General features: G+C 36.9%; 11 protein-coding genes and 1 pseudogene across 16 annotated transcripts; 5 read left to right on the forward strand and 7 right to left on the reverse strand.

Moving 5' to 3' along the window:
- Nucleotides 1-17,229: 17,229 nt before the first annotated feature.
- Nucleotides 17,230-21,231, forward strand: LOC132282446 (exocyst complex component EXO70A1-like). Of its 3 annotated transcripts, none has more exons than XM_059784133.1 (2): nt 17,230-19,527; nt 20,573-21,231. In XM_059784133.1, the coding sequence occupies exon 1, from the start codon at nt 17,424-17,426 to the stop codon at nt 19,275-19,277; it is 1,854 nt and encodes a 617-aa protein (XP_059640116.1). In that variant the 5' UTR covers nt 17,230-17,423; the 3' UTR covers nt 19,278-19,527; nt 20,573-21,231. The 3 variants fall into 3 exon arrangements, with proteins under 3 accessions (XP_059640116.1, XP_059640117.1, XP_059640115.1); XM_059784134.1 differs by having other exon boundaries at nt 20,585-21,231; XM_059784132.1 differs by lacking the exon at nt 20,573-21,231 and adding an exon at nt 19,612-19,971.
- Nucleotides 21,232-24,856: 3,625 nt separating this feature from the next.
- LOC132283453 (sm-like protein LSM1B) lies at nt 24,857-29,818 on the reverse strand. Its single transcript, XM_059785396.1, has 5 exons — nt 29,205-29,818; nt 27,593-27,661; nt 27,385-27,500; nt 27,233-27,295; nt 24,857-25,185 (listed from the first exon to the last, which is right to left on the reverse strand). The coding sequence occupies exons 1-5, from the start codon at nt 29,263-29,265 to the stop codon at nt 25,108-25,110; spliced, it is 387 nt and encodes a 128-aa protein (XP_059641379.1). The 5' UTR covers nt 29,266-29,818; the 3' UTR covers nt 24,857-25,107.
- Nucleotides 29,819-31,034: 1,216 nt separating this feature from the next.
- LOC132285141 (protein DEEPER ROOTING 1-like) lies at nt 31,035-33,980 on the reverse strand. The gene is made up of 4 exons (XM_059787309.1): nt 33,525-33,980; nt 31,931-32,472; nt 31,560-31,728; nt 31,035-31,424 (listed from the first exon to the last, which is right to left on the reverse strand). Exons 1-4 carry the CDS (start codon nt 33,631-33,633, stop codon nt 31,405-31,407), a joined length of 840 nt encoding a protein of 279 aa, XP_059643292.1. The 5' UTR covers nt 33,634-33,980; the 3' UTR covers nt 31,035-31,404.
- A 9,066-nt stretch (nt 33,981-43,046) lies between these two features.
- Nucleotides 43,047-48,290, reverse strand: LOC132284988 (probable nucleoside diphosphate kinase 5). Of its 2 annotated transcripts, none has more exons than XM_059787138.1 (6): nt 48,204-48,290; nt 47,961-48,053; nt 46,461-46,685; nt 45,915-46,022; nt 45,349-45,458; nt 43,047-43,346 (listed from the first exon to the last, which is right to left on the reverse strand). In XM_059787138.1, the coding sequence occupies exons 1-6, from the start codon at nt 48,254-48,256 to the stop codon at nt 43,318-43,320; spliced, it is 618 nt and encodes a 205-aa protein (XP_059643121.1). In that variant the 5' UTR covers nt 48,257-48,290; the 3' UTR covers nt 43,047-43,317. The 2 variants fall into 2 exon arrangements, with proteins under 2 accessions (XP_059643121.1, XP_059643122.1); XM_059787139.1 differs by having other exon boundaries at nt 47,961-48,114; nt 48,204-48,265.
- A 923-nt stretch (nt 48,291-49,213) lies between these two features.
- Nucleotides 49,214-72,948, reverse strand: LOC132286730 (uncharacterized). Of its 3 annotated transcripts, none has more exons than XM_059789104.1 (13): nt 72,376-72,946; nt 71,310-71,462; nt 70,994-71,206; nt 70,832-70,921; nt 70,499-70,615; nt 68,490-68,759; nt 67,564-67,720; nt 65,568-65,645; nt 62,699-62,799; nt 60,791-60,961; nt 60,115-60,189; nt 50,029-50,145; nt 49,214-49,663 (listed from the first exon to the last, which is right to left on the reverse strand). In XM_059789104.1, exons 1-13 carry the CDS (start codon nt 72,757-72,759, stop codon nt 49,334-49,336), a joined length of 2,256 nt encoding a protein of 751 aa, XP_059645087.1. In that variant the 5' UTR covers nt 72,760-72,946; the 3' UTR covers nt 49,214-49,333. The 3 variants fall into 3 exon arrangements, with proteins under 3 accessions (XP_059645087.1, XP_059645089.1, XP_059645088.1); XM_059789106.1 differs by lacking the exon at nt 72,376-72,946 and adding an exon at nt 71,538-71,692 and having other exon boundaries at nt 71,310-71,449; XM_059789105.1 differs by lacking the exon at nt 62,699-62,799 and having other exon boundaries at nt 65,572-65,645; nt 72,376-72,948.
- On the reverse strand, nt 56,810-60,104 carry LOC132286731 (uncharacterized). Its single transcript, XM_059789108.1, has 2 exons — nt 58,029-60,104; nt 56,810-57,926 (listed from the first exon to the last, which is right to left on the reverse strand). The coding sequence occupies exons 1-2, from the start codon at nt 59,361-59,363 to the stop codon at nt 57,111-57,113; spliced, it is 2,151 nt and encodes a 716-aa protein (XP_059645091.1). The 5' UTR covers nt 59,364-60,104; the 3' UTR covers nt 56,810-57,110.
- Nucleotides 72,949-79,011: 6,063 nt separating the features above from the next.
- Nucleotides 79,012-80,985, reverse strand: LOC132285489 (small ribosomal subunit protein uS14-like). The gene is made up of 3 exons (XM_059787682.1): nt 80,826-80,985; nt 79,983-80,082; nt 79,012-79,346 (listed from the first exon to the last, which is right to left on the reverse strand). The coding sequence occupies exons 1-3, from the start codon at nt 80,885-80,887 to the stop codon at nt 79,338-79,340; spliced, it is 171 nt and encodes a 56-aa protein (XP_059643665.1). The 5' UTR covers nt 80,888-80,985; the 3' UTR covers nt 79,012-79,337.
- Nucleotides 80,986-83,330: 2,345 nt separating this feature from the next.
- LOC132283855 (proteasome subunit alpha type-6) lies at nt 83,331-90,120 on the forward strand. Its single transcript, XM_059785886.1, has 9 exons — nt 83,331-83,504; nt 83,771-83,865; nt 83,956-84,037; nt 84,730-84,826; nt 85,919-85,977; nt 86,172-86,254; nt 87,514-87,609; nt 88,833-88,892; nt 89,755-90,120. Exons 1-9 carry the CDS (start codon nt 83,429-83,431, stop codon nt 89,845-89,847), a joined length of 741 nt encoding a protein of 246 aa, XP_059641869.1. The 5' UTR covers nt 83,331-83,428; the 3' UTR covers nt 89,848-90,120.
- Nucleotides 90,121-92,808: 2,688 nt separating this feature from the next.
- Nucleotides 92,809-100,175, forward strand: LOC132283009 (uncharacterized). Its single transcript, XM_059784879.1, has 8 exons — nt 92,809-93,102; nt 93,648-93,963; nt 95,115-95,312; nt 95,650-95,922; nt 97,184-97,286; nt 97,470-97,588; nt 98,379-98,555; nt 99,000-100,175. The coding sequence occupies exons 2-8, from the start codon at nt 93,667-93,669 to the stop codon at nt 99,837-99,839; spliced, it is 2,007 nt and encodes a 668-aa protein (XP_059640862.1). The 5' UTR covers nt 92,809-93,102; nt 93,648-93,666; the 3' UTR covers nt 99,840-100,175.
- A 1,648-nt stretch (nt 100,176-101,823) lies between these two features.
- Nucleotides 101,824-104,308, forward strand: LOC132281768 (exocyst complex component EXO70B1-like; annotated as a pseudogene).
- On the forward strand, nt 103,992-109,508 carry LOC132281770 (exocyst complex component EXO70A1-like). The gene is made up of 5 exons (XM_059783438.1): nt 103,992-104,053; nt 104,299-104,428; nt 105,575-107,358; nt 107,537-107,660; nt 109,314-109,508. The coding sequence occupies exons 1-5, from the start codon at nt 103,992-103,994 to the stop codon at nt 109,506-109,508; spliced, it is 2,295 nt and encodes a 764-aa protein (XP_059639421.1).
- A 213-nt stretch (nt 109,509-109,721) lies between these two features.
- On the reverse strand, nt 109,722-111,497 carry LOC132281771 (exocyst complex component EXO70A1-like). Its single transcript, XM_059783439.1, has one exon. The coding sequence runs from the start codon at nt 111,495-111,497 to the stop codon at nt 109,722-109,724; it is 1,776 nt and encodes a 591-aa protein (XP_059639422.1).
- Between the last annotated feature and the right edge of the window lie 32,340 nt (nt 111,498-143,837).

Raw genomic sequence — 143,837 nt, forward strand, 5'->3', positions numbered from 1 at the left:
TTATGTGTCATTATTTTTTTATTAGGTGCTTAATTATTTCTTTTGTGGTGATTTAATTTATTTAAATGATATTTATTTTTAGTTATTTGATTGGAATTATTTGTTAGTGTTTTAATTATTTAATTGACATTAATGGTTTAAGTGTAATTGGTTTAATTATTCTATGTGTGTCTTATTTTATGTGTGTCTTATTTGGTTTAATTGGGTTTACTAATTATTATTTTGTTCAATTAGATTATTTGTTAAGTATTTAATGGTGAATAGGGTAATTAGGTAAATACATCTAACTAAGGATTTAATTACAGTATAAATTAGGGTTTTATATTATAGCCGTCGTAGGTTTCTACGTTAATTGGATGGGCCGGTTAAGATTGTGAGTTGGACTTAAATGAACCTAGGGATTAGGAAAACTCTATAAGTATAAGGTAGACGTCTGTGTAGGGTTTTTTTAAACAAAGCACACATTTTGTGGAAGTGGAGAAGGAAAAACGCAGTTTTTCACATTCTGCCAAGGTTTGATCAAAGCTCCGATCCCGCTTCGTCCGTGGTCCGATCGAGCTGAATTTTGGAGGAGAGGTTCATGACTCAGTGACGCACAATCTGAACGGGGCAGATCAGAGTTTGACCTCGGGAACAGTGATTCGTACTCGTGAACAGTAATCGGGTCGCAAGGTTGTTTCCATTTCGCCCAGATTTCATCAAACATCCAATCCCGCTTCGTCCGTGGTCCGATCGAGCTGAATTTTGGAGGAGAGGTTCACGACTCAGTGATGCACAATCTGAACGGCGAAGATCAGAGTTTGACCTTGGGAACAGTGATTCGTACTCGTGAACAGTAACTAGGTCGCACAGGTTTTTTCTATTCTGCCCAGATTTCATCAAACATCCAATCCTGCTTCGTCCGTGGTCCGATCGAGCTGAATTTTGGAGGAGAGGTTCACGACTCAGTGGTGCACAATCTGAACGGTGGAGATTAGAGTTTGACCTCAGGAACAGTGTTTCGTACCCGTGAACAGTAACCGGGTTTTGGAACTCGCCGGGATTTTTTTAAGAAGACGACGTTGAAACTTTGAACAAAAGTTTCTGAGGCAAGATTCTATCCTTACTCTTTCCCTTAGGCTTCATACTCTTTGCACTCTTAAATGATTTCAGGATTAATAAGGATTAAACCAAACTAAAATTATATCTGTTTTGCTGTGAAACTGGTAGTTACAGTAGTGTTGTATTCTTGTTCAACCTAGACTAAGCATGTTTGTGGATGCATTGTGGTTCTGTGGTTCACGTTTTTCCTTACCACTGCTAGTATAAATTATTGGAAGGATGGGTCTAGATGATAGCTATCTTAACTTCTATAATAACAACTGTTGGAACTTAAATATTAGGAGGATTTGAGTTTAACACTAGATCGGTTTTGTGGAACACTATAATTTGAGCATGTCTACATACATACTGTGAATATTGTTGTGATGCTTACATTATCACAGTTAGTATCAACTGTGGAGGTTAGGATTTTGTGATACATACCTTACATATCTGTATGTCATTTGTAAGGTGTTAAATGGAAGTTTTAATTAATTCTGTCTTTATATCAGACTAAAGGGAACAACTTAAATTGGGCATGTAAATGTTGTTGTTGTGACCCTGTTTATCAATGCTTATTTTATCACTGCTAACATTGAATGTTGGATGTTGGAATTTAGTTGATATATACTTGATTTATTGGTATTATTGACTACTGGAGGATTGGAAAGTAGGCAGCAATATGGGACGGTGGCATACTAAGGATGGGTTTGGTTTTTAAAACAATACCATTACCCACCTACTTGGAATAAGGATGGGATTAACTAAAAGTTAAGTCCCGTGGATTTGTATTGTCATGGCAACTACTTGTTGAGCGGCAATACCAGGGATTTTGGATGGATTTTATATATGTACTGTTATGGTGCCTCGGTATGAGCTTGAGCCTCAGGACAGATGGCTAGGGAGCGTATATACATCGGGATGTGTAGCTGGCTACGATGGTTGGAGGTGTACCCTGTTTAGGTATAGGTACATATGCCCACTTTGTGTACGTTTTAGCATGTTACCTCTATTCAGGTTGAGACCGGCCTGTAGTCCAGTGAGAGTCTTTTAGTGTGACTATATATATATTTACGGACTATCAGCTATTGTTGAATTGTTTAGGATGTACATGCATATCGGGCCTCTGTTTGGATTGTAGTAGTATAGAACTTGCGCGTGGGCCTGACCCACTTCTATTTTTTCAGGTACACGACAGTTCCAGGCTTAGACGTGTTCGTGCTGAGCAGAGGTCTCTATTCACTCTTCCGACGATGTAGGGCTCTCTCTATAGTTTTATTTCTGGACGTTTATTACAGTTGTTCTATCTTCCGTTTGGATGTTTAATAGGGGTCCACTAGAGATGGATTCCCAAGTTGTAAACTGATGGAGTTTTGGAGTTTGGGTTGATGGATTTTAATAATTATAATATTTTGCGGATTCTATTTTTAGTTTCTTCTATCTTTAATTTCATTTCTTAATTTATTTTGTATTCCGTGTTCATTATAAAATATTAATTGTTTGATATTCCCTCGTGTTTGGGCCTGGGCCTGATCAACCCGTGTCTCGGATCCGAGGGGTATCACAGTTGGTATCAGAGCACTCCAGGTTCAAGTGTCTCTAGGATGTTTTCGTATTAAGTCTTCCGCGTAGCGTTTTCTCTTGAATAGAGCTTAAGTTAGGATTCATTGTATTCCTTATGGTTCGTATAGAAAGGGTACTGACGTCTGTCTTTTCGTGTTAACAGATGGTTAACGCTAGAAATGGACAGAACATGCAAGGAACTAGGAAGGAAAGGAGAACGGCACGTAGGCAACAATATCTCCTACGGCGTCAGCAAATGGAGGAAGAGCAGTAAAGGTTTGGGTTTCATGATGACATGGATCAGTTTCAGGAGGAACAGGAGAATGTTCAACAGACTCTGGACCAGGTCAGAGATCCAGAGATTCCTCCTCACCTCAATGACCTCGTTGCTCGGGTTATAAAGGCTGGGGTAACAGCTGCACTTCGGAACCAGCCTCAGGTACAGCCGGCACCTGTACCAGCACCAGTGGTTCAGACGGATTCTTGGGGAAAGACTAGGAGCTCTTTTACAAAGGGGAGTCCACCTGTGTTCTCAGGCTCAACCGATGCGAGAGCAGCTCACCAGTGGAAATAGGACATTGAGCGTCATCTTCGTTTGGTTCAGTGCACGGAGGTTCAGAAGCAGATGCTTGCTACTTTCAAGCTAGTTGGGGATGCACTACAGTGGTGGGAGTCAGTTACCACCTCAGAGGAGAGGATGACATTATCTTATGATGAGTTCAGTACTCGCTTTGATGAGAAATATTTTCCCTATGCAGTCAGGGCAGCTATGAAGACTGAGTTTCTAAGTCTACAGTAGGGAAACATGACAGTGGCGAAGTATGAGCAGCAGTTCACACGCTTGTCTCTCTTTGCACCAGAGGAGGTGGATACAGAGGAGAAGAAGCACAACAGTTTTGTCAAGGGACTGATGTGGTCTATCAAGAGAGCTATTACAGGTAGTCCAGCCTATACTACCTATGCTCAGGTGGTAGACGCCGCTCTACAACAGTATCAGTTGACTGTGGACATTAGACAGGCTCATGGTGAGAAGCGAGGAGATAAAGACTCTACTAGTCAGTCAGTTGAAAAGAGGAATGGCAATGGTCACCGGCAGAATGACAAAGGCAAGTTCCAAGGACAACAGCCTTGGAAGAAGTACAAAGGTGGTTCAGATGCTCACCGGAATGGGGCACCTATTCAGAGGCAACAGAATGGGGGACCACAGGCAGGACAGGGTCAGCCACAGGCTAACCGACAGAGGAGGCCATTTGGTACTTTCCAGGGTAGTTGTTACACTTGTGGAGAGTATGGTCATACCACCAGGCAGTGTCCTAAAGCAGGACAAGGACAGGGATAGAGACAATATGTGCAGCAGGGACAGAGGGCACCAGTGCCTCTACCAGCTCCACAGGTTCCACGAATTCAGGGACAGACACATTTGGCTTTACCGGCACCGCCGCAGACTCAGGGACAGGCACCATAGCAGTTGCACTATGGCAGGGTGTATAACCCCATGCCACAGGATGATCAGGCACCTCAGACTATTGAGGGTAAGTTTCTTATTCATAGTTTGCATGGACGTGTTTTATTTGATACGGGTGCTACACACTCATTTGTAGCTAGGACTTTTGTTGCTTTGTCTGGGATGAGGACGAGGGTATGCACTAGACCTCAGGGTATTTCTACACCATTGGGTGATACAGCTATTATACATGAGAGTGATGGGCCTGTGACACTAGATATTGGCAAACTCAAATTTCTAGCCAATCTATTGGTCCTGGACATGCACACTTATGATGTAATACTTGGGATGGATTGGTTATCTCACTACCATGCCCAAGTTGTTTATTTTGATAGATCTATTATTTTTACCATACCTGGTCAGGATATGTATGTAGTAGCTATGCCATGTTTTAAAGGGGGTGGTAGCACCTATTTGTTCCATGTGGAGGAGGAAAATGAGGAGGGGATTACTGTGTTATTGGATAACATACCGATTGTACAGGATTTCTCGGATGTATTTCAGGAGATTCCAGGGTTGCCACCTAGTCGCGAGATCGATTTTGTGATAGACTTAGCTCCAGGCACTGTGCCTATTGCTAGGACACCCTATAGGATGGTACCGGTAGATATGAGAGAGCTGAGGGATCAGATTCAGCAGTTACTCAGCCAGGGTTTTATTCGTAGGAGTACATCACCTTGGGAAGCACCGGTTCTGTTTGTAGAGAAGAAGGATGGTTCATTTCGTCTGTGTATAGATTACAGGGAGTTGAACAAGGTTACGATTCGTAACAAGTATCCTTTGCCCAGGATTGATGACTTATTTGATCAGTTAAGGGGAGCCACACATTTCTCCAAGATTGATCTGCGTTCTGGGTATCATCAGCTGAGGGTCAGGGAGCAGGATGTTCCTAAGACAGCATTTCTCACGCGATATGGTTCTTATGAGTTTCGAGTTATGCCGTTTGGGACGACTAATGCACCTGCAGTATTCATGGACTTAATGAATAGAGTCTTCCGGGCTTATTTGGATCAGTTTGTTATTGTCTTTATTGATGACATCTTGATCTATTCTCAGTCGGAGGTCGGAGGACGATCATGCTAGACATCTTCGCATAATCTTGCAGACGCTTCGTGAGCACCAGTTATATGCCAAGTTCGAGAAGTGTGAATTTTGGTAGCGGGAGGTGAAATTTCTGGGTCACGTGGTATAAGAAAAGGGGATAGCAGTGGATCCGGCCAAGGTTTCAGCGGTAGTTGAGTGGGGACAGCCTACATCACCTACTGAGATTCGGAGTTTTCTCGGTCTGGTAGGATATTACAGGAGATTCATCCAGGGGTTCTCCAAGATAGCAGGACCATTCACTCATCTGACCAAGAAGGGTGTACAGTTCGTGTGGGATGAACACTGTCAGCGAGCTTTTGATGAGCTAAAAAGGAAGCTGACTTCTGCACCGGTTCTAGCTACTCCGCAGAGTGGGATAGAGTATCTTGTTTACACGGATGCTTCGTTACAGGGTCTTGGATGTGTATTGATGCAGGAGGAGCGACCGATTTCTTATGGATCTCGGAAACTTAAGCCTCATGAGCTTAATTATCCAACACATGATTTGGAGTTGGCCTTGCGTATTTGGAGGCATTATCTGTTGGGTGAGTCCTTCAAATTATTCAGTGATCACAAGAGTCTGCAGTACTTGTTCACTCAGCGGGAGCTAAATATGAGACAGCGCAGGTGGTTGGAGTTTGTAAAAGACTATCATTTTCTATACAGTACCATCCAGGGAAAGCGAATGTAGTAGCGGATGCACTCAGTCGCCGACCTGTTGGTAGTCTTTTTGCTCTATTCACTACTGAGTGGAATGCTTTAAAGAGTGTGGATGAGTTATCGGATGCTTTTATGGCTTGCATGGTGGTTACACCTTCCATCATTCGCAAGGTTTTACAAGCACAACTCACCGATCAGCAGTGTGTCGACAAGGTCGCAGAGATAGCTTCCGGAGAGGTTCCATTCTACTATGTTGGGGCTGATAGAGGTTTAAGGTACAAGGGACGGTTAGTGGTACCTTCTGCTGATAATTTGAGGAAGGATGTGATGACTGAGACTCATCACTCTGAGTTCTCTGTTCATCTAGGAGGCGATAAGATGTATCAAGATATGAAGCGGCAGTTTTGGTGGGCAGGTATGAAGAGGGACATTGCTCTTTTTGTTTCTCAATGTAGTACTTGTCAGATGGTTAAGATTGATCATCAGAGGCCGCCAAGAGCTCTACAGCCACTACCAATTTTGGAATGGAAATGGGAGAGCATATCTATGGATTTTGTGGAAGGGTTGCCAAATTCTTTCAAGGGGCATAATTCAATATGGGTTATTGTGGATAGGTTGACCAAGTCAGCTCATTTCTTGCCTATTTGCACTGACTACACTTCGGAGCAGTTGGCGAGGCTTTACATTTCAGAGATTGTGAAGTTACATGGCATTCCATTGTCTATTATATCGGACAGGGATTCGAGCTTTGTATCTGGATTTTAGAAGAGTTTTCAGCAGGCTTTAGGTACGGAGTTACACCTTAGTACTGCTTATCATCCTCAGACTGACGGACAGACTGAGAGGGTAAATCAGATTATGGAAGATATGCTTCGGTCGTGTGTTCTGGATTTCAAGGGCCACTGGGAGGAATATTTGCCACTTGTGGAGTTTCTTATAACAATAGTTTCTAGAAGACTATTGGTATGGCACCATTTGAGGCATTGTACGGTCGACCGTGTCGGTCACCTGTTTGTTGGATGGAGGTTGGAGAGAATCGATTTTTAGGTCCTGAGTTCATCAAGGGTACCTCTGAAAAGATTGCTCTTATTCGAGATCGCATGCGTACTGCCCAAAGTAGGCAGAAGAGCTATGCTGATCATCGTACTCGGGCTTTGGAGTTTCAGGTTGGGGATTAGGTTCTACTCAAAGTGTTTCCTATGAAGGGTGTTATGCGCTTTGGGAAGAAAGGGAAGTTGTCACCGCGATTTGTTGGTCCATTCATGATTACGGATCGCATTGGAGCTGTTGTTTATCGGTTGGCACTTCCGGATACTTTGGATCGCGTCCACAACGTGTTTCATGTTTCCATGTTGCGGAAATTTCTTCGAGATGAGGATCGGTATCAGCATATCGATGTTGGGGAGATTGCGTTGTAGCCGGATGCAACTTATTTAGAGCCACCGTGTCGTATTGTCGACCGACGAGATCAGATTCTTCGTAATAAGGTTATTCCTTTGGTTCGTGTTCAGTGGAGTCATCACAATGAGTCTGAGTCCACTTGGGAACGAGAGGATGTCATTCGCTCACGGTTTCCTGAAATATTGGAAGAAGGTAAGAGTGAATTCCGAGGACGGAATTCCTTTTGTTAGGGGGGAAGAATGTAATAATTTAAAAAGGATATTCCTGATATTTAATGGTATTTAATTTATTATTTAAGTGCATTTTATTTGATTATGTGCCATTATTTTTTTATTAGGTGCTTAATTATTTCTTTTGTGGTGATTTAATTTATTTAAATGATATTTATTTTTAGTTATTTGATTGGAATTACTTGTTAGTGTTTTAATTATTTAATTGTCATTAATGGTTTAAGTGTAATTGGTTTAATTATTCTATGTGTGTCTTATTTGGTTTAATTGGGTTTACTAATTATTATTTTGTTCAATTAGATTATTTGTTAAGTATTTAATGGTGAATAGGGTAATTAGGTAAATACATCTAACTAAGGTTTTAATTACAGTATAAATTAGGGTTTTATATTATAGCCGTCGTAGGTTTCTACGTTAATTGGATGGGCCGGTTAGGATTGTGAGTTGGACTTAAATGAACCTAGGATTTAGGAAAACTCTATAAGTATAAGGTAGACGTCTGTGTAGGGTTTTTTTAAACAAAGCACACGTTTTGTGGAAGTGGAGAAGGAAAAACGCAGTTTTTCACATTCTGCCAAGGTTTGATCAAAGCTCCGATCCCGCTTCGTCCGTGGTCCGATCGAGCTAAATTTTAGAGGAGAGGTTCATGACTCAGTGACGCACAATCTGAACGGGACAGATCAGAGTTTGACCTCAGGAACAGTGATTCGTACTAGTGAACAGTAATCGGGTCGCAAGGTTGTTTCCATTTTGCCTAGATTTCATCAAACATCCAATCCCGCTTCGTCCGTGGTCCGATCGAGCTGAATTTTGGAGGAGAGGTTCACGACTCAGTAATGCACAATCTGAACGGTGAAGATCAGAGTTTGACCTTGGGAACAGTGATTCGTACTCGTGAACAGTAACTAGGTCGCACAGGTTTTTTCCATTCTGCCCAGATTTCATCAAACATCCAATCCCGCTTTGTCCGTGGTCCGATCGATCTGAATTTTGGAGGAGAGGTTCACGACTCAGTGGTGCACAATTTGAACGGTGGAGATTAGAGTTTGACCTCAGGAACAGTGTTTCGTACCCGTGAACAGTAACCGGGTTTTGGAACTCGCCGGGATTTTTTTAAGAATACGACGTTGAAACTTTGAACAAAAGTTTCTGAGGCAAGATTCTATCCTTACTCTTTCCCTTAGGCTTTATACTCTTTGCACTCTTAAATGATTTCAGGATTAATAAGGATTAAACCAAACTAAAATGATATCTGTTTTGTTATGAAACTGGTAGTTACAGTAGTGTTGTATGCTTGTTCAACCTTGACTAAGCATGTTTGTGGATGCATTGTGGTTCTGTGGTTCACGTTTTTCCTTACCACTGCTAGTATAAATTATTGGAAGGATGGGTCTAGATGATAGCTATCTTAACTTCTGTAATAACAACTGTTGGAACTTAAATACTAGGAGGATTTGAGTTTAACACTAGATCGGTTTTGTGGAACACTATAATTTAAACATGTCTACATACATATTGTGAATATTGTTGTGATGCTTACATTATCACAGTTAGTATCAACTGTGGAGGTTAGGATTTTGTGATATATACCTTACATATCTGTATGTCATTTGTAAGGTGTTAAATGGAAGTTTTAATTAATTCTGTCTTTATATCAGACTAAAGGGAACAACTTAAATTGGGCATGTATATGTTGTTGTTGTGACCCTGTTTATCAATGCTTATTTTATCACTGCTAACATTGAATGTTGGATGTTGGAATTTAGTTGATATATACTTGATTTATTGGTATTATTGACTACTGGAGGATTGGAAAGTAGGCACCGGTATGGGACGGTGGCATACTAAGGATGGGTTTGGTTTTTAAAATAATACCATTACCCACCTACTTGGAATAAGGATGGGATTAACTAAAAGTTAAGTCCCGTGGATTTGTATTGTCATGGCAACTACTTGTTGAGCGGCAATACCAGGGATTTTGGATGGATTTTATATATGTACTGTTATAGTGCCTCGGTATGAGCTTGAGCCTCGGGACAGATGGCTAGGGAGCGTATATGCATCGGGATGTGTAGCTGGCTACGATGGTTGGATGTGTACCCTGTTTAGGTATAGGTACATATGCCCACTTCGTGTGCGTTTTAGCATGTTACCTCTATTCAAGTTGAGACCGGCCTGTAGTCCAGTGAGAGTCCTTTAGTGTGACTATATATATATTTACGGACTATCAGCTATTGTTGAATTGTTTAGGATGTACATGCGTATCGGGCCTCTGTTTGGATTGTAATAGTATAGAACTTGCGCGTGGGCCTGACCCACTTCTATTTTTTCAGGTACACGACAGTTCCAGGCTTAGACGTGTTCGTGCTGAACAGAGGTCTCTATTCACTCTTCCGACGATGTAGGGCTCTCTCTATAGTTTTATTTCTGGACGTTTATTACAGTTGTTCTATCTTCCGTTTGGATGTTTAATAGGGGTCCACTAGAGATGGATTCCCAAGTTGTAAACTGATGGAGTTTTGGAGTTGGGTTTGATGGATTTTAATAATTATAATATTTTGCGGATTCTATTTTTAGTTCCTTCCAGATTTAATTTCATTTCTTAATTTATTTTGTATTCCGTATTCATTATAAAATATTAATTGTTTGATATTCCCTCGGGTTTGGGCCTGGGCCTGATCAACCCGTGTCTCGGATCCGAGGGGTATCACAAATTGCATCTTTCAAACGCTAGACCTCAGTTTCTAGTGTCTCCACCTTAGCTTCAGACACGGCCAATCACTTCTTATAAACATCCCTCGTTTCAGATACGATCTTTGTATTCATGGCTGCATGCGAGACTTTCTTTTCAGAATTGCCAAGATCTTTCTCCAACTTTTTGATGGAGAAAAGACAAAAAGAAAGGGAGAATGACGAACCTCAATGGCTCGAACAGGGGCAGATGGAGGCAGTTGTTCCAACTCCATATTACATTCCCCGAGCAACTGCTAGTGCTACAGAGGGGTTGGTAATCATAGAATCACCAGAGTGAAGAACTGATTTATCAGCTCTAGATAAAAATGGCAAGGTGCTCCAGTCTCTGCCATGACAAATGCTCTAACTTGGTGATGTGACGAAGTGAAGAACGCAAGGAATGAAATGAACGAAGTAAGAGCAGAAGTAACTCTTATGGAAACCTTTTGGTCAGAATATCAGTAGTCACGCCTCAAATCCACTTCTTACGAAATTGGTAATCGTACAGCTTCAATTCCCTTCTTATTAGGAGCAGTAGTCCAATTAAAAAAAGAATTGGGGGCAAAGCGTGGAGGAAAAAAATCCCCTCCAATGAGAATAATCCACGTCATCATAAATATAAACTTATCCTTGATAAGTTTATGAAGCCCACCTCGCTCAAACCCAATACTATTGTTATTTGACCTTCAGCCCTATTGAAGCCCGAATTAAGAAATTATCAGCCCAACATGTTAATATTAAACATCCGGCCCGTTAAGAGTTTGACCTCAGGAACAGTGTTTCGTACCCGTGAACAGTAATCTGGTTTTGGAACTCGCCGGGATTTTTTTAAGAATACGACGTTGAAACTTTGAACAAAAGTTTCTGAGGCAAGATTCTATCCTTACTCTTTCCCTTAGGCTTTATACTCTTTGCACTCTTAAATGATTTCAGGATTAATAAGGATTAAACCAAACTAAAATGATATCTGTTTTGTTATGAAACTGGTAGTTACAGTAGTGTTGTATGCTTGTTCAACCTTGACTAAGCATGTTTGTGGATGCATTGTGGTTCTGTGGTTCACGTTTTTCCTTACCACTGCTAGTATAAATTATTGGAAGGATGGGTCTAGATGATAGCTATCTTAACTTCTGTAATAACAACTGTTGGAACTTAAATACTAGGAGGATTTGAGTTTAACACTAGATCGGTTTTGTGGAACACTATAATTTAAACATGTCTACATACATATTGTGAATATTGTTGTGATGCTTACATTATCACAGTTAGTATCAACTGTGGAGGTTAGGATTTTGTGATATATACCTTACATATCTGTATGTCATTTGTAAGGTGTTAAATGGAAGTTTTAATTAATTCTGTCTTTATATCAGACTAAAGGGAACAACTTAAATTGAGCATGTATATGTTGTTGTTGTGACCCTGTTTATCAATGTTTATTTTATCACTGCTAACATTGAATGTTGGATGTTGGAATTTAGTTGATATATACTTGATTTATTGGTATTATTGACTACTGGAGGATTGGAAAGTAGGCACCGGTATGGGACGGTGGCATACTAAGGATGGGTTTGGTTTTTAAAATAATACCATTACCCACCTACTTGGAATAAGGATGGGATTAACTAAAAGTTAAGTCCCGTGGATTTGTATTGTCATGGCAACTACTTGTTGAGCGGCAATACCAGGGATTTTGGATGGATTTTATATATGTACTGTTATAGTGCCTCGGTATGAGCTTGAGCCTCGGGACAGATGGCTAGGGAGCGTATATGCATCGGGATGTGTAGCTGGCTACGATGGTTGGATGTGTACCCTGTTTAGGTATAGGTACATATGCCCACTTCGTGTGCGTTTTAGCATGTTACCTCTATTCAAGTTGAGACCGGCCTGTAGTCCAGTGAGAGTCCTTTAGTGTGACTATATATATATTTACGGACTATCAGCTATTGTTGAATTGTTTAGGATGTACATGCGTATCGGGCCTCTGTTTGGATTGTAATAGTATAGAACTTGCGCGTGGGCCTGACCCACTTCTATTTTTTCAGGTACACGACAGTTCCAGGCTTAGACGTGTTCGTGCTGAGCAGAGGTCTCTATTCACTCTTCCGACGATGTAGGGCTCTCTCTATAGTTTTATTTCTGGACGTTTATTACAGTTGTTCTATCTTCCGTTTGGATGTTTAATAGGGGTCCACTAGAGATGGATTCCCAAGTTGTAAACTGATGGAGTTTTGGAGTTGGGTTTGATGGATTTTAATAATTATAATATTTTGCGGATTCTATTTTTAGTTCCTTCCAGATTTAATTTCATTTCTTAATTTATTTTGTATTCCGTATTCATTATAAAATATTAATTGTTTGATATTCCCTCGGGTTTGGGCCTGGGCCTGATCAACCCGTGTCTCGGATCCGAGGGGTATCACAAATTGCATCTTTCAAACGCTAGACCTCAGTTTCTAGTGTCTCCACCTTAGCTTCAGACACGGCCAATCACTTCTTATAAACATCCCTCGTTTCAGATACGATCTTTGTATTCATGGCTGCATGCGAGACTTTCTTTTCAGAATTGCCAAGATCTTTCTCCAACTTTTTGATGGAGAAAAGACAAAAAGAAAGGGAGAATGACGAACCTCAATGGCTCGAACAGGGGCAGATGGAGGCAGTTGTTCCAACTCCATATTACATTCCCCGAGCAACTGCTAGTGCTACAGAGGGGTTGGTAATCATAGAATCACCAGAGTGAAGAACTGATTTATCAGCTCTAGATAAAAATGGCTTCCAAGGTGCTCCAGTCTCTGCCATGACAAATGCTCTAACTTGGTGATGTGACGAAGTGAAGAACGCAAGGAATGAAATGAACGAAGTAAGAGCAGAAGTAACTCTTATGGAAACCTTTTGGTCAGAATATCAGTAGTCACGCCTCAAATCCACTTCTTACGAAATTGGTAATCGTACAGCTTCAATTCCCTTCTTATTAGGAGCAGTAGTCCAATTAAAAAAAGAATTGGGGGCAAAGCGTGGAGGAAAAAAATCCCCTCCAATGAGAATAATCCACGTCATCATAAATATAAACTTATCCTTGATAAGTTTATGAAGCCCACCTCGCTCAAACCCAATACTATTGTTATTTGACCTTCAGCCCTATTGAAGCCCGAATTAAGAAATTATCAGCCCAACATGTTAACATTAAACATCCGGCCCGTTAAGAGTTTGACCTCAGGAACAGTGTTTCGTACCCGTGAACAGTAATCGGGTTTTGGAACTCGCCGGGATTTTTTTAAGAATACGACGTTGAAACTTTGAACAAAAGTTTCTGAGGCAAGATTCTATCCTTACTCTTTCCCTTAGGCTTTATACTCTTTGCACTCTTAAATGATTTCAGGATTAATAAGGATTAAACCAAACTAAAATGATATCTGTTTTGTTATGAAACTGGTAGTTACAGTAGTGTTGTATGCTTGTTCAACTTTGACTAAGCATGTTTGTGGATGCATTGTGGTTCTGTGGTTCACGTTTTTCCTTACCACTGCTAGTATAAATTATTGGAAGGATGGGTCTAGATGATAGCTATCTTAACTTCTGTAATAACAACTGTTGGAACTTAAATACTAGGAGGATTTGAGTTTAACACTAGATCGGTTTTGTGGAACACTATAATTTAAACATGTCTACATACATATTGTGAATATTGTTGTGATGCTTACATTATCACAGTTAGTATCAACTGTGGAGGTTAGGATTTTGTGATATATACCTTACATATCTGTATGTCATTTGTAAGGTGTTAAATGGAAGTTTTAATTAATTCTGTCTTTATATCAGACTAAAGGGAACAACTTAAATTGGGCATGTATATGTTGTTGTTGTGACCCTGTTTATCAATGCTTATTTTATCACTGCTAACATTGAATGTTGGATGTTGGAATTTAGTTGATATATACTTGATTTATTGGTATTATTGACTACTGGAGGATTGGAAAGTAGGCACCGGTATGGGACGGTGGCATACTAAGGATGGGTTTGGTTTTTAAAATAATACCATTACCCACCTACTTGGAATAAGGATGGGATTAACTAAAAGTTAAGTCCCGTGGATTTGTATTGTCATGGCAACTACTTGTTGAGCGGCAATACCAGGGATTTTGGATGGATTTTATATATGTACTGTTATAGTGCCTCGGTATGAGCTTGAGCCTCGGGACAGATGGCTAGGGAGCGTATATGCATCGGGATGTGTAGCTGGCTACGATGGTTGGATGTGTACCCTGTTTAGGTATAGGTACATATGCCCACTTCGTGTGCGTTTTAGCATGTTACCTCTATTCAAGTTGAGACCGGCCTGTAGTCCAGTGAGAGTCCTTTAGTGTGACTATATATATATTTACGGACTATCAGCTATTGTTGAATTGTTTAGGATGTACATGCGTATCGGGCCTCTGTTTGGATTGTAATAGTATAGAACTTGCGCGTGGGCCTGACCCACTTCTATTTTTTCAGGTACACGACAGTTCCAGGCTTAGACGTGTTCGTGCTGAGCAGAGGTCTCTATTCACTCTTCCGACGATGTAGGGCTCTCTCTATAGTTTTATTTCTGGACGTTTATTACAGTTGTTCTATCTTCCGTTTGGATGTTTAATAGGGGTCCACTAGAGATGGATTCCCAAGTTGTAAACTGATGGAGTTTTGGAGTTGGGTTTGATGGATTTTAATAATTATAATATTTTGCGGATTCTATTTTTAGTTCCTTCCAGATTTAATTTCATTTCTTAATTTATTTTGTATTCCGTATTCATTATAAAATATTAATTGTTTGATATTCCCTCGGGTTTGGGCCTGGGCCTGATCAACCCGTGTCTCGGATCCGAGGGGTATCACAAATTGCATCTTTCAAACGCTAGACCTCAGTTTCTAGTGTCTCCACCTTAGCTTCAGACACGGCCAATCACTTCTTATAAACATCCCTCGTTTCAGATACGATCTTTGTATTCATGGCTGCATGCGAGACTTTCTTTTCAGAATTGCCAAGATCTTTCTCCAACTTTTTGATGGAGAAAAGACAAAAAGAAAGGGAGAATGACGAACCTCAATGGCTCGAACAGGGGCAGATGGAGGCAGTTGTTCCAACTCCATATTACATTCCCCGAGCAACTGCTAGTGCTACAGAGGGGTTGGTAATCATAGAATCACCAGAGTGAAGAACTGATTTATCAGCTCTAGATAAAAATGGCTTCCAAGGTGCTCCAGTCTCTGCCATGACAAATGCTCTAACTTGGTGATGTGACGAAGTGAAGAACGCAAGGAATGAAATGAACGAGGTAAGAGCAGAAGTAACTCTTATGGAAACCTTTTGGTCAGAATATCAGTAGTCACGCCTCAAATCCACTTCTTACGAAATTGGTAATCGTACAGCTTCAATTCCCTTCTTATTAGGAGCAGTAGTCCAATTAAAAAAAGAATTGGGGGCAAAGCGTGGAGGAAAAAAATCCCCTCCAATGAGAATAATCCACGTCATCATAAATATAAACTTATCCTTGATAAGTTTATGAAGCCCACCTCGCTCAAGCCCAATACTATTGTTATTTGACCTTCAGCCCTATTGAAGCCCGAATTAAGAAATTATCAGCCCAACATGTTAATATTAAACATCCGGCCCGTTATTCAAGCCCAGCTAGTTCAGGTATATTCAGCCCAGTTTTCCAAGATTGAACAAGTCCTATCGGTAGAAGGATTTACCATAAAAGGAGAATTCTTTGATAGGAAGTTCTTTACATGGCAAGTTCTGCGTAGGAAATATTATAGAATAAAAAGAACTCTATTCGTAAAGAAAGTCATGTATGGGAAGAATTGGAGAATAAGTAACGCGAGCCCTACCTTAATTCTACCAATTTTTATATATAAATAGAGGCATATATTGTTCTACGCTTCGACATATATTGTTCTTGTTTATTTTTACTATTGATTGAGTGAATTGTTTTATTTTTCTTAATCATTATTGGTTGAGCGAAATTTTGCACCTACACACATGGTTGAGCTTTTCAGGCTTGTAGTCGTTGATATATTATTAGTTCGCTGTCACCGAAGTGGGTTTGTCTTTGCCGGACTCAACCTGGGTTTGTCTTCACAGGACTCAACTTTGCCTTAAATGACTGCAATCAAATATTAGGGCTTCGCTGAAGCCGCGGGTGGACATTAGGGCTTCACGATTGGAGATGGAGAGGTTGAGGAGGGTGGCGGTGGCGTTTTCTTGGGAGATTGGAGAGAGAGAGTAGAGGGTTTCAGCGATGTAGGATATTGCGCCCTCGTTGGCGATTAGAGGTCGACTTTTCGGATCATGTTTGGAGATGAGACAAAGCTCGCAGAGAGCTTCGGTTCGAGTTTATTCCGATACTGAGCTCAGCTTCGTTACCAGAGATCTCGCCGTTCGGCGTTTGACTTCCATTTGGAGCTTCTTTCTCCAAAGCTAGAATTCTTCCCTTTTCTGAATCGTGTGTGTGTGTGTGTGTGTGTATTGATTCTGGGTTTTTCTCTTGGTGTTGTGGTATCGGTGCTAGATGCCGGAATATGCAGTGGTGGTTGTTGAGGTAGAGATGGTGGCGATGGTTTGGGGGTGGAGATGGTGGTGGTTATGGCGGCGAGTATGTGTTGATGGTTGTGGATTTTGGTATGGTGGCAGCGTCTAGTTGTAAGGTTGATTGGGTGTTGAGGGTAATTAGGTAATTTAAATATTTTGATATTTTGTAATTAAAATTAATAAAATAATAAAAGATAAAATGAGTTTTTTTTAATATGTTTTAAGTTTCTGTTTGGATATAATTATTTAAAAATAAGCAAATTTTTATCTGGGTTCTTTTAACGAAGGAGTTTTCTCAGTTCTTTACCCCCGTAATAAAAGAAAGGAATAGACGACTTTGATGATACAGTGGTCTTGTGGTCAAATTTGGTCTGTTTAAATTTTCATACGTCTCTCAATTAAGAGAAACCACAATCTAACAAGTCAAAGCCCACCACCACAAAGCACAAAAATTACTAGCTATTATCTCAGACAGAGAGAGAGAGAGAGAGGGAGAGGGAGAGAGAGAGAGAGAGGGAGGAAAATAAAAATACCTTTCCCTTTCTGGATTCTGAATTTTCAAGCTGTCATTGATTGAATCCCTATATTTCCGGTTATGGAGTCGCCGGAGAACCTCGCCGTCGCGTTTGAATCGGCCGAGAAGATCATCCTTCGGTGGGACTCTACGGCGTCGGAGGACGCCAGAGAACGCATGATCTTCAACGGTGACCGCCACGAGATCGATCGCTACTTGCAGGCCGTCGACGAGATTCAGCGCTCTATGGAGTCGGCGACGATCGACGACCAGAACAAAGCCAACACGGCGATCCAGATCGCCATGGCTCGACTCGAAGACGAGTTTCGCACCATCTTGATCGCTAATACCAATCCGATCGAGACCGATTCGCTCGTCGATCCAGGTTCTTCGACTCACTCGAGCACGAGAACTGAGAGGACTGATAGTCGTGTTAGTGAATCACAGGATGACGACTATCTCGATGACGAATCGGTGAATAAGGAAGAAGAACCACTTCAAAGAGGAGAGAGCAGTACTAGCAGCTGCAAGTTTGGATCTACGAGTAGTATACGCGAGCTCGATCTGATACCTGGCGAAGCAATTTTCGATCTTCGAAGCATTGCAGAGAGGATGATCTCTGCTGGATATCTCCGGGAGTGTGTCCAGGTGTACGGTAGTGTGAGAAAGTCTGCAATGGATTCCATCTTTCGTCAGCTAGGGATCGAGAAGCTGAGCATTGGTGATATCCAGAGGTTGGAGTGGGAAACGTTGGAGACGAAGATCAGACGGTGGATACGAGCCGCGAGGGTTTGTGTTCGGATACTATTTGCTAGTGAGAAGAGACTCTGTGAGCAAATCTTTGAAGATTTAGGAACGGCCACTGATGATGCGTGTTTCATGGAGACTGTTAAAGGTCCAGCAATTCAGCTCTTTAATTTTGCAGAAGCTATAAGTATCAGTCGTCGGTCGCCTGAGAAGTTGTTCAAGATCTTAGACCTACACGATGCGTTATCGGATTTATTGCCTGATATTGATGTTGTTTTCCAGTCAAAATCATCGGAATCCATTCGAGTTCAGGCGGCTGAGATACTGTCTCGGCTGGCGGAGGCGGCCAGAGGGATATTATCGGAGTTTGAGAACGCGGTGCTTCGCGAGCCGTCAAGAATTCCGGTTCCTGGTGGTACAGTTCATCCTTTGACTAGGTATGTGATGAATTATATAAGTCTGATATCTGATTACAAGCAAACCCTCATTGAATTGATTGTGTCTAAGCCCTCAACTGGTTCAAGATATTCCGGTGATCTGACTACGCCGGATATGGAATTCGTTGATCAGCTAGAGGAGCAAACTCCCTTGGCACTCCATTTGATTTGGATCATAGTGATTTTACAATTCAATTTGGAGGGTAAGTCCAAACACTACAAAGATAACTCTTTGGCTCATTTGTTCATTATGAACAATGTTCACTACATTGTTCAGAAGATCAAAGGGTCTACGGAGTTAAGAGAGATGATTGGAGACGATTATCTGAGGAGGTTAACGGGGAAATTCAGGCAGGCAGCGACGAGCTACCAGAGAGCAACTTGGGTGAGGGTGTTGTATTGTTTGAGAGATGAGGGGCTACATGTGAGTGGCAGTTTCTCATCTGGGGTGTCAAAGAGTGCTTTGAGAGAGAGGTTCAAGGCCTTCAATACTATGTTTGAGGAGGTTCACAGGACTCAGGCGCAATGGTTGATACCGGATACACAGCTTCGAGAGGAGCTTCGTATATCCATATCGGAGAAGTTGATCCCAGCTTACAGGTCATTTCTTGGCCGTTTCAGGAGTCATATAGAGAGTGGAAGGCATCCAGAGACGTACATCAAGTATTCTGTCGAGGATTTAGAGACTGCAGTCTTGGATTTCTTCGAGGGGTACCCTGTTTCGCAGCACCTGAGGAGGAGAACTCAGTGAAGGAGTGGGCGCTCATTGGAATCAACTTTACAAGTTAGAACCTAGGAAAGACATTCTTTGAATTTTTTACGGAGTGTTTTGGAGATGTGGTTCTGGTCATTCTGGGCTTTCCTGAGCTCTCGAATTCTATATCACAAGCTGATATTCAGTGGACATTGGAAGCGGACATTGGAAGATTTTAAGTGATGGGAGAGATCAGGTGTAACTCTCTAGAATAGCCGAAGTCCTTCAGCCTAAATGCTTCAGCTCTGTAAGCATGTTTTTATTTAATTGTTACTACATTCTAGATTTTGTTTCATTTGTTCATATGGGAATTGTTGTGTGTGGTTTTCAGATTGGAAAACATAATCTAGACAAGGTTTGATGACCTGAAAATTTAGGAACCATGTGCTTTGGGTTGTTCGATTAGAAGGAAATAAGCACCTGACTGTAGTTCCTATTATGTGAAGTGCCTTAAGAAAAGATAAATCAATCATGGAGGAATATACATTTAAAACAGTTTGTGATAGTGAAACAACAATTCTCATTTAGCACCAGGTTTTTCAGAATATGCCTGCATTACTCTGTCTCATTTTAACTTCTGTAAGTTTGATTTTAGCTTGGAGTTGTATTGTGAAATTGAGCTACTTTTGTACACTTATCATATTGTAGTTTTATGTTATTTCAGTTCCAGTATTCATTTCGGATTCAGGTTTATACTGATGTTACTTCATATTATTCAGTAGGGAAACTATAGGAAACTATGGGGCCTGTCCTTTCTGAAAACAGGCATTTTTTAACTGAATTTTTAGAAAACAGGTTTTAAAGACTGTAAACCAAACATCTACCTACAGTTTTTAGAAAAATGAACAAAACATGCTATATTTTTTGAATTTGTAGTGTCTTAATAAGATTATAATGTGTTACATATAGCCTTCAGTCTGCCATAAAACGTAAAATTTAGACAGATTCGAGTCATGCTGGACTTTATTTTAAAATCCATCCGAAGTCCTTAAACAAGACATTATGTGGTAACCTAGCAATCTTTAGTCTGGATTGGATGATCCAAAACATTGGATTTCTCCCTTTGAAGTGTTTAACTCTCCCTCCCTCTCACATATTTGGAAAGAAAGTTAGCTTAATTAAATTGGCGTAGTACCTCTGATGCTTGAGCAATTGCCATACCGTATCTAATGACACTACTACATGTTATGACAATCTAAAACTCTAACAAAAGAGTCTGAAATTTACTTTTATGCATCTATTTGGTCAGTTGTGTTACATTAAATAGGAATCTGATGTTATTTTAGTTGTAGTGGTAAATACAGATATCTAGTTGCTTTGATGGCCTTGGCCCCAGAACATTCTTCAGATGTAGGCACCTATGTCCACCTTCTAGCAGGTTACAAAGCTGGATGTTTCATTATCTGATCAGAAACTGCCCACTGCTGGAAAAATTTAATACAACCAGCCTTACTTAGATACGAAACCGTACACGAATACGAATTGTAGCGTACGCCAACCTTACAAATGGAGCTGTTAGACCAGAGATGAATTGAGCAGAAGACTTTTCCAAGTTAAGAAACCTATAACAATTAAGAAGTTGAGTACGTTGATTTTTTGAATTGCTGTACTCAGAACTTCCCCTTTGAAGATTCAAACCAAGTGGGGACGAAGTAGGGTCTTTTTCAACTTAATATTTGTAATTTTGGTCAATATTGTGAGTCAAACAAAGCTTCTTCTGTGGTCCAGTATTTGATTGTGAGGTAATTATTGGAGGGGGATGATAAGTGGTTAAAATCTCTTCATGTAGAAGAAAATTTACCATGTGGTGGTAGTATAAATGTTTTTTTTCTATCACCAAAACATGAATCGATTGGGACTGCGGTGTCTCAATCTGTTTTTAGAATGTAAGGGACATAAGTGCTCATTTATATGCATGAAGCATGTGGGAATAGAATGTTGGAAAACGTTTCAAATAAAGCAATAAATGTTCAGGTTTCAAGTAAAGGAAAAGCCAGCAAAAGGTAGGAATCGTTAAATTTCAGCGAGTTTGGGAGTACTGGTTTGTATCCTGAGAGCACTCACTTTTTGCAAATAAGCTACTCTACAGTCTCTACCTGCACATTTGATTAACTTGATCACACAGAGTGTAATGACCCTTGTGACCCTTTATCATTTTTTTCAATTATATATATATATATATACATATATATATATTGAATCAGAGATGTGGTTTAGGATATAATCTTCCAAATTTTTAAATGAAAGAGTATTAGTAAATATCACATCAGAAAAATATTATGTTGTACCGTGAGGCATGGTGCATGAAGTTTCCTTCCGTCTCTTAAGTGCAAGAAATTATTCCATGGTCAGAGCAATTACTACGATATACAAGCAAATGTAACATATTCATTCTTGGGCATAGTCTCCATTCCTATTTTTTGTATTCAACTGCAGCTACATGAGAACACAATTTCAGACCAAGTTTGAGAATAATTATTTTGTGTATCCAATCGGACCAATCTGTCCCTCCTAACACTCTAGTGAACAAAATTTAGTTTAGATAGCCAAGGGTTCCTATAAAGCATTATGAGATGTATTATAATCATTATGCTCTCATAATGTGGGGGCATATATCCTCCTATTACTGTGAACAAAATTGGTTAGTCTCCAATTTTTTAACTCACATTCTCTGCTGTTCACATGCTTAAGTCGAATAATTTGGGTTCAACGCATTATTTTATTTTATTTTTTAAACATCAGCGAGAAACACACTTATAAAAGTTAAGACTCCTAAAATTATTATGATTATTATTAGACTTCTAATTTTTTTTTCTTTTTCCTTATATTATTAGACCCTCAACTAATCTTAGAGATTTAATTCTAAAAGATTTTATTCCACTTCATATTTAAAACTCTTTAAGTTCTATTCGTATCTCATTTCTTTCTCTCTCTCTCTCTCTCTTTTTGCCTCCTCCTCCCCTTATTCCACGTTTTTAAATTGTATTAATTATTTGAATATAGTTAACCAATAATTGTGAGAATTAATAAAACTTTCCGTCATCCCTATTAATTTTTATGAACTCCCTTTCCATCTGAACTTAATTAAGTTAACAAATAAACAATTAAGTCATTTAAAATAATTAAAATATTATACAATAATAAAAGAAGTTAATATATATATATATATATATATATATATTAACTTGATTCACAAGAATAATCAAAATGTGTGCGCTACCTAGGGTCAAATACTTCCATTGAAATCACATTATTATCATTTTTATATATTTTGTCTAAAGTCTCCAATCATATTAAGTGTCCCTCCACGACTATGGAGATGATTCCAAATCGCACACCGTTACCTTCGTAATGACTATTATGCAAACACCAGTTACAATGTCATTTCAAAATCAATTCTTCATATTTCTAGAATATTAATATTTTATTTTTTATAAAAATAATATTCAGGTTAAATGCACATAGACTTGTACATAGACCGCCAAAGTCATACATATGAATTTAATGATTTAAGGAACATATAAGCTTGGCAGTATTCATTTTGTTTTTGAAGTGAAGGGGTGGGGAGATATTTGTATACAAAGCCAAAACATGTGTGGTTCAAAATTTGTAGTTACTTATTTTCTCCACATGAATAAGCAGCCAATGTCTAATAATAATAAGCCATTTCAGCAACGTGGAAGGTGATGTAACCCCAATAATTGAATTGGTGAGAGTTATCAGCCGTTGAAGAAAAATTCTAAGCCAATCCCAATATAAACCTCCAATAAAATAAGTCCTAAATTGGATAAAAATGGTGTGGGGGTGTGTCCTACCAATCAGAACCAAAAAACAGGAAAAAAAAATAAAAAATAATTAAAAAAAAAAGGGGTTCGAATAAAAGATGGTTCTTTATCATGTATAATGGACCACACTTGCAATATGTCATATACTATAATATATATATATATTATACTATAATACAGTTCACAGCCGCTCTAATTTATCTTCGTACCTTATTCCAATCTTTGTCAATTTTGTCGTCCACTAGAAAGTAGAAATTAAGTCTCCAGCTCATATGGGCCCTTATGAGAAATTGAGGTAAAGCCGAAACCGTTTGTGGACATGTAAAACACATAAGAGAAATAATAACAAATAAGGTGCGTTTAGTAACTTTTTTATTTCTTATTTTTGCAGTCGTAAAGAAATAGAAATAAAATTTTGTTTTTCAAGTAAAAATAGAAAGTAAAAATAACGTTTAATAACCCTTGCTGTTGCCACAATTTTAATAACAAAAAATAAAAAGTAATGTTTAGTAAAACATTTGTTGCAAAAAAATTTTTTTTTTGAAAATTTTTTTAATTTATTTTTTCATCCATCTATCAAAATCTAACTTTCAATCACAATAAAAGACATAATCTAAAAAGGAATATATATACAAGGCAAGATAAGCGTACAATTGTATAATGTATATATATAGAATATAAAAATAAATTTTATATATACATATATATTAACAAAAAATCTGAAAACAAACTGCAATCAATACATGTATAACAATCAGAAAAAGGAAAAAAAAAAAAATAAATACAGGGCAGTTGTATAATGTATATATATAGAATATATGTATAATGTATATATATATAATATAAAAATAGATTTTGTATAATGTATATATATAGAATATATGTATAATGTAAATATATATAATATAAAAATAGATTTTGTATAATGTATATATATAGAACATAAAAGTACTAATGGAGTAATGTCAATGGTTGTGTATTAATGGAAGAGTAATGTCCTTTGTTATAGTGAAAAAACACAGGAAACATCATTTTGATGTTTTCTCTTTATTTCATAAAAATGAGAAATATTTTTTTAAGAGGAAACAAAAACAAATTACTAAACATAATTTTTGTGTTTGTTTCTTCTTTTTAAAGATTGACAACAGAAAACAAAAAATGTTTTGGGTTACTAAACACAACCCAGCTAACTTCCAACATACCTTTTTGAGGTTGAACTCAAATAATTAAAGCCTGTCGGTTGAGAATAATTTTCCGATAAAATTATACAAAAATTTGTTTGATTGACTGTTTTTGAAAATTAAGAGTTGAAAAAATAAAAAATCCAAGAACTGTATTTTATATTTTCTAAGTTCACGATATCTGCTTTTTAAGTGACAATTGTGTTTAGTGAAGTATTAGCCTGTTAGATAATAAAAAACAAAAAGCAAAATACCATATTTCAAACCATTCATGTATCATATCATGAGCAAAGGTCCCAAAACCTTTTGCCAGACCAAACCTTCCTCGTGATTTTCCTAGTCTTTATCTTAATGTTGTTGATAGTTTAGGCACATACAATAAAAAAATGCTGACAATTTTTAAACAATTAAAAGGTCTGGATTGACATTTTTTAAACAAAACCTCCAGATAATTAAACCAGGAAATAAATGACATTGTGCCTAATTAATTAGACCTAAGACTTGGACTTTCGGAACACGTGTTTGGCCTCCTATATACAAGGTCAAGCAAGCTCCTTAATAGGCGCTAAGACTTGTCTCTAATAAATTTGCATCAATGAGCAGAAATCAGTTAACAAGAAAATTGGCCAGGCAAGACTAAAATATAATAATGATGGTTTTGAAACGTCAAACACAAAACATCCTGTTCCCTAATTCGTGAATAAATTTTTCATAGATATTACAGCAAATTGTGTAGACGGGCAAAATGATCATCTGGCAATAATTTATAAAAGCCAGAATCCACCAACCGCGATAATATTTGCGGAAGACATGGCACAGAAACTATGCAAAATGCAGGACCAGATGTCTAAAGAATATGCATCAATCAAAATCAAGAAACTCCATCCTCTTTCTCATGGAGCCTTTGAGATCTGTAGCCTCCCTTTCTGCTTTCTGCGCCTGTTGAAAACAAATAGAATACAACGGTAAGAACAGAGAAAACAGAAAGGAACCTATGGGCTAAGGGAGGAGGAGAGAAGGGCTAAGGAGGAGGAGAGAAGTGCAGGGAAGCAAAAGAATAAAGTAATGTGAATATCACAAGGAGAAAAAAATGCAAAAATGCCAGAAATGGTACATCACAAGAAGATGATCTACAATCTGCTTCTCACACAACAATTTTCTTCTACCCAATATGCCACTGTGGACCTATAGAAGTTGGAAGTTTTAAATTTATAATCCAATATTTCAAGTCAACAAGTTCTTTGCATTGTCCTGCACTTCATACAAATCAACCGTTGAGGTTGAGGTTCAATATACTTCTTGACTAAAATTATATAATAACATTTGGAGTGCATTAATCCATCAAGAAACAAAGTGTTTCCAACCCAAATCATGGCACAATAAAATCCAAGACAAGCTGCAAAACCAAATAAAAAAAAACTAACTCATTCATCCAACTGATCGAGCCAGTAACGTGGCTTCTTAGGAGGTGTTGCTTTCGAGTGACGATACTAAATGAAGTAAATGTATCACTACAACCTAGTATTACACAAGCTTATAGATCTTTCTTCAAACTAATCTCTGGCATGTAAGATTGGGAGGTTCGTAGAAATAAATTACACAACCGGACTGCAAATATTGCTAATGAGTAAAATGCACCCGCATTTGTAAATTAAAAAAATAAAATAAAAAGAAATTATATATATATATATATAGAGAGAGAGAGAGAGAGAGGGAGAGAGAGAGATTATGGATGTCCACAGAAGTCCACTCACAATGCTATATCTTAATCACCTTGGTTTCCTACTATATGTGATAATATGAGTTAATATATTCATGTAAACACAACCAATACATATATATAGAAATAACTTTAAAGAATGTAATATTGGCAGCCCATTGAGTCATTACATTTCGACCACTAAATGGACAATATTAAAATACAGTTATTCAAACTTGCAACGCATCATGTTTTAATGATATCTACATGTGTCCTGAGTTTGGCAGTATGAAAACCCTGGGAGCATTTCAATAAGTAGATGGAGAGGTGGTGTTCTCTCAGAACATGTAGCATTACGATGCTAGGTCCAACCAATACTGGCAACAATAACACCAGTATACCATCACTCATCTAAGAAGGTAGTTCTTTGTCCAAAGCTTCTTAAGATCTGTGGTTTTGTACTTGTTTCTTCATAAGATTGTATCAATAGACATGATGCCATGTAAAGATTGTATCAGGCTGATTGGCTGAATAGTTATGCGAACCAAACATTCAGCCAGAGTTAGGAAAGATCTCATACATTTCTAAATTAATTTAAATTTGCTTGTTTTTTTTTTTTTTTTTTTTTTTTTCCTGAATGAAAGAAAAAAAATTCTCGAATGAATGGAATTAAATTTTATAGAATTTTTTTGATACAACAAAATTTAAATTTAAATTTGTTATGTTTTATTAGAGAGAAAAAGAGTGTTCTATACAGTCGCATAATTTTATTAATTTCATTAATATCAACGTGAACTGAAAAAATTGAAGGTCTCTAAGCCCCATCTTAACTAAAAAAAAATTAAATGCTGAATCATAAGCCACTAAAACTCCCATAGAAGAGTCGAACAAAGTTGAATTCTACCCGTTAGATTCATTTGGCAAAGAACCCTACCGGACCTGTGTTTTGTTAGTTCATCATTGTATTCTTTTCCCCTTCAAACTGTGGCGGTACAAAAATTCTGATAGAAAAACTAATATATCAAATATGACTCTCTCTCTCTCACATCACAACAGGAGTATAGTTTGCTACAACTCAACACACAGATATTAAAGACGTACAGGACTAAAGGATATAAAAACATCATTGAGAATTATCTAACTATTAGTCAAGAGATTATGTATACAAGGAAATTATGTAAAGATGGATAGCAAGGAAGGCCGCTCAATGAAAGATCATGTTAGTGTATCATGTACTATCTTAACCACTATATACATTTACAGAAGCATCACAACAGTACCACTTACCCTTTTTATCTCTTCGGCTGAAACACGTGTCATATGCGAGGGAAGTTCCTCCTTCTCCAAGTCCTAAACAATCAGATGCAAATTTTAACAAGGAAGCAGGTATTAAAGCAAATCTTAAGCTGAAATAGAAGATAAGTAGTAAGACTGCATACCAATTCACCAATTAAAACGACATTTTCTCCACGTATTACATATAGACCTAATGGGATGTCACAATAAATATCACCAACAATAACTCGTTCACATGCACCTTCAAGAGCAGCATTGGCTGCATATGAGAATTAGAATTTCAGTCAGCTGACAGAGAATTGAAAATTAGTAGATCAAACTTAAGTAAACAACGAGAGAGGAAAAGGGTACCAAATTGATCAAAAGAACGAAGTATCCCCAACAGTCTTCGACCATCTCGAAGCAATACAAGAAGCTTCTCTGTGGAAAAAATGGTTTGAAATATAAAAATAAGCATGAGCCCAAAATAGAGACGGGAGATAAAAATGTAGCACCACAAAATTCAGGTGGCAGACTCTATCAACATCCCACCTGAACTATCTAAAACTTAAAGTGCATTTGATAGTAAATCTCTTCAGATGGCATGTATGATTTGCATCATGCATGACATAATCACATAAGCACCAAAATGCTTTAAGACACGCTATGCTGCAGACATGCAGAATTTTGATAAAAATTCCATATGGCAGTGGAATGTTGAGAGTTTAAAGTCCTTAAAAAGCTAGACATGGACAAAATGAAGACATGTGAATACATAAAATATAGTCTAGGCTTTTGCTTTATAATTTCCTTTTTATAGAAAAAAGAAACCTTTATTATTCATTTTTCTTACAATCACATTTTATCTTTTACACATTATTATTATTTTTTTTTTGAAACCTTGAAATTCTAGAAAAATTAATTTTAACCATTACCAATTACTTTAAATTTTAAATCTAAAACAATATAAATCAGTATTAAGAATATGTTTTGCATAAAATATGCTTTGAATAATATAAATGGAAGTTTTTGTGAATAAAATTGAAGAAAGGCAAGAAAGGAACACAAATAAGTATAGAGCTTCTTTGGAAATAGTTTCTAAAAGCAAGACACTAAGGCTTTATTGTCTTAACGGAAGTTCATTAGACTCCGTTGTCTTTGATGTAGAAAAGTAGGACTTTTTCCGTACTTTTCCCAATTAGAATTTACGGGATAAACAAAATTGCAATGCTGCGATCCAATTCCAGTATCAAGAAAGATTTTTTTTTTTCTTCTTGTTGAAGTTATTTGGTATACCTAGGAATTGTTGACTTCCAACATATTAAGCATGTTGTTGATCCCCAAATTGTCAATCTATATAAAGGTAACAGAAAAATGCCCTGATTCACTTCATATACAGAAACAAAAATGATTAAACTATATTCCAGTCCCTTAGAAAATGTAACCTCATACTCTAATCCACTATAAAAACTAATATCTAGTCTACCCATTTAAGTAAACGGCTCCAAGAAGTTTCCAAAAGCAACCTCAACAAAAGTTTAACTAGAAAGAAAATTAGGGTATATCAGCAGTAGACAAAAGCTATCATGCAATTGCACCCACAACACAAATATGAGCCTAATTATAGCCTTTAGAAGCAATCAAGGATTGTAGCCTTGCTGTATCTCTTCTCCCTACAAAAGTGGAAGGTTCCACCCCCTCTTCTTCTCCAAAAAAAAAAAAATTGCATTTAGAAGCAGATTAGGCAATAATGGCTAAATTGGAGGATCTGATGTGTTTCAGTTAATAGGATTGTATAACAAACAATAACTTTTGACATACTAACAAAGGAAAACCAGAACTTCATATATAACTTTTAAACCAGAACAGGATTGAAACTGTATATTTAAAACAAAGGAAAACCAAAACTTGTTATAGTAACTTTCAGAAAGAGCTCACTGAATGTCAGAAAACGATGAAGATAAGCTAATTAGAGAGAGCTTACTGTCGAGATAACTTGCAAGCGAAGTAGATAGATAGATATCTTCTGGTCCTGCCCAAGACATTGAACTCAAACTCTTTCGGTATCTGAAAAATCACCGAAAAATCCTCCGAAAACCAAACAAATTGCATTGGCAGCTCCGATACCCCTCCGCTGCCTCACCAACACTTCCCTATATAATCCAAATATCTCCCAAAAAAATAAAAAAAAACCTAAATTCACAATCACAGAAAACCTCAAATCAACCAAACATTACACTAGCAAAAACCTCCCAGGAAAAATAAACCCCTGATTGAACACCAATCTTCCAAACCTGTTATCTAAAAAATCCTAACTTGACTAATCCCAAAACCCTATAAATTAAGACTAAAGAATTTTGAGTTTGGTATCTCCTCCAGATTGATGGGACTGAATGGTTTACAATAAACGGTCAGATTCAGTCACATGGGAAGGATTCAAGAGAAAATTGGAAAGAAAAATCGAGGGAAAGCGCAAGGAAGTGAGAGAAACTGCACGAACTATTTGTGAGAGAATATTGCACCTATAGATTTCTAGGGTTTGGACCTTCCCATTAGCTGCTTGCTCCATCGACTCTGTATTATTTTGATAAGTAGAGAAAATAAAGGTCGTTTTTTTATTGGGTGGGGTTAATTGGAGAAAAATAATGAGTGGTGATTGGAAAGGTCTTAGCTCAGGGGATTAAATACGTGTCAGGATGTTATTGGGTCAAGACTTGGAAATTCCAATTTTTTTTTTTTAAAGAACAATTTTTTAGTCATCAAATAACAGAAAAAAAAAATGCGAAATTTAATTTAGTTGGTAACTTTTTAAATAATTTTTTCCTGAAAATAAAAGTAGAAAAAGACTCACTTTTGGAGAATGGTGGGTGTGCCTTTAGTTCAACTTTCATATAATAGTTTTTTGTTTTTACAAAAAGATTATTCTTGAAGGAAGCTTTTTATTTTTTAATTTGAGGGATATTCTCCTTCTTTATTTTTAATTTTCTTGAAACAATGTGTAAGGGAAAAAAAATTTATCTTAGTTGATTTCTTTCACATAAAAGAAAAAAAAATAGAAAAATTAGGAGAATCAATAAATAATGGAGATGAAATTGAATGGATCAAACACTAAAATTAAACAAAAATCTTGAATTTGAAAGCAAGCAAATCCAATTGTAAGTACCTGTTAAACTTAAGGTCAGAAAAGAATATTGCAAATGAGATTGAAGAACAACTATATGCAAGTCTAGGGTTTCAAATAGGGTGAAATTATAGACGTGTATGTGTTTGTATTTTGTGAAGATTGTAACATTATTTATTTATCTATTTATTTATCAAAACAGTCACACACGGAGAAAATTGACCCTTGGGTTGCTTATGGTGGATCACTTGGTCAGAAGACGCTTGAATTGGAGAAAGTACAATAATACTATAAGTAAAAGCTTAAGTAACTTAAACAAGTGTGATGATGACATATATCTATATGAAATAATATCCTTTTCATACAAAAAGTTTAAGTCTTTTTATTTTTATTTTATTTTATTTATAAAAAATTTAAGTCAGAGTTATTGAACTTGATCCATCTTTTGTGTCCATATTGGAGCACAAGGACTGCATAGGTACAACATTCAAGTGTCCCCCTTCTCAAGCTTGTTTAATCATGCTAAAAGAATCCATTTTTATCTCATTTTGAAGTATTTGCCTTGAACCATCTTACATATGAGAGAGACTTACGTGTGTGTGTGTGTGTGTGTGTGTGTGTGTGTGTGTGTGAGAGAGAGAGAGAGAGAGAGAGAGAGAGTAAATTCAAAGTGGAAAGTGTACAAGTAGGATAAAAAATGTTTGGCAGTAGTACAGACAACAGAAATCCCTTGACAATAATATTACATCATAACATGTGTTGAACTCATCTGATCACGATAGATCAATACAACCATGAAAAAAACGGGAGGCAATATATATATATATATATATATATATGTCCCACAAAAGAAGCTGATTTTGGCCATACAATTTATGTTCAATCACTTCATGCACTGCCTGAGAATATGGATTTTTATTGATGCCCTTGTCCTCACAAATTTCAAACTCTTGGCCATCATCATCAATTCTACATGATCACTAGTACTTCTCAAACCTTTGCTAGCTTATTCCATGTAGCTCAATCGGAAAATATTGGATGTCCATATACCTTGCAACTAAATTTAAATCTCTAAAACAATATCTGCAAATTAATCAGAAAATGAATTCATCAATCCTCTGCGTGTTTCTGCAACTTTTAGTGTGTGTGTGTGTGTGTGTGTGTGTGTTTTTAGTGTGTGTGCATCACTGCATATGCATATACTATAAATTAACTTACATTCAGAATCTGTCTTCACCCATTTACACCCCTCATTTTTTTTCTTATCCTCTGTTTCATCCTCTTTTCCTTTCTTTGGTGTTTGTTTGTCATCTATATATTTCTTCATAGATGATGCTCGAGACGCATTTTGAGGGTATATCTTCTTGGAAAGTAATGTCCTCAAAAGCTGTAAACAAAATGAGCATTGAAAAAAATGATCAATCAATAAGATCAAATATTGAATACATATATTATATAGGCAACGAAATGACACATTTTCAGGTCCCCAATTTTAACACAAACCAAGCATATATATGAAATTGTGGAATGTATTAATTGTGCAAGTATGATCTATATTTGTATGTGTGTGTGTGTGTATATATGTATACCTTCTCCATTCTTGACTCCGGAAGTGTATCTCTCAAACTGGGAGTGGGTGCAAATCCACTTCTGCAGACAAACATCTTCTTGAGAAGGAAAGACAATGACTTTTTCCCAATTGCCTTCTTATTGTTTTCCATGCAAACATCTTTGCATCTTCCAAGTATCACTCTAATAGTTCTGTCAATATCTTCTTCCTCTTTGTCATCCGATTCGCTGCAAAATGTATTGGAATTAATTCTGCGGTCCACCTCCAAGCTTGATGGGCAATTGAGGAACTTGTCCAATGGGAGCTCAGCAATCTCTCCTTCCAAATTGGAAGCGCGCTTTCGCGTTAACAGCTTTGTCAATTCTTTCTGTAATTTCCCAACTTCTTCAGGTGTGAAATCTTGCAAATCTGAAGGAGATGAAGATGGATCTTCCTGAACACTTTGCTCGCTAATTTCCAGATTTTGATCTTTTAGATCATTATTTCCAAAAGTTCCTATTGCTAGCAATCCATCAGGCCAGTCACTGAATTCTTCTTTGTGAGGTTCTTGTTTTACATGATCTGCAAAAATCAGTGGAAAAACAAATTAAATAACACTCCTTTAAAGGGTTGAACCTAAAACTTAAAAGAGTGTAAAAAGAGAGATGGAAAAGTAAAATGAGAAAGATGGAAGAGTAAAAAGGGTTGAACAAAAACTAGATAAAATTTGTGTGTGTGTTGTAAAGTGTAACAATTATGGCACATGTAGTGCACATATCTATGGCAAAATCCAAATTCGAGTCAAACCCATAAACCAACATTAATATACTGTAATCCAAATCCACTAGATCTTGTTTGATTATATTGAAATTCACATGGAATATAGATCTTGTTGGATTATATTGAAATCCACTAGATCTTGTTTGATTATATTGAAATTCACATGAAATTCGCATGGAAATTATGGAATATATATATATATATATATATATATATATATATATATATATATAATTTTATCTGAACATGATTCAAGTCCAAAAAGGCAATGATGCATGTAATCATGGCATTTCAAGTTCATAAGAAACTACCATACTATTACCACGAAATGCATAACATTATGGACTCAAATCTTGGTCAGATTAAACTCAACCACATTTTCATAAACCAAACTGAGACTTGGAACAAGTAGATCCCTATAATCCCATCCTGATTGGTCCGACTTCAGATTAGAATCGAATCTTGACCCTACTCAGTGATCACCCTACTGGACTTTGCTCTTTCTTCTTCTTGTCAATCAAATCCGCTGTCACGGGGCCAACATTTCCACCAAAATTATAAATTCATATCTTGTCATGACATTGATAGAGTGATATATATACACCACACTTGGTCTCAACCAAAACAATACAATAAGGTAGCATGAATGAAAATGGAACACTTTATCAGAGAAGTTTTTCTCATGAGAATTGAGTTTTTACCACAATTGGTCTCAGCCAAACAATACAACAAGGTAGCATGAATATGGAAATATGAATGAGTACAAGAACAAATCATTGATGATAGAAACATTATATACAACAACAAAAACAAAAAAAAATTCAAAAAATTAAAAAAAATCTAACAATACTTACAGTTAGCAGACACTGCATTTGGTCTTTTGTTCCCATTCCCACCATTTAACTTATTTTGCATCCAATTGAAGAACTGCAACAAAACAAACAAATCAACACTCCAATTCATGACATATCCACATATTATCAATAATCAAAACTAAGAGAAAAGAACCATCTCTATCTCTTACCTTCATTTGCAAAGATTGAATAATAATGGCCGGTGGTGGTGGTGGTGGAGGTGGAGGAGGAGGAGGAGGAGGGTTAGTATAGAAAGAACAGAGGTGGTGGTGGTGGTGGTGGAAAAGTGATGAGGTCAAAAGCAGATCCTAGAAGCCAATGAGAGTTGAGCTTTGGGAGTAATAAATAAAGATGAGAAAAAGTATGGCCAAGCTGAGAAAAACTTGTTATTGGTTCAATTTCCTACACACAGCCTTTTGACAATCCAACTCTCTCCTTCCTCTCTTTTATATGTCTACATTACGACTCTATTCTCTTAGCTTTTAGCTTTTCATTCTACACCCACTAGCACAAAGACATTCTTTTTCAGATTAATCAATGCTTATATAATAATATATATTGTACGGGGTGAGGTTTTTGTGCAGCACACTTCTATACAAGTACTAAATGAGCAGTCGTGGCACTGATTTGATCCATGAAACTCTAATTCTGTTCAAATATTTAAAAATTGCCGTTGCCTAATTAATGTTGTCGTTATGAATTTGGGTGGTGGACTTTTTATAATTAGGCCTTAAAAAGTTTTTAATTTGAAATCTTTTCAAAACCAATAAATGGTTGTTCAAGTTGATTGTCTTTTCTTTTTGGAGAAGGAGAAGAATTGATATGCAAAGGTACAAAGAAAATGCTTTCAATGTATTATTTGATACCAATATACAGTGTACATTTGTAGCAACAGTACTCATGAGTCATGAATGTGAGAAGTGCAGTGTCCATGTTGTCCCGGAGTGAAGTTGTTGGCGCTTGTAGAAAATGTATTCTATTTATATACACTGGTCCTTTGCACAATGGGGGATGGACGTGGTTGGTCCTCTGCCAACTGCAAGAGCTCAGAACAAATATGTGCTGCTGGCAACTGATTACTTTACTAAGTGTGAAACTGGACGAGCTCCACCTGCTTTAGATCATTGAGAGAGTTGATAGTGTAAACTCTAATTAATTTGTGTTTTGAAAATTGTGAAAACGTAGGAGGGTCCGCTAAGAGTGACAATATTTGATACAACACGCTAATAAAACTTGAACATGACATAAAATAAGTGAGTTTAAGTTTAGATTAATGGCGTCCGTATTATAATCGTGTCGAACAATATTGACATAAAGCGTTAAATAAAGCGTGTTTGTGTTTGACTCGCAAACTTGTCTGTAGTCTAATTAACCCATTTAACTAAACGTGTTAAATAACATGTTGTGTTAATATTAAAAATCACCCGTTTAGCTAAACGTGTTGTGTATTAGAGGTGCTCCTTTGTCAATCAAGCCTCAATCGTCAACACAATCCTCGGATGATTCATTGCAATATTTAGAGGCACTCCTTTGTCAATCAAGCATCAATCGTCAACACAATCCTCGAATGATTCACTGCAATATTTTCGAGGATTGTGCTGATGATTGAGGCTTGATGGACAAAGGAGTACCTCTAATACTATTACGTTCGTCTAAAAAATAACTTGAATGTATATTGTCATGTCATATCTTGTCACGTCAAGTCTTGACTTAGTTATTAAATGGGTTACGCGTCACGCACTTCTATTTTGTTATTCGTATAATGATCATTTTGTATTCACGTCAAGGTTTTTTAATACGATTTATAATAGTATTGTGTTCGTGTCGACCCATATAATAAAATTTATGTCTAAACACGACCTAATCCGACCGCAAACATAAATTGACACTCTTATCATAAAGTGGATAGTATCTTAGATATTATTTGAAACAACATGATCCGACCGCAAATATAAATTGACACTCTTATCGAAAAGTGGATAGTATCTTAGATATTTATTTATTCACCATGGCTGAGATCAAACAGAAAGGAAAGAAAATACTTCATTACTCCTATAATCTTTCGAGTTAAAAAAAAATTCCCCACTGAATGGTAGTGAATCCTTAGTGTGGCCAACTGAGTAGTCCGGTTTTTTTTGGTTGGTGAAGTGAGTGCATTCAACTTTATGAGGAATGACAAGGCAAATACAGTAGTTTGTTTTTTTCCATACTTTTCCAATGACTAAATTACCAATAACAAATTTTAAAATGACAATGGTAGAGATTAAAATGAGGTATAACAAATTATTAATTTCTTAATGTTACTTCTCTTTTTTGCCCCCAAAAGTACATGACTCTGGTGGACCTTGTCCACAAGGACCACAGCTCCCCAAACTTGGAGGAAGGTGAGAGTCAATTCAAGTCTCTGAGATGAAGAAGAGCTTATCATTTTCGCAAAACTTTGGACAAAAATCATGAGGGCTGTGCATCATGAAGTTCGAGGTCACTCTCCTCCCTGGAGCCAGACATGAGATTTTTCAAAATTATGCAGCGACTCGAGGGTGTGGAAAATGTTCGAAATTACTCTCGTCCAAAAGTTTAGATAACTCGTTTAGAAAAAAGATAGAAATCCTACAACCCATCATGTCAAGTATTCATTACAGAGAAAGAGTAACCTCCGAGAGATTGCTATACCCATTCCATAACTGAAAAAAAAAAAAAAAAAAAAAAAAAAAAATTTACTTTCACAGAAGAAAAATCTGGTAAGAGAAATGTTGATTCACCATATTATTCTTGGAAATTGAAAGATCCTTTTAGACAAAATATTGTTCAAACACAGACCAAAAAAATCTTTATAAGCAAGGGAACCAGAAATTTAGGATAAAAACCCCATTGTCCAGGACCACCTGGACACAACCATCTTCCTAGATCTGAAATATATTATAATAGATAGTTATAAGGGAACCTCAATAACTGATTAGGCAGTTTGTCCATTGCTCTTTAAATGCTGTTAATATATGCACACTTAAAGCAAAATATCAAAATTAAAAAGAAGAATCAATCCACTGCATACACTCCTTTATCCAAAATTTTTTTTATTATAAATATTATCAAAAACACAACTAATAATGAGAACGTTGTATGTTATCAATTATCTCTTTTTCAACCTTGACTCGTGATTAGCTTTCCCCTTATCAAAAAATACAACTAATAACGGTATTCATCGATGAAATTTTCACTTGTCACATGAACCAAAATACCGTAATTAGTTTTTCTCTCATCGATTGCATAGTACAACTAATAATGTTGAAACTGTGATTGAAATTTTCCTCTCATTGGAAGGTACAACCCCAATAATGGTGAATTGGTGATGGAAATTGAAGGTGGTGTTAATTGTGGTTATGATATTGAATGGTTTGGAAATGGTGATGTAGAAGAATGTGTGAATTGGAGTCAATCATTTCAAATATATGCAAATTTAGTGATGAGAGACAAGTAGACAGCTCATGGTACAGTGGCTAGCAATGAACTGTCCCATTCCTAGAAGACCTTGTCCCCCTGCAGGTGAGTAAGACCATGCCACTCCCCACAAACCTAGCCATGGAATGTTGAATGAATCCTTCTACAAGATGCCATTTTTCCTAGTTATTTGGGCCCCATTGGACCCCACTCACTCATATGGTACCCTTTTATCATGTCAAACAAACCAATGGTTAAGATAATAGAGAATTAGGCCATCTGCATCAGCCTTTTCGAATTTTGGCTCTCTAAAAATACCATATCAGTTTTTTCAAGAGTTACGTCGGTAATTTCAAGAGTCACGTCAGTAATTTTCGTTCTCCAGAAACATGCATTCCATCATGCTCTCCGAATTTTCGCTCTCCAAAAAAAATAATAAAAAAAATTAAAATTAATTTTTTATTATTATTTTTTAACTTTTCCTAAACGGCTATATTTGTAATGACTATATTTTTAATGACTATATTTTTAAGTAGATGGATTTGTAATTTTAATTATTTTTTTTACAAAAAGTTTTTTAAAAAATTTTATATATTTTTTAAAAAAATTATAGTCGTTAGGGCACTATTTGTGTCGGCCAAATAGTGTCTTAATGGCCAAATGCATTATTTGTGGTACACATTTAAAATTTAAAGCAAAAAAAAAAAAAAATTTAAGGGAAAAAAAACAAAAAAACAAGCTTTTTAAATTTATTTTTGGTACAAATAAAATTTATTTTTGACAAACAGTGCCTAAACAATATATTTTTTATTTAATATTTTTTATTTTATATTTTTATTTTATTTTTTATTTTTAAAAAAACAGCTCAAAATAACCTATTTTTAGGTTTTAAAAATAAAATAAAATCTGCCAAACAGTGCCTTATTTTAAGGCACTGTTCGGCGCACTGTGGAAGGAGCAAAGGAATAAGACAAAAAATGGTGCAGCAAAAGCGGCGTCGTTTTAACGCAAAAAAAAAAATTCAGCGATGGCGAGCCGGCTCGCTGAATACCACGAGCCGGCCCGCGAGCAAAAACCGAACCCACGCGTTTTAGCTAGGGCACTGTGCACCCATTTGGTCCTTGGCTCGCGGAAATTGGGCTTCCGCGAGCCTGCTACAGATGGCCTTAGGAGCCTTAATAAAACCACAACTGGGCAGGTAATGGCAGCTTGACACTTGTCACAACCGGGTATGATGTCAGACCGACACGTGCTCCAATGGGTTGAGTTGACTTTTTATTCCATGAACTATTTTCCCAATGCTAACACACATTAAGGTCAATTTGGTGCAATGGCAAAGGAAGGAAAGGGAAGAGAAGATGATGAAGAGGGATTAAAAATTTGTGTTTGGCAAAAATTGTTGGAAGGAAAGGGAAGGGTTGAGAGGGTTAAGACAAGGCTTCAACAATAAATTTCTTAACCTCCCAAAAATGGGAGGAAATGAAGGGAAAGGGAAGGAGAAGCTTGGTATGTGATTTCAGATACCAAATTTGCCCTTGATTACATGTGAATTTAGTTTGCAAAACAAGAATTACAGACCTTGATTAGTTGATTTAGCAGTTGCAGAGAAAGAAGGGGACAAACTTGAGAGTTGAGAGAAAGAGGGCCAGCGGCTGAAGCTTGCGAATGGCGAACCCGAATTGGAACAACGGGCGATGGAAACTGAAAGATCGATATGGGTTTTGATTTTTTGAACAATTTGAAATTGGGTTTTGATTTTTTGAACAATCTGAAATGATGTCGATATGGGTTTTGAAGTTTTGATTATTGCAGATAAATATATAAACTGAAATATATGGGTTTTGAATTTATGATTCTTGTATTTGCAGTTGTAGAGAGAGAGAAAGGGGGGGAGGGCAAGTTCAGAGTTGAGAACGAGAATAGAGATGGAGGCTGAAATGATTTGCCCTAAAAAAAATTTCATTTTCTGGTGGCCGATCCATGGGCCTTTATATAGCAGACAAATATATATATATATATATATATATATATATATATATAAAGATATATAATAAATTTATATTTTAAATTATAAAAGAGCATAATAGTAAATTTATTAAAATAATTCTTCTTCTTTTCTTTCCCTTTCTTTCCCCAAACATGATTATTATCCTTTCATTTCTTTTTCATTCAATAATCAACCAAACACGATAGGAGGCTAAAATTATCCTTACATTCCCTTCCCTTCCCTTCCCTTTCTCTCATAATTAATATTATCCTTTCTCTTTAAACCCACCCTACCAAACACAGCCTAAGATAATCAATCACCGAAACACATCACATTTTGTTTTGGTAATATGAGTTTTGCAGATTTCAAAGCCATTCCTTTTTATGCGTGGTTTACTTTTAAAATGATTGGATTATACATTTATCTTCAGTATCTTAGGGAAGCCATGATGATTAATTATAGGGCAAAGTAGACATTGAAACTGTTCCATCACACACTAAAATTGCAGGATGCATTTAGTCAAATCTCAACCATTTTATTGGTGGACACAACTTCTGCTTGGACCTCTTAGACAATTGGCATGTGATCATATGCACAAAAGGTGTTGATTAAAGGGCTTAAGGAGGTCATTGATCGATTCACCTACTTATATCTGTTGTAGTTCTTACGTATTTGAGTTGAGGTGTGGAGGTTCAAGTGATAAAAAAGTCGGGTCTGAAGTGTCAACTATCTTATGATTCTAGATTTGAATTTTTTTATTTCTAAAATAATAATAAAAATAAATAAATAAATAAAACAGTTACAAAATTGCCATCCCTATCTATCCAAGTTCCTAACACTATCCAATTCAAGCAGAAATTATGTTTTTTTTTTTTTTTTTCTCTCGAAAGTTCAAGGAAACGCTTGCACACATCCATAATTTATCTCTAACAATGGTCGAACGCTCAACCTCCAGTTTGAGAAGGAGAGATTATACCATCTAAGCTAATGTCTATTGTCACCTTAAATAAATACTCTACTAGGTAGGAGAGAATCAAAGTAAAGTACTAAAAAAAAAAAAAATATATATATATATATTACACTTAACTCCCCTCAGGTTTGAGTTTGTTACAATCATCTCGCATGTGTTTTGGCATATTGCAGTTATCCTATTCTGGGTGTTAAAGTTTGATTTGGGAGATTATCCTGATACTCTTACTATCATTAACTGAAAAATAACTAAATGTATTTTCGTCATACAAATTAGCCAAGGGCATTGACCATTGTCGAGATGGTAGGGGGTATTTGTTACAAACGTGAGGAGATAGCCAAGTGCAATTGACCTACTAATAACTCAATTGCCCCGATTGAATTTTTTTATTTTTACTAATAACTCAATTGTCCCTATTGAATTTTTTTATTTTTAAGTATTATACCCAACTATTTTGAGATTTTGATATATATATATGAATTATCACTATTGCTCTCACTGAAATTACTTAAAATATTCACTATTGTCTCTGGTCCATCCGCGAGAGGGGGTAAGTCTAACTTACCGTAGAGAAAAAATAATTACCTATAACTGTATGTACAATGTAGCCTCAGAATGAGAGAAGAATGAAGAAAAAATTGTGCTTCCGTTCATAAGAAATGTGAAAGATATGATGACCAATAATAATAGATATATGGCCCCAAAAAAGAGAAGAATACAAATCTGTAAAAAGTGACTTTGTTCAAAGGTTATGTTTGTATACAGTGTTTCATTCTTCCATAAAAAGAAAAATATCTGGTGAAAAACGTCATGTGATTCGTCACCAACTTGCTTTGAAGGTGTTGATTAAAGGGCTTAAGCAAATTGATTAAAGGGCTTAAGCATATTATAGGACTCAACTATCTAGCTATGTGTAAAAGGTTCATTGATCGATTGAACGAATTATATCTGTTGTAGTATTTATATACTCGAATCTAACAATATCCAAATGAAGCACAAATAATGTGTTTTTCTTCAAGTTCAAACAAACACACATATCCATAATTTATATCTAGCAAGGGTCAAACACTCAATCTCCTCTTTGAAAATAAAAGATCATACCATTTGAGTTAATGTCCATTACTACCCTTGAATAAATAGTCTAGCTAGGAAGGAGAGAATCGAAGTAAAGTATTTAAAAATAAAAAAAGGAATAAATTATACTTACCTACCCTCTAATTCAAGTTTGTTAGAATCATCTCTCCTGTATTTTGACTTATTATAGTTATTCCATTCTGAGTGACACGGCAAAGGTTGTTATGTGAAATCACCCTTACGCCTTTATTATTATATAAACACGATTTTAATTTCCGAATATCTGAACGTATTTTTGTCGTATAAATCTTCAAATTTAACCACGTGCATTGACCATTGCTAAGACGGCATGGAGTATTTGTTACAAACGGAGCAGATGGACCTTGCCCCAACTAATTTTTTATTATACCAAACTATTTTTTATATTTTGATAAATTTTACTATTGCCTAGTCACGGTCAACTTGGCATGAGATGAGAAGGGGGAAATTTTTTTTTTTTGCAAAATTGCAGTAAAACATCCCAGAAATGTGAGAAAGACACCATCACCTATGATAATAGATATATATGGCCCCAAAAAGAGAAGGATAGTGTGTTAATTCGCGAGTTCAAATCTGTAAAAAGTCACCTTGTTCAAAGATAAAGTCTGTATCTAATTTCATTCTTCCATAAAATGGAAAATATCTAGTGAAAAAAACGTCATTCAATTCGTCACCAACCCCTGCTTTGAAGTTTCTCTAGAATTCTTCTATACGTGCCTCGAGATGCATGTGAGAGGGAAGCGAGAAGAGAGAGTCTAGGAGAGAATTAGTGTCTCACTCCCACCAAGACACACCACACCACCTTTATAAAAAGAAGCCATGTGAGAGATGCAACTACTAGATGTCTTGTGTTTACAAATCTAACCTTAACTAGGCACGGGGAGAAGAGGTTTGCCATATCTGGAATGTTTTACCATAAAGAAAGACACTACCTGATGTGGACTCCTATCCTCCATACAGTTGCAACCATCATTGTTTGACTAGCTCGATTTTCATTGGATCTTCACTATATTATTATAAGTAATCATGTTTTGCCTTTATATGAAGCAAACCCTTTTATTTAATCTTACACGGAGGTCTCTCTGGTAAGAGACTGAATGCTTAGGACCCCTAGTCACTGGTAGGTAGCTAGGTTCCTGTGTGTTCTACTACCAACACACATTCTATGGAGATCAATCAAATTATCAGCTTTGATTTAAGGGAAAGTTTCCCTTTATTTAGGGAAAGGTTTCGAAAAAAATTAAAAAAAAAAAAATAGGAAAAAGAACATGGTAAGTCAATTGGCACCTAATCTAGTCGTAAATTCAAGTTTGACACGAAACTATTTCGAATAGACAATATCAAAAGTTAAGTCTATTCATAGTTCTTCTCTCCAAGAATGATCAAGTAACAAGAACTGAGTAATCATTAACGGGAAACAATATTAAAAAGAAAATACAAATAAAAAATTGAAACAATCAGTTTAGACAATAAATAAATAATAATAATAATAATAAATTACTTCACATTTTGTGGAAGTCAAAAAGGCAAATGAATTGACAGAGAATCAGTAACAGTAGCAATCATGCAATTTCCAAATATCTACACCATTTCTTCAAATGATTCCGAATTTCCAATCCAAGTCAAGTAGTTCCAACTTAGGTTTACAAGCAATTCAAGTATGGAAGTAATTTTTCAGAGAAGCAAGTGCTGATTGCTTCCATAACCATAACAACTCCTTGTTCCATCAATGATGTTAAAAGACTACTTGCCATAACATAATTTACAAATGCTTGTGGTAAAAATAAAATATTAAGACATGCAAGAAAGTAGGTGACAATGAGCTTTAAACCTGTTTTCTAGCATCTCAACTGTTTGATGTTCTAAACATCAAATGCATCTTTGACTTGTAGACTACAATTTCCTGTTTTACCAGCAAATCAAAATAAGTCCCACATTCGAAAACCATTCGTAAACATACTAAAATGCAAATTAATCAATTTGATGCATCCATCTAGTGAGAAAAAGAGAGGAGTTTAACAAGAATTACCATTTTGGCATCCCAATGATGGGTCATAGATTTTTGAATTAAACTGGGCATTTGCCACATGTATAACCATTCCATTTATACAATCTACATACAATTACAAGATTAGGAGTCAGACAAATCCAGAAATTGCGAGTTATTGATGCCGTCAGCTTGCAATTGTGGGATATGGCAGTACAATTGTCCAACTGAAGGCGTGCGAATAAAATGCCGTAAAAAGGCTTGTAGAAGACATAATTTTGCTTCGACTGTCTGCCATTTACAGCTCATCATGCTTTGAAACAACTCCTGTAATGGAAAATACAGCAGTCAGAGTAGTTGTAACTTGTAACGCACTCTTGCTATAAACAAAATTATCATTATTTTATGGATGTCATTCCACGCAAAAAAATTGTTGTTTCAGCTTGCAATTCAGTTTCAATTCAATTTAATTCAACAAAGCCTTTTTCCAACAAGTTAAAGATTTAATAGTTCTGCTTAACTACTTAAAATTAAATCTATGTGCATCCCCTAGTAGGCATTTTGGGGGTGTGTTTCTTTTTCTTTTTTGGGGGGGTTGGCAATGGCAAGAAAACCCACACACACCCTTTTTTTTTATCCCTAGCATCCCGTAATGGACTTGAATTGTTGACCGTCTACTTTAGAAGATAGAGGAGATACCACTAGGCCACAAGCCTTGGAAAGAGAGTATTTACCTAACCTGAAAAGTAAAAAAAAAAAAAAACAACAACAACAACAACAACAAATCTGCACAAGCTTTTGCATTTTTATAGCCAACACTTCACCAAGTATGTTCTGCTTTTCTGATTTTTCATGATTCAATAGAAAAAAATTTGAATAAAAAAGAAAATCAATGGGAGTTGTTCTCACCATGCATTCACACTTCAAATACAAGGACACATCTAGCATAGTCATTGCCATTCATATTGAACCACAAGTGACACCCTCTTTATCTATGTTTTCAAAGAGGTTATTTCAACGTGGACAAACCAGGCTGAACGATCCCTATGATTGCCAAGACAATGGAGGAAAAAACAAGAAATTTTGAGCTCTTACAACTATACAAAGAAATAGGATTTTTTATGATTTAAAGATTGTATTGCTGTCCTCCATCTTCAACCAGATAGAGCACAGGCCAAAAACATGAACTACAAGAAGAGAAAAACAAATCAATTATTATACTCAGAGTGCATATTCAATCATTTGGAGTTGCATAGAAAATTATTTTGAGGACACAGAACAGCAGATAGAATTGCTTTCAAGTCCATCTCATTGTGTAGGAATAAAAAAAGTACATCTCAGTGTCCTGCACAAATTCCCTTCTGATTGTTATAATACAGGAACAATAAATAGACTTCAATACGTCTATCCTAGACCAGAAAATCATCAAAATCTGCAGCGCCTTGCCCAAACTTTTGAGGTCAGAGACAGAAACTTGCTCATTAATCCGTAAAGATGCATATTCTCCAAAAGAAGAAAACTTGAATATGCATTGTGTATGCCACCAATAATAACTCCAAAAAGGAACCTTTTTTGTTTCTTTGGATTGTTCAAATGGTATTGCAGTCAAGAAATTTTCCTGCTGTCCCTAACTTATAATCTACTACACAATTTGCATTGATAATTAAAAAAAAAAGTTTACCCTTCCTTCCCATTTGGAGCCTGCAACATGCATCCGTGCACAAACTCATGTGTAATCAATATACTTCAAATGTGTTCAAATCATCTCTTACAAAATTTCCATACATTATTAGCTTATTAGTTGACTACTATTACTATAATTCCATGGAAGCACCATATTTTTTCGCAGTTCAAAACTAACAACAGACCATAAGCATTCCTTAGTGAATATTTTGTTCCAGATAAAAGGACATACTACTACAGTCTTAATATGAGTATGTACAAACAAATAACAATCAACCTAGGACATCAGACAAAAGCAAAAATGAATCGAAGCAACTGCGGGGAACAAGGAAAGGCATTATTCCGTTTTAATTTAACAAAGTTTTAGAAAAAGTTGTATAAGTTCATATTGATGAAGATGACATGAATTAGTGCACATCTACTCATTCTAATCAATCAGAATGCCACCTTATTTATCATTTGTGGTTCAAATATCAAAACTGAAATGAGATAGGTTACCTTATCCATCTAATTCTTAATTCAATGCAAAAAGATGAATGTGTATCTTATCATTGATAACCACAAAATCAGAATATCTAGTAAAGAAAATGCATGAGTAAATCAAATTATATATGCTGTATTATTTAACCAGAATATAGAGACTGGCCTGAAGATGTCTCTTTAAAGAAAAAGCCTATCTCTCTTGCAGCGGATTGAGGTGAATCTGAACCATGGACACAATTTTTCTCTGAATCGACCCCACACATGGCTCTGACACTGGAAATAAACCACAAAACCAAATTGTTATAATGAAGTCATGGATGAGAATAAAAAAGTCTGCCAATCATATAGGTGTTAATAAAAAAAGTAGTAATTTAAATTAAGAAATGCGTGGATTCACAGAGAGCCTTCACCTTATGCTACAAGCCTACAATATATAGTGAGAGATTATATAGAAATATGTAAGAGATAGTATGAAAAAGATCAAAAAGAGAGAGCAACCTGTGAGGATGGGTAAACCATAAAACCAAATTGTTAAAATGAAGTCATGGATGAGAATAAAAAAGTCTGCCAATCATATAGGTGTTAATAAAAAAAGTAGTAATTTAAATTAAGAAATGCGTGGATTCACAGAGAGCCTTCACCTTATGCTACGAGCCTACAATATATAGTGAGAGATTATATAGAAATATGTAAGAGATAGTATGAAAAAGATCAAAAAGAGAGAGAAACCTGTGAGGATGGGTAACCTTAGCCTTGTGTGCATCAGTTGGTCCAATTAAAGCACGCCAATCAGTGACAGCATTCACTTTCTCCAAAACCATAATCAGCACTGGACCACTGATATAGAATAATGTCACACGCGCGCGCGCGCGCAGTTTATATTGTACAACAATTTAATTAAGTACAAGACGCCATGTGGAGTGATAAAAATTAATTCATATCTGATACGATGAGGGCATTAAGAGTTTAGATGACAAGAAAATATATCATAGACTGAGAGAAGATGTAAAATGGAGAAGAAAGCAGGAAGAAAACAAATTGTAAAACTCAAATACTCACTTCAGTGCGTAATTCAAGTAATTGCTGCAATGCATTTAACTACAAGGAACTTGCATAAATAATAATTTCCATTGGATGTGCATTCAATAAATTCACTAAGAACTAACTTCACGAAATGAAACTAATTGGAGAGTCTACATAGAAGGAAAAGTAATGCCTTAAATACCTTCCAAAAAATCTAAGTAACATCTTAAATCAAGGCAGAGATAGAGATACCTTGTCATATATTTAACAAGACTTGGAAAGAAGCTTTTTGTAGAGTGCTCGGCGTAAAAGCTTGATACACTATCCTCATCAAGTTGAATCACCATTTCCTTGACTATGCTGAAGCCAGACTCCAGAATAACTTTCTTTATCCTGTTAGTATAGTTACCAAACAATCCATCCGGTTTTATTATGGCCAATGTTTTCTCTTGTTCTGTACTCCCATTGCCTGAAGATCTATATTTATAAAAGCGTTAAAGACAGCAGAAACTAAGATAAATAACATAGTAGACATGAAAATAAAAGTTTTCCCAATAAATAAGATTTCTGCAGCAAGAAAACTGACACTAACTAAGGGTATTAAATTATAAGATCTGCCTCGAGGCATTTTAGTGAAACTCTATTATTTTTTTTTGATAAGTAATGACAGAAGAGTCCAACAACTAAAGCTTTCAACTTCTACAACAATGACAGAGCTATGGATATGCTTAAAGCAAACATTCTTTCACCTTTTACCATAACTTCTGCAACAGTGAGTCCAAGCTTTGTGATATTTTAACAAGTAATAGTGAAACTCTATTATCAAAAAGCCAATCGATAGAATCCAATGGAAATCAGAAAGTAATCTCTACAATCATTTATAATTAGCTATGATCCTAATGAACTAACAATTCTCATCACTGGACAACTCCAGCCACTAAAATTGTTCAGAAGTTTCAAAATGACTCTTCTATACCAATGTAAAAAACCTCAATTAGACTTCACTTAAAAGCATCACCAATCATCATTTGCTCATTAGATATATTGGATAGAAAGCCAGGAAAATTTCAAATTGATACAAATATTAAGTTTTTCTTTTTCTTGAAAATAAAAAAATAAATAATAAAATCAGTTTAATCTCCAGGAAATATAAATATATATGCTAAAATGGGAAGCATGATTAATGATTCAATAAGCGGAATCCCCACAAACCTAAGTTTCAAAAAAAGTAATGATAAAAAGAAAAAATCATAGCTTATGTGACTGGTTGTCATTTTTATATAAATTATTGGAAAACTGATGAACAAATAAAGAATTTTGATAGAAAGGCCATTACTCGGTATTTGGTCCCATCAATATAGCGTGCTAAGAGGGATATTTTGATATTTTATGAAGTTGATTAATGAAAAAAAGAAGACATCCCACAATATTGATAAATAAATAAATAAGGAACGAAACTAACAAAGTTTGAAAATGATGAACACATCCCACATTTCGTTTAGATGAATGTATTAGATATCTAATTTTATTTGTAAAGCTACAGAGAAATTAAAAATAATAGATTTCCAATAAATTTGAAGCACAGTATAGAGACAGAATCACTAATAGCATTACTCGTAAACAGAAACGATAACATTAACAACAATAAATAGAATCAAAACAAGAACACCATCAAGTAACAGAAAATAAGTTATTGCACATGAAGATTACATATATCAACAAACAAAGATGAGAAACCCTAGCTTCGCTCACCTGTGGGTGAAGAAGATAGAAGAGAACAGAACGATGAGAACTACAGATTTCACGAAGAACTGAATGAAGCGGAGAGTCATGAGGACCATCAAACTGAAAAGAATCAGTAATCGTTACAATCGATATACAAAGATTTATATATCGAAAGAACAGACTACAAACTATAAATCAGAAGATGCACAAAAATTAATCGCAAAAACATGAAATTCAAAATCATAATGAAGAGTGATTGGTGCTAATTACTTGTGATTGCGAGGAAGGAATAGCAGAAGGAAGAGAAGCAGAGCCCTAGTCATGGGAGGGATCAAAGGCGGGAAGTACGAGTGTATTGCACGCGCTGTGTTCACGCGTAGCCCAAGGATGGTAAATTGGTAATTTCACTCTATTTGTAACTGTCCTAATTGGCTAATTAGAGTATTTTAATATTTTATTAGACATATTTTAGCTTGTAATTCTAAAATTTAAAAAGAATTTCTGTATATAATTGTTTAATATTTGTTTATAATTTGTTTTTTCTGGAAAATGGATTGAATTTTTAATCCAAAAGGTCAGTTTGATTTCGCCCGTGCCAGGAAAAAAAATTAATAAAAAACTGTGCATATTAGTAAGCATTTTACATAAACTGTGTTAGGAGGTTTATCCATTTAAATTGTATTAAACTAATTAAATTTTAATATCTCATCTTTGATGTTTGCGGCTTACAAATACCAAAAACTATCCTTAATCTGAACGAAGAAAGTATTAAAATTTAAAATCTATTGAAATGCTTGTTAGGTCCGACATTTCAACAAAATAAAAAAATAGAAAAAAAATTCGTTAGGAAAAGAATGCTGTGGACCCAACATTTTATCATAACTTGTCACCTTTTGTCATATAGTACTGGCCTAATAATGTGACATTTTGAAATAATAATAATAATGTCACATCAGTACGAATATTTTGATTTTTTTACGTTGGTCTGGTCCACTAGGTATACATTGCTGCCCATTGCAAACTGAAAGGACGATAAAATAAAATGATTCAATTTTTATGGTAAGAGAAATCCAGCTATAAAATGATTCTTGGGGGATGGATGATCGAACTTTTGATAATGACCGAGAACAAATATGAAGGTATACGTAATATTTGACATAATTTTACACCCAAACCAAAAAAAAAAAAAAAAAAAAAATCAGATTTAATGGACATGAAAATGGCAACCATCACTGCTCATCTTTCCCAAACGATCACACTTGGTATCAAGATCAGACAGATAAAAAGAGAAAAGAAAACCAGTAGATTACTAACGCAATGTATTACTATAAGACATAAATATGTACACACAAACATAGGGTTATACCACAATCTGGTATTTTTATGTTCAATTCCAATTGTCAGCAGCACTGGTCACAACCATCACAAACCTCACAGCAACAATTGAGGCACTCAAAACAAGCAAGGGCAGTGCAAAGCTGTGTGAGAGCAATTGCACATTGGTCATTCATGCGTGAACAAGCCTGGATGAAACACATGCAACAGAAGCGATCTAGCATCCAGCTGCAACAAGTGGAAGCTGCCGTCATTACGGTTTCTGAAGTTTCATGCAACTTTACTTCCTCTATTCCTGGAGGACGATTCTCAGCCGTGGCAATCAAGTTGCCAAATCCAAGACCCAGGTTCCGGAGGTAAATGATTTCCTTGTTAGTCAGCTCGGCTGTTTTATTCTGGTCAATTTTTTGTTAAAAATTCAAGGACAGTCGTTAATTTGGTGCAATATAAGAATAAAGCAGTTTAATTACCCAAGTATCAGATATGTATTATCTAAATACTAAATTTATTCTGCGTGTTAAAAGGTATACATCCAAGTTTAACATTCAAGTGTTCTTATATTTTTTATAATAAAAATAATAGCAGTATTCTGTGTGTTATTATATTTTTCATTCTTTTCCATTACTAGTCTTTCTTTTTTTTTTCCCTAAATCATTACCATGTCATTTCTCCTATTAAGAAATCATTTTTAAAAATGATTATATTAGTATAGTTTATGTAACTACCAACACTTTTACTACTACTTTAGGCAAAAGCATACCTCTTGCATCATAATTGATTCAGAACCTTGCTTCCCTTTATCGGTCTGAAGACTCTGAACTAAAATCATGCTGGTGTACTCCGAAGGTATCCCTGTTTGTATGCTCATTTTTGCAACCTACATGTGAAGGAAACAGCTCAAGCAACTGAATCTAATAAAAGATGAATACATGCATTAGGATTACTATAAGGGGCAAGACAGTCATCTTTTGCTTATATGATGGCATGTATATGTACCAAGACATGATTATAACCATAAAACATCAAGAACCTCTTGAATGGTGCAAAACAAAGAACATTCATGGGATAAAATTTAATATAATATAGTTAATATCCTCACAACAGGATGATGTCTAGCCTGTATTGCTGCATGAATACCTATGTGATCATCAATCATCACACCTATCTCAACTTTATTTTTTTTCTTGGAAACCATTAAATCCAATATTTCTTAGAATCTAAGTATTTTAGAATCTGAGGAGGCCCTGGATGACATGGGCCAGGTCCGACTCGCAAAACACAACCTTCAGTCCGAACAGCTGGGTCAGCCCATAAAAAGACACTGCCATATGGGCCGAGCGGGAGTAAGCCCATCAAGAGTGACCAGGGCTTACTGAGGAATAGGCCCAGGTCCAGCAATTAGTAAATATCTTGTAAATATCTATAAATAGGAGTTGGAATGAAGAGGAGGGGGATCTTGATTCGGGTGGAGGTGTAAGAATTCTAGAGAGAGAAAGAATAGAAGGAGTTTCTTGCATCTTCAATTGGCGCCGTCTGTGGGAAGCGCATAAAAGTTTGGTTGATCAATGAGGAGGATCGAATGGATTCAAACCAATTCGGTTGATCGAGACTCGATCTTGCGGATTTGAATCCAGATCTGAGCGATTGTGACCTACTCTGGAGGAATTACGATTCTTGAAGCTTTGGCAGGAGTGACTTCAGATCTACGCAACCGCGAGTTGCTCGATTGTGACAGGATCTGACGGATTTAGAGTCCAGGCAATTCAGATCTTGTAAACAGTGAGCATAATTCGGAGAATTAGAAGCCAGATCTAAAAATTCCTACTCACGAAGCTTAGATCTACTCGCGAGCTTGAGATTAATGCCTTTACTCCGTTCGGGAATAATGATAGGTGAAAGCTCCAATCCGATGGAGGCTGTCCAGCAAACAAAGCTTGAAGAGTTGATGAATTTGATTGAAGCTCTCAGAAAAGAAAATGCAGAATTGAAAGCTGGATTGCAGCATCGGCAAATACCCGCAGTCTCGCATCCGCTTCCGGTCGGAGAAGGAGGTGTTCCATCTAGTATCGCGCATCAAGGCGATCAGAACGAGAACAATCAGTCAGCTCACCACCGTGATGAAAGGATGATGGACAATTCGCCGCCAAATGTTCGTCGAGTTGAAGATCACGAAGGCTCGACTCACGTTGATCCGCAGCGGGAAAGGTTTGACCGAGAGGAAGTGATGGAGGTAGATCGCCGTCGAGTAGCGTCGCCTTGGCAGAGAGAGTTCATAGAGGAACGGTCGTTCGATCCGTCTTACCGGCCCTCCATGGTTACTGTCACTCATCACGGTTCGGAGGGCAGAACCGTAACTCACAGAGCTACCGCCGGACTCCAGAGAGAGAATGAAGCTCTCCGATCCGCAGCTCGGACGGTGGATTCACCATTCACCGACGAGATCTTGAATGCGCCGCATCCAAGGAAGTTTGCTATGCCAGTCTTTATTCTGTTTGACGGAACAACCGATCCGATCGATCATGTGTATCATATCCAGTTGAAAATGGCTCTGAACACGGAAAACGACTCTTTAATGTGCAAATGCTTCCCTACAAGTTTGGCCGGACCGGCGCTCAGCTGGTTCAAAAACTTGCCTAGGAGCTCCATTGGCAGTTTCAGGGACCTGTGCGATCGGTTCATAAGCCAGTACTATGGGAACAAACGCCCGCCGAAGGACATCTCGAGCCTGTTCACGATGCGGCAACACAAGGATGAACGGCTCCAGGCCTTTCTTACCAGGTTTAATCTCACTAAGAGTATGGTAATCGAATGCCATCCTACTACGGCAGTTCAAGCCTTCAAGTTAGCCATGACACGCGGAACTCCGTTTCACACCAGTCTGGTAGTGAATACGCCAGCTACCATGGACGAACTCAATGAGAGAGCCGATGGCTTTGTGCGCCTCGAAGAAGAGGAGGCAGCTAATGCTCGGACAACGTCGCTTGTGTCGACCGAGGAAAAGTCCAAGGCAAAGATCAGGCAGAAGCAGGCTCAGCCGCAACGTCAGACCACTTGGAAGGCCGAAAAAAGGTCCAGGGAGGAAGAGTTGATTACTCCGCTGAAGGTCACTCTGGCGAGGTTATATCAGGAGAACAAGGACAAGTTTCATCCACCACTGCCAATTAGACAACCCCTCGAACAGAGGGATCAAACTAAACATTGTGCTTTTCATTCTGATTTCGGACATCAGACTAACGAATGCAGGAACCTGAGGAGGCAAGTGGAGATGTTGATAGCTAGAGGGGAGTTTGCGAGTTATGTTCAAGGCTCGGCGATGGAGCAGAATCGACCAGTGGAACAAATAAAAAGGAGTCATAAACAAAGCTCCCACAATTCGCAACCAGTTCGTATAATCAATGCTATCCATGGTCGACCCGAGCCTAGTGAAGAGCCAGATGAGCTGCTACGGGTGCGCCTGCGGCAGGCACAGATGAAGAAAAGGGTCGGCAATGTGACCACTCTACACCAACAGAGCCCGTCAATGCAGATAAAGTTCGACTGGACAGACCTGCAGCGTGTCCAACTGCCTCATGACGACCCGTTGGTAGTCAGTTTGACAGTGGCAGAGTGCTTGGTGCGCAGAGTTCTGATCGATCCTGGGAGCAGTGCGAATGTTATGCCAAGGGACACATTTGACAGGCTCGACATTAAACCAGAGAGGCTCAAGCCCACCGGAAATCCCTTATTAGGGTTCGATGGGAAGAGGGTGGAACCCGTCGGGATGGTGGAAGTAGAAGTTCAAGCTGCAGAGCGAGCTCTTATGGAAACTTTTGTGGTTGTGGAAATTCACCCCTCGTATAATCTCCTGATGGGAAGAGGATGGATTCACAGAGTCCGAGGTGTACCCTCAACTCTGCATCAGGTCATGAGGTGCCTCGGGCCCGATGGAGATAAAGTGATAGACATTCGGGGGGATCAGGTCGCAGCCAAAGAGTGTTATTCCGTCACACTAAAGCATGCAGGGAAGGGAAAGGCGCCCGTCCGGTCGACAAGCCCCAGATAGCAATTACAGGAACCTCCACTCGAGCAGAATAGGGTGGAGGAGTCAGCCGACTTGACCGAGGAGCCCCTTCTGGATGTGCAGATCGATCAGTCCAGGCCAGAACGAACTACCAGAGTGGGTATAAGACTGACCAGAGAAGAGCAGCAAGAGCTAGTGGATTTCTTATCCCACAATGTCGACGTATTTGCATGGAGTCATCTCGACATGCCTGGAATTAGTCCTTCCGTCTCCTGTCATTCCCTGAATGTCAATCCTAATTTCAAACCAGTGAAACAGAAGCAGCGAAGATTTGCTCCAGAACGTAATCAGATCATAACGGAAGAAGTTGATAGGCTGCTTGATGCGGGATTTATCAGAGAGGTGCACTACCCTGAGTGGTTGTCCAACGTCGTTGTGGTGCAGAAGAAAAATGGGAAATGGCGCGTATGCATTGATTTCACCAATTTAAACAAAGCCTGCCCGAAGGACAGTTTCCCGTTGCCTAAGATTGATCAAATGGTGGATGCCACCACGGGGTATGAGCGTTTAACCTTTCTGGACGCATATTCAGGTTATAATCAGATTCCTATGGACCCCGCAGATGAAGAAAAAACTTCTTTTGTCACCGAGCGAGGAACGTACTGCTACAAGGTTATGCCTTTTGGATTAAAGAATGCGGGAGCAACTTATCAACGACTTGTCAGCAAAGTTTTTAAGAATCAAATGGGTAAGATTGTCGAAGCCTATATTGATGACATGGTGGTGAAAAGTAGGAAAAAGGATGATCATCTGAAGCATCTGCAAGAGGTATTTGATGTACTAAAGCGATATGGGATGAGGCTCAATCCGACCAAGTGCTCGTTCGGTGTGAGTTCCGGGCAGTTTCTGGGACACGTGGTCAACCGCAGGGGCATCGAAGTTAGCCCCGCTCAAGCAGAGGCTTTGATTAAGAATGCCGAGCCAAAGACGATCAGAGAGGTGCAAGCCCTAACAGGACGAATAGCTGCATTAAGTCGATTTATTTCAAAGTTGTCAGACCACTGCAAACCATTCTTTGACACGATTCGGAGCCATGGAAGGCAGGTCTGGGGGGATGAGCAACGACAGGCATTGACTCATTTGAAGCAATATATGCAGAATCCGCCAGTCCTGTCAGCCCCAGAACCGGAAGAAAAGTTATTTCTATATCTTGGAGTATCTGGTGTCGCGACGAGTGCCGTTCTGATTCGTTGCAAGGAAGGGGTGCAATACCCAGTATTTTATGTAAGCAAGACACTGATGGAGGCAGAAAAAAGATACTCAAAGGCCGAACGGGTGGTACTTGCACTTGTAAATGCAAAAAGAAAGTTAAGGCATTATTTTGAATCCCACCCCATAGCTGTTCTAACAACTTTCCCAATCAGAACGCTCATGCACAAGCCAGAGCTCTCGGGCAGAATGACAAAGTGGGCCATAGAGTTGAGTTCATTTGACATAACGTACGAGCCGAGAACAGCTATTAAAGGGCAAGCGGTGGCCGATTTCCTACTAGAATGTGATGCCGAAGATACGGAAGAGGACCTTAGAAGCGGCTCTTGGAAACTTTTTGTGGATGGCTCCTCTAACCCGACGGGGGCTGGGATTGGGATCAAACTGCAAACCCCAGAAGGTACTTCCTTGAGCCAAGCACTCAGACTTGAGTTCCGAGCCACCAATAATGAAGCGGAATACGAGGCGTTGCTAAATGGATTAAAGTTGGCCAAAGAGCTACAGATCAAAAGTTTGACAGTGTATAGTGACTCGCAGCTGATTGTTCGGCAGGTAAATGGTGAGTACGCAACCAAGGATGACATGATGGGGGCATACCGTTCTGCCGTTCTGCGTAGAGCCAAGGACTTTGCAAAGATTGAATTCATACAGTTGCCGAGGGAACAGAATGCAGATGCAGACCGTTTAGCATGCAGTGCTTCAAGTTGTGGTGAAACATTGGCGAGGGTGATTCCAGTGGGAATAGTGACCCAGCCGTCCATTTTCGAAGAACCGATGGTCTCGGACCCTTGGCAAGTCAACGTCATACCGTATGAACCGAGTTGGATTGACCCAATCATTACCTATATTCGAGATGGCGTTTTGCCTATGCAAAGGGATGAAGCTAGGAAACTCAAAAAGAATGCTGCCAAGTACGCCATCGTGCGGAACCAGCTGTACAGAAGGTCCTATTCTGGCCCGTACTTGAAATGTGTCACCCCCGCGGAATCGCAGCAGGTATTGCGAGCTATTCATGAGGGTGTGTGTGGCAATCATTCTGGGGGAAGATCGTTAGCGCATAAAGCAATGACACAAGGGTATTTTTGGCCAAACATGTCAAGAGATGCGGAGGAGTTCTCTCGAAGGTGCGATAAGTGCCAACGATATGGACCAATGATCCACCAACCACCTGAAGAATTGCACGTAATGGCCTCGCCGTGGCCTTTCGCGCAATGGGGGATGGATGTGGTCGGTCCTCTGCCAACTGCAAGAGCTCAGAACAAGTATGTGTTACTGGCCACGGATTATTTCACTAAATGGGTGGAGGCAGAACCGTATCCTAGCGTGACTCAGACTCAGGTGAGACGATTTATCTGGAACAACATTATCTGCCGCTTCGGTGTTCCCAGAACAATAGTCATGGACAATGGCACAAACCTCGACAGCAGGCAAGTAAGAAAGCTGCTGGAGGAGTATGGAATCAACCAGAAGTTGGCTGCAGTAAGTCATCCTCAGGCTAACGGACAAGCAGAAATCACAAACAGAACCATTTTCGCCTGCATTAAGAAGAAGCTGGAAGATCATAAGGGGAAGTGGTTGGATGAACTCCCGAACGTTCTATGGGCTTACAGAACCACCCCAAGGCGGCCGACTGGGGAGAGCCCGTTCGCGATGGCGTATGGTACCGAAGCAGTTATACCGGTTGAGCATTTAGTCCCCACTATCAGAAGCTTAGCATGGAGTCGAGATCAGAACGACAAGATGTTAAGATTGAACCTCGACATGATAGACGAAAGGAGGGACGCAGCGGCTATAAGGCTAGCATCGTATCAGCAAGTGCTGGCGAATAGTCACAATAAGAGAGTAAAACACAGGGATTTTGCCCCGGGCGATCTGGTTCTGAAAAGAAAGGTGGGGATGGTCAAAAAAATGATGCCACCCTGGGAAGGCCCGTACAGAATTGCAGAAGTCATTGGCAAAGGGGCATATACGTTGGAAACCATGGCGGGAAAGTTGGTCAACAAGCCCTGGAACGCCACGTCTCTGAAGAGGTACTATCAATAGAAGCTAAGTTCTGGTTTTAATTGGATGTTATTTGTTGTTAATCAAATACATATGAATGAGCAAGTTACCGGAATTTACAAAAAAAGAAGAGAAGAATTTTCTTTTCCAATGGTCTACTATAAAACTTAAGCAAGATAAGTGGCAGCTGGCACTATAAGCCGAACGCCAGACACTTGCTAAAAATTTAAAGCCAAGTGGCAAGTGGCATTCTAGCCGAGCGCCAGGCACTTAAGCAAGATAAGTGGCAGCTGGCACTATAAGCCGAACGCCAGACACTTGCTAAAAATTTAAAGCCAAGTGGCAAGTGGCATTCTAGCCGAGCGCCAGGCACTTGCCGTACAAACACACAGCAAAACTAATATAAAAAGAAAAAGAGAGAAAAGATATATATGTACTGAAGATAAGTTGAACAGAGCACAACACATAGAGAAAAAGAGTTCGGCCATTTCATTAATATTGAACATTTAGTTTACAAAAGAGAGGTGTCCATCATTACAAGAAGATATGAACTGGAAGAATTCGAAGGAGCCCTAGCTAGACGCCTCAGTACCAACAGCATCCTGGTCCTGCCGACTCGCCTCCTCGGCCCCATCAGCCGCCTCACCTTCATGAGGTGGGGAATCCAGGTGAATAACTGAGTCGTTCGGCTGGGGTTCAGCGTCAGCAGTGGCTACAGAGGGAGCCACGGTTGACGATTGGGGAGCGGTCAGTGGCAGAGCGGTAGGAGGAGCTGTGATGATCCTTGAGGATGCGATGTCCTGGCACTCATCAAATATACGCTCCGCTTCGGTGGGTTCTGGGTCGACATAGACCCCCAGAGGCTCGATCCCCAGATCCTTGTCTACCTCATCCGGAGTGGAGCTGGTCTGTCCCTCATCCGGAACCCGGTCGGCGAAACCTTCCCGGAATCCTTGAGCATACCGAAGAGCACCGACCCTGGAGAACCGAGCATGAAGGGCCAGCATCCCACCACCCACTCTGCTGATAACGTCGATCAGAGCGGTACGCTCGTCCAGAGCTCTTTTTTCAAAAGCCATCCGAGCAGACTGTTCATCAGCTAGAAGACGTTGGAGTTCTGCCTTCTCTTCTCTGAGTGATTCCTGCTCAGTCTGCCAGACGCTCTTCTCGAGCTGGAGGGCGTCCTTCTCATCCTGAAGGGAATCATTCTCCTTTTTCAGGACATCTCTCTCTTGCTCGGCTTTGTCAAGCCGAACCAGCACCTCGGTATTCTTCATGGCAAGGAGGTCGTTCTCTTTATTAGCCACCTCCAGGCTGTCAGAATACTTTCGGGCCCTGGCGTTCCCCATTTCCACCTGCTTCTGCATGGCCATCATCCCAAACAATGTCTGCATAGGTGCACAATAAGAACGGTTAAACCAATAGTCAGAACGGGAGAAGGCAAGACCAAGTAATATAAGAGAATTCATGAGTTAGAAAATAAAAGTCACCTCCATAGCAGATTGGGGAAAGCGACTGAACACGTCCTTCTGGGAAAGGCCCTTTGCCGCCTCAATGTCCTTCGGAGTCCACATGCTCCTGTAGTAGGCCATAGCGGTCTGGCCATCCTTCAGCATGGTCTCGTTCGGTTTCACGAACGTCCCATCCGTTCGAGTGTACCGAGGGGCCCATGGCGGCAAGCTGGGGATAGAAGGGGGGCCTGAAGCAGAAGCAGAGCCACCAGCTGCAGGAGGCCCAGAGTGAGAAGGAGCTCTGATCGCTCGGTGCAAGAGAGTACCCGGCCCAGAGACTCGGGTCCTTCTAATAAGAGGCTCCTCCTCAGGGTCGATTTCACTGTCAGGATGAGGCCTTTTGCCTCGCTCTTTGTCCCGACCGCCCCCCGCAGCAGCAGGAGCTATGGTAGCTGGGGAGGGCGCGTTCTGGTTGGCCGCAGGGGCGCTGGCAGCAGGGTTAGTAGCCACTGCGCTCGGGACAGTGTCAGATATGGTGGCTGAAGAAGAAGCCGACGCTGGAGAGGAGGTCGCCCCAGCAGCAGGAATGACTGGGGGAGTATTTTTCCTCCTGCCAAAAGAGGGAATCTGCAGTCTGCTCATATTGTAGCCGAGTGATGAGAGCGCAAAGAGGTTGTCTGAAGTGAGGAGATCTGAGCAGGAAGGAATATCGTTCAGAACGTATCTCTTCAAGTAGTTAATCCTATCCCTGCAAACACTGTAGCTCAAGTCATCACAAGGTATTCCCAAGGAGCGGCATAAGTAAGTGCAAAAACGAGGAACGCATGTTTCACAGGGGCAGTCGTGTTTATGGGATTTGAATTTTTTATAGGAGGAGACAGAGCAGACACCAAAGGCGCTCGGGATAGGGTAATCCTCTGCAGCCGGCGAAGACCAAGCCCCACTAATACCCACTATGCTATCCCTCCAACCCTTTTCAGATTTTATTGTGTCAGTGCATATGGACATCTTCTCGAACGGGTAGAGGTGGTAGAAGGGCTCGTTAGTACGGATCTTACTGACCTTATAGCACAGAAGGAGGTCTATGAGGTCAAGGTCCAGATTTCTGTCACGCATCAATAAGAGCATAACAGATATGATCCTAAAGAAGTTGGGGTTGACCTGCAGAGGGGATATCCCCAATCTGTTGAAGACGTAACTAAAGAAAGGGTGCAGAGGGAACCTAACAACATTCAGTTGAAGGTTTGTGAATAAGACTTCGCCGGGCAGGAGGCCGGCGCCGGTCGTAATATTAACGTCTTGGGGGCAAACCCTAACTACGATGTTGTCAGGAAGCCTAAGTCTCATACGAAGGACACCCAGATCTACAACCATGGTGGAAGTGCAAGAAGAATCTAAAAGAGGGAAAATGGAAGCCTGCCGAAAGTAAAAAGAACGAAACTAACCTCGGAGGACTGCAAGATCGCTGGGAGAATGACTCTCGAAGGATTTCACCGGAAAAGGCTTAGCACAGTTCTAGAAAGAGGGAGATTTGGCTGATGATGGAGACGGTAAAGGGAAGTGAAGTGGAATTCGAGAGCATTATATAGGCAAGGGGGCCCGAGGGCCGAAGCGTCGGGAAGGCAAGAAATCCCTCGAACCCCGGAACATTGATTCTGGATCTGACCGTTCGCTCCCCCACGTGGTTATCTCGAGCCGTCAGCGTCATGATGAGACGCCATCAATAATTACCCCTTATTAAATAAGGGGCAATTATGGGGGCAGTTGAGGAGGCCCTGGATGACATGGGCCAGGTCCGACTCGCAAAACACAACCTTCAGTCCGAACAGCTGGGTCAGCCCATAAAAAGACACTGCCATATGGGCCGAGCGGGAGTAAGCCCATCAAGAGTGACCAGGGCTTACTGAGGAATAGGCCCAGGTCCAGCAATTAGTAAATATCTTGTAAATATCTTGTAAATATCTATAAATAGGAGTTGGAATGAAGAGGAGGGGGATCTTGATTCGGGTGGAGGTGTAAGAATTCTAGAGAGAGAAAGAATAGAAGGAGTTTCTTGCATCTTCAGAATCAAATTAGGTTTGATATATTACAGTGATCGAATTTTCATAATCGTCAACAAACAAACCTTCTCTTCTACTAGTTTACTCTCCAACAACCATGCTTGAGCTGTGAGTAAATCAATTTGCCTCCTTGCAAATACCTGCCAAGAAACGTAACAGTCAGAGGATTAAATGTGCATTATTAACCAAGTTTCTACTTGTGCATTTTAAATTTGTTTATCATCTATTTAACTGAATGCAAGGCTCTATTAAGAAGATTGAAGCTGCATTTACATGAATGATGACATTCTGGTGTATTGATTTGAGTGCCCAAATTAATTTATTAAAAAAAAAAAAATTCAACCAGAAGACCAATATCACAAAGTGTAAAATCAGAAATAAATAAATTTTATTCAGGAAGATGGAGATTTAGGAAGCAAGAATAGTTCATCAGCGAGACCATGTACTAAGGAAGTAACTTGCCACCAGAAACTTGATGATTAAGATGTCCAATATATATTAAGTACCAAAACAAATTTGAGAGCACCATGATACCTTGTCATTTAGAAAGGGGATTAAAAAAAAAAAAAAAAAACATAAATATATTTTTCTTCTTTTGTTTTTTTATTTTTTTTATTATGGGGGAGGTGGGTGCATTCTCCAAAAAAATTACTTATGATGCAATAAATAATACTGACTTAGAAAGAGAAAAAAAAAATCACAAGTTCAATCAAATACAAAATTCAGAAGTTGAAGAAATACTTTGTCAAGTGGCATGTCCTTTACTTTTTGCACTTTCACATTTACTGTGAAATTGCTCATGTCTGCCAAGATACCACTAGCTTCAATAGAGTCCGGAAAGTTTCCATGGTATCTGCCTGACACAATCAATGGGCTTTCAGATGAAAGGTCAGGAATATGAAACGGGTACAACTGCAAGAGGAACAAAGAGAATTCAACTGTCATGGATGCAGCTAACAATTACATTTAAATGCCGTTTGAGTAACTTCTTAATTGGTTGATTTAGTAATAATTCTTGCAGATGATTGTATATAATTAGGCATGAATCAAACTACAACAATAATACATAGTCAGATGCACTGTGCCTTGTGCAATTCTTGACCTTAAACAATACTGATCTTTGTCCTCCATTCCTGCCATGGCACTTTATCTTCAACTTAAAAACAAAAAGTCTAGATTACTAATCATTCTTAACTATATCCATTTTCTACTTGGCCATTTACAGCTAGGCTCTGATGCCTTCAATAGAAGTGAGAAAGAGACTGCAAGGCAATCATAATCAACTATTCAGCTTCAGTCAAAACAAAATCACAAGAAAGTACTTGTCTAGTTACTCTAGTATCTCCAGAAATCTCAATCCGTGCTTAGAAGGAAAAAAAAACACCACTACCCAGTCTTGGTCATACCAATGCAGGGTGCCACCGTACCTAACCTCAAACATTATTTAACTATGCTTAAATTTTGACATGTTTTCTCATGCCTGCCAGGTCGGGATTTTAGCAATCCACCTGCAATGGCCTACTTTAAGAAGAATGACATCTTCAAACATAGACTCATCTACGATAATGGTTAACTTATCTGTAGAATTTCAGTTTTTGTTCCCATCTTTGCTATTTTAATGATAATGCTACATTTTAAATGCGGTCAGACATTCAAATAATAATAAGATATGAACTATAGAAAACATGACTCAAACAAGTGGTGTCACCAATAGAACAGCCTAGAAAATTGATTATGGCAACAATAGTTCCCTGTGCTGTCAGATGAATTTCTCATAACTTTAGTAAATAGTAGGGGTGGCAAAATAGGTCATGACCCACTAACCCACCCATATCCGTCCGCTTTAAAATGGATATGGGTGAACCATTTTAAAATATGGGTCAAAATGGGTGACCCATATTCAACCCATTTTTATAGAGGGTTAAACGGGTTGAATATCGGTCACCCATTTTGACCCATATTTCACTCATTATATAAGAGGCCCAATTTCACTTCCTCTATTTGACTCAAATCCACCTCTTTTTCCTCACTAAAATTCTCTCACATGATCCCAAATTCTCTATGTATCTCCCACTCTCTCTCACTCTAAAATTATCTCTAAGATTCTCTTTCCATCATCCTCTTTCTTTCTCTAAAATTCATTGTAGTACTATAGTATTGCTCTACTACATACACAACACATAAACAATGTATTTGTTTGTATTCATTTAATTATTTATTCTATAAAAAGCTTAACAAATGATTTCATATAAGATTTATATATATATATATCTTACCTTCATGCATGTTTATTCATGAAATAAAATAATATAAATTTAAAGAATTTTTAAAAGAAATTGAAGGATTTACTATTATATATACATCTTTTTACAAGTTTTTATCCATCTAAAATAAAAATATATAATTATGCGATTATCCAAAATGATAACATTTTTTCCGCCTAAAACAAGTTAGTGGCTCATGACAAGTCAACCCGGTCCATTTTGACCCAACCCATATTCAACCCGTTACAAGCGGGTGGAATATGGTTCACAACCCATATTTGACCCGACCCAACCCGCCCGTTTGCCACCCCTAGTAAATAAATAAACCCAGTATAAGCATAAAAAAATAAATGTGGCCACCTCAATATGGTAAGGATCTGTGTACCTCAACAGAATCAACCTGTTCCAAAGCATCAATTGTTACATTGGCAAGAAGGACTGATGAAGCAGTGTTGAATAATCTTTGCATTCGAGAGTTGATTGAATCTGACCAAATAAACATACAAAATAAAAGAAGAAAAATATAACTGAATTAGATCCTTTATTTTGCTCCAAAATTCCCGTCAATGCGTGTTGAAACGAATAATAAACATTTAAAAACTTATGCCTCAGAATTTAAGTGCCTCCTAGAATGCAGTAATAAAACTTGTGCACGCCAATTCGTAATGGAGGGTTGGGTCTTCGTAGATTGGTGCCTTTCAATAAAGCTCTCCTGAGGAAATGGATGTGGAGATTTGGGGTGGAGAGACATAGGCTTTGGAGGAGGGTCGTTGCGAGTAGTTTTGAGGAGGGTGGTGCTCTCTTGAGGTTCGTGGCGCTCGGTGTGGGGGTTTGGAAATGTATTCGGAAGGGCTGGGCTGATTTTTCCATTCATGTCGCTTTAGTCTCAGAGATGGCAAATGGATCAGATTTTGGGAAGACGTTTGGTGTGGGGATATTTCTCTTGCTCTCGCTTTCCCACGGCTTTTCAGGATTGCTCCAGATAGGCAGGCCAGAGTGATCGACTGCTATCAGCTTGATAGCGAAGGTCTGGTTTGGGATGTTCAATTCAGGCGTCCTTTTCAGGATTGGGAGGTTGAGGATGCCACTCATCTGTTGGAGATGTTGTATCGACAGGGTGTCATGGCTGGTGATTCTGATGGTTGGATTTGGACTCCCAATGCGCAAGGTCGCTTTAATGTTCGTTCCTTTTTCAGGTGTCTCACAGTGGAGCCTGGAGGGGGCTTCCCGTGGAATAGGGATGGCAACGGGGCGGAGTTGGGGTGGAGTTGGCTAAACCCTATTCCGCCCCGTTAAAAAATTCATCATACCAACTCCGCTCCAACTCTGGGACGGGTTTATAATTGGTACACCATCCCCGCCCCTACTCCAGTAAACAAAATACCGACTCCGCCCCGCATACTCTATTTAATTGCTGTAAAATTGAAACTGTTGAATTAATTCCTAGAATTGGGATAGAATACTAAGGTCTTGAATCCTTGATTAATTCTTGAAGATTGAATCACGTACACAATTGTGGAATTTTAGTAAGTAGTGACTCTAGCGAATATTTAATCAAAATATATTAATGGACACTTAATTTAAATATATACTTTATATATATATATATATATATATATATATATATATATATATATATATATAATCGGGTCGGGGCGGGGGTGGGGTGGGGTGGGGGCATCACTAAATCCGCTCCCGCCTCAAACCCGCTCGGGTTTTCAATTCTTTTACCATATCCGCCCCAAACCAATTTATAGAGTTACCAAATCCACCCCATTAGGAGCGGAACGGGGCGGAAACCCAGCGGGTTGGAGGATATCCCTACCGTGGAAGTCTATTTAGCACTCTAAGGCTCCTCTCAAGGTGGCCTTCTTTGCTTAGACCACTGTTTTGGGTAAACATTTTAACCCAAGACAATTTAAGAAGGAGAACTCAGGTGGTGGTCAATCGATGTTATATGTGTCTTCGGGATGAGGAGACAGTGGACCATCTTCTTTTGCATTGCTCCACTGCCAAAGATTATTGGGACTTGATGCTTGGTTTGTTTGGTGTTCATTGGGTCATGCCTCGTTCCTCTCGAGGGTTCTCGACGGGGGCTCATATTCATGATGCCTGGAGGGCTTCACCTCTTAGTGTTTGGTGGTGCATCTGGTTGGAGAGGAATAGGAGATATTTTGATGGCATTGAGAAACCTATTTCTTTTCTTAAGTTCTCTATTGTTGCAATTCTTTTTTGTTGGGTTTCTAGTAGAGATTATAGATCTCTAGAGGATATTGTTGTTTTTTTGGCCTCTTTGAGGGCTTGGAGGCCTTTTTTTTTGGTCTCGTTGTTGTTCTTTCGGGATGCGTTCCCCTTTTGAGCGCTTTCTTTGATATCTTTACTTATCAAAATTATATATATATACAAAGCTTAACCAGTGGAAAAACCTCCTCTAAAACAGCTAGCCAATGAATAAGAAAGTTGATTACTCCAACTAATTGTACTTCGTTAAGACATAAGAGGTTAGCAGAATCAGTTGACCATCTTCCATTTATTATTCTTCTGAAACCTATTTGATCAGAATTTTCATAAAGATTCGGTATTTATTTGTTCATTATTTTTTCTCTCTCCTTTTTTCTTTTTTTATTTTTAAAGAAAACTATCTTCTGGTTCAGTGATAAATGGGACCCAGTGAATACTATCTATTGGAGTTCAGAATTAGAAAGAGAAAACTGGTCATAATTTTTTTTTTTTTTTTTTTTTTGATAAGTAAGACAACTGCATAGAAGCGAAAAAAAAAAAAAAAAGGTCATATTTCTTGAGCATTCATAGTAGATTTGATGACGATCAACAATCAAACAAAATGCTGATAGTGATAAACACATTTAGAAGCTAGATTATTAGTAGAAATGACTTCAATGAGAAGGATTAGTAGATGATCATTGTTCTTATTTATAAAATGAAATAGTTATAATCATTCTTAAACATCTTTATTGTAATTTAACAAACAGATTGGATTTTATTTTCATTTGCTGGTGTAGAAACTACTTCACAGATGGAACCTCTGAGTTTAAACTAAAATTGGAGCACGAACATCTAAAGAGTTTATCGTAGCAACTAAGCTCCAAACTAAAGACTTTCCTTTCAATTTTAGTGAATCGGTCATTTTATAGGACACAATAACTAGATTAGTTCATATAACACACACAACCACCAAAAAGAAAGATAAAAAAGAAGAAAATACTGTTACACATGAAGTCAATAATACAACTGACCTACATCATATGCAGCATCATACAAGCCCCTCCCAATTTGTGCTAGCATTTGCAGGAAGTAATGATTGCAGTATGAGCCTGTAAATATTTCTTACAGAATTAAATCAATTGGAAATTTTTTATTTAAAATAAATAAATAATATCGACACTCCATAGATTAAGGTAGCTAATAGCCATGGCTGTGGCATAACTACAGGGATTTGCATGAATGAAAGGCCAAAAAAATATCAAATAAATAAATTCATGCAAATTTGATTACTAATCAAATAAGAGAAGATTAAGGCGTCAACTAGCTAGCTGGTGAAGTCTATTGTACTCGAGTTAGAGACTCGGACCATATCTTGTTTTCCAGGTTGAGGGATTTATGGGTAGGAGGAGGGCTACCACCAGTTGTATAGCCCATCATTGCCCTTGCTGAAAAAGATGTGGACAAGATCACAATGTGTCAGCTAACATTATTTACCCACAAGTATTGAAAACAGTGACTATACCATGGACAATTGACAACAAGGACATGGTTCAGGGGAAAATATGGTTATATAAACAAAGGTAAAACCAAAAGTTACATGAGTTGAGGTAGTGAGCAAGACCTGTTAGCAAGTGATTCAAGAAAGAAGTAGAGCCATAAAAGGCTGAACCCAAATGGTCGGAACAAAAACTTCGCTGAGTTAAGTTGAGCAAATCTGCAGAGACAGGGTATTACTCTCACTTCTTTGTGCCACACAATTGCTACAGAAGAGAAGACACCAATGATCATCTTTTTTGGTCCTGCAATTTTGCACAACAGGTTTGGTTTTGGTTTGTTGATTTATGCAAATGGGATAATCAGAGAAGTGTATTTTCTTTTGATGCTTTAGTGCACTGGTTTGTCCATTCTTGCCAGAACTCCACTGTCAAAACAAGAGTCACTAGATGTTTTTTCACTTCCATTGTGTGGTGCCTCTGGAACAACAAAAACAAAATTCTTCAAGGTGGGGCTACTTCCACTGCAGAAGAGGTTTCTAGGGAAGCCTGCCTAGAGGGTTTGACCTCTGTAGGCATTTCTCTTTTAGATTTGCCTAGTATTTTCTGATCTTTTGTTATGAATTCTTTTTCCTAGTCAAAGGTATGTCTGAGACTAGTCTTCTCAAATTTTCTCATGTGGATTGATAAGTCCACTTATCCTCTGTACCTTATTTCTTTATGTATCAATAAAAACTTCCAACATTCAGGAAAAAAAAAAAGTTTAGCAAATCACATTTGAATAATAGAAGGTGCAGTTTAAACAAAAACACCAGCACATCAATGAGATGATTTGCTCGACTGGTTAAGTCTAACTCCATACTGAAAAGCACTCACAATAATTAACCGCAATGCAAACTTTCATGTCAACCCTAAAACGGCAGAGAAAAGAACACCCAGAGAGTCAGCAAGATGACAATTCTGGTTAGAGCTGGAGGTATATTTGTTGCCAAAAAAGAAATCAAAAAAGAAAAGATAGATAGATGACATTAACAAATTATTGAACCACACGAAGAAAATGGGATTTCTTCATTATACCTGGGTTGTTTCATTATAAAAATAAATAATTTTCCACTTAATCTGGCAGTGATTTAAACCCAGGAAAATGAGTTTTCACTAATATTGTATTTATGTCATACATAAAGTGTTTTCCTTGGTGATCTTGTTTTGTTAAGTGGTTAAAATCCATCATTTTTCATGTCGACAACGCCCATAGGACCCTCTAGCTCTTCCCTCTCGAAGCCCAAGTTATAAAGGAAATTTGATAGGAAGGTGTCAATAACATTTGGTTAGACAACTTATGACATAATATCCATTAAACATGCACAACTACTGTCTTTGTATTCATGCAAACATGAAGATGCCTATTAGCACACGTGCACTCATGCCCAAACACACACACATACTGCAAAAATATATTGGGTATGACACCATAAAAAATATAGAGGTCTATTTTTAACCCAAAAAAGTGGAACCAGAACACCAAAATCCTTACCTATGCCAAAAGTACAAATTCGAGGGCAAATTGATCCTCTATTTATGAGGTGACCTTTCATAACATTATAAATGTGTCTTTCATCTTCAACAGCCCCGTCAGTAATGAGAAAAATGAAAGGAACTGCATCACTAGTTTTGGCCACCATCTCTATTGCCTGAGATAAATCAAAGCATGAGAAAAAACCTAATAAAGTTCCAAGATAAGGAGATGTTACTGAAATGCAAAGATTTGAGTATTAACATTGCAGCATTTGGAGGTGTCTATGGAATGTGGCAAAATCAACAAGTTATGGGACATAGAGAGGAAAAAATTGATCAATTTGAGCTCTCATTCCTATCATTCAAGCCATCCAAATTAAGTTCTTGGTCCCATAATCTAAGCCATCCAAACGAAGAACAACTCTCATGAGCCACAAAAAGGAGTGACACCTTCCAAATGATCTTAACTATATAATCTGTTTAAAGTACAGCAGCATGGGCATAGATGTACATGGGAATACATGTATATCACAGTAACCACAGAAATTTAAAAATAAATAAATTGTAAAGGCTACGTCACTATGGTTCTGACAACAACTCTGACAAGCATAAATTCACATATTTAGCAAGAGAAAAAAGCTACAGTAGCCATTTTCTTGTTTCATTGAATACAATATGATATAGAAGTCAAGCGGCTAAAAAGAGAAGTTAAATACACATTTTTCCTGCTATATTTTTAAAAAGGGACAAACCCTATGCACGAGGCTCCCGCCATTTCCTGCTTTATTTTTGTATCATAATTAATCAGCCCAAGTAACTTTGTTACATTATGTATATCACCGTTGTTATAATATGACTAACTTAAAATCAGAATCGAATGCTAGAAAGAAGGGGCATATAATAATTGGAGAATAATTTACAGGGCATGTGAGAATTTCTAGCTACCTGATTTAAGGGAAGCAAAATGTTTGTAACACCATCAGCGATCAAATTTGTGTTAATCCACTGCATTGCATTTTCAATTGTTACTTTGGATGCCAGCTCCATTGATGAAGAGAATAATCGAGTATTCTCATTGAAAGCAATTATGTTAAAAGAATCTTCTGGATTGAGCATAGAAAGAGCTGCTGCTAATGCATTTTTTGCATTCTCAAGAGGAACTCCCCTCATGCTTCCACTTACATCAACTATAAATACCATTTCCTTTTTGAAAACCTATCAATTCACTAGACTGGAGTTAGGATTGAAAATGGTACAATTACAAGAAATATAGAGATCAATGGCAGAATAGTTAGAAAAAATTTATATAAAAAATAAAAATAAAAAGAAACACACATTTGTAAGTATAAAAAACGATATTAAAAATTGATAATCACAATAAACAATCATTACAACAATCTTCTGTATAAAACTATAAAAGTGGAAGTGTTCAAGCATGTAAGTTTACCACCTTACGAAGAAAAGATAAAAGCTAAGAGCACATGGGTTAAATGTTTTATCTTAAACTCCAAGGGCCAAATGTCAAGTTTGTTCAGCTCATACCGCTAGATAGTGCAGGCAGTAAGCTCACGAAATACTCTTGTAATATGTGAATAACAAGAAGGTTGTAAGACTTAAGAACCTGGCAGTATAGAAAATTGCATAAGTAGGTAGGTACTTCACAAATCAAACATTACTTCTGATTTATTCATTTATGAAGGGGATTTACCAAGGATTTTACCAAATTCAATAGATTTTCTGCTCTTGAAAGCCATTTGTGCTATCTTTTGCAGTTCTACTTGTTGCATACAATATTACTGGTTGTTATTATTGATTTGATACAGAGATGTACATATATAGGAGATTCCCTAAGAAAAAGAGCAAAATAAAAGTTAGCTGAAAAATACTTCAGCAGAGATTAATTTATTTGCAAAATAGGACTTAGGTTGACAAATTTCGTGTCAAAAGTAGAGTTTGTAACTATTTATATTTGCTCTCGATTAAAATTTTGAAACTTGGTTAGAATCAAGTTAGTTGCGTCTTGCCCAAGGGAAGGGTTGGAATTGAAGCTATAAGCAAGGAGAAAAAGGTCATCTACGCACCCAAGGGTGTAAAGGTAAGTTGACACTCATTTCTACGCTCACCAAAACTGGGGTTCATGCATTCATCAATTAGGGTGTCATAATCTCATATTAAATCTGGAAAAATCATTTTCAATATGCATTTTGTGTTTTAGGAAACTTCCATGTTTGAAAATTTTCTAAGCACACAAGGGCAGGGGACTTCGATTAATCAAGGATCAGTTGAGGGCCTCTGGACCTGCTGTTGTGCTTAGTTGGAGTTCAACCCAAGTTAAATCACTCTATAGAGATTGGTGTAAAAAAGTGGACTAGAAGATCAAAGTACTAGAGGAGAAGCAGATTGCGCTAGGAGCACAATGTGTGAACAGAAGCCTAAACAATCAAGTGGAGAGTTTGGTGGATTGGTTTAAGTCAAAAGGTAACTAGGAATTCTGGGTTTATTAATTGTTAACCTTGTGTAAATTTATTTTTTTAAGTGGATTTGATCTGTCTGGCCCAAGTCCTATGGATTTTTCCCACTTGGGTTTCCATGAAAAAATCCTTTTACTCATTGTGTTCTTTATTTTTATTGCTTACTTATTATATCTTTGATAGGTTTTTATGAGTAATACCTGATAGGTTGAGTAAATTTAAATTTATTGTTCTTCTTTAATTAAAACAAAATCTTAAAAAGTAGTTAAAGTTAGTTGAACAAACTATCAAGACCTATTCACCCCAATTCCTAATTATAAAGTTGAAAGATATGACGTGTTAGTATAATAAACAAAAATGCATTCCTACAAACAACTCATACAATAGAAACTCCATCTGTGGAATCCAACTAGACATATATAAAGGCAATGTAAGAATATGAAAATTTTAAAAACTGCAGGTGACATATAAATGTTAACCAACCTTTGGACTCTTGTTAAGTCCTGGGAAAAGATAAAAGCAAAACATCTCTCTCTGGTCAATATCATGCAGAGATGGGGACTGCAAGAGAAGACGACCAAACATGTTGCCTGAATAAACCTGAAAATGCAGTAGCCAACCAAGAGATTAAGCAATGGGGGAAAAAACAAAACAAAACAAAACAAAAAAAAGAAATAAATCCCTTCTGCAGAGCAGGGCCTTGCACATCTGATGTCATCAGTTTATGATCATCTACAATCCCGAGAACTACTTTGAATCAATGATGAGGCGTGGTAAGAGATGAGAAACGAAAACAATCCAGGTTTAAGGTCTTACAGTATATGAAAAATTGAAGTCAGTAATAGACCATGTCGAAACTTCGGCTTCATATAAATAGCTTAATTTCCCAACTTCGCGTCTTAATTCCTGAAAAACAAGAAAAAAATTTGTCATTTGATTTAAATCCATGACAAAACTAAAACTTCAATATTGACGTACCTTTAGAGGATGGCTAGTAGTTTTGCATAAAAGCTCTGTCCCAGTACCAGGGTTCACATTCAACAGTATCTTTTCTCTTTTAGAAATTCTCTTCCCAACCGGTATGACATGTGCTGGAAAGCTAAATGGTAAATGGAGACAGAACTGATCATCATGATACAATAACTTCTGAGACCAGGTGACTTTCATAGAAAGTTTGGACCCACCATCAACCTTGTGGGGAGCAAACCATAAATATATATTAGTAAGAAAAAAATTCTAAAAAAGAAGAAAGAAATTAGTGTAACAATAACCATCAGGCGGACTTGGTAATAACCTGAGGAACTTTTAGTGTGTATATCTGGCCTTTCAATAAGCATCCGTCTTTAGCTTTATCTACTTTTTTACTATCTTCTGTATCTTCAGTTGTGATCAGCCGAGTGTAATATGATCTTGTTGAACTTTCAACCTCGACACCTAGAACTGAACCCTGTTAGCCAAATCATGTTTTTCTTAAGACCTTACAATAAGAAAGCTAAAAAATATACGAAAGAAACCATCTTACAGGTAACATGAAAATCCTTCCAACATTTGAGCATCGAGATAAGCAATAGCATTTTCAACAGCTTATTCTTTCATGCTTAAGTTATGCACTACAACGATTGAAGGAGACGCAACAAGTTTGTTTGAAGCATGAAAACTCCCAATAAGAAACAGTAAAAGGACTGTTGCAAAGCAACATTAGTTGCCAGATAAATCATGAATTGTACAATTTTAATGAAATCCCAAATAACGCAAAGATCGATAAAATCATTACCAACCACAAATCAGTGTCACACAACAAATTTACATTTAAAAATAATAATAAATAAAGACCCTTCCAAGAAGGGAAAAATCACATAATGACCAGCTAAATAAGACAACTGAATTCATAGGTTGCGTGTTCTAATTATCTAGGAAAGCAATAAAACAGTGAGGATTCTGGGTTGACTTACTGGGGACAAAACCTGTATGATTTAGAAACCATCATGTTTGACGGGAGCCACTTGGACTGGGGATTGATGTCTCTAGGCAAATTTTTCAAAATAATCATTTTTCATCTGGGAAATTTTCTAGTGTTTATTCCTTTGGCATTCAGTTTGATGATTTTGATACTAATCATCCATATAATCTAATTTTCTTAAGGTGTGATTATCAATTTAAGCATGATTTAGATAATTAAATACATTAGCAATTTAGCATACATCAAATTTTCTTTTCTTGACCCGTTGATTGTACAAATTATAACGAATTCTTAAGTACGCCAAAAAAAATCAATAAACAAAAACCTAAATTCCCAGCACAAACACAAAAAACGAGAGTACAAAGACAAACAAAATAAAATAAAATAAAATAGTCAATACCTGCTCGCCCATGGGTATGGCAATGCGACAATCACAGCATTTGCTTGCAGCAACACAGTGAACACGCCAGGTTCCACTCACCGTTACAAACGCAGTATCCAAATAACAGTCCACTTCCATAGCAATCTCGTGCATATGAAGCGGAATTAACGCCGGCGGTTCGCAGCGGCCGTACACGTACGGCTGGTAGCTCGGAATGTCCGGATTATCAACAATCGACGGCTCAGTTATCACCGCATACACCATCGGCGCCGTCGGAACGTACGTCTCCGGCGACGACCTCTCCATCGCAGCTGGCGTCGGCGGCGACCGTTCTTTTCCGTAGTAAATCCGTTTCGAGAGCTTGAGACCGGACTCGACCGATTGCGCAATCTCGTCGGCCATTTAATCGGAAATTGTCCGTAGGTGTTTTCCGGCGAGAATGTCTCCGGTGGGAGTGAAGGATGTTGAGGACGGAGATAGAGCGGAGGTTTAGGGTAGAGAAATAAGTGAATAGTGTGAGAGTGTGTGAAGAAAAGGAGACGAAAACGATGTCGTGAAGAGGGGGATTGTACCGGAGTGCCATTGACTGTGACCGACGCTTGTCCTTTTTGAAAGAGAAGCGAAGACGAAGAGAAGGAACTGTGGCAGATAAATTAATTGAATATGTAACAGCCAGTCGATCTCCGACACGTGGCACCCATTGCTATAATGGATTGAATTAATCTATCCAAAACCGAATAATGAAGCGACAACTGACAAGTTAAGCATGTTTTAGTTTAGGGGCTGTGCACTTTGTATTGCTATCATTGACGAAGCAATAGGTCAGGCATATAGCAATATTCTGTCAAAACCCTTTTTAAATGTTTAATTATCAAGTAAGAATTCGATCTTGAATAATACTCTATAGAATTTTTTTGATAGAAGGTGATAGAAGTTGAATGCAATGAGTTTTAGTTTAACAACCTCAACTAGTTTATTTTTTTCCTTAGAAGTTCATGAATTTACTAAATTGTCTTTTTAAAAGTATTGTTATTTGCACTCCAAAATAATACTCAGACACTCTATTTATATATATTTATAAATAATATGACAAAAATAACCCTAAACTATTCCAATCGTCTACTTTCTCCTTGATTTTCTCGGAATTCCAAATGTATAAAAAGATATATACTATTTATAATTATAGTAACATTATATAAATATATATACAGTCTCAAATACTGAAAGGAAATAAATCAATTAGAAGTCAAACTTTAATAATTCTAGAAAACTTTAGGCTCAAAAAAAATTACAGTGGAATCCAAAGTTCACAAAAAGATGAGCAATTCCAAGGTTTTCTTAGTTTTGCTGTTAATTCTTTATATATTTTTTAAAAAGTATCAATTTAACTTTTGCTTGTATTGGTTCAATCAGCATTCAATCATTGTCGCAAATTGCAATAGAAAAATTCACTCTGGCTCTCTACAACCTAATCATATGCTTGTTTGATTACTCAATTTAGCAACTGGATTATCAATTTATTCACAGTGAATCAACAATGATGTAATGATTTATTTTTTATAAATTCAATGCAAAAAAAAATAAATTGACTATGTTACCAAAAAAAAAAATTGACTTTTCAATTGAGACATTCATTTTGAGACAGCTAAAAATAAAAAAGGTGAACATTTTTTAAGAGACACATGGAGCATGTAGTATTTTAAGTTGAACTTTTAACTAACAAAAATCAACTTCAAGTCAAGTTATTAGACTTGAGAATTCAATTCAACTTCATCCATGTCGAGAATTCGATTCAACTTTGTTATTCTGTTTCGCTCTTATTGAAACAAGGTTTGGAATCACCCTAATAAGGTTAGAAACGAGTTTGAAAAAAGAGTTTAAAGCCAGTCAAGCTTTGAACCCGTCCGGAGTATTAAAAAATATATAAATAAATTTTCTTTTATTATTTATAATTTTTATTTTTCCTTCATTTCTTATGGTAATTATAAATTTTAACCTTGTTTTTGTTATTATAATGGTTAAATATTGACTATACTTATTTATTTATTATCAAATTCATCTTAAATTTGTTCAAACTTGAATTGTTTTTCTTAAAAAAATATGCATATTGAGGTATTCTAAAATTGCACTAACGATGATGCGGAGTGAATCTAATAAAAGATTTTTATTTGTGAAATGAGTTTGACAATAGAGTGAAACCCCTCTCATTGACATCTCTATATGGAAGATTTTTCAAAAGTTGACAAAGACTGAATAAGAAAATTTATGTAAGCCAACCCATTCATACGATTAAACCAAAATTAAAGATGATGATGATGCTGCTTACTAATGCAGTGATATGATTCAGTTGAGCCGAGAAACATTGATTATGTCGATGCAATTTGAGAGCACTAATGCTATTTTTTTAAGGTCCAATTGCGTAACACCAGCAATAATTAAGTGATAAGGATTGATTGGCGTATGGTCCGCCACAGCCCACGTTTATACTATTAATAATTTGGTAGACCGACCTCGGAGGTCCACCAACAGCGACCGATCAGGACCACCGTGGTCCAGAATCTACCTTTATATCGTAGACTCCTACTCACCTAGATTTAGTCTACCATCTCTCCCATTATATAAATCCATTGTCCACCGCAGGATTAGATATGTCAACTGAAGATTACTACTTTGGAAGACCATCGACGGTGAAAAATTGAGGTGTATATACACCACAAAAAAAAACTTTTTCTAGTTCCAACAGGGATACAAACAAAATCGAAGAAGACTAACTCCTGTCCACCTGCTTTTTCTGACCTTTGCTACATAGGTGTCTTTCCATCAAAATTGACTGTTGCGGACAAAAAACCCAACAAAAGATGTGAAAAATGTGAGAATTAGTGAAGAGTATGGGCCCAGGGGTCCTACGTAATCAAAATGGGGTAGAATCACAGCTTGGTTAAGTTCACGTCCATGTGAAATGAATGGCACCGTTTGTCAACAGTGTGTCTGGTCACAACAATTTTGATTTCATGAAGATCTCCATAGAGGGGTGGACCTGAGAAGTTCGGTTTGAGGGAGCCTAGTGGTACAGCTACAAAAGTTTTAGGTAAATCCTCTGAGATTTGATAAAAGAACATTATCTATTTGTTTTTTAGGCAGAGACATCTCTTAAAGGTTTAAAAATGGACAAAGACACCCCTTTATATGAAAAATTAACCAAATTACCTTTTAACCATTTAGGAGACTTTTTTAATTTTACAATTTAATAAATTGTACCAATCTACCCTAATGAATATTTTGTTATTTACTTTATAAATGTCCCAACTTCTTAAAAATGTAGACATTTAAAATGATTTTTTGATTCAATACATATATTTCAAATAAATTATATTTTGCTATTACTTCTTTTCTTTTTATTTTTTATTTTTAAATTAAGATACTTAATTCTTTTATCTAAAAAAATTAAACCAATCTCTTTTCCTTAAAAATAAAAAATATAGTACCAATATAGCTTTATGCATCATAAATTATATATCAAATATTATGCATTTTTCAATATAAAAGAAATAGGTACCGGTATAACTTTAAGCATCTTAACTTTATGCATGCCTTTGTTTTTTTTTTTTTCCCCCTTTGTTTTATTATTATTTTTTTCCCTTTTATGTTGGAAAATGCATAATATTTGATATATAATTTAAGATGCATAAAGTTATACTGGTACTATATTTTTTATTTTTAAGGAAAAGAGATTGGTTTAATTTTTTTTAGATAAAAGAATTAAGCATCTTAATTTAAAAATAAAAAAAGAAAAAGAAAAGAAGTAATAATAAAATATAATTTATTTGAAATATATGTATTGAATCAAAAAATCATTTTAGACGCCTACAATTTTTAGAAGTTGGGACATTTAAAAAAAAAAAAAAAAAAAAAGAAGTGAACAATATAATAAATTGTTCATGAGGGTAGATTGGTCCAATTTATTAAATTGTAAAGTTAAAAAAGTCTCCTAAACGGTCAAATGATAATTTGATCAATTTATCATGTAAATGAATGTCTTTATCTATTTTTGAACTTTTAGGTGTGGCTATACTTTACCCAAAGTTTTAAAACATTCAAAATTATTATAATATATATATATATATATATATATATATATATATATATATTTCCTCCTTAGGCACGTGTATCGATCTTACACTACACGCATCATTTAAGTCACAAGAGTTGTTCAAAAATGAGATCTCAAAAATTTACCTCTTGAATTCCTACCAACACCTTTGTGCGACAAATTTTAACATATACTTCATTCACCCCTTTTGTTTCGATTTAATTATTCATTTTTCATTTGAATGGTGAAATGAAGATATATGTATATTTTCATAAATACTCTTTTAAGTTGTCAAGATTTTCCAGACATAATAATATAGACATTCAAACTTCAAATGATAATATAGTAATTTTAAATGAGGAGAATTCATTAATTGCGTCTCCCTTCAAAAAAATTTACAATGAAAAAAATTGGTATTTGGATGAATCGAATGCGAAATGGATTTGTAGGGGCCTATTACAGATTTGTCAAAGTAAGTTTGGGGATCATATGTCAAATTTGAGGAGACTTGATCCTTAAAGAGAGGCCCAAATTATGGAATTTTTAGAAATTTTGGGGGATGGTCCCCTTGTTCCCTCTTATGTTCTACCTGTCTCCATAGATTTCGATCTAACCGAGCTACAGGCTCCACTTATGTTCTACCTGTCTCCATAGATTTCGATTCAACCGAGCTACAGGCTCCACTCCGTACCATTTCAGGTTAAGTTGTGAAAGCATCCAATTAAGGTTTTATAAGATTTAAAAGGTCCGCCACGTAGCCATGTGCATTAGATTTCTCTTCTTCTTTTTTCCAATTCTTTTGATTTGATCATCCCTCTATTTTTTTTTTTTTTTGACACCTTTTTCCTCTTTAATGAAATTTATATACACATCATCCAGACATATATAATACACACCCCAAGGAATTATTTGCACGATCAAACCTTAAATCTGATATCCCATAAGGCACCGACTTGCCCAGTTGAGCCAACCCCTTGAATTATAATACACAAATCTTATTTTTTATTCTTCTAATTTATTCAAAACTCGGTATAAATCACATAGGTAGATACAGTCTCTAATTCATTATCAACTTGGTTCTTTGCTTCACTCTCTCACTTTACCTCATTTAATCTCAACCATGCTACTTAACCTGTTTCAATAATGCACTCAATATTCGTATTTAAACATCTTTTTAACCACCTAATGATTACAAGTCACAAATAAGAACCTCAAATTTTAATCAATTTGGTACCCCGTCCTTTAAAATCCTGTTGAAACTCACATGTGATTTTGTTGAGGTCAACCTTTCAGAGTTTGAAAAGGCAGTAACACATTTCTCCCACCGAGATGCACACACTGTATCTGTATCTATCCTGTGTTAAAATAAGAGTGGATTTCATCCCCTGCTTAAAGACTGACAGAGATGCCTCCTATATTCTAGCGTCTAAATCTGCTTCCATTGGATATTTGGATTTATAGTAAGGAGCAATTTGGGACATCGCACGACCGCGGATGTGGAGGGCACCCGGACACCCCGTTATGGACCTTAAGAGAAATGATTAATAAGAGAGTCCGGATTAATCGGGATGTTCCGGTAATCGGAGAGTCTGGATTGGACATAACTATTTAATAATTTCTTATTTCCTTAATGATCGAGCCTGAACAGTGGTAATGATCGAGCCTGAACAGTGGCTGAATCACGACAAATTATTGGGTCCCCGGGGATACCACCTCATCAAGCCTGACATGGTTACCCCAATCACATAATGCCATGATAAGTCAAATCTTAACCGTAGAAAGTGAAATGTGAGATATTCAGGAAGGAAAAAAATAAAAATTTTAAAATTTTGCTTATCAATCTTCCCTGTGGGATTTTCATTACATCCTCTCCATGCTAAAAATGTTTCTTCGCAAGTCACAGCTCAGTTCATCCATGTCAAGTGCAAGGCAACAGAAAAACTCACCAGATGACTGATGCTTGGAGTCCACCCACGCCAAAAGAAGAATTCTATTAACATGAACAAATATACCTCTCAGTTAGGAGGAGACAGGTATAAGACTATATTAACATGTTGGGATAAGTGAATTACCGATCCTCCGTCTACGAGACAGATAAATCGAGCTTGAGCCTGGGAAAACCTTTCACCCATGTCATGCAAACAGATAACATCAACAGTACAGCTACTCACCCCATATACAAGGAGCCAGGAAATGGTGATAGCAATAAAATGGCTGCTGCCACAGAATTTACCATCGGACTATTGTGAACCAGCAAGCACAATTTAGTCTCAGTTGAAATGGGACTGAGTGCCCCTTGGTTGCAATGAAATGAGTCGAGGCCTTCTTAACACAGCTCATGTTTAAAGAATAATAAGATGTTATTAAATGATCAAATAATATGTAAGTTGTTGTGAAGGTAAATCAGTAGAATGTCATTGAGAGTCTTTGTGCTTTCAGTTCAAGATCCATGGGATGTCAAAACCACCTCTAAAAGAGCACTTTATTTCAGAGGCCCTGAAATTATATGACTTCAAATTACTTAAAGCCCTTTTTGGCAAGAAAGCAAATTAGCATAGCACCCATGCAGCCAAATCAGTGGAATGTCATTAAGACACGTTAAAAAATGTTGAAGAATAGTGAATAGGCACTCATATCTGGGTGATACATAAAACACCAAAAAGTGCATCTAGATTGTTGTACAAACTAAACATCAACATCCGCTAAAATTGAAGATATAGTCCAGAGTACTCGAGGATAAACAACCATAACAAGTTCCTCATCTAAATTTATTTATAAAATGACTCATAGAGCAAATAAAGATTTCTCAATTTCATTTCCTTAATTGCATACTGAAAACCAGAACTGAATCCTGTCCTTTCATTCTTTTTCTGAGCACTGAACCTTGTCCTCAACGGTACTGAAATGTGGAAAAAAATAAAAATAAATAAAAATAAAAGGAATAAATAAATAAATAATGGATAATCAAAACAGCAAACAAATATTTAAATCAAAGAAAAGTATCCATGCGTGCAAAATTTGCAAATCTATCTTACAGGTATTGGAACAAAATGTATTTTCTATGGTAGGTGCTGAATAAAATATCAACTTATATGTCATTCATCGTCAACTTCACACAACTATAAATTCACACATATCTTCATTTAGTAAATGAATATATGCAAAACCTATATTGACGTAGACAAGGCAATTTAGTTTGTGGCGTATTTCTTATCAACAAGGCCGGCGCTGATGGAACCTTAACTGAAAGAAACATAAATGACATTGGTGTATGGCTGTCTTAAAAAAGAAAAATGCAGACAGATTACTAACTATAAACATTGAAAGGATGTTCATTTCCGTGAACTACATTTTTTTCTAGGAAGATCTGCACAGATCATGGGACAGGATACCCGGTTTTCTTCACACTATAACATTTATATATGTAAAGTTGTAAACCCTACAGAATGTATGGTGCTTTTCATCTGTGTTTAAACTATGACAAGTACGACATAATTTACTCCCTCGATAATCTACATCAAACATTAAAACTAACCTTGATGAAGCCAATCGCCTTAGCATTGCTGTGGAAGCACTGCCTGCAGCACATAAGCCCATACTTCCTGATCAATCCATGAGGGTTCCCACAAACACGGCTGAAACACAAGCACAGGAAAAACACATCATCATAAAAAGTGAGAGTGCACACACAGAGAAGGGAAAAAAAATCCAAAGTTTTTTAATTAACTTGTCCCATGCAGCAAACAGGAAAACCAACAAAGCAAGTAGCCTAAAATTCCTCTCCTTTTTTTTCCCAAACATCCCGTATAAAGCAATAAATCCTAATTTGCATCAAAAGTCCAAACTTCAAGCTAACGATTTTGGGTGGTTAGCACTCAAAGAGTGTTATGCTTAACATTCCACGCATTTCATTGGGAATACTCTTAATACCCAATAAATTATAATCACAATAGATTGTTATAAATCATCGATTTTGCGATAAATTAATGGGAAACATAAAAAATAAAAAATAATAAAATTAGAATAATATAAAACTTGCATCGTTAGAACTTGTGTGTCTATATACATATATATATGTATATATAACTTGCACAGTTGTTATGAAAGTTCTGAACTTGTTAAAAACTGTGAGAACCCATTGATTTGTTGCCAAAGCTGAGGAATGTGGTGAACCAGTCAAATAACAAGTTATTTAAATTGAAGTACCCAATCAAACTGCTCAAATCAGCATATGTGAATTTAAAGAGAAGAAGATTAGATCACGCGATTAGTTCAGATCAATCAACAAAGCATAAATGTTGACCAAAAAATTAAAAGATAAAAGCTTTTGATTAATGGATCGTGTCGAAGAGCCGAAAATGAAGAAGATGAGTCTCACCAGGTACGTGAACCAGGACCGTAGTTCTTGGGATGAGAGTTCCAAACGTTGGAGTGACCCATTCTTCTTCGCTGAGTAGATCCGAAGCTTCAGAGGCCGAAGACAGAGATACTTCAAGACGATGATTGTCCGCGTACAAAAACCCTAGATTGCAGTAAAAGTACTAGAATGGATACTGAGGTGGTGAAATTATCTCATGTGCTAGAGACCACGATATGCATCTATTCACCAACATATTCTGTAAATTTTATTGAATTAACCGATTTAAGATTACATTCTGGTGTAAAACAATACTTTTAATAATTATACAATTATAGACTCGAACTTGAGTTGTTTTACTTGTTATGCTCTTTTTTACTTGTTATGCTCTTTTTATTATTATTTGCAAGATTTTTTTTTTGGTTCAAAAACTACTACTATGCAAATTTTAAAGTATATATGATTTTAGGAATAGAATGAGAATGGAAATGGAATAAAATTGTTATTTTCATTTTATTGTTTAGTTGTAAATATGAAACGTGCAAGAATGTAATGATAAAATTTATTTATTGTTTGGTTTGACCAATTTAAATTTTAGAATGAAAAGAATTTCAAATTGAATTCTCCAAAATAACTTAGTAACAAATAAATTAAATTAACAAAATAATATTTTCTATATTTTTTTGGGTTAAAGTCATAAAACTTCCCTCAACTTTTAAAATCGTGCATAAAACCCCCTAAATTGATAAAACTTATCAAGTTACCGCCAAACTCGTGACCAACCCATAAAATGAATTGTGAAATATCAAATTTTATCTTTCTATTTAATATTGAATTAAAGGTTATAATTATTATTTTAAAAATTACAAAAATACCCTTATCTTTTTCCCTAGTACTTTGAAAGTCAAATTTGATTTGATAGCTTTTACTGTAATTAATAGGGTATTTTTGTAATTTTAAAACAATAATTGTAGCTTTTAATTTAATATTAATATTAAGATTTAATCTGACATTTCACAATCCATTTAACAAGTCAGTCATATGTGTTGGTGGTAACTTGATAAGCTTGTTAGTTTATGGGTTTTTAAAAAAATAAAATAAAATAAAAATTACCAAGGATTTTATGCACGAATTTGAAAGTAGATAAGTTTTTTTTTTTTTTGTGATTTTAACTCATATATATATTTTTTAAATAAATGACAACGGTGGAGGTGGAAAGTTGGTAATGATATAGGTAGTAGTATTGGAAGGCAACAATGGTGGTGACGATAGTGGAGTTGATAGAAGGTGGTGGCAATAGTGACGGTGGAAAGTGTCAGTGGTGTAAGTAATTATAGTGGAAGGCAATGATAGTAATAGTGGTATAATGGCGGCGGAAGGGGGTAACGGTGGTGGTGGAAGTCGATGGAGGTGACGATAGTGGCAGTGGTGGTGGAGGTACGGCAGCAGCGAAGGGAAGTGGAGGCGGCAGCGGGTGTGGTGCTGGTGGCATGGTGAAAGGCAGCAGTGGTGGATGGTGGAAGTGGAAGTTGGCGGTAGCGGTGACAACAACGGTGGTAACAATAATGGTGACGATGGTAGCACGCGGCAATGATGATGGTGGAAGGCAATGAAAGTGGTGATGGTCAAATGTGGTAATGTGGTGGAAATTGACGGTAGTGGTGGAAGGTAGTGGAGGCGGCAACGGTGCAGTGGTTGAGGGCGGCATTAATGGTACATGACGATGACAATGATGGTGGTGAAAAGCAATAGAGGTGGCAAATATGAAAGGCGGCGGTGGTTGTGGTGGTGGTTTTGAGACTTGAAACATGAGATGTTTTAGGAATTTGATATTTAAAATTTGTTTATTTGGAAATGGAATGACCATTTTCGTATGTTTAGTTGTGAAATGGGTTTTCATTTTCACGAATGAGTTTTATTTTCAATGGAATGATCATTCCCATTTTAAATTGCATATCAAACAAAAGAATGATTGGAATAGACATTCCATTCGTAAACACCAACTGAATCACTAATTATTTGAAGCTTAAAAATAATATTAAAAGAATATATTTAAATTGAAAAGAAAAGCCACGAATGAACTTGTGAAAACCAAAAACTAGTATGTTAAAATATATAAAAAGTTGAAGAGATAAATAAGATAGAATAACAAGAGAATTTATAAGCCATTAGAAGTTACATCGACACACAAAGGACTACCTCACTTTTTATTATCAACTTTCTCTTTATTGTGTTTACAAATTTCCACCTCTATTTGTAGTTAAAGAAGAGTTGTAAAAAAATAAAATAAGAGATTTGTTTTACAAAAATATGATTATAAAGAAAAAAAATTACAAAGAAAGTTAAAAGATAAATACGATAATAATCAATCAATTCTATTTGAAAAAACTTGTTTATCAAGCATAGCCACTTTAACACTTCCTGAAGGCGGACGTGAATTATACAAGTGTAAAACTGATTAAAGGAGTAAACGACGTCGTTTGTTTTTAACTCGATTTTATTCAAAGAGGGTCCGTATTTCAGAAACGAATGAAGAAGGTTACTTGTATATTGAGAAAAACTTGAATCTGTGAACAAAAGCACAAAACCCTAGCGATAGATCGAAAGGATTGAAAATTTGAAAGATGAGTCGTGGAAGCGGAGGTGGATATGATCGTCACATTACGATCTTCTCTCCCGAAGGTCGTCTCTTCCAAGTAGGTATGAATTCTCAACCACATCTGAAACTGTTACAGATTCGATTGATCTACTACTAGGTTTCGGATGAACTAATTGCCGTTTGCTAGATGAGGAAATTTTAAGGAGAATAAAGTAAAATAAATTATTAGGTCTTACGTTTTATTTGTCTAAGCCATTTAGTTATTTCAATAGTTGAGTGAGGTTTTTGCTATCTATAAGTACCAAATAGCAAACATAATTCTATATTTAGAATCTGAAAAGCTTTGGATTTCTAAATGGGCGAACAGAGTATGCGTTTAAAGCTGTTAAAGCTGCTGGAATTACTTCGATTGGTGTCCGAGGAAAGGACTCGGTATGCGTTGTAACTCAGAAGAAGGTTCCGGTGAGTATTGTTGGTTATTGATGATTGAAACTATGTTTTCTTTGTTGACTTGAACTTACATATGCCTTTTCATTCTGGATTCTTATGCAGGACAAGCTTTTGGATCAGACTAGTGTTACACATCTGTTTCCGGTTACTAAGTACCTTGGGTTATTAGCAACTGGCATGACAGGTTCATTTCAAATGATATTTTGGCATAACTAATTTGAAATTTCGGTAACAGTGAAAATCATATAGTTAAGCATAGACCATAGACGTTTGATAATTGTTATATTACTACTTTAAGAGAAGTAAGCAAAGTCTCCCAGATAGAGCATGCCCTTCCCTTTAATACTGACTCAACCACGAACTGTTAATCCTCACATGCCTGAACATCATCTTTTTTAGGTCTAGAAATAGACCCCCCATACTCTTCGACTATTTAGCATTTCCCGTTCTGTAACTTGTTTTTATATTCCCAAGTAGTATAATTGCTTCATCCTTGAATAGTACAAAAAGGAATTTGCTGACATTCCCTATTTAATCCATCAGATGTGCTGAATATCATGAGAAGACCTGTAACTTTAAAAGTACTTTTCATAAGTTTTCATGATTGGACTGCTCGATTGCCTATTATATTGAAGGGAATTCACACATGAAGATAAAATATCTATGATGCTATTCAATTTAATGAAATCAGTTGGATAAAAGTCGGTTGCTTACATATGGCTGCTTAGAAAGCACATTTCTTTGTAACCCTTAGGCAATTATCATTCCAAATTTAGCATTTACTGATTATCAGTGGTTTATGAGATTCAAATGTGAGTGTGTTCATTGCTCTTTTGGATGAGTAAAGCTTCAGTCATGGTTGGGATGTCATTTCAGCTGATGCAAGGACCTTGGTTCAACAAGCAAGGAATGAAGCTGCCGAGTTTCGTTTCAAATATGGATATGAGATGCCTGTTGACGTATTGGCTAAATGGTATAATGATATATTCTCACTAAAATCAAATTTTGCCGATTTAACATGCCATGCAGTTATTTCTTTGTAAAGCAGTCGTTCAACTAAATGTGTTGATATGATTTGAGCTTGAAATATTTTTGATGTCTTTTTTGTAATTTTCCTGCATTTTTATTGTAAGAACGTCTCATGAAATCGGACGTCTTTTCATTTTTTCCCCCTTTCCAAAGAATTGATAGTTTAATACTTTAATGAACTTTGTTACTCCACAGACTGTATCATGCCACAAGGTTGTTGACAAGAAAAATATTGTTCAATTATTTCGATTTATTCATACATCAGTATTCTTTGTGATGTTCTTTTACCTTTTCTTCTATGAAATGACCAGTATGCACTTTGATTTTACGAGTGAATATGGAAGTAAAGTTTGTTTATTCACATGGTTGGTATGGTTTTCTATGTTTCCTGAGTCAGCAATATTTGGATTATACTCATTTATATTGCAAATTTCATTTTATCTAGCTTTTTGTTTTTTATAAGTAAATATAACTAGCTTTTGAAAGCTCGAGAATGACGATGGTGACTCTTTTACACGTATCCAAGCAAGTGATGGATGTGGTTGAGCACATAGCACATTCCTTTGTTTCTCAAAAAACATTTCTTAATATATTTGTCTGTTTATAAATTAGTGGAGGCTTTCCCTGAGCTATCAAATGAGCTTTCTCTGCTAGACTTTCACCATCACAACTAATGCTTGGGACAACTAATCCCCTAATTAGGGATGCTGTTAATAATAAATACTTTTGTTTCTTGAAAAATGTTCACATTATTATTACTATTGAGAGCTAAAATGTGGCTATTTGCCTATTACTCATCGGTTCATAAAATAGCTAAATGTTTTCCAAGCAGTCACGTATTTTTTCTCCACTTCCCTCTTACCGTTCTCTTCACAAGAAATGCTCAAAAATGATGATATTGCCGTCAGAGTATTATTTATTTATTATTATTATTATTTATTTTTTGCATTTGACATAATTGTAAAACCATTTCATGCAACCTACTACATTGGTGTTTTCTCTTTATTTTTCATTTTATTTATTATTTTTTTTGCAGGATTGCAGACAAATCACAAGTTTATACTCAACATGCCTATATGAGACCTCTTGGAGTAGGTTTGTGTTAGTCGTTTACACAGTTGTGAAAGTCCATTTTTATTCTAGAGCTTCATATAATGAAATCACATATCCTGTAGTAGGGCTCCATATCATATGATCATGCATCAAATTTAAATTTTTATTTATTTCTTTGGTTCATTAGATTGTTTACTGAACTTATTTGCATTATTAACTATATTTATCTTTGGCAGTCGCTATGGTTTTGGGTATTGATGATGAATTTGGGCCTCGGCTCTTTAAGTGTGATCCAGCTGGTCATTTCTTTGGTCACAAGGTATATGCATCAATTTTTTTTTTTTCCACATCATGTGTCAAATCTTGTTGTGCAGTTTACTTACTTATTTATCTTTACTTAATATGAGAAGAGGACAAATTGCAAGTAGTGAACAGAATGCCATGACATTTATCAAGCTAAAAGAATAAGTTTTTGTTTACTTCGGATGTGCACACTCATGTTCTTCCAAACCATTCACTGCCTTGGCCCTTTGAAGACAAATAATATTCTAATGCCGTGTCATCTAGATTTTGTAAATATGTTACCTTAATACTTCGATATTGTTTGGATAACATAATATAATAAATCAAATAGACATACACTTTGTATTTTCTATGTGCCCATCTTTGTACTTATCCCTGACCTTAGCCAAGAGCTGGAAACTCATTCATTGTATGGTCTGCAATCTCTTCTTGGAAGATCACCATGGCTTGCTGATTTGGCTGTCAATGAAGATTGTGGGAGGGATAAGCTGTCATAGAAGATTGTTTAGGTGGATTGGGGGGGGGAGGGGGGGGGGGGGGGGGGGGTGTGGGGGGGCGCGGTGTTCAGCTATTTTAACCTTTTTGTTCTCGATAGGAATAATGGACTCATGGGCTTGAAGCTTAAAGGGTTCCCACTTTCTAGGAATCAAAAAGGTAGAGGCCAACAGAAGTTGAATCATAGTTCTTCTCACTCCCAGGTTAGGCAGTTCATTGTCATTACTTCGTGTGTTGGAGTAGTTTTGAAAACCACAAGCAATTAAGATGGTGTTGGAGCAATACTAATTGTTCTTATTGTATTTACGGGACTGATACTTTAGCAAAGTGGTTCCATGAGTATCTCCCAAGTTCCCAACTTATTTGCCAGCTATGGACTTGGAATTGATTAGATTGCAAAGAAGTTAGATATTGACTAAATTGCAGCATGGTGACATATCAACTAGTTATGGATTATATTTCTTTCACCAGTTAATCTCAATTATTATTATTATCATATAGCATTTATTTGCGTGACCTACTTTAAAAAGATTATATCCTTTTGACATTTTATTGGGGTTTTTTGAATTTCTTCTAACCGAAATTTTTTCAACTCATTCAGGGAAAAAAAAAAAATAATAAACTCGAACTGTTAGGTGTTAGTTTTGGCTTAATTAGCGAAAAGATATTTTGCTACTTTCCTGGAACTCGAGCTATTCTTTTCATTATTTGTTATGTTTTTTACTACCTGACTGTTATTTTTCAAAATAATGCTTGGGAACTCATTGTGAATTTTTATAGGCAACAAGCGCTGGATCAAAAGAGCAAGAGGCAATAAATTTCCTAGAGAAGAAAATGAAGAATGATCCTGCATTTACCTATGAGGAGACGGTGCAGGTAGATGTTTATTTTTTATACAGTTGAATGGCTTTCATTTTTCTGCCTTCCATATATATATATGTGTGTGTGTGTGTGTGTATATTTCGCTTGCTTACTTAAGCAATGCTGCAGTTAATTGGATAATTTGGGTTTTTGTAAAATTCATTGTTACTTCCAAATGTTCACCCGTTTGATATTTATTGTTTACAATGTGAGTTATATGTATTTGTTACCAGAATTGACTAGTATCATTTAAAATCCTAAAATTCCCCTTCATTTTCTCGCAGTTTATATGAAGACATGAATTGTTTTTTATTTTTTTTGATAATTTGGATTTCTTTCAGGGGAGCAGAAACAAAGAGAGATTCGTTGGCTTTAATTACTATTTTCTGTGATTTTATGTGATGATATCATAAAATCATGCAGAGCCATGATAATATTTTGTGAGACTGTCAGCTCCGAGTCAGTAGTTAAATGCTTAAGTTGTTCTACTTATTCGAGCTTCTATAAGTTACTTTTTTACTCCACGTATTTGCAAGGCATCTGATATGAAGTTCACAGGCATTTGTCTACTATTTACACCTATAGAAATGAAAATGAACATACAAAATTGGCTTCTGTATTTAGTTCAACCCCAATTCTGTTACAGGAGTAATGTTCGAAGGAGATGAATTGGGATACGTGTAGTTAAGTGGAGCGGTAGTAGTGTTCCACTTAATTGAACTGGTTAAACTAAATTGCATCAGGTTTTGGGTAGATAAATTCAAAAGAGAAGTGTAGTCCATTCCCAGCAATTGAGTGTTATTCTGTTTAGATTGAAGAATAATATTTGATAGCCCTAGAATAAAAAATAAATAAAAATAAAATTGAGCAGATACATTTTATGCATAAGTTTCATTAGTTGTTTTTGTTTTCAAAACTAACTTTTGTTGTTTTTATGCTGTTTCAATGATTGCATCTATGCTGCTTTTGTCCTACCTTTGGTATTTTTTCATCACAATTATCTTCAATGGTATGCCAATGGGCTTTTAGACTTCCTCTCTTTGATGTATAAACATAATGAAAACAATGTTATCCCCCAATAACTTTTGGTGTTTTTCCTTGAGATTGTCTTGGGATGTCAACAACGGATCTGTGATTGTCGTATACTAGGTGAATATTAGCGTTCATGTGTGTGCATACATTTTTTTTTATTTCATATTTTTGAAGTTTAATATCACCGAATTCTTTCCATTGCACAGACAGCAATTTCTGCCCTGCAATCTGTTCTACAAGAGGACTTCAAGGCGAATGAGATTGAGGTATGAAAGAACCCATTTCTAGTTAAATTATATGTTAAAATGGAAAGGGGACTTCCAACTATATTGTTATGCAGAGCCTACCTGAATTGCTGAAGATTTTAGATTTTTTTAGTTGGATTATATGATGTGGCATCACTTAGAAGGCTAGAACTGCTACAAAACTTGGCTCTGCATGGCAGACTATGCTAATCCTCGCATCAATTAATTTTCCTACAATCTTGTTAAATGAAACTGATTACTCCTCTTATGAGCTCTCTCTCTCTTCCCCCTCTCCCACTCCTTATTAGAATTGTTTCCTTCGTGTGTCATCCTGCGTTTCCCCATCTACTTGTGAGAATATTTTTCCACTTGTAGTTGATTTTGGAGTACTTATTTTACACAATCTCAAAATTTAGGTAATTTTAAATCCTATAAGTTTGTCAAAGATGTCATTTGAACGGAAGGGTTGGGGTTAAGGTTTGATTCTTATTGCTTACAAAAAAAAATATTGTAAATTCCTGTACATCAATCTCAGCGTTGGAATCTCCATTGGTCCTTGGCAAATAGGTATAGAAGGAGGATCTAGAGGAAGTGTAAATGTGCTAGTCCTTCACTTGTTCCTGTTTGTCTGTTCCTTTAATTCAATTTTGGCCGTTAGAGTTGTGGCTGCGTTGGACAGAAATTTACATGTGTACGCACACATATGAGATATAACATTATGGGTTGACAATTATGTTTATCCAACTTAATAGATTTTAATTTAGGTCGGGTAGACTGGTCTGTCCAAATTTGGGAGAATGACTTTTGAATTCATTTGTATAAGGTATGCATATATTTATTCTCTTTTGTTATTGTTATCTTTAACATTTATATGTTTTGTCAGGTTGGAGTTGTGAGGAAGGAGAATCCTGTGTTCAGAGTATTGTCCACAGAGGAGATTGACGAACATTTGACTGCAATAAGTGAGCGTGATTAAGTACCGGTCAGAATCTGAAAATGCATTCGGGTAGTGATTCAGATTTTATAAATTGCAAGATGATTTTTCATTCTAGTAATCATTAGACCTGTTCTTAAAGCAGATTGCCTGAGGTTTAATTGTGCCAGAGACCCAGAAGGGTTCTTGCCCTCTTAATATTTTTTCTGTGAAATTCTTGGCCTCCTAATGTTCTATATATTGTTGGATTACAAGAGATTGAATTTAAATCAGGTAAGGCCATGCACGGAATGGATTGGACCTTGTTTTTGTTAATGTAGCAGTCGTTTGACACTGTTGACAGTAGATTTCAGTATGAAATAATCACTTCCTGGATGATTTTAATTTTTTTTACCCCCAACACCACCGATTAAGGTATGTGGGTCCTATTGGATCTTAGGTCCGTGTTCCTTGGTTCCCAAATGTCCCCCCTCGCCCCGGCAGATATTGATTTTCCTTCAATTAATAGGCTTTCTTGAAGGATTCACTTAACAGAGCCTGTTGGATCTTAAACTCCACCTGCCCTGAATATTACTTGACAGGTGCTGACATCCATCGCAAGCATATAACCAGTTAAATGCATTTAGTTTTGCAAAATGATATTTACACGGATCTATTCATCTATGCATCAGGGAATGAGGTCCTCCACGTTTTGCATAAACAACTAATCAGAAATGCTAAGTTAAGTAACTCATTTTAACAAATGATTAGGTGATTTATTGCAACAAATCAGTGCAAGTGTTACTACTCTTTAGTTATAAATATGATTACTTTGGTTTTAGGTCACTAGAGTTTTAAATGTAACTGAAATTTCTGTAGTTTAAAACTGCGTTTTAAGTTTATATGGAGTAATTTTGAAATTACTTCCAACTCTTTCCATTGATGTTACTCTACTTGTAAAAACGTTTTTATTTTGTTATTTGTTTTTTTATTACAACAATAATGTCACAGTGCCCTTAATATCATAAATTCGTTTGATCATACTAAAAATTTGTAAGATATGATATTCAAGTGATATGCTACAAATAGGAAGATCTCATCTGATTTACTGAATAATAAAAAATCAAGAAAACAATGGACAAATTCTTCCAACTGCACATTTTATTTAAAGGTAGAATGCTAAAAAAATTAAATAATTACCAGCATGAACTATCTATTTGGTAATTACCTTCGATTGCGAAAACTTGTTAATTGTCTTCGGTTATTTTCTTTTAAAAAAATAGGATGTAATTGGTTATATTTTCCTTTTTCAAACTATATTCTCTTATAGAAAGGTACGAAGAGGATAATTTGCAATTTTTTGTTTTAATGATTTAGAGACTATTTGAATTCAACAAGGTTATGCTTTAAATTTTTTCCAACTCCATCAATTTCAATTGGAAGACTTAAATTTCGCACAGTTGAACACAACCTAAGGTTATTTATAAATGCAAAGGTTTTTTTTTTTTTTTTTGGCATTCCTATATCAGGTACAAGAAAGGTAAAATGCAGCTACTTAGAAAATATTACTGATATTATTACACAAATAGTAACTTATTTGAGGAGGATTTGCAGCTTCCAATCCACTTCTGAAACATAAATTTTCTTTTATATATAATGTTTTCTACCTTTATATAATGTAAGATATATTATTTAAGAGTAATGTTGTTATTGTAATGATAGGTAACGCCGAAAGACAAAATGCAAGAAAACATGGTGCTTCTTTTTTTTCCTCACAAACAGAAAATTAAAAACTCTTCAAATAAACTAAAATGATTTGATATATTCAAATTGCATAGTTTTATGAATTTTTTCTTTGTGAATTTAGAAATATGGAATACAAGAATAAGTATTTCCGGATTGTGATTATTTTCTCTTCTTCAAACGGTATAGTTTTATAATTTTTTACTTTTGTGAATTTAGAAATATGGAAAACGAGAACAAGTAATTTCTAAATTGTGATTATTTTCTTTCTCTCTCCCTTTAATTTTGGAGAGTTTCTAGTTTCTTGCTTTTTAGGGGAAAGAGGTAGCACACCCCTTTTATTTTTTTATTTTTTATTTTTAGTTATACCATGTAAGAGAAGGTTCTTTCTTTTAATCAAGTCAAATTCGAAGAGTTTTTGCATTTTTTTTTTTTTTCATAGTTGATACTCACACACACGCGCGCGTCTCTTGGAGGCTTGAATCCTGACATTCCTTACCTTTTTTGAGGAAGTAAAAACCTGATATTGCTAAGTCAGTGGCCGTTGGTCAATTTTTACATTTTCTGTTTAGCGTTGCCAATCATTATAGCATCTAATAAGAAACTTTAGAGTATCTAATAAGCCAATCATTATAGCATCTAATAAGCAACTTTAGAGTATCTAATAAGAATAGAGAACTCTCTTCTTTTAAGACATTAAACTCCATAATTGCCGCATTAATAAATAACAAAAATTAAGTCACACAATCTTTCTCAGTTGTCGCTTTAACGTTCTGAACACGCTCTCGCTCTTACGCTCCGCACGCGTTCTTATTCAAATTCTCACTACTTATGATTTAATTTTATTGTTTTCACGCTCCCGCTTTATACAAATTAGAACAAAACCTTTATATTATTTAAAACAAACTTATTATTACTCCCTCTATTCTAAATTAGATGTCCTATTTGGAGAATCGTAACTCACGGTGGCTCGTTTTCTCTACAGGTTTGATTTGGTAAAGTTGTTTTTGTTAGGAAACCAAAAAATTAAAAAATAATACTCCCTCCCTCTGTTTCAAATTAAATATTCTGTTTAGAGAATCGTAATACCAAATTAAATGTCCTATTTAAAAAATAGTGTCACCATTTTTTAACAGAATATCTCATTTGGATAGGAGGGAATATTATTTTTTAACTTTTTTGGCTTCCTAACAAAAACAACTTTACGAAACCGGACCTGCAGAGAAAACGAGCCACCGCGTCCTAGATCTCGATCTCATATAAGTCCTGATTAGTTCAAGTCGGCCTTTCGGTTTACAGGTGATTGCTTGTGCCACTAATTTATTCCATCATCCGTACGTGTCTCTCCAAAGTTCCATACTAATATATATATATATATATATGCACACATAATAATAAAGTGTGTGTATATATATATATGCACTTCGAAACGCGTTTGGTTCGCAAATAACAGTTCGAATTAGAAGATAGTCGTCGTATGGACCTTTGATTCCTTGACTTTACTTGCTAACTTAATCTTTGCATACCTTATAGTCGAAGCTATCGTCCAATTTCTGTAAACATCGGGCTCTTCAGGTTTGTCAGATTCACTTTTTCTCCTTGTATGTATTCGATCAAATCAACATGAAACTCGTTTCCAAATTGGGATTTTTAGGGTTTTCTTTCTTTCAGATTTTAGTCATGTTAAGGTTTATTTCCTTAATTGTTTTTCGATTCTGCTCAAAAAATTAACGCTTTTGGGTTGTGTTTTTAAATTTATACATTTTTTCAGTTTGGTTCTAACCCGTTTGGTTGCTGGGAATATGTTGGAAAATTTTCGATTTTTCCCGCTATTTGGCTCCCCGAATTTGTGAATAAAATGATACAAGGATTTAAATCTCACTTCTTATTATGCCATGATTTTTTAGCCAACCAAACGGAAGGTTGTGATGATTGTAAACGAATTGATTCATCTTGCTTAGCTTTAGGTTTATTTAGTCAAATATCATTAGGAAAGAACTTTTGCTTGTATCCTAAATTGGGGTTGCATATTTTTGAAGATTGAGTCAAAGGTGAAGCTTTTTGGATAGTATGCTCTTTGGAATATTATTGATGAAGCTTTTATTTTTGTTTATGTACAGATTTAGGGATCGTAAAATCATGGCAACTGCAACAATGGCCACTGCCGCCGGTGCAGCTGCTCTTCTCTACTATACATTAAACCGGAAATTACAATCGTCTACAACTGGAGAAGATGATGAGAATGGTGTTGATGTGCACAATCATGCTCCTTTAGGAATTGATAGAGTTTCGCATAGACTTATTCAAGCCCCTGCAACATGGTTAGATACGATTTCAACTTTGTCAGAGACTCTTAGGTTTACTTACTCCGAGACTCTTGGAAAGTGGCCCATTGGGGATTTGGCATTTGGCATCAATTTTCTTTTGAAGAGGCAGGTAAGCATATCTTAATGGTTGTAGTAGTCCTTTTACTGAGCAAGATGTAATAGATGATGTTACTCATAATGGTGTCATTTTTGACTGTAGTATGCAGGAAAATGCCTTTGCTCTTAATATTCTACTTATCTAGATGAAAGAAATAGCTGCAATTAGATATATTCTAGAAAATTGTGGCCACCCCTAGATTTTAATATCACTCGGCATTTTGATATGTTCAACGAATAACTGGCTTCCTTATGAAAACATCCATTTTTCACACAGTGTTCTAAAAATTCAAGTGCGGATGGTCAAATTGCTGTTATATTGCTGCATCTTGCACCATTAATATTCATCTTGGAAGCATTTATTTTTGGTGTCCTGTCAATCAAATTGATGTATGACCTCTAGTTGTTCCTTTTTGAGTTCATACTCTTGGTATGTTTCCTCTGAACTCTAAGTTGTTGTTCCTTTTTTGAGTTATACTCTTAGATTGCCTTTAATGTCCATTGACATTAAGGTCCAGGGATATTGAGATATGGATTCTCTCTTTAGTAGTTTGTATTGGCCTTGTGGTTTATCAAATTTTCCAGGTCTTTTTCCTTGAATAAACCAAACTGAGACAATAACTGTACCACATCCTTGATTCCTGAAAACATGATCAGAACAGAGAAGAAATATCCCTAGGAGATCAGTGACATTCAAATTGTTGAATAGGTGAGACCAAATGATTTGAAAAAAAAGAAGACACCAAATGAACTGTGCAAATCTATATAGACGGAGAACTTGCAGGATTGGCCCTTTTGGCACATCATAAGTTCATGGGAGAATGAGCACTAGTTCTTGTCCTTTTTTCTTCCTCTGCATGTGAATTTTTGAATATATATATATATATATATTAGGGGAATGGTGTAGGTTTGAAGAACCGAACTTCCTTTTTGGGAGTAGTATACTTTTGTGAACCATCCAAAAGGCTCTGCTACACTAAAATTTGTTTAAATAAGATGATGCCTGATAGTTTAACTGATATTAATATCTCCTGATTCTTATTTATTTTGTTTTGAACCAAGTGAGCACTTCTTTTGATGTTATAGGGCAATATGACTATGGCTTACTTTATCACCTGAGAGGTTTCTTATTTTATTTGGCTAATATATGAACTTATGTTACAGGGGAACTTACAGGTTGATAGTGTCTTTGGTGGTAAAGATAGTTTACAGCTTAAAGGAACTGAAATAGTTGCTGAGCTTAGATATCTCTTAAACTTGTTGACCCTTTGTTGGCATTTTTCGAAAAAGCCATTCCTATTATTTTTGAAGGAGACCGGTTATTCTGAAGAAAATGTTCTTCTTCAGGAACCCAAAGCTGGAGTAAGTCAGTTGGAACTCAAATTTTATTTTATTATATTATATATATATATATATATTGTGGGTTGGGGTCGGGGTGGGGGTGGGGGTGGGGGTGGGGGAACAAGATGTTAGATATTGTTTTTGTGAATATTTTGATGCACATACATGCTTGCATGAGGGGGAGAGGGAGAATAAACAGTTGAGGTTGGTGGTCTTCTCAAGGAGATCTTATTGATATTGAGATGATAAATTGGTACCATTGTAATACATGTCTGTTAGTAATTTATTGTCAGTGTATATGCATGGAGCATGAGCTACTCTTATTTTTCCATTCGCCTGAACTATATTTATTTTCCAGATTTTGAAGCCGGCTTTTACAGTCCTAGTTGACCACAAAACAAGATCTTTTCTCCTACTAATACGTGGAACTCATAGTATCAAGGATACATTGACAGCTGCAACTGGAGCAGTAGTACCGTTTCATCACGCTGTTGTATATGAGGGAGGAGTCAGTAATTGTGTTTTAGGATATGCACATTGTGGAATGGTTGCAGCTGCTCGATGGATTGCAAAGCTCGCCACTCCTTGTATTGTTAAAGCACTTAGCGAAAATCCTGATTACAAACTTAAGGTAGTGACAATAAGGAGTTTCTGCTTTTGGCATTTCTTGTCTTGTAAGGAATATCAAACATTTCTTTTGCTATATAATTATTTTCTGGATGGAAGTCTCGTAGTCCTAGTAGAAACCGCTACTTCTTGTCTTGTTAAATACCTCAGAGAATGTCATGATTATAAACTTGAGGTAGTGACAATCTTGACTTTCTGCTTTTGGCATTTCATGCAAGGAAGATGGAATATTTCTTTTGCAATGTAATTTGTTTCTGGATGGAATCTTTTAGTCCCATTAGAAACCAATTGCTCAACAAAATTTTAGGTTAAATTCATATTTGCTTTCCCCACGACTTCCCTTTTTTTTTTTTAGTATCATTTGAGTGCTTACAAGAGCTTATAGAATATGTGGTTGTGTTGGTTATTTTATATGAATTTGTCGGTGCAACTTGGGTTGGGCTACCCGAACCCAACCCGACCCCAGCCCGATATTTCGTGGGCTTGAGCAATCATTTTTACAATTAGGGTTGGGCCTGAGTTGAAAAATCTTAACCCGAATTTAATTAGAGTTGGGCTTGGGTTGAGGTGTTAGCAACCCGAGCAAACCCGAATTTGAATTCTAATATTATTTTCATATATATTTTTAATTTTAAATACATTATATATAATATTTAAACTATGATTACTTTTTTTCTTTTCAACTTCATTTGTTAAATCTTAACTTATTGTATGTTAACATTTAGGAGAATTAATTTTCTAAAATTTTTTTTTAGTAATTTATTAAAAATTTATAAAATGTCTTTAAACCTTTTTTGTTTAAGAGAATTTAATTTAAAACTAATTCAAGATCATATTAAATTTTCGGTGTAAAGATTAGCCATATGAGTAATCCGAATTAACCCGAATTTTTAACTTGGAATCTAAGCCCGAGTTCCAAGCCTGAATTTAAAAGTAAAAGAATGGGTTAGGCTCAAGTTGAGTAGTTAGGGTTGAAGATAGGGTTAGGGTTGGGCTTGGGTTTAGCATTTCATATGGTGGGTTGGGCTCAAGTTATACCTCAAACCCGCCTAACCCGTCTAAGTTGCAGCCCCCTACATATTCTAAGAAATAACTTTCGATTTATAGTATACGATTGCTTAAAATATCTTCAAAAGCTTCACTCAAATAGCCTTTTGTATATACAGTGTTTTGTACTTCATTTTTCAAATGGCGGTATTCGATAATGGTTCTGGTTATTGTGACCGAAAGAGACAGATCAGTAAAATATTATCTTCTGGTTAAAGATTGTAGGACACTCTCTGGGTGGAGGAACTGCAGCCCTTTTAACATATATATTACGTGAGCAGAAAGAATTGTCAACAGCTACGTGTTTTACATTCGCTCCAGGTCAGTGTTTACTATGTGTCTCGAACTTGTTCATCTTTTTAGCATTAATTTCTGATGCTTCTCTATGCTCTCAACTTTGTTAGTGACGCCTTCTTTTGCATTGATATACTACTTGATGGTTGGTTGCACCAACTTTTTCTGCTTGCCAAGATTGCTTTAGTGCTGACTGGATCTTTGATGTAGGTGCTTGTATGACATGGGAATTGGCAGAATCAGGCAATGAATTCGTTACTTCTGTTATAAATGGAGCTGATTTAGTCCCTACATTCTCAGCTGCTTCAGTGGACGACTTGCGTGCTGAGGTTTATTTCTCGTCCTCGATTCTGTTAATATAAAATTCGTGTGTTCTATTTGTGTATTAGAATGTTTTTATTTATTACAGATATGCGTACTGATATTGGTGATAGATGTTCGTAGAGACTGGAGTTAATTTGACTGGGATAGATTAGGACCAAAATTATGTTGTACTGAAGTTGCAAGTGCTGTGCATAATTTTTTTTAATTAATTTTTCGTTTTTCTTAATTTTTATTATACCTGCCTCTACTTTTCATTTCCATAGTTCCATTTGATCATTATGGTGAAATAAAGCTGGACCAGTAGAAACATTTAACTAAAAAGAACTGCCAATGATAGAGATTATAGCTCCTCCATCCCACCCAACTGCGCGTTTTCTTCTGGTTAGAATCCTGCCTTCGTTAGTTCCCCCCTTTCTTCCTTCCACTCACATGGATTTTGATGGTTGGTCTGCATGGGCAACTTTCTCGTGTCCTTGGCAGGGCCTTCTATGATGGTTATTACTTGCTAAAAGAAAAAAAAAAGGTATTTTATGATGATTATGGTTGGCCATTGCTAAAGCTATTCCAATTTGTCACAAGTTGTCACTAATAACATCCTCCACCTTAGTGTGATCCACTTAATATGTGGTTGGGCTGCTTTCATGACAGCACCAGAACTAATCTGCCGAGCTTTTTGGAACTTCGAATAAACATTGGTTTAGTTATTGTTTCTCCTACTATGTTATGTACTAAATTTTTATTTATTTATTTTATTTATATATATATATATATATATATTTTTTTTTTTCTGGGTAGGTGACAGCATCTGCTTGGCTAAATGATCTGAGGAATCAGATTGAGCGTACCAGAATTCTCAGCACAGTCTATCGTTCTGCATCGGCTCTTGGTTCTCGTCTTCCATCCATTGCCAGTGCTAGAGCAAAAGTTGCTGGGGCTGGTGCAATATTACGACCAGTTTCCAATGGTACACAGGTATGTCCTTTCCTGTTATGTCAATCCCTTAAATAGTGTTCGTAGTTTGTACTATCATTCCATAGGAAAGAGAATTTGGATGTAAACAGTGAGTTTATATTACCCATCTTGTCCCTATGATTTATAACAAGTGAATTCCTATTTTCCCCTTCTGATTGCATAATAGAACATTCTTGTCGTTCCTTTCCTTTCTCCACAATTTCTTTCTCAAACAAGATTTAGATTTACCACAATCTTTTATCTTGTTTTTCTTTCTTGTTATCCAAACATGACAAGAGGTTAAGACGACCATTTGCTTTCTTTCTCTCAGTATCAGTGCTATCTTTTCCTTCCTTTTCACTAATCCAAATGCTTTGTAGGTTTTTAGTTGAGCAACTTTCTCTGGAAGCTTTAGAAGTAAAGGCACATTTGGTGATATTTTGCCCCTTTTTCTGATGTTTACAGGTTGTGATGAGGAGAGCCCAGAGTATGGCTCAGGCAGCATGGTCACGTCCTTCCCTCCGCTTATCATCATGGTCGTGCATGGGCCCCCGTCATCGAGCCACCGCCGCTCGTACAAACTTGAATGGTGGGGAAAACTCTGCAGAATCATTCTCCACCAAGACAGAAACGTCGGAGCCCCTTCTCACATCTCCCCGAAAGACCACAAGTACCTTCGAGACTGCCGAACTTCCCATGTCTTCATCTGAAGGGATTGTATGGAATTCAGAAATTGAATGCTCTTGTTCTGATGAAATGGCTCTCCACGGTGATGTAGTTGCTGATCTCGCAGTTGATGAGGACCCCATTGAGCACAATAGACACGAAGACCGCATGACTGAAGCTGAGTTGTGGCAACAACTTGAGCATGAGCTATATGATCAGATGGAAGGTGAGGATGCTGATGTGGCAAACGAAATAAGGGAAGAAGAAGCAGCAGCCATTGCAGAGGTAGGTGAGAGCCAGTCAGGGAGTTCTTTGCCTGAAATGAAGGAGGTACATAGATTTTACCCTCCTGGAAAAATTATGCATATTATTACCTCCGTCTCCGATGAGGTGGTGTGCGAAAGTGATGAAACTACCTCTGATAACGCCGACAGAGACCAGGTGGCAGAGACTAAGATAGGGATTTTTCTCACCCATAGATCACTGTATAGTAAACTGAGGTTGTCACAGACCATGGTCAGTGATCACTTCATGCCAGTATATAGAAGACAGATTGAAAAGCTAATCAAAGAACTCGAGAAGGAAGAAGCTTATGACAATGATCATTGTAGTCAAAAAGCGGAAGATGTCATTTCGTAGGGAAATGGTTTGTTGAACCAATAGTTTTTGAGGTACAAGTATACTGAAAGGGGCTCTTGATTCCAACACTGGAAAAGTAGTCTTCAACTGCCTCTTCTGCATTGGTGAAGCATGGTGGTAGAACCCATGACTAATGCTTCAACTGAGTCCCTTCGGGAGAATTCCTCAGTGAAAATGTTGGGAAGGTTTTTTCGACGTCCATACGGCCTCTTTTAACAATTCTGATTTATTGTATATATTGTCTGGGTTGAGATCTTAATTCTTTTGTTCTTAAATGATATCAGTCATCAAATGTTTGCTTTGTTCAATGAAATCTGTTGGTAGAGTTCAGTTCAATGTGCAGCTTTCTTCTTGATTCTTCGGTGTGTTTCTTGTTGTGTGCACCCACTTAGTAGATCTGGTTGACTACTTCTTTGTTCAATTTTTATATGTTATGAGGGTGAGGGAAATGAAGTTCTGTACAGTTTTGACTTCAATCCAACTCCTCTAAGAGTTTTACATCCATAATTTTTTCTTTTCATTTTTTGCTTGGTGCAATAATAAAAGCTCAAATTCATGTAAGAACAATTCCTTCATATTAAAATATGCGAGAGGTCGACTAGTTGCAATTTAGTCTTTCCTTCTACGGTTAAATTAATCCAATATCTTATTCACGTAGAATTAGTTGTCCGTGTTATACTGTTGTGGACAATATTTCTGTCTAACCCAGATTAAATGAAGTTTATCCAACCTGAATACGTGGCCCAATCATTTCATGAAAACGTGTTCATGAAAACGTGCTCACGCTTCCAGATAGCTAAATCTCCCCCAAATCAGTCGGTAGCTGTGTTTTGGAGGAAAGTGGAGTTTGATTTCAGGGAAAGTGCACTAGTCTTCTCTCCTCCAATCTCTTTCTTTAATGGTAAGAGAATATTCAACTATTCTACATATTAATTATATATATTATATTCTTGTAATTTTCATATAAACTCAGTTTTTAAATGTTGATTGAGTTAGAACTTCTGTATAGTTGGACCTTCTCCGACAATGGAATTGTCAGAAAACATGGAGGTTGCTTATGAATCAGCCGTGAAGATGATCTTGCAATGGGATGCAAGCGAAGCGAGGTTGATCTTCAATGGTGACCGTGTTGAAATCAACGAGTATTTGCAAGCTATTGCCATTGTTCATCGTTGGATGGAGTTGACCACTAAATCAGAGGATCAGAGCAAAGCCTACAAGGTGATCGGGGTAGCCATGGCATGACTGGAGGAGGAGTTCGTCAACATTTTGACCGGCCATGCCAGTCCGAGGTATTCCACTTGTTCAAGTTCATGTTGGGAAGGGATTTTGATTCATAGATCTTGATTCATCACATAGAGACAAGTTTTATGCAAAAATAAAAATATGATATATCATTCAATTAATGGATTGAATACTTACATCAAAGGTCTGAGTATACCTTTAAATCTTTCTTCTAAAGTGAATGTTTTCACTTATTGTAGATCCCTTAGCAAGATACCTTCTCCTTGGATCTCCATCTTCTTGGTAATTATTTTGCCTTTAAGAATCACTTATAAGCCTCCATGAATGACCTTGGAAAACTAGGCTTGTGAGAGCCTCCATTAGATGAGAATTTAAACCCTAATTTTCTAGAGAGAGAAAATATATTTATTTTTTCTTATACTAAAAATCACCCCTAAAATATACATAGACCACGTATATTTATAGGCAACATAAAAATAAAGAAAAGGAAACAACAAATCCTTCTCAATCTTTAATTCATATGTCTCAAATCTAATATGATTCCAATATCAAGTTGGGCTATGAGTGAGAATCCATTGGGCCTATTATTTTATTGGCTACAATGAATTAATAATTGGCCCGGTCCATGGACCCAATTCAATTAATTCATAAATTAATTTCTACTCCACTAAAAGAAATTAATTGAACTCCAATTAAATAATAAATAACCTCTAAGTCAATATTCCACTTTGACTCCTCTATGTATAATTAGTTATCGGATAAATAAAGCCATCAATCCGACTACTTAATTAATATATTTATTTTGGTACCTTTGATTATTTCTGGCTCGATCGCAATAAAACATTTGTTTGACAAAAATAATAATTTAAATAAAGAAATATATAATAAATCATTTTATCTAAAAACACACGAAGGCCTTCGAATTTACTTTGTGATCAACCATAATCAATACAAAATAAATACAAGTAGCAATGATGCAAATATTGAAAATATAACCCTCTAATTATTAATTACATAACTACCCAAAGTGTCGGTCTAAGGATCCCGAAGAATCCGTCGAACAAATCAAAGTAATTATTAATTAATAAAAGAGTTTATAATTTTCTCATGCTTAAGAGTCAAATGCCATGACGGTGATAGGGAGCAATTGCATAGGACGGCTCTCGTAATATATGTCAACCTAACGCGGATCCAGTTCAAATCTTAATTAATTATAAGTCCATCCATAATTACTGACTATGAACCATTTATGATTACTATTTATATTCATGTATTGATCGCCATCACATACATATATAAATAGACACTATCAATTCTATAATGAATCGAAACATAATACATTGAATTCACCAATTGTATAAAAATATAAATATTTCAGAAACGTCGTGAACTCACTTTAATCCAAATAGGAATTTGCTATGCCAGGGTATATAAATCCCAACAGTTCATTGACTGATAGCACCATCTATGAATTCCATGAAGATGATTATTTAGACTATGATTCACCATCTGAACAAGAAAGTAATGATCTGCGGAGACGTCTTGGTGTTGAAAAATTGAGCATTAAAGGTGTCCAAAGGTTGGAGTGGGAAGTGCTGGAGGTGATGATCAGACAGTGGATACGAGCAGCTAAGGTTTGTGTTCGAATTCTCTTTGCAAACGAAAAACAACTCTCTGAGCAAATCTTTGAAGGTCTCGGAACTGTTGTTGATTTCTGTTTCATGGAAACCGTTAAAGATACTACAATTCAGTTATTTGATTTTGTGGAAGCCGTAAGCACTAGTAGACGGTCGCCAGAGAGACTGTTCAAACTTTCAGACCTCCACACGTTATCAGATATTTCACCGGATGTGGATGTTCTTTTTCAGTCGAAATCAGGGGACCCTATTAAAATCCATGCTGTTGAGGTACCTATTGGAGTATGGGCTGCTGATATACTTTCTCGGCTTGCAGAGGCGGTCAGAGGGATTGTATCACAACTAGAGAATGATGTGCTTCATGAGTCAACGACAATTCTGGTTCCAAAAGGGACCGTTCACAGCTTCACAAGGTATGTGACGGGCTATATCATTCGGATGTGTGATTACAAGCAAGCTTTAACTGAATTAATTATATCTAAGCCGTCTCTTACAGATTTTAGATACTCCGATGATCAAATCATTCCTGATATGGACTTCATGGAACTTGAGGAGCAAACTCCATTGGCGCTCTATTTAAAATGGATCATTGTGATTTTACTATTCAAATTGGAAGTTAAGTCTAAGCATTACAAAGATGCCACATTGGCTCAAGTGTTCATGATCAACAACGTTAATTACATTGTTCAGAAAATAGACCGTCCAGAATTGAGGAGGATGATTGGTTATGATTTTCTGAAGAAATTAATTTTAAAAATTCAGATGGTAGCTACCAGCTATGAAAGAGCTACTTGGGGAAGGATCTGGTCCTGTTTGACAACGGGAGGAACAATACATGAATCTTCTGGAGGGGTGTTGGTGATTGTGATAAAAGAGAGGTTTAAAACCTTTCAACACCTTGTTTGAAGTGGTTTGTAAGACTCAAGCGACATGGTTAATTCCAGATATTGAGCTTCGGGAGGATCTTCGTTTGTTCATATTGGAGAAGTTGATCCCAGCTTATAGATCATTTTTATGCCGTTACCGTTCGTGTTTAGAGTATGGAAGGCACCCAGAGGTATACATCAAGTACTCACCTGAGGACCTTGAGACTGCAGTACTGGAATTTTTTGAGGGAAAACCATTATCTCAGCTATTGTGCAACAGATCAAGGACTACCAGCTCTCACTCCTCCCTCAGGCCCGAGTAGAGGTGTAGTAGGGTTCCTATCCTATCCCGTTAGAGGGACAGGATCAGGGGATTCACATACCTCCATTGTTGTTCAGATATCATGGTTGTGATCAACCTGGGCTTCCTAGAGCTCTCAAAATCATTGAACAGTCAGTATTTCGAGTAATTCTTTCTTCGTATTACATTTTGGCAACAAATGAGTCATTTTTTTTTTTTTTTTTTGGTATTTTCAAGTCTGTCCATCCATAATTATATCTGTTCATCCATGCAGAATCTTATTTTTGCTTAAACATTTGAATTAATTAATAAAAAATGCAGAGGGTGGAGAATATATGTATTTTCCAATCTGCCCATCTAAACAGTGCTTGAGAACATTTTTTGGGAGTTGGTATTTGTGTTTTTGACAGTATCAATAAGAAAAGCAGAATTGAAACTCTATTTGATATGATGTTGGAAAAGTTGAAATATAGAATTCCTTGCAAATCTTGTGTTAGTTCCTGGTCTGGGCCCAGGAGGGAGTCTCCACAACTTGACAAGGTATGTTATGAAATCTATATCACTCGGATTTCTGATTATAAGTAATCTTTAACTGAATTGATCACTTTTACGCCGACAAAACATTCCAGTTATTTCGATGATCGATCAGTTTGTTTCTGATATGGACTTGTTAGAGTTTGGGCAAACTCCATTGGTGCTCCATTTCATTTGGATGATTTTACTGTATCAATCGGAAGTTGAGTCCAAGGACTACAAAGATGCTGCATTGGCTCATTTGAGGATGAACCAAAGGAAAGCATAAAAAATACACTTTTTTTTTTCTCTTCACAATTCTATGTTATATTTAGTCAGATGCAATTGTACAAATGCTAAAAAGAATTAGGCCAACTACAGAAGTACATCAGGGAGAAAAAATAGAAAAAAAAAAAAAAAAAAACTAACTACAAAGCTACAATGAAATACATACATGGAATCAACATATATAAATGTCATTTTCCCTCGGGACAACATGTCTTAGTTTGTTGGTGCACTGGGCGTCCCTCGAAGAAATTCGAGATGGCAGTCTTAAGGTCCTCGATGGAGTACCTAATGTATTTCCCTCGGCCATCTCCACCTCCTCTATGACTCTCAAACCGCTCCAGAAAGGATACCGTAGATCGGAAATAACTTCATAGATATGGAAAGGCGAAGCTTCTCTCGAAGATGCAAGTCTGGTACCACCCATGTTGATTGAGTCTGATGAACCTCTTGGTCAATGACCCCCCAGGTAGAAAGTAGTCCAATATGGTTGTACTAATCTTTCATCCCTCGGACAAGAGAAAATCCTATCCCAATTTGAACTCCAGTAGCCCGTCAGCCACCTATATTTTTTTGACCAACTTGTCAAAATAATTATGGCCGACCATCTCTCGCAAATTTCGTTTACATTAATAAGAAAAGCAAAACTGAAGCTGTATTTTGATGATATGTTGAAAAGTTCAAATACAGAATTCCTTGGCATTAATTCTTGTGTTAGGTGCAGAGAAACAACCCAACACCTTCCCAATTCTTTATTCTTCGATGCTATTTTGTCATCGCGTTTTGGATGGAAATAGCGTGTGATCTTTACGGAAACTTCCTTCCAATCTTACCTTTACTCTAGCAAGACTAGTAAACTACTTCTACATCTATATATTATATTGCTAGTTCTACACTTTGATGAATTACAACATGATGTCAGAAAGCAGCATTGAGGCTGCATTTGAATCGGGTGTGAAGCTAATTTTGCTATGGGATGCAACAGTTGGGGGACCAATGATCTTCCACGGCGATCACAATCTAATCAATCAGTACTTGCAAGCCGTTGATGATATCCACCGTTGGATGGAGATAACCACCGTATCTGATGATCAGAGCAAGGGCCAAAAAGCGATTGAATTAGCCATGGCACAACTCAAGGAGGAGTTTGCAAACATTTTTACCGGCCAAACCTGCTGTCCAAGTTATTCAACTTGTTCGAGTTCTATGTCTGATAGCACCTGCTTTGAACTGGATGAAGAGGATTATTTAGACTACCATGCACCATCTGAGGAAGAAATCAATAATCTTCGAGCTATTGCTGAGAGAATGAATTCTGTTGGATACCTTCGTCAATGTGTTCAGTGTTACAAGAGAGTGAGAAAGGCTCTATTGGAAGATCGCATTCAACGTCTTGGCGTTGAGAAATTGAGCAGCCGAGGTGTCCAGCGGTTGGTGTGGGCAGTTTTGGAGGCAAAGATCAGACAGTGGATTCGTGGTGCTATAGTTTGTGTTCGAGTTCTGTTTTCGATTGAGAAGCAACTTTGTGAGCAAATCTTTGGAGGTTTCGGAGATAATGTTGCTGATTTTTGTTTATTGGAAACCATTAGAGATGCTGCAATTCAATTGTTTGACTTTGTTGAAGCCATAAGTACCACTCGTAGATCACCTGAGAGGCTGTTCAAATTTTTGGACGTCTACAAGGTGTTCATGATAGATCTTTTGCCACACTTGAAAGTTCTTTTTCAGTTGAAATCTGAAGAGCCTGATCATATCCAAGCTCTTAAGGTACCTATTAGAATCCGGACTAATGAGGCGATTCATCAGCTTCTTGTGGCAATTGATGCCATTCTACCACAACTAGAGAAGAGCCTGCTTCGGGATGTTTCATCCGGTCTGGTTCCAGGAGGGAGTCACCATAACTTGACAAGGCATATTATGAAATATATCACTCGGATTTCTGATTATAATCAATCTTTAACTGAATTGATCATTTTTGAGCCGCCAAAATATTCAATTTATTTCGATGATCAGTTTGGTCCTGAAATGGACTTGTTGAAGTTTGAGGGTCAAACTCCATTGGTGCTCCATTTGATTTGGATCATTGAGATTTTACTCCATAATTTGGAACTCAAGTCCAAGGACTACAAAGATGCTGCATTGGGTTATTTGTTCAAGATGAACAATATTCATCACATTGTGCAGGAAATTGAAGGCTGCCCTGGATTGAAGATGATGATTCCCGATGATTATTTGTATATATTAACCGAAGAAGTCCAGCAATCAGCGAATAGCTATAGGGCAGCTACTTGCTCAAATATCTTACACTGTTTGAGACACGAGGGACTAGAGGGGGGTAATTGGAGCTTCTTGGTTTCTGATACTTCTGATGTATCAAAGAGTGCTTTGAAAGCTAGGTTCAAGACCTTCAATTCTATGTTTGAAGAGATTCACAGGACTCAATCAACATGGTCAGTACCGGATAGGCGGCTTCAAGCGCAAGTTCACAAGTCCTTACTGGAGAAGTTGATCCCAGCTTACCGGTCTTTTTTGGGCGTATTCAGGATTCATGTAGAGATGGGAAAGCAACCCGAGAAGTACATCAAGTACTCGGTTGAGGATCTTGAGACCGCAGTCTTGGATTTCTTTGAGAAGGAAGGAAACTTTAGACACAAACTGATTTCTTTAAAAGGGTAGAATGGCGTAAGATAGATTAATCATGTAAGTTTTCTGTTTTGAAAATAAAATTAGAATTTTATTTATTTATTTATTTTTTTTGTTTATAAGTTTTTCAAGTTTGTTAAAGTTCTTGTTGGACCAGCAATTTCAATTATTAATTTTCCACTATCTAGATTGGCTTCACACTTCTAGATTGGCCGCCACTAGAGTGAAGAAGAATGACAAGAAAGTGAGCGAAGAAAGAGACTCAGTAAGCACTTCAATAGCAGCCGAGTTAGGCCCAAATTGCCCCCATACCCCACTAGCTACTCTCCTAGTAAGTCATCCCGAGTTAGTTGTCACGTTCTGACAATTTCAATAAAATCCTCTATTATACAAACTTTCCTCACTGAATTATCAAGTCTCCAAACTTTCGCTACGCCTGCAACTCTCGACTCTCTCACTGTCTGCTCAAACTCTCACCGCTCTTTTTATTTATTTCTCTTCTGTTTTCTCATACATGCCAAGTCACAGCAATATCCAATTTATAGGTCAATTGTATCGACTTACAAAATAAAATATCAAACACATCATTACAATCCACACCTACTCCTTATTAGACTTTCTCATCTAATCCAACTAAAAACAATCCACACCACAAAATAAGGCACGTGAATAATTCAAAGCCAACAAAAAATTGGCCAAACAAATCTCCCGTGGGCCCCGCAAGTACAACTTTCCAACCTTTTCCTTCTTTTCTCTTTCTTCCTTTTTCCTCTCTTTTTAATTTCGCCACCTAACCCATTCTCATCCCTATCTTCTCCCCGGCCAACAAATATATGTATAATATCAAAATATATATATAAACATCAAAACCCATAAAAAAAACTCGTGGGACCCACGCCATAACTCTTCCATTTTCTTCCGATAGACTCACCTTATCAGATGCTACAATATATATATATAATATAACAGAATTAAATAAAAATTCAAAACCCACTAACTTTCAATAATAAATAATTAATTTAAACAGTCTAAAAATTATAAAATTATGAAATTAAAATTTCAAAAATTGGGGCAATCACATTAGTAATGATCCTCGAGTATCCTTGCAATAAAATTTTGGATCAAGTGTTTATTCATCAAGTATGTTTGATAATGTAATTTTAAAATTATAAAAAATAAAAATAGTTGTTGATCAAAATAACGATTGGGCCATGTCACTTGGGGCCGCCCCTTGAGGCCCCTTTTTTATTTTATTTTTTTAATATATATATTTTTTGTTATTATTATACTCCATTTTTCTTATTCTTTACACCGCTGAGAGCAAAATCTATAAATAAATAGAAGGCTAAAATTATAGAACTCCTGCTAATTTTAAATTTTGATTATAAAATCTTTCTATGACTTTGATTATAAATAATATATCAAATTGCCTTATATATATATTTTTTAATTTTATGAATTTAACGTTGTATAGGGATGAATGAGAGAGCGTGCATGTACAAAACCCTGTCTGCTATATAGGAGAGAAGGAAGAAGGGGAGGAAGAGGGTGTGCAAGGGAGGACAAGTTAACACTACTTGAAGTTGGAATGATTATCTGACCCACAGTGTGTCTCTAGTCAGTATGAGTGGGCAAAAAAGTAATTTGCCTTATCTAGATACTTTAAACAAAAAACATAATGGGTGTAAAAGGGTAAAATCATTCCAAACAAACTCTGGGTGTTTTTAAAAACATTTGCAACAATACCTGATAGACGTTGAAATGGATATATATATATTTGATAAATAAATAATTTTTAATTTTATCAAATAATACTTTAGGCGTTATACTTTAGGCGTTATATAGAATTCCTTGCAAATCTTGTGTTAGTTCCCGGTCTGGTCCCAGGAGGGAGTCTCCATAACTTGACAAGGTATGTTATGAAATCTATATCACTCGGATTTCTGATTATAAGCTATCTTTAACTGAATTAATCATTTTTAAGCCGCCAAAAGATTCTAGTTTTTTCGATTATCAGTTTGTTTCTGACATGGACTTCTTGGAGTTTGAGAGGCAAACTCCATTGGTGCTCCATTTCAGTTGGATCATTATGATTTTACTGTATCAATTGGAAGTTGAGTCCATGGACTACAAAGATGCTGCATTGGCTCATTTGAGGATGAACCAAAGGAAAGCATAAAAAGATACTTTTTTTTTTTTTTTTTTTTTTTTTTTCTTTTCACAATTCTATGTTATATTTAGCCAAAAATACAGGGAGACAAAAAAAAAAAAAAAAAAAAAAAAAAAAAACCAACAACAACTAATTACATAACTAAAATGAAACACATTATGGAATCAACATATCTAAAATATCATGTCATCTCTTTTTGATCTAATTAGTTGCTGATAAATATCATTTTCCCTCGAGACAACATGTCTTAGTTTGTTGGTGCACTGGGCGTCCCTCAAAGAAATTCGAGATGGCAGTCTTAAGATCCTCGATGGAGTACCTAATGTATTTCCCTTGGCCATCTCCACCTCCTCTATGACTCTCAAACCGCTCCAAAAAGGAAGAGTAGATCGGAAATAACTCCGTAAATATGGAAAGGCGAAGCTTCTCTCGAAGATGTAAGTCTGGTACCACCCATGTTGATTGAGTCTGATGAACCTCTTGGAACATTGAATTGAAAGTCTTCAAATTCTCTCTCAACATATTCTTGGTCAATAACCTCCCAGGTAGAAAAGTAGTCCAATATGGTTGTACCGATCTTTCATCCCTCAGACGAGAGAAAATCCTGTCCCAAGTTGAACTCCTGTAGGCCGTTACCAGCCACGATATTTTTTGGACCAACTTGTCAAAGTAATTGTGGCCGACCATCTCTCGCAAAACTTTGATTTCTTGACCAATGTAGTGAACATTGTTCAACATGAATAATTGAGCTAGAGAGTCGTCACTGTAGCACTTTGATTTACCCAACAAATTGAATTGTAAAATTTCAATGATCAAAATCATGTGGACCTCCAATGCAGTTCTTCGTTCCTCAATCTCCATGGAAGATTCCGTGTTCATGAGAACTAATTTTTCTTGTTTCTGATATGGCGGCTTTGATACAATCAATTTAGTTAGTATTTTCTGGTAGAAAGAGAGATGAGCGACGTAATTCAGAACATACACTGTCAATCTGTGAACATTCCCTGTGTGATCAAGAAAATCAGACTGATCATGAAGCAAATCATTCTCAAATTCTGATAGAATCTCTCTTGCAGCTTCTGCAAGCTGCAAAAGCAGCTTCTCAGCTTGTATCCGGATAGATTCGGAAACAATATCAAGAAGATGAGGCAAAAGATCTGACAAAGCGTTGTGGAGGTCTAAAATTCTGAACAACTTCTCAGGCTTTAATCTCTTTCTCATGCCCATAATTAGCTCTTCAGCACAGCTAAATAACCGAAGCGCAGATTCATTAGTTATTTCCATAAAACAGCTGGAAAAATAATCCATGGCAGTTCCAAGTCCTTGAAATATTTGTTCAAAGAGTCTCTTCTCGTTTTCAAACAGAAATTTAACACAAGCCTTAGCCGCTCGTATCCACTGGCTTACTTTCGCTTCCAAAGCTTCCCACTCCAGATTTCGGAGCTCATTAGAGCTCAATTTCCGGATGTCAAGCCTTGTGAAACTCAAGTCGACCAAAGACTTCTGGACACTTTTGTACACCTTAAAGCACTCTTGCAGTTTTCCGGCAGAGTTCATTCTGGACGCGATGCTCCGGAGTTCATCTATGGATTCCTTGAACCTTGTACTCATGAACTGATATTCCACATAATTGAATTCCTCCCCGTAGCCAGTTGTAGTGGTAGTACTATCGGTTATCGAACTGTAACCAGTGAAAGACGAATTATCAGTACCGGAAGGCTCCTTCACTTTCGTATATATTCGTGGACGGGCGAGCTTCCGCAAGATGAGCCCAAACTCGTCTTGGAGCTGAGTCATGTCGAGCTGGATCGGGGCGTTGGCGTTGGCGTTGGCGTTGGCGTTGGCGTTGGCGTTGGCGTTGGCTTTCTTGTGACTGCTGAAGATGGTTGGCCACTCAATCCATCGTTGAATGCCATGGACAGCGGGGCGAAGGCGAATGGAGATCATACCTTCCTTTGCATCTCCCGATAGAGTCGAACTACTCTTGCTTAATTCCATCTGATCGGGGTGTAAGAATTTTGATTCGAAAGCCCTAAGGATTAGCCCACAGCAGAAGCAAAAGAAAAAAAAGGTAATTTCAAATCATACCTAAGAACCAGAAAATGGTTGATTATACCAAAGTTTGAACTATTGAACTCCAACTCCGGTTGTTCTACTTTTAATATTGTTTTGACGCGTAGATTTCCACGTACACACGCGGACACGTGGAAAAGATTTCAAGTTAGACTTTCTGGAAAGCACCACTTCAGGTTCCTTCAATTTTTTTTTTAACAACAGGTTCCTTCATTACACCACCCGAAACTTCGATAAAAAAAAACGTATGCGATTGAAAGAGATACATCTTGAATCTACACGGACGTAACACGGCAGTGGTGTAACTATTTTCTAATTAAAAGAAGTTATATGCGCTAAATTACTCGAAACTCTTCCTATAATTTCTCATAATTAAAAAAAAATTTCATATAACTTTTTAAAATTACACTTAATGAAACGTTGTCATATAAAATTTGTTAATGTCATGTATTAAATAAATTAAAATTATTATTATTATTATTTTTTTTACAAAAAATTCTCTTATTACTAATATGCTTATATATATACATACATGCATATTCATACCCTTGTATATTTACAATTAAGATACTATATGAGTATATTCATCCCTTTGTATTCAACAGTCCGAAATACCCATCTTGCCAGACGAGAAGCGAAGAGTTTCATTTTTTGTAGATGAGATTGAAACCCTCGGAAAGCGAAGAGTTTTATTTTTTGTTCCGTCGTCGGTAGGGTAATTGTTTGGGCAACATGCGGCCGAACTCCTCTTCCGCCGCCGCTGCACTATGTTCGGCGCTCTCTTCTTCGCCGCCACCGCACTCTCTTGCTTTAATCTATGGGAAGAGTTAAGAAATTTCTATTTTGGTCACAGTTTGAACCCCTCCGGGTTCAACTTTGACCCACTTTGATATCTATAGAAAAAATAATAATAAAAAATTAAGGTAAATGGTATAATTAATTTTTTAATAATTTCAAGGAGTTAATTACAAAACTACAATAGTTCAAATTTTTTTTTTACAATTTGCCCTAATAATTATTAACATTGTTTCTAAAACCAATAAATTTTGTTTATTAACAACAAAACCGGGTTGTTGATGGCCAAGTGGTCCATTTACACAATTCGAGTTTCTTGATTCTCTTGTTAAAAAATTAATTATACCATTTACCTTAATTTTATAATTAGTACCAATTTATCATAAAAATGAAAAAAAAAAAGATTTGTAATTACCAATGATTAACTTATTATAATAAAACTTGTTATATTCACTTTAAAAAAATTTAGTGTAAAAAAATACCTTTTTTTTCATACGATATTAATAAAAAATTAATAAATTACGTAAATAAAAAATATCTTTTTTTTTATACAATATATTATGTAATTTTTAAATTTTATATTTATATTATTTCGAGTGTCCGTTAGCATGCCAGGTGTTTTTTGAGGGGTGTTTAGGGCATTACCATGAGTGTAGAACTTTTAGAAAGATATTTTAGTTCATTTTACTAATTTTGAATTTTCGGGCTCGAAATGTCCGGTGTGGGCGTAAGGTCGGTTCTGTGTTCAAAAAATTTTGTGACTTCATTACATTCTTTTTATTTTTATTATTGGTATATAATTACACGTATAAATATGGTTAGATATTTATGTGGAATTGTTGTAGTTGTAGTCGTATTTGCATTAGAGGGGCATTCTAGTACATTGAGTAAGGGCAAAAGAGCAACTGAATTAGCCATGGCTCAGCTCAAGGAGGAGTTTGCAAACATTTTTACTGGCCAAACCTGCTTTGAACTGGCTCAAAGTGAACCAGAAGGCAACCACAATGAACATGGTTGGACCTGCACTGCCTCTTCCCCGAGACATTTCCAAAAAGAGTTGGTGAGAGAGGAAAGGTATGATGTATGCATAGCTATGACAGTGAGAAGTTCTGGTGATGCAAAGTAGTAAAGGAGGCTAGCCTTTTTTTATAGTGCATGTGTTTGGGACAAAGCATTATTATATGATAGAAAAATGACACAGACCAAAGACAAAATGGTGACTAATTAAGACTAGATTAAAGCTAAACTCAACTACTCCCACAGTAGACTCCCACAGTACTCACTGGTATTTTGGCAACTCCACTGATTTAAAGGGTGTGATATGACAGTCCACGATTGGGCCATGTCACTTGGGCTGCCCTATTAAGTCAAGGGGCAGCCCCTTTTTTCTTTTATTTTTTTTAATATTTTTTTGTTATTATTATTTTTCTTAAGTTCTTAGTTCCCAGGTTTTCTTACATTTCAAAGAGCAGAATTCAAAAATAAATAAAAGGTTAAAATCAAAAAATTCTTATTACTTTTAAATTTTAATCATAGAGTAACCACTCCCACAATAGACTACCACAGTACTCATTGGTATTTTGGTAATTTCAGTAATTTAAAGGGTGTGATATGACAGTCCACGATTGGGCCATGTCACTTGGGCTGCCCTATTAAGTCAAGGGGCAGCCCCTTTTTTCTTTTATTTTTTTTAATATTTTTTTGTTATTATTATTTTTCTTAAGTTCTTAGTTCCTAGGTTTTCTTACAATTCAGAGAGCAGAATTCATAAATAAATAAAAGGTTAAAATCATAAAATTCTTATTACTTTTAAATTTTAATCATAAAGTTTTGTCTATGATTTTGATATCCTAATTTTAACCCATAAATAAATAATATTTCATATTGCCTTAACATTTTTTTTTTAATTTTATTTTAAGAATTTAATGTAATGTCTGTGTATATAATTGTGTGTGTGTGGTGTAATTTAAAAGTAAAAGAAAAAGAGAAAAGAAAAAGAAAAAAAAAAAGGTGGGACCCACGTCCCTTTTAAGTGAATTGTGAGACCAAGCCTTTTTTCTCTCTTTTTCTCCCGACTCTGTCTGCTCTCGGTTTCTCTTTCTTTCTTTTTTTCTTTTTTTTTTTTTATTATTTTTTTTCACTTCAAGCTTTCATTGCTGATTTCTCCCTCATTTTTTGGTAGATTAAGGTACCGTTTGAGGCAAATCGAAGCTCACTACGAACTCTACGCATCCATACGAACAATTCCAGATTTGGTGCCCTCCTTGGAGTTCGAAATTTAAGACCCACTTTCAAGGATTTTGTTTAATTTAGAGGTAGGGGCTCTTAATTCACAAGTTTCTTGCTCCTATGTGAATTACATCTTCTAATTTGATGCTAGACATGCTTACTTTTGCTAGTTGTAGTTTAAAAAAATTATAGCATGTGTATGTGGTTGTTTGAGAACTTGTTTTAAATGTTTGATGTGGAAATTCTTGCTTATGTGATGATTTATATATGTTCGTTGTGCTAGATGCATTGTTATACAAGAGCATGTTAAAATCCCTTGAGAAATTCTTGCGAAATTATGTCTTACTTACTTCAATAGAGTTGAATGTGAAATGATGATTAAATTCATGGTATTGATGCACTCATGCACTTACATTGGGCATGAAACAGGAAGAATGAGTTTGAAATGAAAATGGGATTTTGGGAAAAATGATATGATGAAATGGTTTTGAAAAACCCGGTCGCCGCGGGGGTACCAAAGGATCGGAGTGTTAATATAGCCTAGAGGGGGCTAGGGAGTTGCCCTAGCGTGGTTGAGCTAGCTGGCCCCATAATGACGCCGTGAGGGTACCAAAGGTCAGGGACACTAGCCAATCCTCCTCCCGTGTCGCTGCGGGGTCACCAAAGGGAGGGTTATATTAACAGTTTGAAAGTGATGTTTGAGTACAGAAAATGGGGAGTGACATTAGCATGTATTTGCATTTCATGGCATCGTGTGGGTTGTACTTGAGTTTGGTTGGAATGTTATATTATTTCCTGACATTGTATGATCCCCATTTCCTATTGGCCTATTCTTTGTATGAATTCACGGGGATACAAGAAAAGTGTCTTAAGTGTCACCTACTGAGCGTATAGCTCACCCAGTCATATTCTAAATTTTTTCAGGAAACGGAAAAGAAGTGGCGAATGACTTTCCACCACAGGCCTAATTTGGTTTAGAAGGCTTCTTTTTGCTATTTTTGTATTACGTCCCATATTTTTTTGGTAAAATCTTAGTTTGTTATATTTGGTATAGAGATTTGTGAACTCTTGTTATTGTAACTATATTTTGGGACTGTAAATATAATATTTGGATAATATAGTATGTGGTTATACCATCATGCAGTGTATTATATGATATTTGTGTTGGGACAGGTTTAAAATTCTTTTAAACGGGTTGTGGTAGACCCATTTTTTTAGGGGAGGTCATACCGATTTTTTTTTTAAATGGTAATAGTTTAGGGTCGTTACATTTAACGTTGAGTCCATAACTTGTGTTTCTTCAAAGTGAGTTTTGGAGTCCCACTGTAGAGTCGTGGGGGTTGATATGGCAGAGAAAACCTTCTAGCGAATTTATGACTTTGATATCATAATGTTTGGTTTCGTTTCTTTTTTATTTTTTGGAAATATTAAAAATGAAATTTAAAGCCGCTAGAAGAAGGGCTTGAACCTTCGACAAGTTTGCTTAAGGGCTTGAACCTTTGACAAGTTTGCTTTTGTTATTGCTTTGTAGTTTGAACTATGAATTTATATACTCTCTGTATCTATATGGATGAACGAGAGAGCATGCATGCATGTACATAGTAGTGATCTCTTACTCTCCATAAAACAAGAAAATTCATTTGTACTTTTTATTGAGATCGTTAGGAAAATTCATCCGCACTTTTTATTGAGATCGTTAGATGATCTATTCTCTGCACTTTTTATTGAGACCGTTAGATGATCTGATTTAACGGTCACTATAGAAATCTACCTATATTCTTTCTTTTCAAATTTAATATTTACCAAACCACTAATTACAACAGTAAAAGATAATTACTAAAAATATATATATAAATTCTCTTCACCTATGAAAATCACATCTTTCTCCAACAAAGATCAGTATTTTCTCTTTTTCCATACAAATTGAATTTGCAAGTTCTCTATCTCCTTTGTCTCCTCCCTTTAATCCTAAAATGTGATTCTTACAAAAATGCCACAAACAATTCACTAAGATTATTTAGCAATTTTATGATAAATCATAGTCATAATCATACATACTATAGCTATTCACATTAGGAAAATTAAACTAATGACATATGAAATATCGACTCAAAAATATATATAAATAAAAATAAAATATATTTTTTCTGCACGACACTTCACTCGTATAAAATTTAATGGATTAAATTTATTATTTATTTATTTATTTTTGTCTCTTGTAATTCTTTGTTTGAGAGAGACATGACACTTCACTTGCATAAAATTTACTGGATTAAATTTATTATTTATTTATTTTTGTCTCTTGTAATTCTTTGTTTGAGAGAGACACGAATTTTAGACGTGAAAAGGTTTCAATTTTTTTTAGGGTAATTATTTCTTATTATTATAATTTGTGGTATTGGTAAATATTAAATTTAGAAATTAAAAATGGTAACAATGATTTTGTATTTAAAAGAAATGATGTAAGTAAATTTTTATAATGACAATTAGATTAGATTTAATGATCATTCTAAAAATAGGGATGAATTTTCTTACTCCACGAGAGTAGTAGATGATTGATATATATATATATATATATATATATATAAAAGTTGGAGTGGGCAAAAGAGTAATTTGTCATATCTAGATACTTTAAACAATAAAATAATTGGGGTAAAAGGGTAAAATCATTTATAAAAAAAAAATTGACTGGGTGAGGTCGTATCCGTTTACCGGAGAGCTTATTACAACGCTTTGCACAGCTATCATTCGCGTGTAATTAAGTGAAATCTCAAGAAAAAGTTTTTGTTATTCATATTTGATTTTTAGTGTGTTTTAGGATTTGTCTTGCCAACAGCATATTGATAAGAAAGTAGGCTTTATATTTTATCTCGCTCCTTATACAAGCGCGGCTGGTTCTGTTTGCTGCTCAATCTTGCGGTGAACAAAGCGCCACCTAGAGCCAAAAGTGGGTGTTTTAAAAAACATTTGCAACAATACTTGAGAGAAGTTGACATGGGTATATATATATTTGATAAATACTTAATTTTTAATTTTATCAGACAATAGTGTACATGTTGAAGGCACACAATCATGAATAAAATAACTAATTTGAAGGTTAGAGTTTGATGTTTGTTATTTTTATTTATTTAAATTTTAAATTATTTTTTTAATTAATTCATAATATTTTGTTAAATTGTATTGAATTCCATTCTTTAAAATAATAATAATAATTAAGATAAAGTACAATACACACCTTCAGAAATTTGACAGAAAGACGAATAGTTAAAGTTACTTATTTTTTGGATAATGAAATCTTCTCTTCTAAATTTCCTTCCAAACAAGATCTTAAATTATATAAAATGATAAAATTATCCCTTAATATTAAATTCAGATATATTACCGACCTTACAAAATGAGACAATAACCCTTATTCATTTTTTTCTCTTCTTCTCTTCCTATCACAGGGTTCACACCATCTATGCCTCTCTCTTTCTCTCTCTCTCTCTCTCTATATATATATATTACATCACCACCACCAACACCGGCGGGGAAGGCGCAGGGGTCGTTGGTCGCTGCCACCATACCTCAGCCTCCCCCGCCGCCACCACACCTACCCACACCGCTCTCTTGGTGTGGCACCACTGCATCCCCCAACGGCGACTACGATGAGTAGAGCTGGTCGTCTGATCCCTCTGCTGCCAGATCAAGGTTTGTAGTTGTAGAAAGGGGCTGTGAATGGGTTGTGGATGAGACAGAAAAGGGGTGTGTACACATATATATGTATCAATCTTTACAAAATCTGGGTCGGATTCGAAAGATGAAGGCTCTATGGGTCGACGGAATCGAAGGATGAAGGGCGCGAATCCATTCACCATCGCTACCTGTAGATATAAGTGTGTGTATATATGTATCTGTATATACATGTATGTATGTATATATATATATATATATATATATATGTATGTATGTATGTATGTGTGTGTATATATTTGTGTGTCTCTTGGTGTTGGGGAGAAGGAAGAGAGAACAGAGAGGAGAGAAGGTGAGATCAGTTACTTCGATCCGATGATGTTCCACGGCGGCATGTGTCGTCATCACCACCACCATGACAATGGGTTCAAGCACCACCACCATGACAATGATGATGAGGCAGTGGTGGCGGCGGCTGCTGAGGGGTTCTTTATATAGGGCGTCGGGCGACAATTATGTAGTGTGTTTGTGTGTGTGTGTGTATATATATATATATAGGCAAGTAGAACATACATCAGTCCATGGTTCTTACTTCTGTAAGAACCAAGGAACGATAGGGGGAAGAATTTTCTGTGAAACAATATGTTCCATACAAACAGGCCAGATCTATATAGTCACTGAATCCTACAGAGGATTAGTTATGTGTTGAATTTTCAAGTTTTCGGAGTCAGTAGATTAGAAGGTAGATGAATCAGAATCTGTTGAGGAACATTTTGAATATCAATATACATACATACAGAGAGAAAGGGGGAAATGTTTGGGTTTGGGTTTGATCCATGGGTATTTAAGTCAATTAAAATATCAATTTTATATTAAAGGGTAATACAGTTAATTCACTATTGTTAGGATTTTTTTTGTTTATTTTTCAAACTTGAAGGGATGTCATTGTCTAAAAAATGAGTAACTTTTACCTGTGTGTGTTGTTTTGCTAAATCTCCTATAGTGTGGTTGTACTTTATCCTAATAATATTAATACTAATACTAATAATAATCATAATAATAATAATTACAAAATTACTTGCCCCCATATTTGAAAGTGTTCAAAACATATAGTTGCTATATTTCATTCATGTCTAATTAAAAAATAAAATATCAATTGCAATTTAGTTTAGTGAAAGTAAAAATCTAATCTTGATAATGGGTTGTTGTTGTTTACATTGATTAAGTTAAATTTGTTTGGTTACTTCTTATTTTTGTATAATGGGGATTGTTGGTGTACAAGGAAATCTCCAGCATACAGAGTCACCTCTAACACAAAGTCAAGTTGGTTTTGCTTTATAAATTTTTGTTTTTGTGCTTTGATTGATTTTCCAATTTTGGGGTTTTGACTTGTGATTCCAGAAATGGGTTTTTGTTCTTTACAAATTTTCAATTGAAATTAGTTTCAAAATGATTATGAACTTTGCATTAAAGTTGGTTAGTGGGGAGAGAAAGTGGTTCGTGGTGGTGGTGCGGCATCAGCGGATGGTGGACAGACAGGTGATGCGGAGATGGAGAGAAAGGCCAGGAGGGGAAGTGATGAGTAAAAACTAAAAAGGTATTCTAAGTGAAAGATTATAGTGAGTAAACTGTTTATCAAAATAGTACATGTAATATTTAATTAAATAATAAATGCTAGAAAAAAAAAAGTCACAATTAACTCAAATTTTAAAAATAAGAAAAAATTATAAGGCTCAATCAAAGTTTTACGTTAAATTGACTTAACTATCAATTGTAATTGAGTTTAAATTGGTGACATATTATATATGCCATATTCACGGTTATGACATGTTGAGTTAAACGTGTATAAACAAGTTATATGGGTTGAATCCCTCAGTCCTAACCCGATACAGTTAAGTAAACGAATTAACCATGTCAAACAGTTTAAAGTCAATCTAAATCCGTTTATCTCGTGTCCTAACTTGCCACTCTTACGTGAGGGGCATCCTCTAATAATGTCTTTTCAACCATTTTACAAAATTATTTATTTTTATATATTTTATAAAATAGTTCAGTAAGAGTAATTTAGTCAAGTTAAAGTTTAAATTTGTCAAAGTGACCTACTGGCATCAAATTAAAACTTTAGGAATGTTTTTTGCATCTGAAAGATATAATATATACAGTAAATATATTTTAGGATATTTTCTGCACCCATTTTTTATTTTATTTTTAACATAAATGTTGGATAGGATATAAATGACATAGTTAAGAAATTGAGACTTTAATGCACGTATTCACAAACCCTCTGTAGAGAGGCCGTCAGTCCTAAAACTTTCAAACCCCATCTTTTGTGAGTCAATTTTTTTCATCATTTTACACGGTTTTTAAAAATGCATTCATACTTAATACATACATATTTCTTTTCTTTCAGGCCACGTAAACACACATTCCTGCACACACATCACACACCACCTCACATATTGTCCATACAGTCTAGGGGCGGAGGGAGGGGCGGACAAGGGGTGGCCATGCCTTCGCAAAATTCTCTGTAATCTCTATTAGTGGTGTATATTTATATTTATTAAAGGTAATTTAATATTGAAAAATTTAAATTTGCCCCCTCAAATTTTTTTGTAACTTTTATTAATAGTGTGTATTTATAATTATTAATGGTAATTTACTATGAAAAAAATCAAAATTGACCTCCAAAATTTTCAAAAAATACTTATTTTTGTTACTTATTTATGGTTATTAAAGATGATTTGTAAAAGAAATCGCTTGTGTTCCTCAAAGTCTAACGAATCTTTTTTTTTTTGGAAGGTTATTATTGCAATCTTTATATAACATATGAGTACTCTATTCATATCCTTCATACAATATTCAGTTTTATTATTATGTAGTACTCTATGTATATACATATGCGCACATTGCACACACACATGTATTTATATATATATATCTTGTTTGTTATAAATTAAAAATAGAAAAAATATTTTAATTTGACAACCTCATTTATCGACTGTCATATGTTTTTCTCTCAATTTTTTTTTTTTTTTTTTTTTTTTTTTTTTTTTTTTTTTTTTTTTTTACATATCATTTATAGGCATGTAACGACCCAAAAAGATACTGGTCGACGGTACCAAAAAATAATAATAATAATAATAAAAATAAATAAAATTCGGCATGACCTCTGCAGAAAAAGTCTTATTACTACTTGCTAAAATACATATAAAATGCAATGGCCTCACTTGACCTTAAAACTAATCTATCATGTGCCAACGCATAATGCAAATAATATACAACATTCCCAAAATTAACCCATACATATAAAAGAGTCTCATTCCTCCATTTCATCTAGACAACGCACATTAATTACATCAAGTTACGATACATGAAATATAGTTAAAATAAAAATTCTAAAACTCACAACATTATACAAATTATACTAAAGTTTTATAAAATAGTCAAGATTACAATTACAAAATATTAAAGTTCTAATACAAAAGATAACAAAATATAGATCTCCAATCCCGTCTAAACTTGTGGTGGATCATCGTCCACCACCTCTTTTCCGTGTTCTGAAAATATTAAAGTAATGGGGTGAGCCAACCGCTTGGTAAGAAGTGTCTAAGACACACCTCTTACGACCCCGTGAACCCATATAAAGAATAGAATAAAAATGAACGGGATCATGCCTCAGGAAGCAAGTAAAACAGTGATAATATCAACAAATACATACACAAGTCATCCGACTACCAAGTGTGCAATATATGCCAATGATATGCCATGCCATGAAATGTCGCTCCCCATTTCCGAAACAATACCATTTCACCTTTCTAACTGTTAGTGCAATCCGACTCAAGGTGACTCCAAGGCGTCACGAGAGGAGGATTGGCTAACCTATCCATAACCACAGGGCAACTCCAAGGAGTCGTATCGAGCCTTGGTAGCTCAACTATGTTAGGGTCTCTCCTAAATAATCTAGACCACACTAACGCCGTGGACCATTAAGCACCTCCTAGGCGTCCGGGTTTTTGCAAACCCATTTCAAAACATTTTCCCCAAAGTAATTTCCATTTGCTTTTCAAAACCTTTTCCCATTTTCTTTCCCAATGGAATGCATGAATGCATCATGCTTAATACAATCATGCCAATATATATAATTTCCATCATTTGAAATTAATCACAACATGCCCTCATATACAAATCTAATTCATTAAACATAGTAGAAACATTTCATATTTTAAGAAACATAAAATTTAAGCAATTTATACACATAAAATGCAATAATAAATTTCCAATTTAGCATGCTTCTTCATATTATTCCAAGAAACAAGTAATTTCAGTCATTTAGTCATATAGAACATAATTAAACACAAAGCCTTCAAAGACATTGGCAAAACAATTAAGTTAAGCATGCTTATACTCAAATAAAAGAGGAGAAATTCACTAAAATCAAAGAAGTCATGGATTAGAACACTCCCACCTCAATAAAGATCAAAAGCCCCAAAATTTTCAAAAATTTGAAATCCCCAATGATAGCCAAACGACACTTTGCTCCGATCAAAACGAAGTTCTCGACGCGTACATCAACTTTGTCTTAAGTGGCAAAATTGAATTCCCAAAGGTGAAAGAGAGATCAAGGTTTGAAGTTGTAAAAAAAAGAAAAAAGAAAAAAAATGAAATACAAAGGGTGAGAGAAAAGCTGCAACGGCCCCGATAACGGTTCCTTCCTAGAAACTCCCGGCCCGAAAAACAGAAAAATACCAAAATGGCAACCAATGCATTTCCAAAAGTCTTGAACTCAAGGAAATGTTTCAATCAACACTTTAACATACCCTGCACACCCCACGGTGCCCAGCACGTAAATGAGATAAGACGAAAATATCCTCAAAAAATCAGAAAATTTCAGAAAATGGAAAATAATAAAAATCAGAAACATCACAAGGCATGTTAACGGGAAAAAAAAAAGTCTAACATTAATGCACTAAAAAATTCAATTTTATACTAGTAATTTGGCCCCCTAACTTTATATTTCTGGCTCCGCCCTTGCATACAGACACAAACAAAAACGGATCAAAATTTCCTCCAGTACAAGATATTTGTAATACCACCACAAGGGATGTCATTTTAGAATTTTTTATGCAAATCAGTTGCTTCTTTAATGTTTGTTAAATGACAAAAAATAATTTGTGCCCATGATAATACATAATAAATGACAAACATATATATAATACAATTAGAATCAAATGAGTAATTATTCATTGTCAAATTAAGGTGTGCATAATAATTAAAGAATAGTTAAATCAAAATTACTGAAGCAACACAATTACAATTGTAATATGTACGTAAACAATGATCCAGTAGAATCTATAATATTTCAATTGGATACATATATATATATATATATATATATTAAAAGAATTTTCTTTTACTTTAGTCATGCAGGACCCATGGTTGACCACACTTTTATATGCATCACATATACACACATGGGCATCTATTTTTTTTTTTTCCCACATTTCTGCCGAACCCAGCTTCTCTGTCTTCCTCTCAGCTTTTTTTTTTTCTTTTTTTCCTTCAAAGCTTTAATTCTTGATTCTTCTCTCAATTCTTGGTGTTTTTAAGTGCCGTTTGCGGCAAATTGAAGCTCACGGCAAGACCTTCAAGTTGATAGGAGCAATTCCTTGGTTGGTGCACCATAAGAAATTCGAAATCCTAGGGTTTGAGGTGAAGAAATTGAGGTTTTGCATAAAAGTGAGGTATGACTCTCTAACCCACATTTTCTTGTTCCTTTGTGAGTTAATTTCATGTAATTGTTGTTAATTTGTTTAATTGATGATAATTATCCTAGAATAATTGTGTTGTAATATATAAAGTTCATGATCCTATATATATACATGCTGATTTGTGTTAAAAGTATGCTTAAATGTTGATTTCCTATGTCTATCATGTTGTGAATTGTGCTAGAAATGATGTATGTAACTATATATGTTTTCTTTGAAATTTTTTGGCAAAGAATGATTAATTATGTTACTTGAAATTATCTTGTTTCCATAGTAGTGAAGGCATGAGACATAAACGTATGTCATTGGGTATGAAGGACGGGAAATGTTTTGAAAATGAATAAAAAAGGGATTTGGGAAACCTTTTTGAGAAAATGATTTTTGTGAAAACCCGGACGCCAAGGGGGTACTGAGGGTCTGTGGCGTTAATGTAGCCTAGAGGGAACTAGGGAGATCGCTCTAGCGTGGTTGAGCCAACTGGGCCCAAATGACGTCGCGGGGTTACCAAGGGTCAGGGACAGTGGCCAATCCTTCTCTCGTGTCGCCAAGGGGGTACCGAGGGACGGTTTACGTTAACGGTTTGAAAAATGAAGTTTTGAGGTGAATTGAAAATGGGGAGTGACATGCATAACATTGCATTCATGGCATAGAAATTTGTTAATCTTAAACTTGAGAAATTTATGTTGTATTTTTCCCTGGCTTAGAATGATCCCTATTCCTTGTCCCTATTCATTATTTGGATTCACGGGGTCATAAGAGGTGTGTCTTAGGCACCACCTACTGAGCAATTTTGCTCACCCCTTTTATTTAATATTTTTTTTTTCAGGAAACAGGAAAGAAGTGGCAGACGACATTCCACCACATGCCTAAATTGGATTAGAAGATCGTTTTGCTATTTTTGTATTTAAGTCCTGTATTTTTTTATAAAATCTTAGTTTGTTATATTTGGTATAGAGATTTGTGAACTCTTGTTATTGTAATTATATTTATGGGCTGCAATTTTATTATAAGTTGTCTAAATGTTGTAAGAAGTGGACTTTAGATCTTAACCATATAATGTTGGGACTGTAATCACGATATTTGGATTAAATGGTATGTGGATGTTCCACCATGAGATGAACTATGTTGAGGCATGATGAATGGATGAAAAGGATGCTGGAATGTATTATTTGCATTGTGTTGGGACAGGTTAGATAAATTTTGAAGGTCCAAGAGAGACCTTTGCATTTTTATGCATTTAAGTAGGTTGTCGTAGGACCACTTTTAGTGAAGGTCATGCCGATTTTTTTATTTATTTTGAAAATGGTATCAGTTTAGGGTCGTTACAATTTTGGTATTAGAGCCTTGGTTCAAAAATCATTAGGACGACGGGTACAGGCCTACCTAGGGTTGTCTGGGAAGTCATTTGCATTGTTAATTCCTTATTTGCAAAAGTGTTTTGCTACGTGAAAAAACATGCTTAACTGTTTACTTGCTTATGTTTTTATGTGCTTATATGCTTATATTAATGTGTTCATTGCATAATATTGCATGCTAAGTGTTATTATAACATCCTTTTATGTTGAATTGTTCATGGTTGGACCTTAGTGTTATCGTTATTGAACTGTTTTCTTTGTTTTATAGAACGTTGTCACGGCGTGAGGAACCCAGGGAAGTTGGCCCTAGGCCAACAAGGCACGATGTTGGCGAGAGCTCTAGCTCCAATCTGGTGGAGCTAGTTGATAAGGACACACTTCTTAGGGATTTGATTGCCCTAAGAGTTGTTCCTACAAGGAGGGATAATGTGGAAGCACCTGTTGAAAAGGGTGAAAGTTCGGTGGAACTTGCATTGAACCGTTTGTTACAGAGAACCTTGAGGGCTACAATTGCTACATATCCGCAGCCGATACCACAACAGGTAGTTCAGGTAAAGGAGACGCCAGCACAAAAACGTCTCAAGATTATTAAAGGGTTTCTTAGTTGATGCCGGTAATGTTCGAAGGTGGTGCGGATCCAATGGAAGCGGACGACTATATGGATCAAGTTGAAACTCAATTGACTTCTATGGATGTGATAGATGATCACTTGAAAATCATCCTAGCCACTTACAAGTTTTCAAAGGATGCCAAGTTTTGGTGGAAGTCGGTCACAAATCAGTATAAGATTGAATAGATGCGTTGGGATAGGTTCAAGGAGCTGTTCTATGAGAAGTATTTCCCTGCTCCCAAGAGGTGGGAGTTAAAGGATCAGTTTATTGGCCTTATCTAAGGCAATATCTTGGTGACGGATTACAAGAACAAGTTCACCTCTCTCTCTCGTTTTGCTTTAGAGATGATGAGTAATGAAGTTGATAAGGTTCAGAAGTTTATCTCCAGACTAGACTACAAGATGAGGCCATTGTTAGCAGCACAGGGTATCAATGTTTATTCTAAGGCAGTGGAAAGGGCATTGATGCTAGAGGCGGAGGCCAAAGATAAAGATGTAAGAAGGGAACATTGGAAGCAAAAGAGGAATGCAGGGTCATTTTCAGAGGGACCTTCAGGGAAGAGGAACAAAGGTGGTTCATCTCAGTTTCAGGGGCAGCCATCTGCACGATCTGCTTCTACCACTCCTATGCCAATTGGGTCAGATAAGAGTGCAGTTGTTTGTTATCAGTGTCAGCAGCCTGGACATTACAACTCCAGATGTCTTATGAATTTGACCACAGTTTCTGCGCCATTAAGAGCTTGTTATGGGTGTGGCTAGTAGGGCCATCTGTGATACCCCTCGATTCTAGAGCCACAGGTGATCAAGTCCGAGCACAGATCCGAGGGATACCAAACAATCAATATTTAACCGAACACAGAATACAAAATGAATTTAAGAAATAACAATAATAAGCTGAAGGAATACTAAATTAAAAATCCTTAATTATAAATATTTAAACTCTGACAATCCAAACTCCATAAGTTTATAACTCGGGAATCCATCTCTAGTGGACCCCTATTAAAAACCCAAACCGAACGAAAGTAAATAACTGAAGATAAAAACCCAAATTTAATATCTGGAAAGAAGTCATACGTCGTCGGTAGAATGGAAGATCGTCTCTGCTCAGCTCGAACAAGCCCTAAGACCTCAAATGTCCAATACCTGAAAAATGATAAGTGGGTCAGGCCCACTAGCAAGTTCTATACTACTACTACCCAAACAGAGACCCGATACACATGTACATCCTAACCAATCCAACAATAACTAAATAGTTCGTAGATATATATATATATATATATAATCACACTACAGGACTCTCACTAGATTATAGGCCCGTCTCAACCTGACTAGTAGATACCATGCAAAACGTACCTGAGGTGGGCATGACTACCTAGACCTAATAGGGTACACATCCAACCATCATAGCCAGCTATGCATCCCAATACATATACGCTCCCTAGCCAACGACTCTGAGACTCAGGCTCATATTGTGGCACCATAAAAATATATTTAAAATCTGTTCTAAACCAAAAGTGTCACTCAACTATTTAGTGATCTGACACAAAATACAGGTAGGACTTAACTTTTGTAGTTAATCCATCCCTTAATCTAGAGTAGGTACAACTTAGCGTTTTTAAGCTAATCCCCCTAGTATGTCACCGTCCCATACCGGTGCATACAAACCATCCATCCAATATTGATAATATATATATGACAACATAACATATCAATATCAACATATCCAATCATATGCGTAACAAAAATGTTTAGTTAGCATGCTTGTTCAATACATCCAGTACCTGATTCTCTAACAGATTTTAAATGCAGAGAATAAATATAACCATCCTGTAACTCACAATAAGCATAATAATAATATTAACAGTAATTACATGCTTACTTTTAATTATTCCACAACATCTCACAAGTTGACATAAACAATTCTTGGTAAATATCAACTAGTTTCTTATTAAGCATTAACTGAATTTATATTAGTTAACAGGCTTAATCTCATACCATTATTATATGATTTACATATCAAAATCCTAATTCAATTGCTAATTTAGAAAATTAAACAACTTGAATTGTCCGCAACAAAGTTTAAACTGAAAACTTCCCTAAGGGTTAGACTGTGACCCTATTTCAGCTTCCTATGGTATCTTATGAATTACCATACCTTCTGCCTATTTAACAAGGGTTCTTACCTTACTGAATAACCCTAGAATAGCTCTTGAATCAGCTTGAGACCTTAAAAATTCAACCACAGCAGCCTAGGTTCGCAGAAAATTCAAAAAAATGCAAACCGTTAAAGGAATAGGCTCCACACAAGGTGGAGCCGCCTCCACCATTTAGTAAAGCCGGCTCCACACATGGTGGAGCCACCTCTAGAGCCCAAAGAGCCGGCTCTACCCTTTTGTTAAGCCTGCTCTACCCAAATTAGAGCAGGCTTTTCCCCTGTACGTCTTCTTCTCCACTTCTGGCGGAGTCCGGCAACTTTGTTCCTTCAACCCAAGTTTATTACTGAATAAACTAAGTCCTAGGGTGTTCCAAAATTAATTAAATTCATTGATCATTAATTAAAACTAATTGGAACAAGAATTTTTCTAAACAGATTAAAAACAAGCCAAAAACCCAATCGGTAACACACACGATTTTGAACAATTTCTATGCAACCAAAAATTAGTTTAACTGTTTACTTCCTCCTAGGATTGTGTTAATGATGCAAAGAAAAGTCCTCCAGAACTATTTAAACTCATTAAACATTAATCAATTACCATTAGAATAAGAATTATGCAAAACCGTTTAAAAACGAACAAGTTACAGATACAGAAAACACATACTATTTTAAAACCAAATAACCATGCAAACCAAGTTAAAACAAATTAAATTAAATTTATTTCATCCTGGAATTGAATTAGGGATGCAAAAAACACAGGCCAAAGAGATAGAGTTAGTATTAGAACTTGCCTGTGAGATTTGGTTAAAAAATCTCAACGTCTTTCTTCTAAGTTTTCCGGTGAACTACTTTCTCCGGCGAACTACAGTAATTCTCCTCTGCTCTTAACTCCCCTGATTCTTCTGCCTCCAATATGTGTGGTTAGGGTTCTAAACCCTTAGCAGCCTTATACAGATATATATATATAGGCCAACTAAACCTAGGTGCAGTTAAACCCTAATCCTAATACTAGACAGAAAAACAAGTCGGCTAAATACGTGGCTTCCAAAACTGATAAAAACCTAATTTAATAAAATAAACATTTAAATTAATTCAAATAAATATTAATTAAAATAAGCAACCAATTTAATATAAAACAAAAAAAATCCATTAAACAATTGAAGCAAAATAAAAATTCAATTAAATAACAATTAAATAAACCAACAATTACATAAAATAAATTAAACAATTTAAATAAATTCCAGAACTATCCTTTTAAAATTAGGGGTATTACACTATTTGATTCAGGATTGTCCTACTCGGGGAGCAGACACCGGTAGTGGCAGAGGTCACAGCCGAGGCCATCACCGTTGGCTTCAGTTCAGTCAGGTTTCAGACCACTACCATCACAGCCTACCATGTCTTCTCAGGGTTCACGGCCAGTTTGAAAGGATACTGTAATACACCTAATTTTAAAAGGATAGTCTCGACATTTTAAGTATTGTTTAATTGCATTTTTTTAAAATTATTTAATTGTTTATTTGCTTGTTTATTTGAATTAATTGTGAATTATGTTATTTAAATGAATTGTTTTATTTAGGTGTTTATTTAAATTGTACTTGTTGTTCTATTGAATTGAATTAATTGTATTCTTTATTTTATTTAAATGTTTTGTTTAATTGTTTGTTTTAATTATTTGTTTTCCTTGTTAAATGCTTATGTGGATTAGTTCATTAAATGTTTTAATAGTTTTAAGGTTTTAGGGTTGGTATTTGTATAAGCCTATATATATACCTTTATACGTCTGCCAAAGGTTTGTAAACCCTGTTCACTCATACAGAGAGACAGAGAGAAGCAGAGAGAAATAGAGAGAGGAAGATTAGGGTTTGGCTTAGACTAAGACTAAACCAAGGAGGGGAAATTGGCTTGCTCGTGGGTTGAACTAGGAGCAACAGTGGTCGGTGAAAACACTAAGGTCGCCGGAATTATTAAAGACGACGGTTTAAGGTTTTGATCGGAAACTTAAAGGTAAGTCTCTGTTCTAACTCTTTCCCCTAAACCTGTGTTCTGTGTATGCCTAGGTAGACTCCAGGGGTTTAATTAATGTTAAAACAAATCTTTTATGCATGTTTAAATTATATTTAAACTCATTGAATTAAATTGGTTTGCAAATTCTTAAAGTTCTGTTAACTGGTTTTTGTTGTCTTTGAGTTTACGCTTTGTTTAATTGAGATTGTTGATGCATGTCGATGTGTTATAATTAATTTGGGACATTGAATGAACACTAGAACAAGTACGTAAAACATTATAGAGGCCCTGGATATAGCCGAAGGAGAGGAAGACGAAGTAGAAACACATAATGACTTCAGGGAATGAGAGAACAGGCTCCCAAAAGGAGGGAGCCAGCTCCCTTATTGATGGAGCCAGCTCCAAGGAGTATGGAGCATGCTCCCAACTCCTTAGAGCAGGCTCCCAAGTTAATGGAGCAGGCTCTTAACTTATGAGAGCCGAAACGCACAGTTTTGGTCTTTTTAGGGGCTATTTGGGCTGTCCGGAGTATTTTTAATCCGTTTAAATTGCACTGAAGGATGTAATTAATTGTGATGGACCTATGAATATATTAGGAAACATTATCACATTAGTGTATTAAAGAATGAAGTAACATGAAGATAAAGAAAAGCCTACATGTTGAGTACTGTTTTGTTAAGTTATTTACTTATTAAAACTTACCAAATCTTTCGCATATGATTTAATAATATTTAGTCATATTTCAACAGTGTTATAAGGGTGATGGAATACCGGCAATTAACTAGGCTTGGTTTGGATTAAATTGATATTTAATTTATTAAAAACGGTATCAATTTCTGGACTGTTCGGAGGATTTAATTGCTTACTATAATGCTAACATTTTATCTATGTATGATTAAACAGTATTAATCATGTTTAAGCACTGAAATAAGCATAATTGATTAACTGAAACTGTAGTATGCTTATATGGAGTTAATTGATGTTTTAACGGTTTAGATTGCATTAATTGTTGGATTTATGGATTGTTATGAAATTTACATTTTAAGAATTTCACTATAATGTGTTCAGTAACGATTCTGATTATTATTATATTGTTCTGGATTATAATTGATGAACTGCTTGTACTATTTTGTCAATTGTTGGATTGGTTGTGTGTGTATGCAACTGTATGGGACGGTGGCATACTAGGGATGAATTAGTTCAAAACACTAAGTTCTACCTATTCTGGAATAAGTTGGATTAACTATAAAAGTTAAGTCCTACTTATATGTATGTATATGCACCGCTATGGGACGGCGGCATATTAGGGATGACTTAGTTCAAAACACTAAGACCTACCTATTCTGGGGATGGATTAGTTCAAAATACTAAGTCCTACCTATTCTGATGTAAGGTGGATTAACTGTAAAAGTTAAGTCCTACTTATATATATATGACAGGTCAATAAACATTTGAATGTCATACCTTGAACGGATTATATATATATATATATCTATATCTTTATGGTGCCGTAATATGAGCTTAAGTCTTAAAATCATGGTTATGGTGCGTATATTGCCTAGGATGGATAACTGTATATAGTTGCTGTTCCCTGGTAGGTCTAGGTATACATGACCACGTTACGTGCGATTTGCATGTTACTTTCTATTCAGGCTGAGACTACACTATAGTCTAGTGAGGGTCCTATATTGTGTACTTATATCTATATGGACTATTTTAGTTATTGTTGAGTTATTTAGGATGTATCTGCGTATCGGGTTTCTGTATGGATTATAATAGGATAGGACTTGCATGTGGGCCTGACCCACTCCCTTATTTTTCAGGTGTTCGTCACTTCTAAGATTAGAGCTTGATCGTGCAGAGCAGATACAGTCACTCACTCCTCCGACTACGTATAACTGCTTTCTATGTTTCGCTTTAGATTTTATTCTTTTTAATATAGGATTTGGATAGGGGTCCACTAGATGGATTCCCGAGTTGTGCAGATATTGGAAAATTTGGAATTTATATTAATTTATAAATTTTGAGGATTTTATAATTAGAATTCTTTTCAGCTTATTATTTTATTCTTATTTCATTTTAGTATTCTGTGCTTATTTACATATTAATTGTCCGGTATCCGTCGGATCTGTGCTCAGACTTGATCACCCATGGCTCTAGAATCGAGGGGTATCACAGATACTCCTACTATGTTAGTGCAACAGTCAGGTGTTCAGGTTGGCAGTTCTCAGGCACAGGCACCATAGGAACGTGTTTTTGCACTTGCACAGGCTGATGCATCTTCTTGTCCATCAGTTCTCCGAGGTATATTTTCAGTGTTTGGTTCTTGGGCCCGTGTTTTGTTTGACTCTGGTGCTTCTCATTCCTTCATATCATCATCATTTGCACTTACATCGGGGTTAGAGATCAGTTTCATGGATCGGGCGTTGTATGTTGATACGCCAATTGGGGTTTCAGTGTTTTTGAGCTGAGTTGTGTGTGATTGTTCTATTGTGATAGCCAGGCGGACCTTTATGTTTGACCTTATCCTCCTGGAGATGATTAGTTTTGATGTCATTCTCAGAATGGATTAGTTAGCTTCCTTTTGTGCCACGATCGACTGTTTTATAGGTAGAGTCACATTTTGCACTCCCGAGGGAGACTGTTTCTTTTTCGTGGGAGATCGGAATGATTCCCACATTTCATCGTTTTATGGAGTTCGTGGACGGAGTCGTGGTGATTACTTCTTGGCTAGCCTTATAGCTAAAGAAGACGATGTTGTGGAAGAAGATTATCTTGCAGTTGTTCGTGATTTTCTAGATGTGTTTCTGGAGGATTTGACAGAGTTGCCTCTACACCGAGAAGTAGAGTTCACTATTGATTGAATGCCAGGTACCACGCATATTTCTATGGCATCGTATCTTATGGCAACAGTTGAATTAGAAGAATTAAAGAGGCAGTTTGATGATTTGAGGATGAAAGGTTTCATCGGACCGAGTGTGTCACCGTGGGGCGCACTGGTCTTGTTTACGAAGAAGAAAGATGATTCTTTGAGGTTGTGCATTGATTACCGGAAGTTGAATCATGCCACCATCAAGAACAAGTATCATTTGCCAAGGATAGATGATTTGTTTGATCAGTTGAGAGTAGCTATTTATTTTCGAAGATTGACTTGAGGTCAGGCTACTATCAGTTATGGGTTAGGGATGAGAACATCCCAAAGACAGCGTTCCGTACACGGTATGGATACTCTGAGTTCCTTGTTATACTTTTTGGCTTGACTAATGCGCCAGCGACATTCATTGACTTGATGTACTGCATCTTTCACGATTATTTGGACCAGTTTGTGGTAGTTTTCGTGGATGACATTCTCGTGTATTCACGATCTCGGAAGGAGCACGAGGTCCATTTGAGTATTGTTTTACAGATTTTGCGGGAACACCGATTGTATGCCGAATATGAGAAATGTGAGTTTTGGCTATAGGAGGTGAAATTTTTGGGGCACGTTGTTTCAGAAGGTGGAGTGTCAGTGGATCCATCAAAGGTTGAAGCAGTTTTGAATTAGGAGCAACCCAAGAATGTTTTTGAGATCCGGAGTTTCTTTGGCCCGGTCGGTTATTATCGGAGATTTGTGAAAGATTTCTCCCGTTTAGCAGCTCCTATGACCTGTTTAACCTGGAAAGGGATCAAGTTTACGTAGAATGAATCCTGTGAGTCATCCTTTAAAGAGTTGAAGATAAGATTGACTACATCTCCAGTGTTGGTGAAACCTGAACGTGGCTTGGGCTATGTGATTTATTACGACGCTTCACGCGATGGTTTGGGATGTGTGTTGATACATGATGGTAGAGTAGTGGCTTATAGGTCTCGACAGTTGAAGACTCACGAGCTGAACTACCCTACTCATGATTTAGAGTTAGCGGCAGTTGTATTTGCCTTGAAGTGTTGGAGACATTACTTGTATGGTGAGAGATTCGAGGTGTACTTAGATCATAAAAGTCTCAAGTACCTTTTCTCCCAAAAGGACTTGAACGACAGACAGAGAAGATGGGTTGAGTTCTTGGAGGACTACAATTTTGACTTGCAGTATCATCCAGGCAAGACAAATGTGGTAGTAGATGTCTTAAGCAGAAAATCTCGTGGGACTCTGGCTTGTTTGGCTATTCGGAAGTGGAAGATGCTTAAGGATTTGGCAGAGATGGGATTGTATTATTTTGATGATGATGTTGATAGTGAGCCATCATTCTTGTTTAGTCTTGTGTCTCAGCCTACTCTTGTTGTACGAGTCATTGAGTCACGGAGACAAGACCCGGATTTAGATGCCATTCACGCTTTGATCTCCAATGGTGAGACAGTGAAAGATTGGGCCTTACGTGCAGATGGAGGTCTACGGTTCAGGGTTTTGTTGGTGGTTCCCACGGTTTGTCGTGAGGACGTCTTACGGGAGTTTCACACTTCCCGCTTTGCAGTTCATCCAGGTGGTACCAAGATGTATCATAATTTTAGACGTCAGTATTGGTGGAACGGGATGAAGAAAGATGTTGCTCAGTTTGTGGCTAAGTGCCTTACCTGTTAACAGGTGAAGGCTGAGCATCGAAGACTAGCTGGTTTGTTGCAACCATTACCTGTAGCGCAGTGGAAATGGGAACATATTGCTATGGATTTTGTGACAGGTCTTCCAAGGTCATGGAGGGGCAATAAAGCCGTATGGGTCATCGTTGACAGGTTGTCCAAGACGGCTCACTTTTTGCCTAATAAGGTAACAGATGATGCAGAGAAGCTTGGTGTACTTTATGTGAAGGAGATTGTAAGGTTGCATGGAGTTCCAGTACCCATTGTCTCAGATAGGGATGCCAAGTTCATTTTGAAGTTCTGGGAAGGACTTCAAGCAGCGTTTGGTTCAGCATTGCATCTTAGTACGACATTCCATCCACAGACAGACGGCCAGTTGGAGCGTACTATCCAGATCTTGGAGGATATGCTTCGGGCATGTGTGCTTGACTTGGGTGGTAGTTGAGAAGATCATCTACCGCTTATTGAGTTTGCCTACAACAACCTTTATCAGGCGAGTATCCAGATGGCTCTATTTGAGGCGTTGTATGGTAGACCTTGTAGGTCTCATGTTTGTTGGACTGAGGTGGGTGAGATCGCCGCCTTAAGACCCAACATAATACTCGAGACTATTAAGAAGATTAAGCTAATCAGATAGAGGTTACTTACAGCTCAGAACCGACAGAAGAGTTATGCGGATAAGCGGAGACGGCCGTTATCCTTTGAGGCGGGAGACCACGTTTTTCTTCGGGTTTCTCCACGGAAGGGGTTATTGAGGTTCGGGAAGAGTGGCAAGTTATCGCCACGATTCATTGGACCTTTTGAGATCTTGGACCGGGTAGGAAAAATTGCCTACAGACTTACTTTGCCACCACAGATGGACAGAGTCTATAATGTCTTTCATGTATCGATGCTACGGAAGTATGAGCCGGATCCATCTCACATTTTGAGTTGGGTTGATGTGGACATTGATGAGGATGTTTCTTACGAGAAGGGACTAATTCAGATCCTTGACACACAGCAAAAAGTGTTGAGGAACAAGACGATACCATTGGTGAAAGTTCTTTGAAAGCATCACGGAGTTAAGGAGGCTACTTGGGAGCTTGAACACGAGGTTCGCTCCAAGTTTTCTTCCCCAGGTATGTCTTGATTTCAGGGATGAAATCTTTTTAAGTTGGGGAGAATGTAATATTTTAATTGGATATATATATATATATTAAAAGAATTTTCTTTTACTTTAGTCATGCGGGACCCATAGTTGACCACACTTTTATATGCATCACATATACACACATGGGCATCTATTTTTATTTTTTTATTTTTTTATTTTCCCATATTTCTGCCGAACCCAGCTTCTCTGTCTTCCTTTTTTTTTTTTTTTTTTTTTTTTTTTTTTTTCCTTCAACGCTTCAATTCTTGATTCCTCTCTCAATTCTTGGTATTTTTAAGTGCCGTTTGTGGCAAATTGAAGCTCACAGTGAGACCTTCAAGTTGATAAGAGCAATTTCTTGGTTGGTGCACCATAGGAAATTCGAAATCCTAGGGTTTGAGGTGAAAAAATTGGGGGTTTTGCATAAAAGTGAGGTAGGAGTCTCTAACCCATATTTTCTTGTTCCTTTGTGAGTTAATTTTATGTAATTGTTGTTAATTTATTTAATTGATGATAATTATCCTAGAATAATTGTGTTGTAATGTATAAAGTTTATGATCCTATATATATACATGCTGATTTGTGTTAAAATTATGCTTAAATGTTGATTTCTTATGTCTATCATGTTGTGAATTGTGCTAGAAATGATGTATATAACTATATATGTTTTCTTTGAAAATTTTTGGCGAAGAATGATTAATTATGTTACTTGAAATTATCTTGTTTCCATAGTAGCGAAGACAAGAGACATACACGCATGTCATTGGGCATGAAGGACGAGAAATGTTTTGAAAATGAATAAAAAAGGGATTTGGGAAACCTTTTTGAGAAAATGATTTTTGTGAAAACCCGGACGCCAAGGGGGTACCGAGGGTCTGTGGCGTTAATGTAGCTGTAGGTGCAAAATTTTGCCCAACCAATAATGATTAGGAGAAATAACACAACTCACTCAATAAACAATAAAAATAAACAAGAACAGTATATAGAGAAGCGTAGAATTGCTTGATCCTTTTATTGGAGGTCTGGGCCTCTATTTATACACAAAAGATTGGTTGAATTATGGTAGGACTCGCATTGCTTGTCCTCTAATTCTTTCCCTACAGAAATTCTTTACAAATAGAGCTCATTCCTTTGTATAATTTTCCTTATGTAGTAGTTTCTTTCTTTGCTGTATCCTTCTTCTAATAGGACTAATTTCCTTTCAATAGATTTGGGCTATAAGTAACCTGATCCATGTGACATTGCTAACGGGCTGGATCTCTTGTTTCGGGCTTGAGCAATGCTACAGAGATCAATTATCTGCGACCTTGGGTCAGTGTCTTATAATTTTGGGCTGTCAACGAGCTTGGACTGGGCTTTGAGCAGGATAGGCCTCTGCCATATGTGATGAGTATTTACATTGCGATGACGTGTACAGTTCTCATTAGAGGGAGATTTTTTCTTCCATACTTTGCCCCCAATTTCCTCTTTAATTGGATTGCGTCTCCTATTAAAAAGGGAATTGAAGTTGCATGGTTGTCTATTTTACAAAAAGACGGTTCGAAGATTACCCATTGCCATTCTGCCTTAAGAGATTCCATAAGGGTTACTTTTGCTCTCACTACGTTTCTTGCGTTCTTCATTCCGTCGTCTTATCAGGTTAGTTCTTCATCTTTTTCTCTTCAATCTTGCATTATGAGTACTTCGACTACTCTTGAGCGTATAGAGATCGTAGATTCTGAGTCCACTCCCTCGTCTTCCCCTAATCTCATTAGGGTTCCCCCACCTAGGGTTTCGAACTTCCCTAAACCTGTAAATCGGCTAATCAGCCCGGTGCTTCCCCGATCCAGGCTGAAACATCCACCTCTGGGTCGGACAATATCCTCACTAAGGAAGAAAGAAATGCAATTTTATCTATTCGTCGCATCCCGTTCTCCATTGAATCCGTAATAGAAGAATTCGAGATTCCCAAGGGGGTAGAAATTGCAGAATACCCCAAAGGCGCTGATTTTTGCGCCGGCGAGGGCGTCGGAGAAGACGAGTTGATCCTCTCTGTTGGGCACCTCACCGCTCTTAGGTTCCCCCTTCATCCTTTCTGTCACTTAGTTTTCAACAAATTGGGGATTGCACCTCTGCAAGTAAACCCTAACTTCCTTCGAGTAATCTCGGCACTCCTCATTCGCCGGTGGCAGGAGAGTCTTGACTTGACTCTGGTTGACTTGCTGATTACTTATTCTATTTCTAAGCATGGGATCGAACCTTGTCGTTTCTTTTTCACTTCCCCCTTGCACCAAAGGATATGTACAGACCTCCCTACTTCTGAAAAGAAGTGGAAAGAGAGGATGATAATCGTTAAAGGGAGATGGGCCGTGCCCCAATCGAGCAAACTCCCAATCCCTCGCAAGTTCGGGAAGTTAGGTATAGAATATCCCCCCTTTCTTCATGAAGATTGTTCTGGCTGTTTCCCATGTCGAGTCTTATTCTTTCGATATATTTACGAGTTTCTTGGTGTTTTTTCAGCGACATATCCTTTTTCAGCTGCCAAGAAGAGGCTTTCCTTCCTGGAAGGGCAGGTTTGGAGTGACCCTCCCTCGCTTGAGAGCTTACTCACTTCTGCGAGTCTTAAAGCAGTTGCTTCCAGAGCTGTAACCGCTGATCTCATGGACCTCTCACTTCCATCATTCGACAGCTTCCCCATGACTGAGGAAGAAAAACAGAGGGCTGAAGCCTTGAAGAGGAAAGCTGCAGAGAATGCTCCGTTGACTATATTGCGTATAAACGAGTAGGAGAAGGAGATTGACGAAGTCCCTTTGAACAAAAGAGCAAGGCTGAACCCCTCTTCAACCACGAAACCCAAGGGTGCTTCTAACCCAAAAAGCAAAGGGAAGAAAACTGAGGAGATTAACCCTGAGGATGAGGTCAGCGCCTACGTCCTTGCCGAGGCTGGGGCACCTTGGACTCCTTCCTTCTCGAGGGCTGACAAGTCCATCCTCTATGTTGGTGATTCTATGATCACTGACCCATTTGCAGTACTGGCCGTCGCTCGGGGAATGTGGCTTCCCAAGGATGAAGAAATTATTGGTAGAATAGGGTTGGAATAGCTACTCCCATCTGCCCCTATTCGAGCCATAGAGGTTTGCTCATTCCTTCATTTCCATTGTCATAATTATCTTACAAACTTTCTTACATTGTTATTATCTCATGACGCAGGGCTTGTATCATACTATGGCCCTCTGTGCTACTGCTGAGGCTCAGTCTCTTTCTCTTAAGAAGCTGGAGAAAGACCTCAGTAATTCTGAGAAGAAGGCATCCCATGCCATTGCCAATGCACAAATTGCATATGAGGCTTAAGATGTTTACAAAAAGCGTCTGGCTTCTTCTGATGCCAAAGTTGAGTCGCTGGAGGCTGAAGTCCAGCGCTTGAATGATGCCCTTAGCACCTGCATCGTTGCCGGGAGGCAGATGCAAGGTCGTTACTCCAGTCTGGTGCGTTTGTCAAGTGCAAAAGCTTATCGGTCCGGCTTCAATCAAGGCTCAAGCCCCAAATCGATGGATCCTGATGCCTTTGATGTGACCATGGGGGTGTCCTTCCCTTATACTGAGGGTCCGAAGGCTCAGGAGGCTGAGGTGCTTTTTACTGAAATGGTGAAGGCTCACCCGGAAGATCCTCCAAGCTCATCAACTCCTGTAACTATTAGTCCTTCAATTCCTCCACCTGCAAGTCCAGCTGTAGTAGATGCTTTCGAATCTGCCCCGTTTGATCTGAAGAGGAAGTAGGATCAAGCAAATTCTCTATTTTTTTTTTTTTCCTTTCCCTTGTAATGAAACAATTTTGAGAATGATAAATTTGAATGATATAACCTTGTTTCTGAAGCTGTGTTTCTTTTATTCTGCTTCGACTGAGTATGCTTGTATGCTTCTGATATTGCACTCACTCTGTTGAGAGATTTTTTTTTTAAAAGGAAGGTACTCTGCCCGAAGGTTCCTTATTTGTTTTAGTCCGAAGCAAAATAAATAAGAGGTTTTCCAAGCCGGACACTCAGTGTCCAAGGCGAGATTTTGCCGAGCCGGACACTTAGGGTCTGAGGCGAGGTTGTGCCGAGCCAGACATTTAGGGTCCGAGGTGACTGAATTATTCCCCGACGCTGAGCCTGAGGGAGGTTGTGCCGAGCCGGACACTTAGGGTCTGAGGCGAGGTTGTGCCGAGCCGAACACTTAGGGTCCGAGGCGACTGAATTATTCCCCGGCGCTAAGCCTGAAGGAGGTTGTGCCGAGCCGGACACTTGGGGTCCGAGGCGAGGTTTTTACCGAGCCGGACACTTATGATTCGAGGTGAGATTTTGCTGAGCCGGACACTTAGGGTCCGAGGCGAATGAATTACTCTTCGGCGCTGAGCCGGAGGGAGGTTGTGCCGAGCTGGACACTTAGGGTCCGAGGTGAGATTTTGCCGAGCCTGACACTTAGGGTCCGAGGCGAATGAATTACTCCCCGGTGCTGAGCCTGAGGGAGGTTGTACCGCATGAATTGCTCCCCGGTGCTGAGCCAGAGGGAGGTTGTGCCGAGCCGGACACTTAGGGTCCGAGGCGAATGAATTACTCCCCGGCGCTGAGCCAGAGGGAGGTTGTGCCGAGCCGGACACTTAGGGTCCGAGGCGAATGAATTACTCCCCGGCGCTGAGCCTGAGGGAAGTTGTGCCGCATGAATTACTTCCCGGCGCTGAGCCGGAGGGAGGTTATGCCGAGCTGGACACTTAGGGTCCGAAGCGAATGAATTACTCCCCGGCGCTGAGCCGGAGGGAGGTTGTGCCGAGCTGGACACTTAGGGTCCGAAGCGAATGAATTACTCCCCGGCGCTGAGCCTGAAGGAGGTTGTGTTGAGTCGGACACTTAAGGTCCAAGGCGAGGTTTTTTCCGAGCCGGACACTTAGGGTCCGAGGCGAGATTTTGCCGAGCCGGACACTTAGGGTCCGAGGTGAATGAATTACTCCCCGGCGCTGAGCCGGAGGGAGGTTTTCATACATATATTCTTCTCTTCATCGTTTTTTTTTTTTTAAAACAACTTGCCGAGGACTCAAAAATGATAGGTGGCTAAGAAAGCGAGTAACAATGGTTGGGAAGTTTTCTATTTGTTTACTTTGGAGACTTTCTTCCATTGATACTCCCTTCTTGGCAACCATATGTAATGGATACGCATATATTAACCACATTTCCTTTCAATTTTTATCCGATGTGGGACAAAGAGTTTTAACCATAGGTCAAAACGCATGTTTTTTAATAACTTGCTTCCAACATTACTTTGTATAAAAGCATAAAATTGCATAATCACAGTATAGTATGAAGATTTCTTTGCATAAAATTTGAAAATTTCAAATTTCTTTCTTTGCATAAAAATTTTCGAAATTTTTTTCTTTGCATAAAAATTACTTTCTTTGCATAAAAATTGCTAATGCATACTGCGACGCAAAATTGCATAATCATAGAATGATGGTATGGCCCCTATTTTTATGGAAAGAAACAAATAGAAGCAAAATAAAGTAAAACATGGCTGACTGTGGGCTTACGCAGCCTTATTTGTGAAGAATTCTTAATAAAATTGACAAACTTAACTAATGGAAATACCGTTTAAGGTGTATTGCATTCTAAGGACGCGCAATGGGACGTCCGTCAGCTTCGGCCAAATGATATGCTCCCTTCCCCACTACTTCGGTAATCCTGTAGGGTCCGGTCCAATTAGGTTCCAGTTTTTTTACATGAGCTGTCTCTTGCTTCAGAACCCAATCGCCTACCTCAAAGCTCCGGAATCTGACACGTTTGTTATAATTGTTGCGCATCTGCTACTGATATGAAGCAAGCCTAATTGCTGCAACATCCCTTTTTTCATCAAGGAGGTCTAGACTATGTTCGAGCTGCTGACTATTGTTTCCTTTAAGCAACAAGGATGTCCGAAGGGTTGGAATCGCCGCTTCAGTTGGAATCACTGCTTCGGATCCATAAGCCATGGCAAAGGGACTCTCCCCCGTGGGCCGCCGTGGTGTGGTTCGGTACGCTCAAAGCACCTGAGGGAGATTCTCGTACCATTTCGTTTTGAGTTTCTCCAATTTCTTCTTTAAACAACTAAAAATGGTCCGATTAGTTATTTCAACCTGTCCATTCCCTTGTGGATGACAAACTGCAGCTAACTTTTGTATAATTCCATGCTCAGCGAAGAATTTTCTTGTACTTCTATTGTCGAGGTTCTTACCATTGTCCATCATAATGACTTTTAGGACCCCAAACCGGCAAATGATGTTGTTCCAAAGGAAAGTTTTTACCTGTTCATAGGTCACACTTGAGTAGGCCTCGGCTTCTACCCATTCAGTGAAATAATCTGTAGCCAGTAGCACGTACTCCTTTTGTTCCACAGTCTTGGGTAACGAGCCCACCATATCAATCCCCCATTATGCGAATGGCCATGGATTTGCCATTGCATACAAATCTTCGGCAGGTTGATGCTTCATGGGACTGTGACGTTAACATTTGTCACACCTCCGAGTATACTCTTTTGCATTCCGGGCCAAGTACGGCTAGAAGTAACCTTGAGTCAGGACTTTATGCACAAGGGATCTACCCCCAGAATAGTTGCCACAATCTCCGTCATGGATTTGTTTCAACACCACAAGAACCTCAGTAGGGCTTAAACATTTTAGGTAAGGACCTGAAAATGACTTTCGGTATAACTGATTGTTAATGATGGAATATTTAGCTGCGGTGAGACGGAGCTTCTGTGCTTCGGACTTCTGGTTTAGAAGAACTCCATGCTTGAGGTAGGCTTCCAATGGATCAATCCAGCATGGTTCTCGAGGAATAACTGGAATCACCATTACTTCCTGCGGAGGATTAATGCTGGGCTCGTCCAGGACGTTAATCCGCACAATCCGAGTCAGATCTTCATTTGAGGATGACGCTGATGTGGCCAATTGATTTGCTTTGGCATTCTTAACACGAGGTACCTGATAGAATTCGATCTGATCGAATCCCCGTGCAACGTTCTTTACAGCTTCTTTATATGCTTTCATTCTTTCCTCTTTGGGAAGGTAGTGACCTGTCACTTAATTTATAACAAACTGTGAGTCACTAAAAACCTTTAAGCAACGTACTTGGAGGCTGCTGGCCAATCGAAGACCAGCAAGTAACACCTCGTACTCGGCCTCATTGTTCGTAGCCAGGAACTTCAAACAGATAGATTGCTGCATCTTGGTGCCTTCGGGTGTTGACATTACAACTCCTACCCCTGCACTTGCTTGATTCGAGGAGCAATCGACTCAAAGTTCCCACTGTGGTTTAGGGTGTACCGGCTCTTCGGGAATGTCTTCATATTCGAGAAGAAAGTCTGCTACGGCCTGTCCTTATGTCGAAGGAACTAAGCTCGATAGCCCACTTGGTAATTCTCCCAGATAGATCGGGCTTAGAGAGTATACCCCGTATAAGATAGTTGGTGAGTACCATAATGCTATGAGATTCAAAATAATGCCGAAGCTTCCTCTTGGCATATATCAAGGCTAAGATGACTTTTTCTGCTTTACTATATCGTGTCTCCGCATCTGTCATGGTCTTACTTGTGTAGAAGACTGGATATTGCCTCTTTCCTTCCTTTCTAATCAATGCTGCACTTGTTGCTATATTAGAAATTGCCAAATACATAATAAGAACCTCTCTGGGTTTTGGAGCGGATAGAATTGGTGGTTCAGCCATGTAACCTTTCAACCAATTGAGGGCCTCATGTTGCTGAGGTCCCCATATATCTTTATTCTTAGATCGTATAGCATCGAAGAATGGTTTGCACTTATCTGACAATCGGGATATAAACCGGTTGAGGGCTGCGATCCGACCGGTAAGAACCTGCACCTCCCTGCGATTTTTTGGTTCTTGATTCTGGATGAGGGCCTTAGCCTGAGCCGGACTTACCTCTATCCCTCTTTTATTCACTATGTGGCTAAGGAATTGACCTATTGATACTGCGAAGGAGCACTTGGATGGATT

The sequence above is a fragment of the Cornus florida genome, unplaced genomic scaffold (assembly GCF_030987335.1).
Source record: "Cornus florida cultivar Cherokee Brave unplaced genomic scaffold, ASM3098733v1 CherokeeBrave_3.0.0_Hap2_Chr11, whole genome shotgun sequence".
Taxonomy (NCBI): Eukaryota; Viridiplantae; Streptophyta; class Magnoliopsida; order Cornales; family Cornaceae; genus Cornus; species Cornus florida.

Bases quoted from the DNA above. Each gene is read 5' to 3' on its own strand.
- LOC132282446 (XM_059784133.1), top strand. From the start codon at position 17,424: ATGGAGTCGCCGGAGAACCTCGCCGTCGCGTTTGAATCGGCCGAGAAG.
- LOC132283453 (XM_059785396.1), bottom strand. From the start codon at position 29,265: ATGTCTTGGGCAGGACCAGAAGATATCTATCTATCTACTTCGCTTGCA. The intron at 27,662-29,204 runs GTAAGCTCTCTC...TTTTTTCCACAG, and splicing joins GCTTGCAAGTTATCTCGACA to AGAAGCTTCTTGTATTGCTT. The intron at 27,501-27,592 runs GTACCCTTTTCC...TCTCATATGCAG, and splicing joins TCGTTCTTTTGATCAATTTG to CCAATGCTGCTCTTGAAGGT.
- LOC132285141 (XM_059787309.1), bottom strand. From the start codon at position 33,633: ATGAATTGGAGTGTTGATTTGTTTGTTTTGTTGCAGTTCTTCAATTGG. The intron at 32,473-33,524 runs GTAAGTATTGTT...TGATTTTTGCAG, and splicing joins AAATGCAGTGTCTGCTAACT to ATCATGTAAAACAAGAACCT. The intron at 31,729-31,930 runs GTATACATATAT...TTTTGTTTACAG, and splicing joins CGGAGTCAAGAATGGAGAAG to CTTTTGAGGACATTACTTTC.
- LOC132284988 (XM_059787138.1), bottom strand. From the start codon at position 48,256: ATGACTAGGGCTCTGCTTCTCTTCCTTCTGCTATTCCTTCCTCGCAAT. The intron at 48,054-48,203 runs GTAATTAGCACC...GATTCTTTTCAG, and splicing joins TTCCTTCCTCGCAATCACAA to TTTGATGGTCCTCATGACTC. The intron at 46,686-47,960 runs GTGAGCGAAGCT...TTATAAATATAG, and splicing joins TCTATCTTCTTCACCCACAG to ATCTTCAGGCAATGGGAGTA.
- LOC132286731 (XM_059789108.1), bottom strand. From the start codon at position 59,363: ATGGTTGTAGATCTGGGTGTCCTTCGTATGAGACTTAGGCTTCCTGAC. The intron at 57,927-58,028 runs GTGACTTTTATT...GCACCTATGCAG, and splicing joins TTCCCCAATCTGCTATGGAG to ACATTGTTTGGGATGATGGC.
- LOC132286730 (XM_059789104.1), bottom strand. From the start codon at position 72,759: ATGGCCGACGAGATTGCGCAATCGGTCGAGTCCGGTCTCAAGCTCTCG. The intron at 62,800-65,567 runs GTCAGTTGTATT...TTATTTGGTCAG, and splicing joins TGATGCTGCATATGATGTAG to ATTCAATCAACTCTCGAATG. The intron at 49,664-50,028 runs GTATGCTTTTGC...AAAATTGACCAG, and splicing joins AATCAATTATGATGCAAGAG to AATAAAACAGCCGAGCTGAC.
- LOC132285489 (XM_059787682.1), bottom strand. From the start codon at position 80,887: ATGGGTCACTCCAACGTTTGGAACTCTCATCCCAAGAACTACGGTCCT. The intron at 80,083-80,825 runs GTGAGACTCATC...CTTGTGTTTCAG, and splicing joins GGTCCTGGTTCACGTACCTG to CCGTGTTTGTGGGAACCCTC.
- LOC132283855 (XM_059785886.1), top strand. From the start codon at position 83,429: ATGAGTCGTGGAAGCGGAGGTGGATATGATCGTCACATTACGATCTTC. The intron at 84,827-85,918 runs GTATAATGATAT...TTTTTTTTGCAG, and splicing joins GTTGACGTATTGGCTAAATG to GATTGCAGACAAATCACAAG. The intron at 85,978-86,171 runs GTTTGTGTTAGT...TATCTTTGGCAG, and splicing joins TATGAGACCTCTTGGAGTAG to TCGCTATGGTTTTGGGTATT.
- LOC132283009 (XM_059784879.1), top strand. From the start codon at position 93,667: ATGGCAACTGCAACAATGGCCACTGCCGCCGGTGCAGCTGCTCTTCTC. The intron at 93,964-95,114 runs GTAAGCATATCT...CTTATGTTACAG, and splicing joins ATTTTCTTTTGAAGAGGCAG to GGGAACTTACAGGTTGATAG. The intron at 97,589-98,378 runs GTTTATTTCTCG...TTTTCTGGGTAG, and splicing joins TGGACGACTTGCGTGCTGAG to GTGACAGCATCTGCTTGGCT.
- LOC132281770 (XM_059783438.1), top strand. From the start codon at position 103,992: ATGGTTGTGATCAACCTGGGCTTCCTAGAGCTCTCAAAATCATTGAAC. The intron at 104,429-105,574 runs GTATGTTATGAA...TTATATTGCTAG, and splicing joins AGTCTCCACAACTTGACAAG to TTCTACACTTTGATGAATTA. The intron at 107,661-109,313 runs GTAAGTCATCCC...ATCATTTTTAAG, and splicing joins CCCCACTAGCTACTCTCCTA to CCGCCAAAAGATTCTAGTTT.
- LOC132281771 (XM_059783439.1), bottom strand. From the start codon at position 111,497: ATGGAATTAAGCAAGAGTAGTTCGACTCTATCGGGAGATGCAAAGGAA.